The sequence below is a fragment of the Prionailurus bengalensis genome, chromosome X (assembly GCF_016509475.1).
Source record: "Prionailurus bengalensis isolate Pbe53 chromosome X, Fcat_Pben_1.1_paternal_pri, whole genome shotgun sequence".
In the NCBI taxonomy this organism is placed as follows: Eukaryota; Metazoa; Chordata; class Mammalia; order Carnivora; family Felidae; genus Prionailurus; species Prionailurus bengalensis.
The window spans coordinates 38653096-38797274 of NC_057361.1; the positions used below are offsets into that span (position 1 = coordinate 38653096).

A 144179-nucleotide genomic window follows, 5' to 3' on the forward strand; every position below is an offset into this window, starting at 1 on the left:
CCCCGTTCTTATACTGCTCTTTTCTATGGCAGGTTTCATCACCTACATTGTCCTTTGCTTAAGTGGTGCTTTTGGCATTGGGCACCTAGAATAAAGGGGCTCAAGGATACAGGGAGTTGGCAGGGAGGCTCTTACACTACTTAAGGACACAATTTATTTCCTGATTTTGACACTCCAAGCAGCTTTTAGAAAAACATTACTTTGAAGACCGTCTTGTCCTTGGGGTGCTCCTAAAACATACAGATGCATAATCCAAAGGGCCAATATCGCCAGTGAGCCTTGGACTCCAGAAGGGGTTATATTTACCCAAACCCAGTGTTGACCGGTGGACTGGGGCCCAAGCACCTGGCTGCATTGGAGGACAAGCAGCAGAAGAGGAGAAGAGCGGACAAAGGGCAGCAGGAGGCCAGAGAAGAGGAATGGGTAATGGGGATGAGGGGCTCACAGCCCAAGCCAGCTCTCTGGTCTTCATCCCACTGCCCCACCCGCACCCTCTGCCATAACTCAGGACTTTCCTCCTGATTTTCTATAACACAGGGAAGATTCTGGGATTGAAAAGCTCTTGACAGCATGTGGAGGATACGCTTAGGAACCTCCCCGCCCCCCGCCCCGGGCTCACACCAACGGGTTGACAAGTCATAAAGAAATACAAAGTCATGAAATGCTCACCCCCAAGTCTGGGTAAATCAGACTGTCACCCAAGAACAGGGGGGTGCAAAGACACCCTGAGAATAGGGAGGCACAAAGGTGTCAGGAATAGGGGGTGCAAAGGCACCCCAAAATAGGGAGGGGTGCAGAGCCCCTCAAAATAGAGAGAGGCAAAGGCCTGAAATAGAAACGGCACAAAGGGGCCCAAAACATAGGAATTACAAGATTAGATATTCAGGGTGAAAGCACCCCCAATTTAGTACTATAGCAGAAAGCTGCTTTCACAGGAGGATAAGGGCAGGTTAGGTAAATTGGTGAATTGGACTATGGACTGCTGTGCTGCAAACAAAGCAGCCTGGAGTGGAGATGGTTAACAAAAGAAAAGGTGCCTTGTCACCCCTGAGGTTATTTCCCCCTATCTGTCTCATCCCCAAGGCTGGCAAAGATAAACAGAGATGCTGCCTCATGTCCGCTGTAAACAACCTTCCTCCCAACTGCCCAGCGCCTGGATTTTCTTTTGTATTAACCCAAACCCCTAACCCCAAGTATCCTCGAGACCCCCTCTCCCTCACGTCCACAAGCTAATGTTCGCAGATTCACTGTCCTTATGTGCATGTCGATCGTTATGTTTGTAAGCCTTCTGATCCTAATAAAAATGGGGCAAGGCCCCTTATTCGGGGCTCTTGCCTTTTCGCGGACATTAGCCATCTCTCGCTTTCAATCCTGCGTCCGCCCTTTTGCTGGCCAAAAGAGAACTTCAGACTTAAGAGTCTATGACAACAGCAGGTTAGGGAAAAGAAAATACAATACAATGAAATGGCCCTAGAGGTAAGACAGTTCGGTATGTCAGACTCAAGTGCAAAAGCTCAGTGCCACTCAGCATTTTGCCTTGAAGCAGAAGAATAAACTGAACCAGAATGCTTAAGGAAGAAATGGTTGAGGATTAGTGAAGTAAGGAAAGGTGAAAGAAGAGGTCAAAAGGGATCACGGATGGGGGCCAGAGGCTGAAATGTCATTCTGCTGGAGTGGTATATGATATGTCAGTGACTCATTGCATGGTCTCAGCAGAAATGACAAGAGCAATCACATCAGAAAGTAGCAGCCCAGGGTCTGATTAGGCCAGTTGTTGCCAATGCAGGAGCTTGGCTTCTAGTGTCTACAGACTGAAATGTCATTAAGATTCCCTCTCCAGGAGAATTTCCTGATGAATCTTGCTCAGCACTTAAAAAACAAACTAACAGGAAACAAACAACCACAAACCCAGCACCACATTGCACCTGGTTGTGTACACAGTTCCTTAGATTCCAGAACATTCTAGACAATTTTCGTTGGATCACAAGGTTTAATCGATTGTTGAAATGAGAACATGTCCTTCTTAGTTTGGAGCCAGGGCTAAGATGGGAGTAAAGTGATCCTGACAGATTGTCCAGGAGACAAAATCCTAAAGGGTGTGTAGTGACAGAGGACTAGGTAATTGGGGACAAGCAGAATTGAAGTTTGAAAGAAAGCAGATGGGAGGGAGGAATGTGGGCAGAGATATACTCGGTTTCCATAGAAAAACTAGAAGTGAAGTAGGGGACATCAGCCCACTGTAGTTCAGTGAAGTCTCATGACGTCCCTGACATCTTAGGACATCGCATGATGTCACATCCAATGACATTGGTCACTGCTGTTGAGATGCCTCAGTAGGCCAAGTGACTTCAGGGCTGTGCGTGGAAAGGGACGAGGGAAGGAGGCTCAGTGAACATTCCTACTTGAGTGGTCCTCTTGGACGATGGTTTTATATTCTCTGGACATGAATGTCATGAAGACTGACTCTTATGGGGACACTTGTGGGGTTTTCTTCAGAGACTTTCATACTGGCCCTTTCTGACGTTGACTACCCCAACACAGGCAGTGCCTTCCTTGTGGATGCTCAATTTTTTAAAAACGATCTACTTATTTTTGAGAGGGGGTGAGGGACAGAGAGAGACTCTGAAGTGGGCTTCCGCTGACAGCAGAGAGCCCGACGCAGGGCTCAAACTCATCAACCGCGAGATCACGACCTGAGCCGAAGTTGGACGCTTAGCCAAATGAGCCACCCAGGTGCCCCTGCGGATGGCCAATTTTGATACCTATTCAGCTTCTCATTTTTTGGCAGTCTCTGTGAGAGTCCCTTGCTCTCTGGTCAGAAGCACCTTGAGCAGAGCCCAGGGCTTTAGATTCCTCAGGGGTGTGTCAATCTCTCAGAGGAAACAAACCCCTCTCACTAGGCTTGGGATGAGAAAGTAGCATCCCTCTCCTTCCTCCTTGGGGTGCATTGGACTCAGAGCATGGCAGCTCTCTGGAGAGATCTCTTCATTAATCTACCCCATTCACAAAAGGCCTCCCCACTCTTTTTATACCTCCGGAGTTTTAACGGAGAAGAAACTGTTTTTTACGGCTTTCACATTTCCCATTTTTGTCGATCTCAGGATTTACCTCGGTAACTGATACTTGACATGACTGGGCAATTGCAATATCGTGTGGTAAGTGTAGGACACAAGGTCTATGCATGTGGCATTGGGAGAACAAAGAAAAGGACTATCTGGCCCAAATGGAGGATCGATGGTCCAAAAGATTCCTGGAAAAGGTAACTCCTGATGTGATTCTTCCTGTGTTTTTTTTTTATTTTAATTTTTTACCATTTGTTTATTTGTTTATTTATTTATTGAGAGCGTGCATGAGTGGGGGGAGGGGCAGAGAGAGGGAGAGAGAGGATCCCAAGTGGGCTCTGCGTTGACAGCAAGGAGCCCGATGCGGGGCTCGAACTCACAAACCGTGAGATCGTGACCTGAGCTGAAGTCAGACGTTTAACCGACCGAGCCACCCAGGCACCCGTTCCTTTTTTTTTTTTTAAACCATTTATTTTTAAAAATGGATTTATTTCAGAAAAAGAGAGTGCACGTGCCCGAGTGGGAGAGGGGCAGAGGTGGGGGAGAGAGTCCCAAGCAGGCTTAGCGCTGTCAGCACAGAGCAGAACTCGGGGCTTGATCTCATGACTCTGGGATCATGAACTGAACCCAAATCAAGAGTCGGATGCTCAATCAGCTGAGCCACCCAGACGCCCCTGGTTCTTCTTTTTTAAAAATTCGGTAAACCTTTGTGCCCCGGTTCCATTGAGATCTAACTGATATGCAGCACAGTGTAAGTTTAAAATGCACATCACAATGATGTGACATATATACTGTGAAATGATTACTACAATAAGGTTCATCGACATCATCATCTCATATAGATACCATTTTCTAAAGAAGGGAATGACAATGGTCATGTATGGATTTAAAATAAACTGTGACAAGAACTGACCTCGGGAGTTGAGACGCATGAATATTTTGAAATGATGATATCCTATTCAAAAAGTAGTTTGAATAGGATTTAATGGACTCTGAAACTGTACTTTTAAATTAGTGAGTGTGCCTAGTAAAAAGCTTTGCACTGATAAGGAATATGAAACAGTCAACTGAAATATTATAATTATCTTAATAGTTAAAGCATCTTATTAATATGCCAATTACTTTGACAGGTTTTTGGGGGGGGTTATGAAAGGAAAGAGTTCTCTTAGCATCCTTATCATATCATTATGGATCATTTACCAAGCGCTCACCTACACATCGCCCATGATGGGTCATGCAATCAAAATGTATGCATCATCTAGGCCTCAAGGAAATTTTGACCAAATACATTAAACCCACAGTTATGTGCCTAATACTGGGTCTTGATTTGATCGGTCAAAACTTCGAAAGTCACCAAACCCCAAAAGAAGACAACAGACATCTGGTCAATCAACTTTATTTTAGATTGCCTAAATGTGTGCTGACCTCTGTATCCAGACACAATGGAGGGTACAAAGGGAAGAAAAGGCAAGATTCCTACCCTCCAAGAAATTAACGTCAGCCGAAGATGCATTGCACGAGACAGTAAGACTTAAGGATACATGACGAGTAGCACTGCGTAGCACGTAACAACTCAGTACAGAGCAAACCCACACAAAGGAACGCCATCAGTGACCATGGCAGGGAGTGGAAGAGGGTGATCGGGGCACACATACTGAGGGGTGGGAAAGGCAACGGACCTGTGTTCTAGCCCCCCAGATATCAGTGGCTTATTATAGACCTGGGGCAATTCATTCAGCTCCGCCCCTCCTGGCCTTGGTTTGATCACCACTATAACAGAAGGTGAAGCCTGGGTGGTCTCTAAGGCCCAGCGATAACATTATGGGATTCTAAGGACAAAGGCAGAGAGCTTGGACGAAGAGGACGTTATAAGTAAGAGAAGAGATGAGCACAAAGCCACAGAGGTGGGGAAAAAACTAGCTTTCTTGTGCATGGGCAAGGTGCATTGTGGGACAGGGAGGATCTCAAAGAGCCTGTTTAACTACTGTAAAGATTCTGGGGGTGGTAAAGTGGGACATGGGCAAGACAGAGCGCGAAGCCAGGTACGTGTAGGGGCAAGACAGAGCGCGAAGCCAGGTACATGTAGGGGCCAAACGGAAGAAGACATACTGTGTGTGTTGCGGTCGGAAGTCTGACTTGTCTTCGTGCTCCCCACCTCATTCTACAGTCTACACGTCTTCTTGGAACTTTATTGCAACCCCTTCCCCAAACCCACACACCCGGCGGAGTAAGGGAAGGTGTAGTTACAGACGCCCCCTCCTTAGAACCGCACAAGTAGACCCCTCTTGTGGGCCAGGAAGCCGAGAGCGGTTGCCGAAAGGATGGTGGTCAATCCAAGCAGCCTCAGCAGGCCTGGCACAGAGGGCAAATGTCTCTCCAAGAAGGTCGCGGTAGTGGGCTGCGCGGGGACATCCTGGATTCGGAGAACATACGCTGTCAGTACGGGGCTTACGCGCTTTGCTCCAGAAATATTTCCTCCAGCTCTCTGAACATGACCCACTCTTGCCAACCGCTGGGCCGTTAAATATAAAGTGCCTGCTGCTCATGACACGCATCCCCCATTCTCCGCTAGCCCTTTACTTGGCTAATGCGGGCTCATGCTTCCAGTCTTAGTTCACAGGCTCCTGGGGGAGCCTTTCCTGTGTCCCCAGGCCAAGATGGCCCCTTCTTTTCACACTCCTGGCGTGTCTGGTTCATGAGCCTTGTGCCTTCTGGTTATCACCTGTTCTCCCCACATGTTGTCGCCCCGTGGAAGCAGTGGTAGGCCCTTAACATGGTGGCCGCGGCAGAGTAGCTACAAAGTCACTATTTGTTGAGGGGAATGAATCCGCGGTCCATTCAGCCCCCAGTCCCATCTCTGACAGAGGCACTAAGACAGTGACGGGCACTGGCAGAGCTTTACTTTTCACCTTGATCAAGGAGTAACTCTGACCCTTTTGACCCTTGTCCTCTGCAATGCATTTCGCTCTATAGGAAAAGTTCCTGAGGTTTTATTAGAAAAGTAATAGGGCGTATACTGCAAATGCTGTTTTTAATCTAAATCTGCTCTGTTTCATTCCGCTGCATCCCTTGGACCGTAGACAGGGGAAGGGGATCTTCCTTTCGTTTCCTACCCCTTGTTGGGAATCACCAGGTTAGAGATATATTCAGCAGGCAATCATTGAGTTCTTAATATGTCCTAGAACTCTCTGGCCAAAAAAAAAAAAAAAAAAATCGTGTTTTTTTTTTCCCCCTGATAATCTGCAATGGATGTGGCAGCTACAAATTTATCGATTTCTTTTACATCTCTCTCACCTCTGCCCTCACTCATGGTTATCTATCTATTTATTTATTTTTCCTGAAAAACAGTGATTTTATTTTATTTACCTATTTATTTGTATTTATTTTTATTTTTTTATTATTTATGTATTTTTTAAATATGAAATTCATTGTCAAATTGGTTTCCATTTTTTTTCTGAAAAAACAGTGATTTTATTTTATTTTGATTTTTTTTAATTTAAAAAATTTTTTTAATATGAAATTTATTGTCCAATTGGTCTCCATCATGGTTATCTTTTTAAGCATGCATGGGTTGAATCGCTTAGGGAAAGGTGTGGGACTATATACAAGTGGTTCTTTCTGCAAATAATTGTTTTTAGAGAAAGGAGATTTAAATTCATGAAATAAAATGCAACCTACCACTGACTCTGGTTCTGCCTGCCAGATTTCATCCTCTGGGATCTTCCCCATGGCATGCAGGATCTGAAAAGAAAGAGTTATTTTCGCGAATAGTAAAAGTGACACCATCTTCCTGCGAATCTGCTCTTTGAAGGACTAACTGGGGGCGCCTGGGTGGCTCAGTCGGCTAATCGTCCAACTTTGGCTCAGGTCATGATTCTACGGTTTGTGAGTTCAAGCGCCCATGTCTGGCTCTGTGTTGATAGTGTGGCACCTACTTCAGATTCTGTGTCTCCCTCTCTCTCTACCCCTCCTCCCACTCGTGCTCTGTCTCTGTCTCTGTCTCTCTCTCTCGAAAATAAATAAACAGAAAAAAATTTTTTAAATAAAAAATAAAGGAGTAACTGAACGTCTCTTGGGATATCCATCAAAACACCAGGGTAAAAGCCAATGTGGTCCATTCAACCTTTAAAAGGCTCTAAAAGGTCTTTCATCTAGAACATAAGAGGCTCCAACTGTTAGGCTCACCAGAAATTTTAGTAGTTTTGAACATGAGATCATAGGGGTTGTCAGGAAATATATAAACGAATTCTGAGTCATAATAAAAATGTGTTTGGTTTTATATTAGACCTAGGTTATCTTTTAAGTATATCCATAGTGATCTTTTGCCCCATAGGGTCTTTTTACTTTGGGTTCCATGACAGATATTTTCATTATTGCTTCCGGATTCAGATGTTCATTGTTCCTGAGAATACTGTTAAAATGGTGTTTCATGGGGCGCCTGGGTGGCTCAGTCGGTTAAGTGCCGGACTTCCCCCCAGGTCATGATCTCACGGTTTGTGGGTTCGAGCCCCGCGTCGGGCTCTGTGCTGGCAGCTCAGAGCCTGGAGCCTGCTTCAGTTTCGGTGTCTCCCTCTCTCTCTGCCCCTCCCCCGCTCGCCCTCTGTCGCTCTGTCTCTCAAAAGTAAATAAACATTAAAAAAATTTTTAAAAATGGTGTTTCATGGATCTTCAGGTGGAGGTTACTGGGGAGTTGGCCTCCAGGATCTCAGACATCTTCGACCTGTTTGTCGGACTCCTGCATTGCCTCCTTCCCCACAGCCTGTGACCCCGAGGCCTTACCTCTCTGGCTGCTCTCTCCCCGGCCTCCACAGCCCCCTCCATGTAGCCACTCCAGTGGGTGGCCGTCTCGGTGCCTGCAAAATAAATCCTGCCCACGGGCTGTCGTAGAACCCTTGAAACAAAAGCAAAGAGGTAAAAGTGGTCAGTCTCAGAGAGTCAGAGAACAGCCTGCCCGCAAAGACCGAGTGTGGTCGGTTTCCTCCGATACTAAACATCAGGAGCACACTGGCAATTCTGGAATAAGGTTCACAGCTTCCTCGAGCTATTGCATGGTCCTTGTTACAGACAAGGAATGCAAGCTGAAGTCCCCTCCTGCACCAAGAGCTTACAGGTAAAGGGACTGACATCAGGGGAGTATGTATTTACTTCACCTACGTGGAACTTGGGACTATTTGAGCCAAGTCAAGTATAGCTCCGTTTATGGCTCACCAGTTGTAAGCAAGGTGATACATGTCCCGGTTCCCTACCTGGCGATTCCAGCAATGAACTTGGCAAATCACTTCCTCTCGCCGAGCTCTTGGATTCCCCGTCTCTTAGTGAGCACGGTCCAATGAGTTCTAAGAAGTTTTCTACTGGTGACCGGTAACAAATCTGTGGGTCTGACGACGGCTACAAGACTACCACTCACTGAGCGCCTCCCTCTACCAGTGTTAAGAGTTTTACTGCATTCAGTAACAGTTAACATTTCTTGGGTGCCATTTCTTGGGTGATGCAATTTCTTAACTGCATCAATCCTCACCACAGCCCTATGAGGTCGGTGCTGTTATCATCCCCATTTTGTGGATGAGACTATGGAGGTACAGAGACACATGTGTGTCATTGGGAAACACTGTCAAGACCCCCCGCCTCCCCTGGCAAGAATGAAGGATTTATTCCCAGCTACTGGCTGGGGGGCGGGGGGGTGGTGCTTCCAGAATATGCCTTCTGATGTCAATCCTCTTTGGAGACTGCTGAAGAAAACTGTCTCATCTCAAGGTCATGCCTTCTCCCAGAAGCAGAAGCACTCAATGATCAATCATCATGGGGTGGTAAAGACCTAACCCCCTTGCTCCAACTTGGAACAACTCTCACGGGCCATCCTACCTCCAGAGCTCCCTAGGGGATCAGCTGGGGCCTTCACGAGACTACATCACGGTCCAACTTCTCCCTCTTTCTACTCTTGGTTCTTTCCTCTCACTTCCACAAGCATCGACACCAAGGGCTCTCTCTAATACATAGCTTATGTGCTACCTGTGCTTCAGAGTCTGCTTCCGGGGGAGTCTAACCAGCCACAAAGTCCTTCGCTCTAGGTAATGGCTAGTAAGTGGCAGAGCTGGTATTTGAACCCAGGCCATTTGACTCCAGCACCCACAGTCTTAGCCACCTGGTTATACTTCTTCCCTCTACTGAATTACTTGATCCTTTTCAAGAACTCCGCGGCATAGCTACTGTTATCATTCTCCCCTTTTTCACGTGAAGAAACAGGCCTGAAGAAATGTGCCAAGAGCCACACTGCTAGAAAATAGCAGAGCCAGGATTTGAACTAGGTCTCCCAGAGGTCCAGGTCTCTGTTTTTTATCCTCTATGCTTTGTCTCGTGTATCATCGTCACTAGTTAGGAAGGAGTGCCCATACGCTATACAACGGGACAAAATTGCGTTAGAACTTGGCTTCTAAGAGGGATGGTTTATTGCTACCCTGACAAAAACACCATAAGGGGAGCACTGCTATGATGTCATTATTCATCCTATCTTAGGTTTCTTCTTCTTTTTTTTTTTTTTTTTTACAATTTTTTAATGTTTATTTATTTTTGAGAGAGAGAGAGAGAGAGAGTGAGCCCAAGTGGGGGAGGGGCAAAGAGAGAGGCAGACACAAAATTCGAAGCAGGTTCCAGGCTCTGAACTGTCAGCCCAGGGCCGGACATGGGGCTCAAACCCACGAACCGTGAGATCACGACCTGAGCCAAAACCAAGAGTCGGATGCTTAACCAACTGAGTCACCCAGGGTCCCCATCAGGTTTCCATTATATCAAGTAAAGGATGTGGATGTCCAGAGCGAACAACCAAACTCTTATCCTGGTCAACCCTGTATACCACCAAGACTTTTATCAGCAAAAAAATGGGCATGCTTCAATTAGTGGGGTTTTCTTTCATTGGCCCTTACTGTTGCCAAGTAGGAAGTAGAAGACAAGATATTGTAGAATATTAAATACTGACTATAGTGCATGGAATAATCTGGAATTATCCATAGCCAGCATGGTCTGGAGAGCCTAAGGCTATTCAGGAAGGGCTCCCTGCCAGAGAAGGTAAATTTGCTTTCTCCAAGTTCACTAAACAATGTTGCTTTCACCACATGTTGGCTTTTTTCAGCTTGAGGGAACTAACCCCCAAATTGGAAACCCCAGGATGGAAGGCCTGGCCAAATCTTAGAGTGAAATATTAGAGGAGAGAAGAAAGGCTTAGAGAACTAGTCAGGCTAATACGTTGCCACGTAAAAATGTAAAAACCAAGAATTAATGTCAAACAGAGAGATAGTTTTCCTCTACTTGCCATGTGCAAATCTTCTCTTGGGGGGGGCGGTGGGAAAGTCCAACAGCTGGAGAAGAAACGTCCCTGCCTTTTTTACCACAGGTGAGTGAGCAGATGGTATCTATTCACAAAAAAGGATATTTCCATGTATATTCCTCATGGCTTGCTGGAGTAAAATATTTTTTTATGTGTTTCACTGCTTCATCACTACCATTAGTTTTTCTGTCTACCCGGAAGTAAAACTCCTTAAGAACTACGTGTTCTTGGGGCGCCTGGGTGGCTCAGTCGGTTATGCGTCCGACTTCGGCTCAGGTCGCGATCTCACGGCTCGTGAGTTCGAGCCCCACGTCGGGCTCTGTGCTGACGGCTCAGAGCCTGGAGCCTGCTTCGGATTCCGTGCCTCCCTCTCTCTCTGCTCTTGCCCTGCTCACACTCTGTCTCTCAAAAAGTGAATAAACATTAAAAAATATTTAATGAAAATATTTGTTAAAAAATACATAAGTAAAACATGTGTTCTTTACTAAAGCACTGTCAATACTGCCCCCTGTCTTCATCTGGAAGCAGGATCTTTTCCGTGTACTTTCAGAGTCATGAAGATAACCCTCTCTGCAGTATCTCAAATGTCATAAGCCTGAAGGGTCAAAGGAAGACATACTGAGCCTTAGTTTCTACCTTACGAAATGCAGCTAGTGATATGAAGGCTGACACACGTCCTTGGGAAGAAAGAAAGATGAAAAAAGGGCATTATCATGTCACCACCAATGCCCGACACGATGGGGTCTACATTGCTTCTGTCACGTGGCCAGGGTCACGCCAGTGTGGGTGAATCTCCTTTTCACTCCCCACCATCCCAATGCCAGAGAGACATTTTCTTGCAACACCTGATGGGACTGAGCATAAAACTTGCCAGTCCGTGGTCAGAGATCTCATCGAATCACGAAACCAAAACCAAAAGTGATACTCTGATCGGCCGTTCTTTGTTGAAAGGGGAAGTTTTGTATTCTTGAATGTGTTCTATGAGGCAAAGGATCCTATTTGCTTTTCTGATTCTCTATTCCCTTTCCAATGTCACCCAGAGCCCAGTCATGCAGAACTCTCCCCAGACAACCCATAAACGTGAAGGACTCCAAGTGTTTGCTCATAATGGTCCATCTGCCCAGGATGCGTTCTCCAATATCTTTCCCCGCCTTCTATACTCCTCAGGTGGTATGTGTATCATGAAGTCTTCTTAGATTGCTCTCGGTCAGGCAAGCCGATCCCTCCCTGGGTCCCCCATGGTATCTGTAAGCCCATCTGTTAGAGGACCTACCACAATGTCTGCTGTCCTCTCTTCTCTCAATCCCCACCGCAGCCCCCAACACTGTCAGCTCCTTCACGGCAGGGAGGAATTTTCTCAGTATCGAAGTTTCTAGCACGGTGTTTGGCAAATGGTTGGCACTTAGCCAATAAATCCCGAATGAAGCGATTACTATGGACGTATTCTATACTTAGCATATCCAAAAATGAACTTAATAACTTAATGATCCGGTAGCTAATCAGGTGGTGCTCGTTGGCCCCAGAATGTTCTCATACATGGTATTTTGCCATCTTCAGGAAGATAAGGAAAGTGTTCACCAAAGTCATTGTGTATCTTCTTACAAGTAGGTTTTAATCCTTTGATTGATTTTTATGGACAGACTGATAATCCATTTATATTTCCTCATACTTTCTTTTTTATTAACAATTTTTCTTAATGTTTTTATTTATTTTTGAGAGAAAGAGAGAGGGAGTGTGAGCGGGAGAGGGGCAGAGAGAGAGGGAGACACAGAATCCGAAGCAGGCTCCAGGCTCTGAACTGTCAGCACAGAGCCCGACGTGGGGCTCAAACTCATGAACTGAGAGATTATGACCTGAGCCAAAGTCGGACGCTTAACTGACTGAGCCACCCAGGCACCCTACCTCATACCTTCTTTTTATTGCATACTCCCAACAGGCTTTCCCTCACTACCCTACATTCCCTATTTTGTTTAGATTGAGCTCTTGGCATTAAATTATTGTTTGCTTTGGTATCCTATAATGGTCATAACCAACTGCTAGATCATTAATTCATACCTTGTTGCTGTCATAAAACACAGTGATCTAAACACCAATGGGTCCTACTTGGACGCACAACACGTCAATGATAAAAGCCGTTGAATTGTGCACTTTGAGTGAACTGTATGTGGTGTGTGAATCATATCTCAGTAAAGATGTTTTCTAAAAAACCCTCGGGTTGTCATTGACATACGGATTCTCATCCCTCGTACGCCATTTTGTGCTTTCTCGTATACCTGCTAAGGAAAGCGAGGCGCAGAGAGAAGCGACCTGTCCAAGATGACAAAGCTGGTTACGGGGAGAATCAGGACTGTACCCAAGTCCCCACACTCCCAGTCTAGAATTCGTATTGAAGAACCAATATATGTCTGAAATGGAGCCTCATTATCCTGACGTTTCCAGAGATATGTCTTTGGGCAGGTCGCCGTCCTTGATGATAAACTTCGAAGCAATTCTGACTTGAGGATTGCTTTAATTAATGCTGTACCCATGCGGGCAGGTCTCCGGTTCCACTTAAGGAGATCTTACTGAGCTCTAAACTCAGTATAAAGATAATTCTTCTGACAATACAAGTGAGCCCTCTGACCATCTGAATTCCTGTTCTTATGTGGCAACCTTCGTTGGTTACATTGATTGGGCCTGCTCCTTCAGAGGGCAAGGCACCAGCATGATGGAGAATTAGAATGACTTCACTCACGAGATTCACAAGATGCAAAGGAAACTGGGGATTTCTTGCTCCTTCTTGTCTTTTGTAAGAATTTACCAAAAAAGAAAAAAAAGGGGGGAGAAAAGCCATCGGAACCCATTTAGAGTCTGGATTCAGACTCACGGAATTTCAGTGACAGCTTAGCACGCTTTTGCTCTACCTTCCATATTGAGTCATGATCCCAGGGGGGAAGTAGGTGGTGTAACAGCCCCCGGAGTATTGCTCCTCGCACCAGTTCTTCTCTTCGTAGTGCACGGGCTGCAAGACGGAAGGACAAAAGCTTAGAGGACACCCAGAGGAAGCCAGCTAGGCTGGAATAAAACACAGCCTGGTAGGCTTCCTACTGAAGAACCAATATCTATCTGAAATAGAGCCTTCTTAGCCCGATATCGTTAGAGACATGTCTTCGGGAAGCTAAGTGCCCTTGCTAATAAACTCTGAAGAAATTCTGACCCGAGAAAAGTTCTCTCACTTGGTGGATGCATGTGTCAGGAACCGTTCGTCAACTGCAATTGTCTTGTTCCATTTTTAAATTGGTCTTACCTTTTATTTTGTTTTGTTTGATGTATGTATTTGTGTATATATTTTTTTTATTTTTACTTTTTTTAAATATGCATTTTTGATAGAGAGAGAGAGACAGCGCGAGAGGAGGAGGGGCAGAGAGAGAGGGAGACACAGAATCCGAAGCAGGCTCCAGGCTCTGAGCCGTCAGCACAGAGCCCGACGTGGGGCTCAAACTCACGAACCGTGAGATCATGACCTAAGCTGAAGTCGGAGGCTTAACCAACTGAGCCACCCAGGTGCCCCTATTTTTCTTTTAGAGAGAGAGCAGGTGTGAGTGTGGTAGACAGGCAGAGAGAGGAGGAGAGAGAGAGAGAGAGAGGGAGAAAGAGAGAAAATTCCAAGCAGGCTCCGCACTGTCAACGCAGAGCCCAATGTAGAACTCGAACCCACGAAAGTGTGAGATCATGACCTGAGCCAAAATCGAGTCAGATGCTTAACTGACTGAGCCACCCAGGCACCCCATGACTGGTGTCTTCTGTTTAAAAATGCTGTTCAAGATGGGAATGTAAGCTGGTGCAGCCACTCTGGAAAACAGTATGGAGGTTCCTTAAAAAATTAAAAATAGAACTGCCCTGTGACCCAGCAATTGCACTACTAGGCATTTATCCAAGGGATACAGGTGTGCTGTTTCGAAGGGACACATGCACCCTGATGTTTATAACAGTGCTGTCGACAATAGCCAAAGTGTGGAAAGAGCCCAAATGTCCATCGATGGATGAATGGATAAAGAAGATGTGGTATAAATATACAATGGAGTATTACTCGGCAATGAAAAAGAATGAAATCTTGCCATTTGCAACTACGTGGATGGAACTGGAGGGTATTATGCTGAGTGAAATTAGTCAGAGAAAGACAAAAATCATATGACTTCACTCATATGAGGACTTTAAAAGACAAAACAGATGAACATAAGGGAAGGGAAATAAAAATAATATAAAAACAGGGAGGGGGTCAAAACAGAAGAGACTCATAAATATGGAGAACAAACACAGGGTTGCTGGAGGGGTTGTGGGAGGGGGATGGGCTAAATGGGGAAGGGACACTAAGAAATCTACTCCTGAAATCATTGTTGCACTATATGTTAACTAATTTGGATGTAAATTAAAAAAAATAAAATTAAAAAAAATAAATTAATTAAAATGCTGTTCAAGAGGGGTTCCCAGGTGGTTCAGTGAGTTAAAAAATTTTTTTCTTAATCTTTATTTATTTTTGAGAGAGAGACAGAGTGTGAGCAGGGGAGGAGCTGAGGGGAGGGAGAATCAGAAGCAGGCTCCAGGCCCTGAGCTGTCAGCACAGAGCCCGACGCGGGGCCCGAACTCACGAACCGTGAGATCATGACCTGAACCGAAGTCGGACGCTTAAACGATTGAGCCACGCAGGCGCCCCATACCAGCGAGTTAAGCATCTGACTTTTGATTTTGACTCAGGTCATGATCTCACGGTCCGTGAGTTCGAGCCCCACGTTGGGCTCTGTGCTGACAGCTTAGAGCCTGAAGCCTGCTTCAGATTCTGTCTCCCTCCCCCGGCTTGTGCTCTGTCTCTCTCTCTCAAGGATAAATAAACATTAAAAAAAAAAAAAAAAGAATGAACAAAAGTGATAAACTGAAAAGCCAGAGCAGCCTGACTAGGAGGAAGCGAGCCACGGTGAAGTTGAGCAAGATAAGTGTGAAAGTAATAAGATTAAGCCATGTAGCTGCTCAACTAGGTCACGGTGTGCATTGGGGAGATTTGGATTTAAGAGGCTTAGCACGTTAAACATTCTTAGCCCCCTCATTAGATTTTTCTCACGCTCTAACTGCTCACATGTACTTGGGTCCCCATTGTCTTCAAATGCTTCATGGATAACTGGATTTAATAATCGCTTTCAAAAGGTGATTTTAATCCATGTTCGAACGTTAAAGAGCCAGCAGTCCGGTGAATGTAACAAGAACATCAATTCATTGCTTTAAAGACGGAGCAGGGAGGTGGTTATGGCTACTGGTTATGGGCACACTGGGTCCTCTGACTGTCACCAAATGCCCTTACCACACTGCCTCTCTGTCCCGCTCCATCCTGCCTTTATCCACCTGGGTCGGTGGGGGGTTATTGCTGGTTTATCTTGAAGAAAATCAAGAGCCAGGAAGAGTTCTGAACTCAGGGTCAAGTGTAGCATCGCCAAGGGCACAGCCGAGACCCATCCTCTCTGGGACAACTTGGAAGCTGACCGGCCCCGTGCAGACCTTCCGAGAAGATTTCCGAGAAAACACGGGCTCTAGAACCCTACTTGCGTGAGCCCCTCCCCAGTAGTCCCTTGAGGACACAGCCAGATCTCTCTCTCTCTCTCTCTCTCTCTCTCTTTCTCTCTCTCTCTCAGGAAAGAGATGAAACACAGCCTTACTTGCAAAGCTTCTTGGGAGCCCAGAACTTTTGCATAAAGCTCACAGAGTTTCTTCATCCTATGGAAGGGGGAGGGGGGGAGAAAAAGACAAAAGTGAAAACGAAGAACAAAAGAAAGTAAAAGACCCTGTGAGCTGTTGCTTCCACTAATCATTTCATTTTAATTTTTCCAAATAAGGCACTTTGTTCTTTTTAAAAAAAAATTTTTTTTGATGTTTATTTTATTTTTGAGAGAGAGAGAGACAGAGTGGGAACGGGGAGGGGCAGAGGGAGAGGGAGACACAGAATCCGAAGCAGGTTCCAGGCTCCGAACTGTCAGCACGGAGCCCGAGGCGGGGCTTGAACCCACGAACCGTGAGATCATGACCTGAGCCGAAGTCGGACGCTTTAACTGACTGAGCCACCCAGATGCCCCAACAAGGCACTCTGTATCTATTTCAAATGTCTTAAATCTATGAGATCATAAACAGTATTAAGGGAGACAAAGTGATACGTGGCCTGCATTGCAGGGGGCATCCGGCAATTTGTTTATTCATTCAAGAAAACATTGTGTACTGGGGCGCCTGGGTGGCTCAGTCGGTTGAGCGTCAGATGTCAGCTGAGGTCACAAACTCACTGTTCGCGAGTTCAAGCCCTGCGTCGGGCTCTGTGCTGACAGGGTACAACCTGCTTTGGATCCTCTGTCTCCTTGTCTCTCTGGCCCTCCCCCACTGTCTCTCTCAAAAATAAATAAACATTAAAAAAAAAAAAAAAGGAGAAAACAGTGTGTACCTCTGAAGTCGGTCAGTCTGCTAAGCGCTAAAGATTCTGGAGGGATCTGGACATGATCCTTGCATCCCCCTTCCTGTCAGCCTCCGCCCCCCAACCAGGAAGTGGCCAGAGTGGAAAGAGGAAACAGCCAGAAAAGTTTTGCATTCTGCTTCTGCAGAACACTTAAATACTAGGAGATTTTGAGCACGTTCCTTAAACTCTCTGAGCTTTAGTTTTATTAACAAACTGGCATGATTGTTTCCATTCCTGGTGTAAAACCGTGTGGCCCTCAGACCACCACCATCAGCAGGAGCATCACCCTGGGAACTTGTTAGAAATGCGAATTCTCAGGCCCCACCCCAGACCTGCTGGTTCAGAAACAACAGTGGCAGAGCTGGGTTTTCCCAACCCTTCCACGCGATTCTCAAGTTTGAGGACCACCGATGTGAAGCACATAAAGGTCCCGGCCCAGTAACTGGGACATAACAGGTGTTCAATAAATGGTGGCTCTTAAGGTTGATTTTATTTTTGAGAGAGAGACAGAGACACAGCCCGCGTGTGGGAGGGGCAGAGAGGCAGGGAGACACAGAAAAGAAGGCGGCTCCAGGTCTGAGCTGTCAGCACGGAGCCCGACGTGGGGCTCAAGCTCACGAACTGTGACCAGAGCCAAAGTCAGACGCTTAACCGACCTGAGCCACCCAGGCGCCCCAATAAATGGTAGCTCTTAAGAAATTTAGTTTCATGGGGGAATTGGACATTAGCCAACAGTTAGCATTAGTCAGTTAAGGAATGACATTATAGTTATTTCAAGTCTGATTTTTATAGAACGCTGAAGGGAATCTTACAAATGATTTAGAGTCAGGCAATGACTTTCAAACGTAGCATGACAACCTACGAGAAAGACAGATTATTCAATAAGATGGTACTGGGACAAAGAGCTACCCATGAATGAAACCAAGTTCAAGTCCCCTGCGACTTCTTACACCAAAATATATTTAGGAGGACGAAAGAGCTTCAACATAATAGATGAAAATGAAAAAGTAATTGGAAAATGAGCGATTTTTGCGATAATCTTGGAATAGAAAAATCTTTTCTGGGGCACCTAGGTGGCTCAGTTGGTTAAGTGCCTGACTCTTGATTTTGGTCATGATCTCATGGTTTGTGAGTTCGAGCCCCATATCGGGCTTTACGCTGTCAATCCGTGCTTCGGATTCTCTCATTGCCCCTCCCCCAGGCGCCCTCGCTCCCTCTCTCAAAATAAATAAACATTTTTAAAAGAAGTTTTTTCTAGGGGCACCTGGGTGGCTCAGTTGGTTGAGCATCTGACTTTGGCTCAGGTCATGATCTCACGGTTCAGGAGTTCAAGCCCCAGGTCGGGCTCTGTGCTGACAGCTCAGAGCCAGGAGTCTGCTTTGGATTCTGTCTCCATCTCTGTGCCCCTCCCCCGTTCACGCTCTGTCTCTCTCTCTCTCTATCTCTCTCAAAAGCAAACATTAAAAAATTTTAAAAAATCTTTTCAATGTATACAAGACCATTCAGAAGCAATGATTTTAAACATTGATAAATTGAACTTCATAGGAAGTTAAAATTTTATTATAGCATCAAACAAATAAACCATAAACATGGTCAAAAGATAAACTGGGAGGGGCGCCTGGGTGGCGCAGTCGGTTAAGCGTCCGACTTCAGCTCAGGTCACGATCTCGCGGTCCGCGAGTTCGAGCCCCGCGTCGGGCTCTGGGCTGATGGCTCAGAGCCTGGAGCCTGCTTCCGATTCTGTGTCTCCCTCTCTCTCTGCCCCTCCCCCGTTCATGCTTTGTCTCTCTCTGTCTCAAAAATAAATAAATGTTTAAAAAAAAAAAAAAGATAAACTGGGAAAAGAGTTGTTGGAGGCACTGTTCCAGGCACTGGAGATCCAGCAGTGAACGGGCCAGACGAAACCTCCTACCTTCTTGGATCTTAATATTCCAGCGGCAATTTTTTTTTTAGGTGCGTGGCCCCATCAGACCTCCATACCCCTGGCCAAGCACAGTGGTGGCCATAGTCCCAGAGGATGGTGATAACAGGCGGGGAAGGAATGCAATTCAGAGGCTCTTAGTTGAGAAATCCGCATCAGTGGTGGTGTGGGAACAAATAATTGGCGGGGGTGAACACTAACCGCTGGAAGAAACTGCGGCCTCCAGAAAAACTCGTCCCTCTGTATCTCTCATCTGTAACTGTCACACATCACTCATGCAATGACACAGCAGACTGCCCTGCCATGCAGTCATTTAGTCTACCTGGTTGTCTCCTTCCCAAGTACATTTCCTGCCCCTGGGCTATGTCCATTTCTGTATTCAAGATAGCTCCTTGCATGGTATCTTAGGTACAATAAACTCACCAAGTGATCATGTGACTACTTGGTTCTCAAAGACCCTCATATTTAACATAGCGCCCCCCGTCGCATTGGCGGCGAGTAGGTGGAAAAGAAGGAAAGAAGAAAGGAAAGGAGGGAGGGAGGAGGAAGGGGGGAGGGAAGAAAGAAAGAAGAGTGATTTTTTTTCTTACCTTTCATCTTTGGTAAGACGTGCCAGTTTCCTGGCTTTGTGGGCAAGGATAAATCTAAAACATACAAAACAGGGGGGAAATTAATGGCTGCTTTCATCCTGGCCGCATTTCTACAGCCACACACGTGCCTCGAGTACAATCGAAAAGTTGACCAGAAGAAACACATTCTATACTAATTTATCTTGTTCATTGTTTTACTATTTACGTGCTGCGTCCTTGACATTGACAAGCACCTTCTAGCTTCTGGGATGTGAGGGACTAAACACAGATGATGGCCATAATTTCTGCCTAAGATAATGACTGTGATTGACCCACCTCCCCCACGTGGCTGATGGCCAGCAAGCATGAGCCCCTGGGTCTCAAATGCTCATCTAAGGTTGGAGCCTTTTCAACTTCATCCAGCCCTTGCTCTTTGATTCTGTCCCCACGATGGTGTCTCCCTAGTGCCTAGACTCGGAAAATCTGCCTCCATTTGTAGCTCTATAATCGCCTTCAACTTAACAACCGGCTTTGATTTCCCTGTTGTCGCTCGTGCTTCTCTTGGAAATAAATCTGTATATATCTTAGGGCCCATGTCAGTTTCGGCTGCTTCAGGTAGTCACCAATCTGGACTGGTTCTGACCACTAAGACATCCCCAATCTGTGCCGCTTTTCCCTGCCAAGCAGAGGGCTGGGCCGGCCTTCGATCCTCTCTGGCAGGACTTGGAAAATCTCAGCATCCCACCTAAGTACCATGGATGCCCATACGGCATCCACAAGAAGCCCTTTTAGTAAAACACCCCACATCATCTTTATATTATGCTTTCATAAAAGATAGGCCACCAAAATATAGCTACTCCCCAGCACTAAATACGAAGCAGAAAATGGATACAACAAACTTTAAAATATTTTTAGTATTCTACTTCTTTTCTAAATATCTATCCATTGGAACATATTATTATTTTTTTCTAAAGGCATTAAGAATTTTTGTACTGCCGGATTTGAAGAATAGTGCCATTGGGTAAAAAATTATTTCACAATGTTTGGGGCACATTTATGAAGAGCCTGGGAATATTTTGGCAACACCGAATGGCATCCACACCACCATAAGCATGCCTTACCCCATTATGGCGGCATAGTTGCCATCAGGTTTGGTATCATCCAACGTGTAGGCAATTGGAGCTTCCTCTCCTTCAATAATCATGGTTCCACAGTAATCTTGGAGAAGCGCAAAATGGAAAAAGGTATTCATCACTCTATCAAACTACCCAGAACAGTTACTGCGAAGCATACATTTTCAACTTAAGAAGCCCAAAGAAGCCCAACTTAAGAAGCTCCGTTGCTTAAGCACCCGACCTGTTGGGTTTTGGCGAAGGTCATGATCTCACGGTTCGTGAGTTCGAGCCCTGCGTCCATTCTCTTTCCTTCTCTCTCTGCCCCATCCCCGCTTGCGCGCGCTCTCTCTCTCTCTCAAAATAAATGAATAAACTTAAAAACATTTTTGTAAATAAAAATAAAAAAATAAAAAAAGAAGCCCAAAGGCCAAATATGTTACACTCTCAATAACGAAGGCAGACCAAACTGATGTCAAAAGGAGGGGTAAGTAGCCAACATTTTGTGAAAAATCAAACTGTAGACACCTCTCTGCACAGAATAAAGCAATGTGATGCTATGAGTGACTCCAGGCCACAATTCAATAAAATCTTATTTTCTTGCTCAGACCGTTTCCTCTTTCGTAAGAAATCAGATAAACCCAAAGATGTGATTTTCTGGAGACAGGGCACAGAGTCCCAAACCCTCATTTGCTACACGATCTCCAGAACAACTCGCGAAACGTCTGCTCATTTCGGGCAAAAGTGCTTCTCTCAGTCCCCTCCATCATTTCCTGGAAAATCTGAGGTTGTTTGAATGAACTTAAGGTGGATCTGAAACAAATGTCGTGCAGAAAATGCAACGAGAGGGTTTGAAAAGGAGAAAGAAAAAACAGAGAACGGACCCGAAGGCTTTTTTTGTACCTACACCTGCTTCTCTCTCTCTCTCTCCTTCCACATTCCCCCGGCTGTGCACCCGCGAGAATCAAAGTCTCAGTCAGCCACTGCACGGAGCAGTGCTTGCCTACCGCTCCAGGGTGCAGGGACAGGAAAAATGTTGAGAAAAGCTGAAGTATGGGAAGAAGAAATGTCTTAAGTCCATCCAAGGACTCCAGAAGATTTAAGGATCCAAGAGAAATAGCCAACGAATCCTCCATTATAAGACGACAAGAAAGAAAAGACAAACAGGGGGGCGCCTGGGTGGCGCAGTCGGTTAAGCGTCCAACTTCAGCCAGGTCACGATCTCGCTGTCCGGGAGTTCGAGCCCCGCATCGGGCTCTGGGCTGATGGCTTCAGAGCCTGGAGCCTGTTTCCGATTCTGTGTCTCCCTCTCTCTCTGCCCCTCCCCCGTTCATGCTCTGTCTCTCTCTGTCCCAAAAATAAATAAACGTTGAAAAAAAATTAAAAAAAAAAAAAAAGAAAAGACAAACAGGACAGGATGTGATAAGAGAAAAGAAAGACGGGCGCCCGGGTGGCTCAGTCAGTTAAGCGTCCAACTCTTGATTTCGACTCAGGTCAGGATCTCGCGGTTCGTGGGTGCCAGCCCTGAATCGGGCTCTGTGCTGACAGTGCGGAGCCTGCTCGGCATTCTCGCTCTCTCCCTCTCTCTCAAAATTAAAAAAAAAGAGAGAGCCATTGGACAGAGAGTTTGTGAAGGACACCGGCTGTCCCGAGTGGAGGCCCTGCTTTTTGGATGGAGTGGTTCCTTAGACACCTCTTCCCAGAGCAATGCTGGCCTCTGAGCCATGCAGGCACACTGGGCGGAAGTGAAGGAACAAGGGGCAGAGAGAAGAGTCCCGTGTATGCCAGGACAAAGAAGGAACTCTTGGGGAAGACAAGACAATGATTCGGCGAGTAGAAGACATCTCTCTGAAAGAGGTGTAACATTCTCAGGGAGAAAGGAGAAGATATTACAGTTATCGGAGGTGAAAAACAGGAATATGCAGGCTAAAATAATTTAATGGGATTTTTTGAGTGTGGGGGTGTGGAGGGAGAAGTTTAGAGAAAACGATCACCCTCCTCTGAAAGAATAACTGAAGTTCACCAAAGACACAACTGAAGGAAAAATAAGGAAGAATGTCCTATCAGATGCCAAACATATTATAAAGCCACAGTCATTAAAACAGTACAGCACTGGCGTGCCTGGGTGGCTCAGTTGGTGAAGCCTCTGACTCTTGATTTTGGCTCAGGTCGTGATGCCACAGTGTGTGGGATCGCGCCCCGCGTTGGGCTCTGCAGCGATATCGCGGAGCCTGCTTGGGATTCTCTCTCTCCTTCTCTTTCTGCCCCACTGGATAATATAAATATGTGCTCTCCAAACTGGGATGTGCACACATAGATTGCGCGCCTAGATAGCGGAGGAAGTTGTTCGAAATTCTGGCTTTTTAATCCACCTTTTCAAAAAAGTCTACTTTTGTATATTTTATAATTATAACAGTGCATTTTCCAGAGGTCCATGTCCATAACTTAGGAATAAACATATACACTGGTCATCAATGTTTACGTTTTTTTTATGTATTGGGCTACAAACAAAACCTGGAGCCCAGCGACAAAGACAGGGGAAAGGGTTAATCCAGAAAAGCCCCACGTATATATGGGAGTTCAGTAGGCTGAAACCATCATAAACAAATTTTAAAGACAATCTGCAACATATACAGAAAACAGCTGAATAGGGGCGCCTGGGTGGCTCAGTCGGCTAAGCATCAGACTTCGGCTCAGGTCATGATCTCGCGGTCTGGGAGTTCGAGCCCCGCATCAGGCTCTGTGCTGACAGCTCAGAGCCTGGAGCCTGTTTCAGATTCTGTGTCTCCCTCTCTCTCTCTGACCCTCCCCCGTTCATGCTGTCTCTCCCTGTCTCAAAAATAAACGTTAAAAAAATTTTTTTTTTAAAAAAGAAAACAGCTGAACAGGCAAAGGATAAATAAGTAATTTACAAAATAATTTAATATAGCCTCAACCTTCTTTACAATTTTTTTTAACATTTATTTATTTTTGAGAGACAGAGACAGAGCACGAGTGGGGGAGGGGCAGAGAGGGAGGGGGACACAGAATACGAAGCAGGTTCCAGGTTCCGAACTGGCAGCACAGAGCCTGACACGGAGCTCGAAACCACAAGCCATGAGATCATGACCTGAGCCGAAGTCGGATGCTTAACCAACTGAGCCATCCAGGTAGTTACCCTAGGCTCAAGACCTTCTTAATGATTAAAACTTACAAATTCTAGGCAGCTCTTTTTGCCCATGGGTCCTGTCCCTGTGCTTTACTAAAATCACCTTTTTTTGCACCAAATAAATAAATAAATAAATAAAGCTTACAAATTCTAGATAAATGGGATATTTTCCTCTATTGACCACCAAAACGTTGAAAATGTGATTAGTGGGCAAGGACAGGAACCCTAACAAAATTTTCACACATCTACCCATGTCAATCGACTTCAAAATGCCACTTTGACAAATTTATCAAAAGGAAGTGGTCCTACACAGATTTGCGGAGCTATCTGAAGAATGCATTTTACTGCAGCATAGTTGGGTAATAGCAAAAACTTGGAAACACTTGACATGCTTATCAAGAGCAGACCTATGCGGTAAATTCTGATGGAGCTGTACAACGAAACACTGTTTATTCAGTTGTTGAAATGAGGTAGATTGATTGATTGATTTTTATTTTATTTTTTAATTTTAAATAGAATTTATTGTCAAGTTGCCTAACATACAGTGTAGACAGTGTGCTCTTGGCTTCGGGGGTAGAGTCCCGTGATTCATCACTTACATACAACACCCAGTGCTCATCCCGACAAGTGCCCTCCTCAATGCCCATCATCCATATTTCCCTCCCCCCCCCACCCTGATCAACCCTCAGATTGTTCTCAAAATGAGGTAGATTTAAATGCACTGATGCGGAGAAATGTCTATGGTGTATTGTTAACTGAAAAAAAGCAAGTATCTTGTTTAGTACATATCTCGTTTTTAAAAGAAATGTTTTTGAGGGGCGCCTGGGTGGCTCAGTCAGTTAAGCGTCCAACTTCGGCTCAGGTCATGATCTCGCGGTCTGTGAGTTCGAGCCCGGCGTCAGGCTCTGTGCTGACAGCTCAGAGCCTGGAACCTGCTTCGGATTCTGTGTCTCCCTCTCCCTCTGCCCCTCCCCTGCTCACGTTCTGACTCTCTCTGTCTTTCAATAATAAATAAATGTTAAAAAATATTTAAAAAAAAAAAGAAATGTTTTTGGAAAAATATAGAACATGTTTATTTAAAATTATATTTGCATGTAAGTGTTACATATTATTTAATATATATTTAAAGTACATATATACTTATTTATTTATGAAGTGTATATATATATATATATTTTTTTTTTTAATACATATGTGTACACATACATTTAAAGTATTATCGGGGCGCCTGGGTGGCTCAGTCGGTTAAGCAGCCGACTTCGGCTCAGGTCATGATCTTGCCGTTCGAGAGTTCAAGCCCCACATCGGCCTCTGTGCTGACAGCTCAGAGCCTGGAGCCTGCTTCAGATTCTGTGTCTCCCTCTCTCTCTACCCCTCCACTGCTCACACTCTGTGTCCTCTCTCTGTCTCAAAAATAAACATTAAAAAAAATTAAAGTATTACCTGTGCATATGCTACATTTCTAAAGATAAACAACTTAAAGTTTTAGTAGTTGTTCCTTAAGGGGAGGCTATGCCAGGACACTTACCATAGGAGAGGGACATTTTTATTGTTTTTGTAAATTTTACTCTTAAGTTTTACAGATTCACTTCTGTAATTTTTTATTTAAAAAAATGCTTATTTATTTTGAGACACAGGAGGGGAGAACGTGAATGAAGGAGGGGCAGAGAGAGAGGCAGACAGAGAGAATCTCAAGCAGGCTCCATGCTGTCAGGGCAGAGCCCGATGTGGGGCTCGATCTCACAAACCACGAGATCATGGCCTGAGCCAAGTCAGACGCTCAAATTGCCTTAATTTAATATAGTAGAATCTCAACACAAGTGAGAGGCTGCCTGGAAATTTTCAGAATCTTACTTTGGTGAATGGCTCTATACACTCATACTTTAAAAAACTGTATTAGAAAGTAATAACTACTTTTCTTTTCTTTTTTATTTTAGAGAGACAGAGGGCATGGGGGAGAGGTGGCAGAGGGAGAGTGAGAATCCCAAGCAGGCTCCACGATCAGTATGGAGCCTGATGCGGGGCTCGACCCCATGACCCTGGGATCATGACTTGAGCTGAAATCGAAAGTCAGACACTCAACTGACTGAGCCACCCAGGTGCCCCAGTAATAACTATTTTCACAAGATTCTGTGGCAGGATAAAGCAAAACTTTACATATTAAATTATAAGAAGAGTCCTATTCCAAGGGACGTGAATTCCATGAGTTTGCGCCAATATGTTTTATTTGATAGAATTGTACTCAGAACCTGGACTAATGTTTTATACCCAGCATTCTAATAAAACCAGTTACATGCAAATACATGTCTTTGCACCAAGTTTCCCGGACCTTCTCCTGATAATACTCACCCTTTTTCCTCCAGAAGGGCTCTTTATAATAAACTATGCATTTGATGACTGATCCCAAAGGCACGCGAGTGATCAGCTGGTTTCTCATCATGGGCAGAGGGGGATTGAAATGGATCTTCATGCCCAGAATAGGAGGAATAGCACTAATCACATACTTAGCCTGAAAGAAAAACGTGGTTAAACAGAGTTCGTGGGGTTTTTTTCCCCTAATGTTTCTCCTTTATTTTACCCTTGGCCCCCTTTGAGTATCTTCTCTTTTTTTTCTCCCCAAAGGATTTAAGTAATCTCTACACCTGACATGGGGCTCGAACCCACAGCCCCGAGATCAAGAGTCGCACGCTCCACTGACTGAGCCAGCCAGGTGTCCCTCGAGTGTCTGCTTAACAGAAAAACTGGAAGAGTCATGTTAAAATCAAAATTAGCCCTGATTGTTCTCTAGTTCGAACCTTCCAGTGACTTTCCATCACACCTGGAGTCAAAGCCAAGTCCCCCACACTCACCTCCAAGGCCATGCATGAAATGAACTCCTGTTACAGCTCTGATCTCCTATTAATCTTCCCCTCACTCCTTTGATTCTGCCACTTGACCATTTGCTGTTCCTTCATCATGCCAGGCTCACTTCTACCGCAGGGCCTTTGCACTGGCTGTTCCGTCTACTTGGAACACTCTTTCCTCAGAGAGCCACATGGCTCAACCTCTCATTTGATATCACCTTATGACCTTATTTAAAATTGCATGACCAATCCCCTCACCCTACCTTCTGACACACCTTCTTCTCCTTGCTGATTGATTTTTTTGTCATAGTACTTGCCACTATGTGCCATACTTTGTATCTTTTTTTAAAAATTTTTTTAAACGTTTTTTTATTTATTTTTGAGACAGAGAGAGACAGAGCATGAACGGGGGAGGGGCAGAGAGAGAGGGAGACACAGAATCGGAAGCAGGCTCCAGGCTCTGAGCCATCCGCCCAGAGCCCAACGCGGGGCTCGAACTCACCGACCGCGAGATCGTGACCTGAGCTGAAGTTTGACACTCAACCGACTGAGCCACCCAGGCGCCCCCATACTTTGTATCTTAACCACATATTTGATTATGCCCTTTCTTCTCCACTAGAATGTAAGCCACATGAGGGCAGAGAATTTTATTTTTGTTCCCTGTTCTGTTCCCAGTTCCTAGAAGAATGCCAGACACATAGAAGGCACTTGATATTTATTAAATAAATATTTTCTTTGGTATCTACTTACATAGGAGCCCAATACAGAGGGTCGAATATGATTTTGTAACTCTGCCCTCTCCTCCAATATTCTCCAATATCTTTTCCCTTCTTTCACACCCTTTTGGCAAAGGGAATGTCTGTAAAGTCTGGAATATTCTTGGCTTTATTTAAGCTTTGGTTATCAATGGGACTCTGGCCACTTCCCATAGTTAAGGGCTCTTGGTTACCTCATACACCTCCTGGTTTAGGGTCTCCACGAGGACATTTTCTCCTGTCTGGTCAATGTGGGTCACAGGCCTCTCCAGCTTCACTTGGTCCCCAAGGAGGTCCATTATCCGCTCACTCACTTGACCAGATCCGCCCACAAATTTCCTCTCCTGCAGAGAAAAGGAGACTCAAGAGATGGGTAGGAAATATAGGAATGGGTTTCAATTATTAAGTTGCTAGATTTTCTCATACATCTCTATGCGACACACGAAAGGTTGCATTTTGCTGTTGCCAATAGTGTCTTCTTTAAACAATTTTTTAAAATGTTTATTTATTCTTGAGAGAGAGACAGAGAGACAGAGAGAGAGGGAGAGAGAGCGCGTGCACGAGCAGGGGAGGGGCAGAGAGAGAGGGAGACACAGAATCAGAAGCAGGCTCCAACTCATGAACGTGGGGCTCCAACTCATGAACCGCGACATCATGACCTGAGCTGAAGTCGGACACTCAACTGACTGAGCCACCCAGGCGCCCCCCGCCAACAGCGTCTTTGGTGATTGTTTTCTAACTAGTGATTGCCGGCTTTGGACAAAATTACAGGCCTTCTAACAAGGTGACTGTTTTTTGTGGATTCCCAGGCTTCACCCTCTGCTGGACATCCTCAGCCTGGCCCCCGTGTACCCACCTGCCCGGCCACTGCCCCTGCCTCGTGTCCCACCTGCATCGTTCTGTTGGGTGGCCAGGTCTGGTGAAGTTCCAGTCGCAGCCGGGCCACTGCTTGCCTGAGCGCACTTAAGCCTGTTTTTCCCTTCCTTGCTTCTCAGGCTGAGAACCTCCCTGGCCCAGCTACCCCCAGGCCACCCGACTCTCTGTTGCAGGCTACCGATCTCATCCTGGGTCAGGTGCCTGTTGCTTCTGAATGTTCTGCGTGGCTGTGCGCACGGTTGAGCTGACTGCTTTCTCCTAAATTTTCAGTTCAGTCATTTGTTTAAAATTTTATCTAAATCCAAGTTAGTTAACATAGAGTGTAATAATGATCTCAGTCGGGAGTAGCATTGAGTGACTCATCACTGACCTACAACACCCAGCGCTCATCCCAACAAGTGCCCTCGTCAATACCCCTCACCCATTTAGCCCATCCCCCCACCCACAGCCTCTCCAGCAACCCTCAGTTTGTTCTCTGCGTCTAAGAGTGTCTTATGGTTTGCGGTTCAGTTGAGTTTTTAAAAGATTATTTCAAATAGGTCTGAGACGAAGGAAAAGGAGAGGGACAAAGCGATAGAGGAAATGGACTCAGAGAAGAAGGAGGGGGAGGAGGGGAAGCGGGGGGGGGGGGTGGGGGGAGAATGAGGAAGGGGAAAGAAGGAAATTGACCACCAAGCAGATTATGTAAGATCTCTAATTCACTTCCTACTGGGCCTAGCACAGGGCTTCACACAATGCTGGGGCTCAGGAAGCAAGAAATGAATGAATGAATGAATGAATGAATGAATGAATGAAGGCATGAGTGAATGAATTTTGTGTGGTATGTGTGTTTGAGATTGAAAGTGCATTTCTGACTGCAAAAGTATGTAGAGAGGTAAGCCTAAACTTAAAACCACATTGGCTGCTGGGCTCTCACGCTGCGTACTGAACAGGCTGTCCCTTAACCGAAGCCACTCGGAGCTGCCATCGTGAAGCTCCAACGTCCGCGAGCCTGCCTCCTGCTTCATCCATCGTGAATACCATCCATTCATGATACCAATCTTTTATTTAGGCGTGGTGGTTTTCTGCTGGAATGGTGGGGGGATGGATGGGTACCTGCCCTCCATTGGTTGTCGAGATGATCCTGGTCGTGCCCCCACACTGCTTCACATACCACAGGAACCAGAGAGCAGAGACCTCGTGGGTCTCCGCAGTGACACACAGGTTCACAAAGAGAGTGGCAAGCTGCTTGGCAGATCTGCTCAGGAAGAAACAAGAGCACAATGAGCAAACGTGGGAGGGCATCTTCTTCATACTCTGGAAATTATTCAGGCAATAAACTTACTTGGCTAACTGTAGCGCAGTTTGGCTGTGTTGTCACTAGAAATCATCACTAGAGTCCAGTATTATAATACAGGACATCAGAGAGCTTGGGGGAAGGAGGTTTATTTTCCCCTTACCCCAAACGGCTTACTGAGACTCAGCTTGTATTCCATTTGGGGTGCTATCATGATTTCTCTCCATATACCAGCTCCTCTTCCCGTGGTCCCCATCTCAGTGAAAGGCAACATCATTCACCCAACTGCTAAGGCCAACGCTCTAGAAATCAACCCTGATTTCTCTCTTTCCGTCACTCGCCCCCCAATCCACTCAATCAGGAAGTCACGTTGTCTCTCGCTATACCACTCCACCTTCACCACTGCCAATTTAGCATCCTCTCTTGCCAGGAGTACTGTAATTATTTCTTCTAGACTGGTCTCTCCGCCTCCACTCATCATTGCCTGGTGTCCATTCACGACACTCAAAGCCAGAAGCTTTTTACCCACTCCCCACTGTGGTGTTCCTTCTGTAGTGTAAATCAAGTCATGTCCTTCTCCTGTTTTAAACCCTTCAATGGCATCCTATCAAAACCAGAATAGAATTTGGATCTTTCCCCTTTGCCTGCAAAGCCCTAAGTGACCTAGCCCGTGCCTCCTTTTTCTACCTTGTTCTGTACCCTCTCTACTTCTTTTTTATTTTAACATTTGTTGAGAGACAGAGAGAGAGAGAGAGAGAGAGAATGAGAATCTTAAGCAGGTTCCACACTCAGTGAAGAGCCTGACTCGGGGGTTCAATCCCATGACCCTGGGATCATGACTTGGGCTGAAATCAAGAGTTGGATGCTCAACTGACCGAACCACTCATGTGTCCCCCCTCTCCACTTCTTCTAATGTCTCCTCAGAAAGATGAACTCTTCTGGGTCCATGAAGATGAACACCAGCTCCCACATACCCAGAACCCTGGCATTCTCTATCACTTTACCATTGTGTGGTGTCTTTAGAACCCTTTTTGCTGTCTTAAATTAAATTTCACTGTGTTCTATTCACATTATAATGTGTCCCCCATTATAATATCAATCGATGGGAACAGGAATCTTAATAAAATAGTGTCTGGTGCATAGTAAGCACTCAACAATTACTTGTTGGATGACTGAGTGCATGAACAGTTATCAGTTAAACATTATTTTAAAATTACCAAGAATGTGCAAAGGATATGCTAGGGTGCTGTCCCAACCACAGAAATAGTCGCGATTATTTATTCAGTTACTTTAGTGTCTCATGGAAGATAAGCTCAAAGGATGGATAAGGGGAAAAAAGCAATTAACAGAGCATAGAGAGGTGAACTTTTGCTCTGGGCTGGCAGTTCAATAGCGGAAGGTTATATCATATCTGGAGGCATACCAGAAAGTGAAGGATCTCATGTAACTCCAACGACTCAGTTATGGCTAACACTTTCTTCCTTAAAAATTTTTTAAGTGTGTATTTATTTTTGAGAGAGAGAGACAGAGCGTGAGCGAGGCGGGGGTGGGGAGGGGTGGAGGTGCAGAGAGAGAGGGAGACACAGAATCCGAAGCAAGGCTCCAGGCTCTGAGCTGTGTCAGCACAGAGCCCGATGCGCGGCTCAAACTCGTGAACGGCGAGATCGTGACCTGAGCTGAAGTCGGACGCTCAACCGACTGAGCCACCCAGGCGCCCCTATCTAACACTTCCTAAAATTCACTAGTACAGATGGGTACTCTGAGACATCTTTAATAAGAATCAATCCCCCTTCTGGCTTTGACAGAAAGCGTGCATGATGTTACTCTGCTTATATCTGAAGCAGAGCTTGGCACCTGGTAGCGTTGACAGTGGGTGGACAGAGGGAGACAATCCCAAGAACCGATGTGAGGTTCAAACCCACGAACTGTGAGATCGTGACTTGAGCCGAATGCTCAACCGACCGAGCCACCCAGGCAGCCCCCCTACTCCCTGGTTTTCAAACCTGTTGCACTGAAATGTCGTAACAACTCTATAAGACAGCAATTTGCTCCCAGGTTACAAGCCTGAAAACCGCATCTCAGAGAGGCTAGTGAATATGTCTTAAAAGGTGCACCAAACGGTACGACTTCACACCAGATCGTACCTGCTCCAAACCTCATGCTTTTAAGGCCTCGAAATGCTTTATGATGAGCTGACAGTCCCATTAGCCTGAAACTAGTACAATAATCTATGTTGAAGCGGCTTAAAGTTAGTTTCCTAAGATTCCTCAGGATAACCGAAGGGATGGCGATTGTTGACCCAGGCTTTCTTTGCAAAGGCAATTTGTGGCATGTGTGTAAAGCAAACACCCCGACATTAGTTTGAAATATTACTTGAGGGGCGCCTGGGTGGCTCAGTCGGTTGAGGGTCTGACTGTTGATTTCAGCTCAGGTCATGATCTCGCGGTTGGTGAGTTTGAGCCCCGCGTGGGGTTCTGCACTGACAGGGCGGAGACTGCTTGGGATTTTCTCTCTCTCTGCCCCTCCCCAGCTCGTGCTCTCTCTGTCTCTGTCTCTCTCGAAATAAACAAATAAACTTAAAAAAAATATATTACTTCAAAGTGAAAACATTCTTTGCTGTCTCCCCATGTCCTATTTATTTTCTTCCTTGACTTGTAAGTGAACTTGGGGGGCATGAAGTAAGGGGAGTAATAAATAACTAAAATTTAGCAGTGGCCCAGCTAGACGGCCAAGATTAAACACAAAAACACTGCTGCGATTCTAGTTATTATTGTTGCCAACTGGGTGGGAGACAAATAATCCTGGTTTGAAATGGAGGGAGATCTAAAAGTAATTCTCTTTGGAGGGCCAGGCCATTCCTAATCCTTTATTTGATTTGCTCTGGGAGCTTTAGTGAGAAAAGAAATGAGAAGAACAGGTCAAGGAAGCTTTTTTCATGTTCTTTGCCCTGTTGACTTTTTAGAAGATAAATGTTATTATATTTTTCTACATGAAAAATACATACACATTATATAAAATTTGGAAAATTCATAAAATAAGAAGGTGAGGAAATAAGATACTGGTTTCATTTTGGGACTTTTTTTTAGTTTACAGGCTTTGGAAAGTGTATGTACATAACCTTGACCACATTGTAAATTTAACTTGTTTCTGAAAAGTACTTTTTCTTTTTTTGAAAAACACTTTTTAAATGGTAATAACTGGAAGACTGATCAACATTATTCTTGGAACATATAACTGTGCTTTAGTTTGAGTAACAATAGGTTGGATATTTTGGGGATTATCTCCTTTAAAACAAGAAAATGATACCACGTAGATCTTGCCTAGAAAAATTTAAGAATTACCTTGTGTTCATATAATCTTAGTATCTCAGAGTGTTTTATTTTGTCAACCAACAACCTAGAATATTCACGAATGGGGGGTTTAGGCCAAGGCCTATGGTAGAAAAAGTCAGATCTCTATAATCCCAAAGAAATACAATGCGTGCCTTCTTCAAGGAGCTTCAAAGCTCTCTTGGAAAAGAAAAAACCTTACTGACTTTATGAAAAGCGTTTTGTAATGGAAGTTATAAAATAAATGCAGATAATTAAATCCTCACTATATTTTGAAAATCTAATGTATAGAATTTAAAATATTGAAATTGCACTACAATAAAAATAAGTTGTATTGCAAACTGCATTCTCAAAAAAACCTGGTAAATAGCTTAAGCGTTTAAAAAGATATCATTGGGGCGCTTGGGTGGCTCAGTCAGTTGAGCGTCCGACTTCAGCTCAGGTCACGATCTCACGGTTTGTGAGTTCGAGCCCCACGTTGGGCTCTGTGCTGACAGCTCGGAGCCTGGAGCCTGCTTCGGATTCTGTGTCTCCTCTCTCTCTGCCCCACCCCCACGTGTGCTCTGTCTCTGTCTCTCAAAAATAAATAAATGTAAAAAAAAAATTTTTTTTAAGATATCATTAATAATAGGCATTGATTTCATGATAATGAAAGGATTTTACTATTCCAGAATTGGTTGTTTTCAAAGGTTGAAAATATCGGAGAAGCACAAAGATGTTTCGAACAGAATATTATATAATAATGAAAATTATGAAAAACTGGAGGTGACCAAAATGTCCATCAGGAAGATAACGGATAAATGCACGATAGCACTTGCTTTCCACGGAATATTCTGCAATCATAATATATGATAGTTAATGAGGCATTTTTAATGACATGGATCAATGTTTGCACTGTAGTATTAAGTATTAAAAACATTTTGATGCATGTCTATTGCTTTTGCATTACATTTATAGTTTCCTCTTTAAAAATGAGATCATATATGTGTTTAATATTATAAAGTTTTTCCAAGCCGTTAAATATTTTTCCACGACATGATTAAAGAAAATCTTTTGTGTGCGTGCATGCGTGCAAGGGGGAGGGACAGAGGAGGAGAGAGAGAATCCCAAGTGGACTCCACACCATCAGTGCAGAACCGGACGCAGGACACAAACCCACGGACTCCGAGATCATAACCTGAACTGAAATCAAGAGTTGGGACACTTAACCCACTGAGCCACCCAGGAGCCCCTACAACATGATTTTAAAAGACCAGAGTATTCTAGCTTTGGGGTGCCCCATTATTAATTTAACCAATCTTTTGTTTTGGGACACATAAATTTTCCCTTTTAAAATTAATGCTTTGAATCTCCTTCTTTTCTCTGTCCTTTTTTTTTTTAACGTTTTTATTTATTTTTGAGACAGAGAGAGACAGAGCATGAGTGGGGGTGGGGCAGAGAGAGAGGGACACACAGAATCCAAAGCAGGCTCCAGGCTCTGAGCCCGACTCGGGGCTTGAACTCACGGACTGTGAGATCATGACCCGAGCTGAAGTCAGACGCTTCACCGACTGCGCCACCCAGGCGCCCCTCTCTGTCCTTTAAGCTAAACTCTACAAAGCTGAATTTCTCTCTCAAGAAGCATATAAATGTTATGTCTCTTGCTTCCATATCTTAGATTCAGATATTCCTACAAACTTGTTCTCATTTTCAGTTATCAGTGTCCAGCTCCCCTCCCCAATGCCTACGAAATGAAGACATCAAGGGTGCCTGGGTGGCTCATTCTTGAGCGTCTGACTTTTGGTTTCAGCAAGTTTGTGAGTTCAAGCCCCGCGTTGGGCTCTCTGCTGTCAGCACGGAGCCTGCTCGGGATCCTCTGTCTCGCTCTCTCTCTCCCCTTGCCCTGCTCACTCTCTCTCTCAAAAACAAATTAACATTAAAAAAAAAAATGAAGACATCAACCCCAGAACCAAACATATTCTCAACTGATGCCGTTTAGCATGGGAGGACAGTCTCCCTGAACATGGCTTCTGTATCTCTTACTTTGTTTTTTTACAAATTCACCATGTGCTTGGATCCTTACAACCCCTTCCTTTTTTCCTGGGGTGGGAGAGCAGGGAGGCCTCTCCATGTTGCCTGTCTATATCGCCTCCACAATTTGTATCCATCCAGTTCCCAGCTCTGCCAACCAGAATGGAAATGTCTGAGTCCTGAATACTTGCTTTCAATGTTACATGTTTTTCAATAAAGGGGGCCGGCGGGGGGGGGGGGGAGGGTTAGTCCAGGCCTGCATGTTTTAAGTTTTTTAATTTTTTGATGTTTATTTATTTTTGAGAGAAAGAACGGCAGAGCGTGAGTGGGGGAGGGGCAGAGAGAGGGGGAGACACAGAAGCCGAAGCAGGCTCCAGGCTCCGAGCTGTCAGCACAGAGCCTGATGCGGGGCTCGAACTCCTGAATGGTGAGATCATGACATGAGCTGAAGTCGGGCGCTCAACCGACGGAGCCACCCAGGCGCCCCATAAGTTGTTCTACATAAAGATGGTGGCACATTCTGGTCTGTTCTGAGGACTTTGGGGGGGTAATAACCCCTCTGTGATTCATAGCTATTCTAAAGATGTTTACACATCTTTAGGACCGAAGCCACTTCCAAGATTTCTCAGCATTCCATGGGGCCGAATGGTGTGGTTTTAGACACACAGCAGTTCCAGAGCCACTGAATGGTGCCGCTAAATAAACCTGAAAGACGATCGGAGTAAATGCCTGCGTGGGGAGTCTTACTCTGTCCAGCAGATCTTGTCTAGCAGCTCCTTCATGGTCATGTGGTCCCACTCCTCTGCAAGGGGTGCCTTCCACGGGGCATCACTGGGGATCTACACTCAGGTAAGGGTTCGGGGAGGGGGGGGGAAACACAAATGTAACTTTCCATTTTAAATAGCTCTCTCAATAGTATTAAAAACTCTACCTTGAAGAAGGAAAATGTAAGCTTTCCAAATTCTCCCAGTAAGGATTTTTACTGCCCAACCAAAGCGGTTTGTGTAGCGTTCCTGTTATCGGTCTACACCACCGGATCCATATTTAATTTCCGGTAACACTCCCCGCACAATCAGAGGAGGCTACATTGAAATCGGGCCACTTGCAAAAGTCGATGACCAAGTTACTCCTTTAGAGGCGGCATTCATAAATTTAGCTCTTTAACCAGGACCAGACAGGCGTACTAAGTCACACCAGCACTCTGGTGGACGTCTTACTCGTTTAGAGGGTAGAAACAGGTTCATTGACCCATTTCGCAAATCTGCACGGAGATACCTTCTGTACAAAGCCATACGCTAGGCATTGCTGATACACAATCCCTTCCTTCTCTTAAGGACTAAGCTTATGAAAAATACAAATGCAGTCAAACAAGCTTTAGTGAGCTTTACCTCTCGTCCCATGTCATCCATCGTCCTCCAAAGGTTGTTATGATCTAGGTACACAATTGGGTTCCACACAGGTGGGAAGGGGCCCCTGAAGGGGTATGATTTGCCCTGTGAGATATAAGGTATTTTTAAACATTCACTATAATGTAAAAACACTCAAATTCCTTGTCAATTTGTGATATACACTTAAGCGTTTTAATTCCTTGTGTCCTTAGAACCCTACTTAGCTTTTCAGCATAGAAATTTCCAGCTCAATGCTCTGTTACCTAAATAAATTTTGTGCCAACCCCCCCCCCCAAAAAAAAACAATAAAAATGTTTCTCTCTGAAATTAGAACCCCTACCACGAAAAATTTAAATGCCGGTACATTAGTGGGGTTACCAAAAGTTATCTCATTTGCCAGTGATACTTGCAAATACCTCAGAGTGATGGGACCCTATGGGTCTGGAGGATCAGAAAATTACAACTATAAATGTTACACAAGGTAGAAGAAGATGAAAAACCGATTGTAGGGATGTAAGCATATGTAGGAAGAGCCATAAGACACAGCCCAGCAAGCTTTTCCAAGCAATCATAGGTGCTAGGTCAACAAGGAGTTCCCGGAGGAATTTCAAGGTCAAAGCAGAAAGAAGAGACAATTCAGAGGCACCTGGGTGGTTGAGTTGGTTAATCGTCCAATTCGTGATTTCGGCTCAGGTCATGATCTCGGGGTCATGGGATTGAGCCCCTTGTCAGGCTCCATGCTAAGTGTGGAGCCTGCTTAAGATTCTCTCTCTCTCTCTCTCTCTCTCTCTCTCTCTCTCTCTCTCTCTCCCTCCTTCCACCTGCTCCCCACCCCATCTAAAATTAAAAAAAAAATAAAGAAGAGACAATTTCTGTTTTCTTTTAATGTTTATTTTTGAGACAGAGTGTGAGTGGGGGAGGGGCAGAGAGAGAGGGAAACACAGAATCCAAAGCAGGCTCCAGGCTCTGAGCTGTCAGCACAGAGCCCGACACGGGGCTCGAACCCATGAACCGTGAGATCATGACCTGAGCCGAAGTTGGACGGTCAACCAACTGAGCCACCCAGGTGCTCCAAGAAGAGACAATTTCAAGCCTTTCTTGGGAACATATTTGTACTACCTGGTTCTCCCAGCAGCGTAGGGACACCTCAACACAGAGTTAAAGGACACACATTTCTCCAAAGATTAGTGATAAGACAGCCTGTAAATCATCTCTGGGAAGTTTAACCCAATGGCAGTTGGGGACACGCACAAAAAGCACCTTGGGTTAACCTGAAAGCCTGAGTCAGAAGTCAGGCTGTGCTTCTGACATCATCTTTCACCCAACGTGGGATAACTCAAGGTCCATGGTCAGCCAAAATGTCACGGTAACTCTGAGTCGGTCAGGAAAGACTCATCTCACACTGATTTTGTAGGCAGAGAAATGAGTTGGGAAATTAGAAGACATTTTGTGCTCATTCTTGTATTCATTCTGTGGTCATGCTGGTCTTCTCTTTCGGACGAGGCCGTAAAGTTCTCAGGGAAGATTTATGATGCAGGCTTACTTTTCTTCTTGTGTTATGTAGAGTTCTCCAGAGAAACAGAACCAAGACCACTGTGTGTGTGTGTGTGTGTGTGTGTGTGTGTGTGTGTATGGCAGGGTGTGGAGAAGGAGATTTATTTTAAAAAATTGGCTCACACAATTGTGGAGGCTTGTCAAGTCGAAAATCTGCAGGGGAGGCCAGCAGGTTGGAGAGCCAGAGAACTGCACTTCATGCCCAAAGGCTGTCTGCTGGCAGAATTTCCTCTTCCTTCCAGGACCGTGGTCTTTTTCTATTAAGGCCTTCGACTGATTAGACGAGGCCCACTCTCATTATGGAGGCTCATCTACTTTACTCAAAGTCTACTGATTTCTTTTTTTTTTAATTTTTTAATGTGTGTGTGTGTGTGTGTGTGAAAGAGAGAGAGAGAGAGAGAGAGAGAGAGAGCAGGGGAAGGGCAGAGACAGAGGGAGACACAGAATCCCAAGCAGGCTCCAGGCTCTGAGCTGTCAGCACAGAGCCTGACGTGGGGCTTGAACCCACAAACCATGAGATCATGACCTGAGCTGAAGAAAGACGCTTAACTCACTGGGCCACCCAGGCACCGCCCCCCCCTCAAAGGCTACTGATTTCAATGTTAATCTCACCTAAAAATACCTTCATGGAAACATCTAGGATAGTGTTTGACCAAATATTGGTATTGTGGCCCAACCAAGTTAACACATTAACCATCACACTTTTTAATTAACTTTATTAAGGCATAATTTACATACAATGCAACCATTTTAAATGTACAATTTGGGGAGTTTTGACACATGTATGCACCCATGTCACTACCACCATGATCAAGATAGAAAACATTCCCATCACCCCATAGAAAGTTCTCCTTTGTCCCTTGCCAGTCAATTCCTGCCCCTCGCTTTCTTTATTGTCACCCAAAACAAAATAGTAACTTTATTTTTTTAATGTTTTGTTTATTTTTGAGGGGGAGAGAGAGAGAGAGAGAGAGAGAGAGACAGATCACGAGTAGGGGAGGGGCAGGGAGAGAGGGAGACACAGAATCTGAGGCAGACTTCAACCTCTAATCTGTCAGCACAGAGCCTGACACGGGGCTTGAACCCACGAACTGCGAGATCATGACCTGAGCCAAGTCGGAAGCTTAACTGCCTGGGCCTCTGGAGGCGCCCCCAAAATAGTAACTTTAATTTGTGGTCACATAACCGTTACCTCTGGTTTGTTAAGTTTACATCTCTTCTTTCAGTTTTTAAAAAATATTTATTTTTGAGAGAGAAAGAAAGAGAGAGGGGGGAGAGAGGCAGAGAGAGAGAGGATCTGAAGCGGGCTCTGAGTGGTCAGCCCAGAGCCCGACACGGGGCTCGAACTCCCAAACTGCAAGATCGTGACCCAAGCCGAGGTTGGATGCTTAACTGACTGAGCCACGCAGGTGTTCCTTCTTTCAGTTCTACTGAGATATAATTGACATATAACTCTGTGGAAGTTTAAAATGTACAGCCTCATGACTTGATTTACATATGCTATGAAGTGATTACATAGTTTAGTTAACACCTATCGCCTTATATAGACACCAAAAAAAGACAAAACTGGGTTTTTCCTTGTGATGAGAACTACTCTCTTGCAAAGCGCCCTTCTCATCACCTCATTCAGAAGCACACGACTTACCACGGATGATACTAATCTTGATCCCTTGGTTAAGGGTGGCTCCTGTCCGCTTTCTCCACTGTAAACTTACCATTTTCCCCTTTCCGCGCTCTGTCCTTTGGAAGAGAGTCGCTAATTTCAGTCCAACCCCAAGAGGAGATAGGAGAGGGGGGGGCGCGCCCGGGTGGCTCAGTCAGTTAAGCGTCTGACATGGCTCAGGTCATGATCTCACGGCTCTTGAGTTCAAGCCCCGTGTCGGGCTCTGGGCTGACGGCTCGGAGCCTGGAGCCTGTTTCGGATTCTGTGTCTCCTTCTCTCTCTGCCCTTCCCCCGTTCATGCTCTGTCTCCCTCTGTCTCAAAAATAAGTAAACGCTAAAAAAAATTAAAATTCTTCTCTAAGGAAGATTTGCCTCTTTCCCCCTTGTTATTTATTTGTTCAATCACCTATTTGCATCACTATGGACTCATATGTTTACTTCATACTCTGGATTGTAATCTAATACTGTATTATTTATTTTGTTGTTCAAATTGTTCCACTCGTGTCCACAGGGAGCTCATTCAGGCTGGCTCTTGTGTCCTTTGCAATGACCCCATCTTTTTGTTTCTTGAGCACTTCCTTGACTTCTGGCACTGGAAGATTCTCCGGCCTCTTCTTCTATTAACTCTGCCTCAGCCCTACGATCTGCTGTTTCTTCAAGGAGACTTCATTCCTTTTAGCAAAAGAATGATATTTAGAAGCAACTCCTGGGGGGTGCCTGAGTGGCTCAGTTGGTTGAGTGTCCAACTCTTGATTTTGGCTCAGGTCATGATTCCTGGGTCATGGGCTTGAGCCCTTCATAAGACTCATGCTGTGCATGGAGCCTGCCTGGGATTCTCTCTCTCTCTCTCTCTCTCTCTCTCTCTCTCTCTCCTTCTGCCCTCTCCCCTGCTCGTGCTCTCTCTCTCTCTAAAATAAAGTTAAAAATTAAAAAAAAAAGTAGTGGGGTGCCCATATGGCTCGGTCAGTTAAGTGTCCAACTTTGGCTCGGGTCACGATCTCGCGGTTTGTGAGTTCGAGCCCCACGTCAGGCTCTGTGCTGAGGGCTCAGAGCCGGGAGCCTGATTCAGATTCTGTGTCTCCCTCTTCTCTCTGTCCCTTCCCCGCTCATGCTCTGTCTCTCTCTTGCTCTCTCTCAAAAATAAGTAAACATTAAAAAAAGATTAAAAAACAAAAAGGAACCACCTTCTGGCTGTTCCAGGTATCCTGACTTAAAACAAACAAAAAAAAACAGCTTTATTGGGATATAATTCTTCTACCACATCATACAATTTACATGCTGACTTTTTAAAACCTCTCCTTATGCCTGTATCAGTGTTCAGCACACAGAACATAGTGGAGATCCGTGACCGACCCACGGGATCACTCTCCACAAAGGACGCCTGAGTCCCCATTCCGGCTTTGCCTTTTCCTGAGTTGATTGACACAGAGCAAGTGAGTTGCTTAATCTCCTTGGGCCCCAGATGGCAACCTTTCCAACTCAACATCTGTTGGCCGCATCACCTTCCTCCAGGAAGTATGCCCAGATTACCTTAAACGGCTGGGTTAGGGAGCCTTCTCAGTGTCCCAGAGCTCTCCGTTTACCATTCATCTGCCACTGTCTCCACTGCACCAGCTTCGCGTACTTCTCATTCTGTGTCACCCTCTGGGATCTCAGCTGTAAGAGCATGGGCTCTGCAGTTGGCCTACCTCGGTCAAGTGATGGGTCTGTCTGCCAGTCACCAGCTGTGTTAAGTTGCTTAGCCTCTCTGGGCCTCAGTCTAGCCGTGTGTAAAACGGAACGACAGCAGCTTCCTCACGGATGTGCTGCGACAATGAAGTGAGTTGAGCCACGTAAGTCACTTTGGACGGCGGCCGGCACGCGGGAGGTTCTCGATAAATGTTGTGTTGCTATTGCTGCAGCTGCTACTGTCGTGACCTAACCTTCGCATGCCTGGGGACTGCTGCGATGGACAGGTGAGTTCATCTCAGCAGTATGACCTTGAACTGGTTATTTGCTCGACACCCAACGTCCTCAACTCCCACAATGATCGTTTGTACTTAGGTTTTTTTTCTTAGTCCTTTTGGGCTGCCGTAACAAAGTACCATAGATATTTCTCTCCCACGGTTCTAGAGGCTGGGAAGTCCAAGATCAAGGTGCTGGCAGCTTTAGTGTCTGGTGGGGGCCGCTTCACGGTTTATAGATGGCGGTCTTCTTGCTGTGTTCTCCCATGGCAGAAGAGACAAGGGATCTATCTCCCTGGGGTCTCATAATTTTATAAGGGCACTGAGCTCATTCTGGAGGGCTCCAGCTCAGGACCCAGTCACTCCCAAAGGCCCCATCTCCTCATGCTTTCGCATTGTGGGTCAGGATTTCAACATGTGAATTTGGGGGAGCCACGTTCAGTGTAGAGCAGATTTCTTAACACTATTATTAACTTCCTACTTTTTTTCTTTTAATTTTTTTAGTGTTTATTTTATTTTTGAGAGAGAGAGAGAGAGTGCGAGCAGAGGAGGGGCAGAGAGAGGAGGAGACACAGAATCTGAAGCAGGTTCCAGGCTCTGAATTGTCAGCACAGAATCTGACGTGGGGCTCGAACCCACGAACCATGAGATCGTGACCTGAGCTGAAGTCGGACACTTAACCAACTGAGCCACCCAGGCGCCCCAACCTTCTTCTTTTCAAGTCTGCCACTGAGCCCAGACCTACTCTGGCTGTTGCCAATTCCCGCCAGGAGAGGAGTGCCAGCCCCTGACCCCCTTCCCACCATGCGCACAAGGTACTTAAAGAAAGAGGGTGAGGGACGGAACTTCAGTATTCAAGGAGCAAGTCAGGCTACCTACCAGGGGCAGAGTGCATCCAAGACTGGGAAACAAAGACATCTCCCTAGACTCCTCAGTGTGGCCGAAGGGGATCGGAAACTCTACCCTCACCCAAAAGGTGAGCACGCGAGCAGGGGACGGGCAGAAAGAGAGAAGGAGATCAAATCCTAAGCAGGCTCCAGGCTGAGCTGTCAGCGCAGAGCCCGACGCGGAGCTCAAACCCATGAACCGCAAGATCGTGACCTGAGCCGAAGTCGGACGCTTAATCGACTGAGCCCCCCAGGCGTCTCTAGAGTTCTCAGACTTTGAAACAACTGTCTTTATGTTCCCAGGAGCAGCCCTGGACATCAGCAACCCTGCGCTGGTGATTTCTGGCAGAACCAAAGTGTTGCTGAAGACAAACACACACACAAAACCCCCAGAGAGCTCAACTGTTTGGCTGAGTACTATTTTCTTTCCCTCCATCTTGGTCCTAAGGGTTTTTTGGTGGTGGTGGTTTTTTCTTCCCATGGAAGGGGTGACTGTTCCATCTGCTTGTGGCTTTATCTCTTTCTGTCACAGTCACAAGTGTGTGTAGCGGGGAGTGGAAGGGAAATGTCTTGCAAATCATCATAAGCCATCCACCAGCCAGTAAGTATATATTGGTGACTAATATCAAAATCCCTGCAATACAAATTGAAAAACTTTTTTAGGTTTATTTATTTATTTAAAAAATTGTTTTCGTTAAAAAACATTTTTTTAATGTTTGCTTATTTTTAAGAGACAGAAACAGAGCACGAGTCGGGGAGGGACAGAGGAAGGGAGACACAGAATCCGAAGCAGTCTCCAGGCTCCGAGCTGTCAGCACAGAGCCCGACGCGGGGCTCGAACTCACAAACCACGAGATCATGACCTGAGCCGAAGTCGGATGCCCGACCGACTGAGCCACCCAGGCGCCCCTGTTTATTTATTTTTTTTGACAGAGAAAGAGAGAGAGAGAACAAGCTGAGGAGGGCAGAGAGAAAGGGAGAGAGAACCCCAAGCAGGCTCCGCACTGTTAGCAGACAGCCCAACGCGGGGCTTGATCTCACGAACCGTGAGATCGTGACCTGAGCTGAAATCAGCAGCTGAACGTTTAACCGACTGAGCCACCCAGGCGCCCCACCCCGTGATAGAAATTAAGTAAGCATCGTAGCAAGCACCATGAGGAAGGATTTGAGACCAAGGCACGTTGTCTCACGGGCTTTCTAGAAGAAACAGTGGAGCGAAGTGAGCGGCAAACACATGGTACAGAGCAGTCCAAGCTCTTTGGGGGTCACTTCATGCAGGATGAGTGCTCGTGGAGAGGTAAGACAGGGCTGAAAGGTATACATCTTGCTGGTGGGGGGAAGGTGAATCCCAGGAACCATGCTTGATGTGACACATCATAGGTATGTGTATATGTGTGTGTGTTCTACTACAGGAATTTTAGATGACAAAGAAAATAAAGAAACCGTAGGTATTCCTGAAATCCCACCAAGCAGTAATCTATAGTGGGTATGAACATTTCAGCTATGTTTCTTGCATTCTTTCATGTATTTTCACAATTCTACCCTTGATGATTACGTAACATTCCACACCACGCAGAGACCAGGAGTTTCTCAAACTGTGATCCAAGGACCCCCTCAGGCTCCCTAAAGTACATTCAGAGAGTCTGTGAGGGTCTCCCTTTTCCAAGCACACGTGAAGGAAGACTTCCTTTATTTATTTCAACCCAAACAACACGCTGCAACGGACTGAATGCCAACACAGATACGAGGATCCAGCTCTCGGCTATTAAGCAGACGTGAAAAAGATATGCAGAATGTAAATCGATGCCACTCACGCATTTTTTTTTTTGTTTTAGAAACTATGCATTTCGTACAAATATGTTATATCAGACAGTAATCGGGTTATTGTTATTTTCGGTGAATTAACATTCAAACAATCCTCAATTTTAATTTCTAACATAGTAAAGATAGACAGAGTCACATGGGCAAAAGCTACTTGAAGTTCTTCATGTTTAGGAAGGTAAAAGTTTGGGAGCACCTGGGTGGCTCAGTCAGTTGGGCGTTCGACTCCGGCTCAGGTCATAATCTCGCAGTTTGTGGGTTCGAGCCCCGCGTGGGGCTCTGTGCTGACAGCTCGGAGCCCGGAGCCTGCTTCGGATTCTGTGCCTCCTTCTCTCTCTGCCCCTCCCCCACTCACTCTGTGTCTCTCTGTCTCTCAAAAATAAATAAACATTAAAAAATTTTTTTAAAGAATGTAAAAGTTTGAAGAGCACTGCAAGGGACACAGGATGGCTTTTAAGAGGCCAACACAACTGACTTAAAAGGACTCTTGAAACTTCATAGCTATGTGACTACTAGTCGCTTGACATTTATGTTCTCTTAACTGTGGATTTGGAATCATGGTGCCCATCTCACAGGGACTTTATAGGCATTAAGTGAGTTTATACATAGCAAACAAAATGTGCTCATTAAACAGATGTTGCTGATGGCTTTGTGATCATGATAAATGTCCCATCATTTACACAACCACCCACCTCTTACCCATACATCCACATCCATATTTTTGATTAACCTCCTTTGGATAAATTCTTAGAATCGAAAATTCTTGGCATGAAGACTTTTTACTTGGTTCTAAAAGATATATATATATATACACAAAACATTCCACCCAAGAAAAATTGAAAACACATTTTCCTCAAGTACACACAGAAGAATCCCCCAGTTAAATCACATAAAAAGAGACATAACAAATATTATAAATTTAAGAAGACTGAAACCATACCAAGTACATTTTCCAACCACAAAAACTAAAGACCGACAATAAAACAGAGCTGGAAAATTGACAATGTAAATATTAAATATTTAATATGTAAATATTAAGCAGCACACTATTGCACAAGCAACAGGTCAAATAAGAAATCAAATGGTAAATCAAAATATGCCTCAAAACAAAAGAAAAAGAAAACACAATATTCCAAGCAGATGTTAAATGAAATTTATGCCGTCAGTGCTTGTGTTAAGAAAAACAGTTCAGGGGCGCCTGGGTGGCTCAGTTGGTTAAGGGTCTGAGTCCTGATTTCGGCTCAGGTCATGATCTCACTGCTCCTGAGTTTGAGCCCCGAGTCCGGCTCCGTGCTGATAGTGTAGAGCCTGCTTGGGATTCTCTTTCTCCCTTTCTCTGCCCCTCCCTTGCTCTCTCTCTCTCTCTCTCAAAATAAATAAATGAGCATTATAAAAAAAAAAAAAAAGCAACTGACTTAATGATCACGTGACCCTATTTTGTAGTCTGTGAGCCTCAGCCGACTCAGGAAAGACATCTGAAATCTACCTTCTGGATTCCCCACCTACCAAAGCAGGTGAGAAGCTCTCAGAAACAGGCTGGCTTAGCGACACCACATCACTAATATCACTCTCAATGCTCCAGATGTCCTGCTCTTGTTGTCTGGAGGCAAAGACCCTGCATCCTGATTTCTGTCCCATCAGGGAAGTCCCTCTGCCGTTTTATTCCCAGCACTGACCTCAGTCTCAGCCAGTAGGAACAGGTGGCCTGGCTCTTCTTAGATCCAGCTCCTTGAGAGTGACCTTTTCCTCTCAGGGGGTTTTCTCTTGCTCTTCATGGGAATCTTGCCCTCCTTCCCTGCGGGGAGCCAGAGAAGGCCACCCAGCCCTCCAGAACTCAGTCACTTTTATAGCTATCGGCAAGGACTATGCTTAGGCCATAAACAAATTTGGAGGACCAAGCTTTACTTGCCCGTGGGGGAGAGAGGAAGGAAGTCCTATAAGCTTTACTTAGCAAATGGTTTTCTTCCTCTGTTCATGAGCTCACATTTCTTTTTTTTTATGTTTATTTTTGAGGCGGGGGGGAGGGGTGGGGCAGAGAGAGAGACACACACAGAATCCGAAGCGGGCTCCAGGCTCCGAGCTGTCAGCACAGAGCCCGACGTGGGGTTTGAACCCACAAACCGTGAGATCATGACCTGAGCCGAAATCGGATGCTTCACTGACGGAGCCACCCAGGTGCCCCTTTGAGTTCACATTTCTAAGCACCGTGAGCTGGCATTGACACTGTCTTCTGATTACATCACCACATGGGAAAGCTGGAGGGAGCGGGTAGACAATGGCAAGGTCTTTGGGACCAGCCAGCAGCACGATAGCACGCGAAAGGCCTGGAACCGTCCATGCAGGGAGAAATGGGGGTGGTGACGGCTAAGATATTAAGCAAAACCCTGCAGGAATAATGATAACAAACAGTAAGACAACAGCTAACACGGAGTGTGTACCCTGTTCAGGCCTTGTTCTCTTGGGCACTTTGCCTGTACTGACTCATTAATTTTCACAACAACCCTTTCAGAAGGAGAGGCTGAGGCGGATGAAATCATGACCATTTGCTCAAGGTCTCATAAGTAATAAGCAGCAGCAGGATATAAATTCAGACATTCAAAGGCTACTACTCTTGATCATGAAGCTTCCCAGCCTCTTAATTATAATTATTAAACACCACAGGGCTAACAGTTTTCATTAAAGTATTTAATTTAATGCTCACAACAACTCCGTGCGTAAGCTGCTTATTGTAGGTTTCATTTTACAAATGAGTTCTGAAGCACAGAGAGGTTGAGTAATTTGTTCAAGGTCACACAGCTTGCATGCAGTGGGAATAGAATTTAACCTCGGGTTCATGTATTCAGGGCTCAAGCTCTTACTTAGGTCTCTGCTCTATGAGCCTCTGCTCAGTTCACTTAAAGAAGGTCTCTGGAAGGCCAGTTCGATCCAGTAACCACTTGAGATTCTTTTCTTTTTTGATTAAAACTTTTTTTATTAAAAAAATTTTTAATTAATGTATTTTTATATTTTAACTTTTTGTTATTTACTTATTTTTATTTATTTTATTTATTTTTTAAATGCTTATTTATTTTTGAGAGACAGCACAGAGCCCAACGCGGGGCTGGAACCCAGGAACCGTGAGATCATGACCTGAGCCGAAGTCAGGCACTTAACCGACTGAGCCACCCAGGTGCCCCTGATTGCAATTTTATTTTATTTTATTTTTTTTCAACGTTTTTTTTTTTAATTTATTTTTGGGGACAGAGAGAGACAGAGCATGAACGGGGGAGGGGCAGAGAGAGAGGGAGACACAGAATCGGAGACAGGCTCCACGCTCCGAGCCATCAGCCCAGAGCCTGACGCGGGGCTCGAACTCACGGACCGCGAGATCATGACCTGGCTGAAGTCGGACGCTTAACCGACTGCGCCACCCAGGCGCCCCACTGATTGCAATTTTAATAAGGTGGTCAAGGAAGACCTCGCTGAGAAGGTGACATTTGCGGGAAAAGATAAAAAAGGACAGAGAACCGTGGGACTCTCTGGGAGGGCAGGGAACAGTGTCCTGAGATGGGCGTATTCCTGAACTTCAGAAGGGAAAGGAAGGAGGCCAGCTCCATCCCATCCCTGCTACTGGGATGCGCCCTTGCTCCCTGGAACAAATCCAGGCACCTGAGTCTGTTTCTGGAGGTGACTGCCGAGGAGATGGCCTCTGTGCTCTGGTCAGGGAGACAAGTTCCCCCGATCTTAGCAGCCCGTCGTCACCCCTGCGTTACTGCCGCTTCTTCCCTCGAAGATTCGTTGCTTTCTGATCTCCGTCGGTGCAAAGCTTAAACTACTTTCTATGCCCAGCACAAGACAGCTTCTTCTAGAAGCCTTCCAAAATTCACCTCACCCCCAATCAGTGCACTAAACATAAAGTTCACTCCATTTTGGGCCCCTACTGTGTTGGCCAGCACCTGTCCACTTTGTTATCTGGATAGCATTTTCTAGGTGTTCCGAGTGGGTATCTCTTCTCTTTCCGGTCCCTTCAGGAAAGGAATCCATCATCTGCATGCTCCTATAACGCTTAAGAGCGTTATATATCCAATCAGTGTTTGACAAGCTTTGGATGATTGGATGGAGGAACGGATGGATAGACGGGTGACTGGAAATTGAATGTTCGTGTCCTTCCCACACCGCTCGTATGTTGAAACCTAACCTCCCGTGTGACAGTTTTTAGGAGAGGGGCCCTGAGTGTTTTCTGAACACAATCAAAATTAATTTCTCCTGAAAAACATAAAGTGTGGGGCGCCTGGGTGGCTCAATCGGTTAAGCGGCCGACTTCGGCTCAGGTCATGATCTCGCGGTCCATGAGCTCGAGCCCCGCGTCGGGCTCTGTGCTGACAGCTCAGAGCCTGGAGCCTGCTTCTGATTCTGTGTCTCCCTCTCTCTGACCCTCCCCTGTTCATGCTCTGTCTCTCTGTCTCAAAAATAAATGTTAAAAAAAATTTTTTTTAAAAAACATAAAGTGATCCGAGTAGGAAGCTGTAAATTGTGACTCCTCCCCCCAAAGGCCTAATCAATATCTTTCTCCTCTTTATCTTCACAATCTGTTGTCAATACACCTGCCAATGGGGACAGACCCTGAGTTCCACAGGGGAGGGTCTCCAAAATTCGCTCATACGTTTACCTCAAAGAATAAGCATGCTGAGAAAGACGGAGAGGTTTTTTTAAATGGCTATTTATTTAAAAAAAAAATTTTTTTTTCAACGTTTATTTATTTTTGGGACAGAGAGAGACAGAGCATGAACGGGAGAGGGGCAGAGAGAGAGGGAGACACAGAATCGGAAACAGGCTCCAGGCTCTGAGCCATCAGCCCAGAGCCTGACGCGGGGCTCGAACTCACGGGCCGCGAGATCGTGACCTGGCTGAAGTCGGACGCTCAACCGACTGCGCCACCCAGGCGCCCCTAATGTCTATTTATTTTTGAGAGAGAGAGCAAACAAGCATGGAAGGGGCAGAGACAGAGAGACAGACAGACAGACAGACAGACAGACAATCCCAAGCAGGCTCCTCGTATCAGTGCAGAACCTGACGTGGGGCTGGACCTCACAAACCTCAAGATCATGACCTGAGCGGAAATCAAGAGGTGGAGGCTTAAACCAATGAAGCCACTCAAGCTCCCCTAAAGATTTTGTTTCTTTTTTAACCAAAAAAAATTTATTTTTATTTTGAGAGAGAGAGATAGAGAGCAAGCAAGGGAGGGGCAGAGAGAGAGGGAGAGAGAGAATCGCAAGCAGGCTGTGCACTGTCAGCGTAGAGCCTGATGTCGGGTTCGAACTCACAGACCGGGAGATCATGGCCTGAGCCCAAGTCAAGAGTCGGGCGCTCAACCAACTGGGCCACCCAGCTGCCCTGGCCTAAAGATTTTATTTTATTTTATTTTATTTTATTTTATTTTATTTTATTTTTTTTAAAGTTTATTTATTTTTGGGACAGAAAGAGACAGAGCATGAACGGGGGAGGGGCAGAGAGAGAGGGAGACACAGAATCAGAAACAGGCTCCAGGCTCTGAGCCATCAGCCCAGAGCCTGACGCAGGGCTCGAACTCGCAGACAGCGAGATCGTGACCTGGCTGAAGTCGGACACTTAACCGACTGCGCCACCCAGGCGCCCCAAAGATTTTATTTTTAAGTGACCTCGACACCCAACGTGGGGCTCGAACTCACAACTCTTGAGATCAAGAGTTGCACGCTCCACCGACCGAGTCAGGCATCCCTGGAAAGGCATGAAGCTTCGTGCCTTTAATCACGTGCTGCTTACATCAGCCACTTCCAGCTATATCACATTGCAAACCATCAAGGACACACCATTGAAGCCAAGAGGTTGTTTCCAAAGCAGAGTTATGCCCGCAGCTAAAATCTGTTTCCCTGTGCCAATTTTTTTCAGTCTTTGAATTAGTAGACACACAAGCGTGTATTTGACCAAATAGCACAGGCATCTAAAATATCCCAATAAATACCATCCCTCTATTGAGGGCATATAATTTCTGAACGACGCATTACCCAACATGTGCCAGCACTAGCAAAGTTCCAGAATGCTCTGGCCGTGAATAATGTACTTTTCAAAAATAGGATGACTACCCGGCAGCGTTAGCTTTCTGGGGAGAAGTCCTGGCTCACACAAAATGCTGTGCCATCACAATGCCAGGGTTCTTGCCCTTCTCTGGGACGAGAGCCTCCCTGCAAATCTGTTGAAAACCATGGAATCTCTCCAGTCAAGGGCACGCATACAGGCCACCTTGCATAAAATCCTGAGTGTGCCTGGCACGCCCCCGTGGGTCCTTCGCCAAGAGTGCGGGAATTTGAGGTTATAAAAGTGTGATGACAGGGCGCCTGAGTGGCTCAGTCAGTTACGCGTCCGACCTCAGCTCAGGTCACGATCTCACGGTCCGTGGGTTCGAGCCTCTCACTGGGCTCTGAGCTGATGGTGCGGAGCCCGCTTGGGATCCTCTCTCTCTTGTCCCTCTCTCTCTCTCTCTTCCCCTTCCCGACACACGTGCTCTCTCTCTTTCAAAAAGAAATAAACACGAAACAAAATTTTGCAAATTACAAGTGTGATGACAGTATTACACCTAGATAATGGGACCGTAACATAGTCTAACCACTTGCCAAATCCGTTTGGCAATGTTTACTAAAGCTGAATGTTGTGCGTAGCTTACGGCCCATTTCTTTTTTTATTTTTTATTTTATTTTATTTTTTTTTAATTTTTAAAAAAATTTTTTAAAATTTTTTAAAATTTTTTTAAATTTTATTTATTTTTTTTTCAACGTTTATTTTTATTTTGGGGACAGAGAGAGACAGAGCATGAACGGGGGAAGGGCAGAGAGAGAGGGAGACACAGAATCGGAAACAGGCTCCAGGCTCTGAGCCATCAGCCCAGAGCCTGACGCAGGGCTCGAACTCCTGGACCGAGAGATCGTGACCTGGCTGAAGTCGGACGCTTAACCGACTGCGCCACCCAGGCGCCCCTTACGGCCCATTTCTTGATGCCCAGGAAGATGTTCTCCAAACAACACACGAGAATGTTAAATGTCCTCGGATCGTAGTATGGATGACTAAATTGAATTATAGTCCCACAGTGGAACACCATAAAGCAACGGGAATGATCTACAATGACCCACGGTAACAAATATGAATTTCACGACATAAATGCACAAAAGAAGCCAGAGGCAAAGATGACAGGCTGGAAGATTCCGTTTGTATAAAGTTCTAAAACAGGCGAAATTAATCTCCCGAAGTAACAGAAGTCGTGATAGTGGTTATCCCTGGGGATAGGATAGTGTCAGCATGGGAGCGTGCGGAAGCTTCTGGGGGCTGATCATGTTCTGTTTCTTGGTCTGGGTGCTTCATGGCTGTGTTCGCTTTGGGGACATTCATCCAGCTGTACCTTTATGGAGGTCTCCTTTTCTGTAGACATGTTATCCACCAGTAAAAACTGACATACTCTGAATAGACTAAAAACCATTGAATTGTGCACTTTAAGCGGGATAACTGCATACTTTGTGAATTCTATTTTAATGAAGTGGCTTTAAAAAAACTGATGGAATTAAAAAAAAAAAGGGGGGGCGCCTGGGTGGCTCAGTCGGTTAAGTGGCCGACTTCGGCTCAGGTCATGATCTCGAGGTCCGTGAGTTCGAGCCCCGCGTCGGGCTCTGTGCTGACAGCTCAGAGCCCGGAGCCTGTTTCAGATTCTGTGTCTCCCTCTCTCTGACCCTCCCCGGTTCACGCTCTGTCTCTCTCTGTCTCAAAAATAAATAAACGTTAAAAAAAAATTAAAAAAAAAAAACCTGATGGTTGATGTAACTTCTGAACTCAGGGTGAGGAAGGTTAGCACCCAGAAAAGGAGCCCTAGAATGTCTTAAGAAGCATAGATTAGCTGAGCCCATTTAAGTACATTCACAATGTTGTGCAACCATCGCCACTATCCATTTGCAGAATGCTTTCATCATCCCAAACAGAAACTTCATACCCACTGAATACTATCTCCTCATTTCCCCCTCCCATCACATCCTGGTAACCTCCACCCACCTTGCACCTGCCGAGCTGCTCCCCTCCAACTGTGGAGATCCTTCTGCCACGCCACAGAGTGATCTCCTGGGCGTTCTGAGTGATCTGACCTCAACAGAGCTGTGTTGGAGGGACGAGGAAAGTCCAGGGTTCCCCCTACTTCTCTGCCATCGTAACTCCTCTCCATTCCTGCTAACCTCCATTTTGCTTTCTGTCTTTATGAATCTGCCTATTCTAAATTTTTTTTTTTTAATGTTTTTATTTATTTTTGAGGCAGAGAGAGACAGAGCATGAGCCGGGGAGGGGCAGAGAGAGAGGGAGACACAGAATCCGAAGCAGGCTCCGGGCTCCGAGCCGTCAGCCCAGAGCCCGACGCGGGGCTCCAACTCACGGACCGTGAGGTCATGACCTGAGCTGAAGTCAGTTGCTTAACTGACTGAGCCACCCAGGCGCCCTGAATTTGCCTATTCTAGATAACTCTTTAAGCGGATTTTGTATCTTATTTCACTTAGCATGTTTTCCAGTGTTGGCGGCGTGTATCAGAATTTCATTCCTTTTTAAGGAATAATTTTTAAGCATCATAATTTTAAGTGCTGCTGACGCTTGGGCAATGTCTTCTTTCATTCAGCAAAAATGTATTAACCACAAGGTATGAAACAGCCACCATGTAATGCTCTGAAGATACAAAAATGAAGTAAGACACAGTCCCAGCCTCTCGGAGTTCCAAAGTCTAGTTGGGGAGAGGCAGGTTCACGGAAGCAGAGAATGACCGCACCACGGTTATAACGTCCCTTGATGAAACCCGGAGTCTTTGGAGGAAAGGGGGCTATTTCGCCGAGAGCGCGGTCAGCATCTATCTTATCTGAGACACTCCTACGCGTCTCTGCCCAGAGCCAACCCGTTAGCCAGGCGGCAAGGTCTACGGAAGCCCCAAAAAGTAAAGCTTGGCCTAGAATTCCTCAAAAGGAGAGGGGTCTACCCAGTGGTCAATGTGGCGGATGCTGTGATAAGCTTGCCCACATCCCCATTTGGAAGTAAGGGAGTTATTTCTTCGGCTGCTTACATTATTCCTGGCAGGCAGCCCTTGGTTCTTCGCCTCCTTCACAGACTACCCCAGCTGCAAAAAACCCCACTTTGTCCAAGGTTAGGCCGCCTTCTCTGGGCAGCCCCACTCAGGACAGCTCTGAGGGGTCGCCCCATCTTCAGAATCCCTTGTGGGGTTGGCTGAGGCTTCCATTGAGACTGCGTCACAGTTTGACTTCTCCCTCCGCTGGCTCCTTCCCTCCTATCCACAGCTGTTGATTCCCAGAGCACCTCAGAAAAATATTATCCCCTCCTGCGTGCTAATCTCTGTCTCAGACCCTGCTTCCTGGGGAACTTCCTGCAACAGCCCTTCACTGGAAGGGGCACAAGAGACTGTAGCAAGGCCTAAAGAATCTCAGTCTCGGGGCTCTGGGGTGGCCTCAGACGCCTATCCTTCTCCTTAGCTCCTATAAGCTTCATGTTGCCTCAGTGTCTTTGGAATTTCCACGTCTGTGTCGAAGCACGCCTATTAGATGTGATTTTCTCCTGTTAATCTGTCTCGTGTCTCTTTGATTCCTGGTCCAGAGAGAAGGACTTTGAAGGTCGGAGGAAATTCTTCCTCCCCAACACACTTCTCTATAATGTGGACGTAAACAGAACCAATGTCACGGTGTCACTGCCAGCGACGAGTGAGATGATGTATATGCATCTCCACGAAGAGATTTCCACGCAGAGTAAGTGTGTCAATACTGACTAATATCATCGCTACCGTCCCTACGCTCTTCCTTCCGTGAAAGGTATCGCCAGATGTCATATCTTGAGCTTCCCACGAAGGGAGGTTCTCCAGGCCCTGCAGGGGAATCCCACTGTGTGAGCGACAGAAGACTTGGTGGGAGGAAACATGAAGCTTCTTACTCTCACAGCATCCCTTGTCATGCTGGGATTTACCAGCAGAAAAACCAGTCTCCGACTGCTCACCCCAGCACCCTCTTGTCAGGGCAGGTGCTCATCGGTCACCTTCTCTACCAAGCCCTCTCTGAACCTCCAGGACCAGACACTGAACCCCAGCCTCAGAGAGCAGCTCAGCTAATCCCCAACAAATGCACCCTTTTCCTAGCTCAACTGTAGCCTCCCTGGGGTCACAGGTGCCAGACGACAGGTGCATCCCTGGTCTTTCAAAGATATGATCCAAATGCTTTTGATGTCCCTAAACTGTGTAGAGTGATGAGATGATGAAAAAGCTCTTAGTAACCTGGGTATAGACACAGTACAATATAAAAGGAGAGAGAAACAGAGGGAGGTATGGAGACAGAAAGAGAGAGAGAGAGGTAGGAGAGAGAGGAAAGAAAGAAAAGAGAGAAGAAAAAAAAGAAAGCAAGGAGGGAGGAAAGGAAGGAAGGAGAAAGAAAGAAATAAGGACTTCTAAAAACAAAGGATTTTTCTCCAAATGAGTCATTCTTCAGATGTCAATTATCATCTTTGGGTTACCAGACTATCATTTTGAAATCTGAGGATCTGTGATGACCGAAGTCTGGAAAAATTGCATCTAAACAGCAAATTACTGGGGCGCCTGGGTGGCTCAGGCAGCTAAGTGTCAAACTCTTGGTTTCAGCTCAGGTCATGATCTCACGGTTTGTGAGTTCCAGCCCTGCATCAGGCTCAGAGTTGATAGCGCAGAACCTGCTTGGGATTCTCTCTCTCCCCCCTCTCTCTGCCCCTCCCTTGCTTGCACTCCCTCTAAATAAACTTAAAAAAATAAAATAGCAAATTATCAAAAACAATTCCCTCCTAAAGACTTTCTCTACCATATGAGACACAAATCCAATGGTGAAAATACCTGATGTTTATAAAGTCATTACATGTATTATCGTATTCACTTTCGATGACCACACTGGGAGGTAGAAACTAATAGTTCCATTTAATAGATAGGAATTGAACATTCTAGGAATCCGTAAATTACATGGCCACGATCCATGGTGAATCTACTGAAAGCCCAGGACTCTGACAGAGGTCTGTGACTCCGGACTTAGTCTGTATTTCTCTACAGAGAGGTTGTCACAAGATGGAAATTCAGATCCTCGATTGTACCCACAATTTGCTCTCTGTACACTCCGTCGAGTAACTCACTCAGTTCCAGAGTCAGGCTCTGATCAATACTGGCAAAGATACCAACTTTTCACTCCATGAATTGTTTGAGGAACATGTTTACTTTCTCTAATGGTAGAAACCAAAATGATGATTTACTTCGCTGAGTCAGAAAATTCCCCCCAAAAGAAGCTCAATGCTTCGATATAAGAACTCTACTTTGAAATAAATCAAAAGAGACTTATGCATAGATAAAAGGGTTTCCTTGGCCCCCAAAGGAGCTTTGCTGCTATGAACATTAATCCCTTGTAGCGAAACTGTGTTGACTTAAGGGACGATCCCTTGTCGAGACAGTGAGAAGGGTGCTGGGCAGATCCCAGTTAGAGGAACATTTGGGGTCTAGTAAAGAAATGATGTGGCAGGAGAAATCTGGAGCGAGATTCAGATGAAGGAAGAGGCAAGTCTGGCAAAGAGGTGACTTGTGAACTTTACATGGATGACACCCTGAAGACACTTTAAGGAATTCAAACTTTATGAATTGCTTCCTGGAAGATACCATCCCCCCACTAACCATCCACCATTTCTGTCTCCCGCCACTCCCCCTCCATCCACTAGGCCCTATTCCTGGGGCATAACATCCTCCACACCATCAATCTCTCATGCCCTTCCTCATCCATTATGGCTCATTCCTTGAATATACCATATTCACTTAAGTGGTACTTTTTTGGATTGACATCCATATTCTAAATTTTTTTTTTCAACGTTTATTTATTTTTGGCACAGAGAGAGACAGAGCATGAACGGGGGAGGGGCAGAGAGAGAGGGAGACACAGAATGGGAAACAGGCTCCAGGCTCTGAGCCATCATCAGCCCAGAGCCCGACGTGGGGCTCGAACTCATGGACCGCGAGATCGTGACCTGGCTGAAGTCGGATGCTTAACCGACTGCGCCACCCAGGCGCCCCGACATCCATATTCTAAAAAAAAAAAAAAAAAAAAGCATTGCAAAGGAGAAGTCACGAGCTATAAGAAAATGGGTAAGAGAAATAAAGATGATGAGAGAAAGCATCATAATTACCATCACCACCACCGCCATCATCATGTCTAACACTCCCTTTCAAAAAATTTTTAAAATGTACTTATTTATTTTGAGAGAGAGACAGAGAGCGCAAGCGGGGGAGGGGCAGAGAGAGAGGGAGAGAGAAAGTCCCAAGCAGGCTCTGAAATGTCAGCACAGAGACTGACGCAGGGCTCGAACTCATGAACCTTGAGATCATGAACTGAGCTGAAACCGTGAGTCGGACGCTTCACTGACTGAACCACCCAGGGGCCCCTATCATGGCTAACGCTGCCTGAACACTTGCTATGTGCTGGGGACTCTTTCAAGATTTTACAAATTTAATTCATCTCTCTCTCTCAACAACCATATGAAGAAGGGGTTATTGTTAGCCTCATCTTTTTTTTTTTTTTTTTTTAGATTAAGAAACAAAGGTACAGCGTTGTTAAGACACTTGCCTCCAATCACACAGCTAAGTAGCGAGTCGGAAAATTGAATCCAGGCCTCTGGGTTCTAAGTCTATGATCTCAGTCTCTATGTTATCATGGACGGACTGGGTGTTTTATCTTTTGACTCCCCCCCCCCAAATACACTTGATTAAATAAATAAATATTTTAAAGTTTGATAAGTTTGATACTTTATCTTTTTAAGATATATTAGAATTCACGGCTTATGTTGAGTTTGTAAGCGTTTACCTCTTTCTCTTCCCTGAAATTCTTTTCAACTATCTCGCTTTTTCCATGCTCAAGCCTATGTATTTATGCTCAGGAAGTCTGTCGCCGTACAAGCATTTTGTCCTTCTCTCATCTGTGTCATTTAGACTCCCTCAAAATTAATCTACGGACCTAGAAAGTTCCTATAATACCTCCGACGCCATGCCTAGGCATAACTTCAATTTTAGAATGCTGTTCAAGGATACTGTTTTGTGTGATTACTTCACACTGCAAGGCAGGCCACAGGGTGATAGCCACCTTACGCTGACTTGCAGTTAGTTTAAACGATGGCCGTGGCAATCAGAAATGCAGAGTGGTCTAAACACACTTTCAAAACGTTCCTCTTCAAAATTACTGAATGTCTGCTGAAAACCCTTAAGTTTCCCAAGTACACATCCATCAGAGTAGAACTGAATAGAATAACATTCAATAGAACGTTATGAGCTTCCGAGCAGGATCCCAAGGATCCTTTCACCACCAATTAATGAGATGAAATAATGGAATTAATTGTGATGACAACTTAAGCCTTCACAACCTGTGCTGCACTTCCCTTTTATGAGAAGCTCTAGGTCGAATAAGCCACGTATTCTTAAAAATCACGATGACACATGGCATTTGTGTTTAAAAAATTTCTTGAAAATATTTTTATTTACTTTTGAGACAGAGAGAGAGCATGAGCCGGGGAGGGGCAGGGAGAGAGGGAGACACAGAATCCGAAGCGGCCTCCAAGCTGTCAGCACAGAGCCCAACACGGGGCTCGAACTCACGGACCACAAGATCGTGACCTGAACCGAAGTCGGCCGCTTAACCGACTGAGCCACCCAGGCGCCCCGTGTTACACGTTGCTTTTAATGTATATGAGAGATTTAACAGATCTGGCTAAAAAGTTCAAACCCTTTGTCGAAATCATTCAATCTTTGTGTCTGTTTTTGTGCCAAAAATCATTCAATCTTAACATGGGAAAAGTAACAGATTTTAAAACCCCAAGCTTTTTGCATAATTCTGATTAACTGAATTTTAACTCTAAAACACATTTGAAAATCAGCTCACATACCTATTAGAATTGAGAGTGCAAAACTAAATTAACATTTTTTAATACTTAAAAAAGATGTTTATTTATCTTGAGAGAGATAGAGCACGAGCAGGGGTGGGGCAGAGAGACAGGGAGAAAGGATCCCAAGCTGGCTCTGTGATGCCAGTGCAGAGCCCAATGTGGGGCTCGAACTCACGAACCGTAAGATGGCCTGAGCCAAAATCAAGAGTCAGGTGGTTAATCGACTGAGCCATGCAGGCGCCCCAACAAAATTAACATTTTTAAAGTTTCAGACAAAGCAATACATGAATTTTTATACCTCTGAATTAACCTCATGCTAAGCAAATCGATCTTTTTTATTTTGCACTACACCGTATGTCTTAATTGGGCCGGTTAACTGAACGTGAAACACAATATAAAATCAAGCATGGCAAATTCGAATTCTATTTTAGGTATATAACTTGTTCCCTTCTATATAGTTTGTTTGTTTATCGCCTGTCTTCCCCGGCCAACACGAAGCTCCACGGGGACAAAGATTTTTCTGTGTTGTTTGCCTCTGTGTTTGTAAGTTTTTGTGACTTGGCTGTGCGGCCAAAGAAAATAGTCTTCAGCTGTGGAATTTTGACGGGAGCTGGTGTTGAGATGTTAGGGCACTCATCTTCCTATAGGACTACATTACTTGTGACTTAAATAGTTCCGTTTTGCCCGAAGCGCAATACAAATCAAGGTCTGCTCAACTGTGCTCTAAGAGGGACAGGCTTGGGGCGCCTGGGTGGCTCAGTCTACTAAGCCTCCGTCTTCGGCTCAGGTCATGATCTCTTGGTCCGTGAGTTCGAGCCCCGTGTCAGGCTCTGTGCTGACAGCTCGGAGCCTGGAACCTGCTTCGGATTCTGTGTCTCCCTCTCTCTCTGCCCCTCCCCTGCTCACGCTCTGTCTCTCTCTCTCAAAAATAATAAACATTAAAAACATTTTTTAAATAAATAAAAGGGACAGACTCGCAGAGGCACAAAGACCCTTTCTTTCAGTCATGCATGCGAAAAACATTTATCTAAAGCTTACTATGTGCTAGGTCCCAATCCGAGTGCTAGAGATATGGCAGTGGACAAAATAGAAAAAAAAAAAAATTTCTGCCCAAATGGAGCTTACAAGTTACCAGGAGAAAGCAGATCAAAAACATATACATATATAATGTGATGTTAAGCATTTGTTTGTTTTTTGAAATTTTTAAATGTTTATTTATTTTGAGAGAGCAAGAGAGAGAGAGAGAGCAGGGGAGGGGCAGAGAGAGAGAGGGAAAAAGAGAGAATCCCAAGCAGGCTCAGCACTGTCAGTGCAGAGCCGGACGCAGGGCTTGAACCCACAAACTGTGAGATCATGACCTGAGCCGAAATCCAAAGTCGGATGCTCAAATGACTGAGCCACCCAGGCGCCCCGATGTCAAGCATTTGCAAGTGCTGTGGGAAAACAATGAGGCAGAGAAGGGACAAATTAGGGATAGAGAATACCAGGTGGGGTGGGAGAGGCAATTCCTTAGGATAGAGTTATCGGGGAAGGCCTCTCTGAAGAGGAGGTGTTTGAGTTGAGAGAGGAGAAAGGGCATCCCCAGGGGAGGAAACAGCAGGCGTGTTTTGGTTATCCGTTGCTGCATAAAGAAGTAACCCCACGGCTTCAGGGCTTAAAACGTTAATCCAATATTATCGCTCACGGGTCTGTGGGTTGACTGGGCTCAGCTGGCCGGTTCTTGCTTGAACTCACGCGTGGGGCTGCGTCAGACAGGACCAAGAGAGAACACCAGCTTCTTTAAGGCCTGAACGCCCAAACTGGAACAGCATCACTTCGGCCATATCTACTGGTCTAAGCAATGACAGAGCCCCCCCTAAGATTCAAAGGGAGGGTGCACAGAACCCACCTCCGCCTCTCTATGGGAGGAGAGTCAGAGGATCTGTGACCATCTTTGGCCTGTCTTCAGGTGCAAATGCCCTACAGCAGGAATATACTTGACTTACTAGAATCCAGAGTGGGTGGTCTAGAGTGCACTGGGTCGGGATCGTGGTAAGCACATACCCTCCAGGTGCTTGTAGCCCACGCTGACAATTTAATTCTATTCACGTTTCGAATCGTTTTTTACTGCGTTTTTCTGCGCTAGGGTTCTACAGTCAAGAAACCGTGGCTCCAGCCCGGATACATAGACAAGATGTCAGGAGAGATCTGGGAGAGATGCCTGGAACCAGTAAGGGAGAAAGAGCAGTAGCAGCTTAACACAACCTGTTGTTTTTAGATGGACTCTCGTTCTTTTTAATCCAAAGGGATCAATGTCATTAGGTATCATTATAATGATACCCCTTGACCGCCAAACATCTCCTGTACACAGGTCACCCTTAAATGTATAGTTTTATCTTCTCTGTTCTGCCTAAGGTTGAAGCCGTTTCTATAGAGCAGCGCTTCTTGTCACTTTATTGTGATTATACTTTGCGATGGAAAAGTGAAACGAGCCCCGGATGTGTGTGCGGCAGTCTACTCTCGTGTGTATTTCATGTGACACAGGGTTCCGGCAGGCTCCCCAGAATGAGCACCTTTCATATGCTTTAAGAGTTTTTGGATTAAGGGGCTCAGTTGGTTGAGTCCGACCCTTGGTGTCGGCTCAGGTCATGATCTCGCGATTTGTGAGATCGAGCCCTGCATCAGGCTCCGAGCTGACAGTGTGGATCCTGCTTGGGATTCTCTCTCTCTCTCCCTCTCTCTCTGCCCCTCGCACATTCTCTCTCTCTCAACATAAATAAACATTTAAAAAAATATTTTTGGATTAGGAATGAGTGAGACCCCACTCCATCACTTACCAACTGGGGGATCTTGAGCAAATCACCCAGACGCTTTGGGTTTCCATGCCCTCATTTGTAAATAAGGGATAATCATAACCGTCAGGCTTTTCTGAGTATTAGTGAGATAATGCGTATCAAATGCTTAGAATAGTGCTTGGTATATATCGAAATCTCAAAAGATGTTGGCTCTTGTCATTATTAAATTCGGTTTTGGCCTGAATCGCCAGGGGCCATGAGGCACATGTGTGTTGGGCTCAATGTGGGAGCCTAAACTATTGGTGATTGTGAATTATGGATTTATTTTTCTTGGTTTGCACGTGACCAGACACGGTCTGTGGCAGCTGCCCTTAACATTTGCCAACTTAAAAAAGGGGAAACAGTAAATGTCAGCAGTAAAAAGCTCCGGGCCACTCTGCAGCCCTTTTGCTGAGAGTTTTGCATGGAGCATGTGTGCTGAAAGATGAAATGAGTAAATAAATGAGTTTATGCAATGAACCACAGGCTTATCTTCTCTACAACTCAGTACTTGGGGGAATCTTCTCTTGCTGTGTTTTAAGACAATAATCATTTAGAGTGCTTTGGGCCAGTTCTATGGTTCCCCCTGAGTTAGTCGTAGTCAGGGACAGTTTGACAATTTTTGTAAGATAATGATTCTTGTATACAAAAAGTCTTTGTGCTCTCCATAAAGTGATCCCCGTAAATTTATTTAGCGATGTCCTTCGAGGTTTTGAGAAGTGTTCACAACATTGTCTATGGCAGTGTCTCTGACCACCTTGACCTCACATAGTTCCAATTTGCTCACTGTCTCATGCGTAAAGATAACAGACACACGGTACCTCCCTGTGCACCTAGGAGAGTTTTAAAATGTGATTCAAGGGGCGCCTGGGTGGCTCAGTCGGTTGAACATCCAGCTTCGGCTCAGGTCATGATCTTGTGGTTTGTGAGTTCGAGCCCCGTGTCAGGCTCTGTGCTGACAGCTCAGAGCCTGGAGCCTGCTTCGGATTCTGTGTCTCCCTCTCTCTCTGCCTCACTCTCTCTCTCTCTCAAAAATAAATAAAATATTTTTTAAAACGTGATTCAAAGCTGGTTTGCCACAAGGAAGCAAAAGACATAGGAGGAATTTCATTCTGTTTGACTTCCAAGATCTTTGTGATGCCAGATATTGGAAGATGCCAGAATAAGTGAAGTGAATCTGGGCCATCGTGTAGCAATTATGTGATGGGATCTAGGTGTACGTTTTGTACAGGTTTCTACAAAATTGAAGATGTATGAGAAGTGTTTGCAAAAATACATGCGGTCTGCTAACCTTTGAGGTCTGTGCTATCCAGTACAGTAGCCACTAGCCTATGTGGTTACTGAGCATTTGGTATGTGGCTGGTCCAAAGTGAGATGTGCTAGAAGTATAAAATACACACCCAGAGGTCAAAGGCTTAGTACAAAAAAAAAAAAACCGCAAAATACCTTCTTGATCACATTTTATATTGACTACATGTTGAGACAATGCTCTTTTGAATATATTGGGTTAAATAAAACATACTATTAAAAGTTAGCCTCACCTATTCCTTGCTTTACTTTCCAATATGGTTTCTAGAAAATTTGAATGACACACATGCACATCTATTTCTATCGGACAGTGCTGTTCTAAGCTATTTTACTGAGTATTCCCGGGTTTCATGCCTATGTCAAAAAAAGAAAAAAAAATAACGTGTTTTGATCCTCTGAACTTAGGTTATTTATAGATTCGTCAACTCTGACATGCCCACGGTCCCCTGAAAGTTCTAAAAGAACACCAGCATTGCTACTCAGTAAGCTGAAAGGAAGGTTGTCAAGGGGGCCTCATAATAACACTGTCCCATATGCTAGGGCTTAAAGAAATCAGAGGAGAGCTGAAGGAAACATAGAAGGCAAACAACCAGGAAAGGAGATTTTCTTCCCTCTCTTCTATTATCTATTTATTGTTTGTCTGGGCACGTGAGTTTAGTTGCAGTCAAATGCTGATGGCCTAGCCTATTAATAATATGGGATACAGGTAAAGAAGACGAGAAGGCTGTATTTAAAAGCAGGAAGAGTTATAGTTCAGTATATAAGGAGCCTATAAAAATACCTGCAGGATGAGTTTACTGGCCTGGTTCTCTTCTGCTAAGAATGTGTACAGTTTCATCCCCGCTGGCACCTGGCCATTCAAATACTTGGGAGTGAGAATCTGCACAGTGTGTTAGAAAAGTTTTTCTAAAGGAAAGTAAATAGACTCAAGCCTTCCTACCGAGACAGTCTTAGTATCTTCAGTGTATCGTACCTGCCTTGTTGGCAAGAATAATGTTAATCAGTGTCTTCTGTTAACATCTTGTCTCTTTAAAGGCTCAAGGCACTAGTCAGGACAGGTACAAATATTCTTTTTTTTGCAAATAGAGAAATTAAAGCACAAAGGGTCAACAATGTGTGTGTGTGTGTGTGTGTGTGTGTGTGTGTGTGTCTGTGTGTGTGTGTGTATCAGACAGGGAAAATTCTGCAGCCCAGTAATACCAGGATAAGAGCCTTTGTGGTTCTGCATTCAAACAGCTGCTTTGGGATCTATACCGTCTGAACTCAAAGGGTTGAAGCTCAGTCACTAAGCCCAGCTGGAAGCAGTTTGGTCATTGTTAATAGATATATAACCCGGGAGACCACTGCTGGGCAGATGAGAGTCACAGAGCCCAATTTCCTCTCATAGTCCATAAGCTCTCAAAAGTAGAGTCTGTGTCTAATTACATTTTTAAAAATAAAAACGAAAGGAGCTCTTTATAAAAAAGTTCCAGCAGTACTAAAAAATACAAAGAAGAATGGAGCAAATTATCTCAAATCACACCATCCAGGTTAACAAAGTAGCTGTAACATTTGGTGCATGACATTCCAGACCCTTTTATAAGCATCTACAAGATAGAAAGATGGATGGATGGATGGATGGATGGATGGGTAGATGGATGTGTGGATAGATGGATGGGTGGTTGGATGGGTGGATGGATGGATGGACGGAAGTATGGATCGATGGGTGGATGGATGGATGGATGGATGGATGGATAAATGCACAAGTGGATGACTGACAGAGGGAGAAAGGAAACAAAAAGGGAAGGAAGGGAAGAAGGAAAGAAAAAGGGAGGAAGGAAAGGAGGAAGGGGCAAAGAAAGAAATGCAAATATTTGAGAATCAAATCATATTGTATTTTCCATTTTTAAAAAAAAAATTTTTTTAACGTTTATTTATTTTTGGGACAGAGAGAGACAGAGCATGAACGGGGGAGGGGCAGAGAGAGAGGGAGACACAGAGTCGGAAACAGGCTCCAGGCTCCGAGCCATCAGCCCAGAGCCCGACGCGGGGCTCGAACTCACGGACCGCGAGATCGTGACCTGGCTGAAGTCGGACACTTAACCGACTGCGCCACCCAGGCGCCCCGTGTATTTTCCATTTTTAATGACCTAAATGTACTCAAATTTAATGGAAGAAACACAAACTGAAGTGAGCTGAAGGAAGTACTAAATTTCAAATAAATCTTGCATAACCCTAAGAAATAGGAGTTCCTGAAAGAGCCCTGTAGCAGAAAATGAAAAGATCATAAAAACCATTAGGCGATTTGAGTGTGTTTCTTTATTGACTACAAGTTTAATTTTGGTACACACCGATTCCATGCTATGAACTAAGATGTCACTAGCACTCCATTTGCTTATACTTCTTACCTTCTCACCTTCCCCACATTCTGATTCTATAGATTATATCATTTTTTATAATATAAAGTTTTTTTGAAAAATACAGTCTGTAGTACATTCTGTACTCTAACCACAATTCTCCTAATTCTTTAAATTTAAGTCTTTATTTAAATGTATTTACTGTTTGGCAACAATTTCACCAGAGTTTACCCATTCCTGAGTTCTTTGGATCCCCATTTGATGATACCTTAAAGTGGAGTGTTCTTATGACTTTTTTTTTTAAATTATTGTTTATTTACTTTTCAGAGAGATGGAGACAGAATGCGAGTGGGTGGGGCAGAGAGAGAGAGGGAGACACAGAATCCGAAGCAGGCTCCAGGCTCCGAGCCGTCAGCACAGAGCCCGACGCGGGGCTCGAACCCACGAGCTGTGAGATCATGACCCGAGCCGAAGTCGGATGCTCAACCCACTGAGCCACCCAGGCGCCCCTGACTTTTTTTTTTTTTTTTTTAGAGAGAGGGAAAAAGAGAGAGAGCATGCATGTGCACTCACATGAGTGGGGGAGGGGCAGAAAGAGAGAGGGAAGGCAGAATCTCAAGCAGGCTCCATGCCCAGTGAGGAGACCAATGGGGGGCTTGATCTCACGACCATGAGATCACGACCTGAGCCGAAATCAAGAGCTGGACCCTCAACCCATTAAGCCACGCAGGTGCCCCATGACCAAATTTCAAATATGGTGCCACTGGGTTAAATAGGTGATGGAAATTAAGGAGTGCATTTGTCTGATGACACAAGGTGATGTACAGAACTGCCGAATCACTATATTGTACACCTGAAACTAATGTAATGCTGTAAGAGTATATTAACTGAGATTAAAATAAAAACGACCTACCTACCTACCTACCTACCCACCTAGGGTGCCACTGGATTAAGAGGTAGAGAAAGTGGAAAGGCATTGGTAAAACTGTTGTCTGGATAATCTGAAAGGCAGACCAAGTACTTACCAGTCTTGGGGCTCTAAGGGAAATTGTTGAAGCGTTTGTGATCATTGGCTTTTACTTGTAAGGAAAGGAAAATGTTGAATTGGATTTTTCTAAGATGCGAGAGTGTACATTTGGAAGGAAGGCAGGCGGGCAAGCCAGGGGCTGGGGCTCAGAAGGAAACCATGGAAAGCTTCTCATCCAGGGGACGGCAAACTCCTTATGGTGTATTTCTGGCACCCCAAGACCTTGGTTCATGCTCTGAACCCATCGCTTCCTGCCATATGCAATTAATCGCTTTAGCCTTTATGTTCTTACCTGTGAAATGGGGCCAAAACTTTGAGTTCACAACCAAATAACTTCTGGTTTTTTGGGACTCACCAATTAGACGGCATGTGTAAAATCACGTACTTGGTAGGAGCCAGACGTCCATATCCCAGTAGTGTTACCATTGTTATTATTTGCTGGTTGTAGCAAAGGCCACGAGAAAGGCAAGTTTAGGCCATTTTGTACGTCCTGTCATTCCCTCGGTTCGTGCAGGCTGCTAACGCTCTTTGACCTGTGACACGGTTGCCCTTATTCGCCACCATTCTTTGGCAAGATGCGATCCTTTCCTTGCATCTTCCTTGGACTACTTGGCCACACCCCATGATGACACGGTACACTGGCTGTAAAATGTGGCACCACAACTGAATTTTTTTTTAACTTTTTAAAATGTTTATTTATTTTTAAGACAGAGAGACACAGAGCATGAATGGTGGAGGGGCAGAGAGGGAGGGAGACACAGAATCGGAAGCAGGCTCCGGGCTCTGAGCTGTTGGCACAGAGCCCGACGCGGGGCTTGAACTCACAGACCGACCGTGAAATCATGACCTGAGCCGAAGTTGGATGCTTAAGCGACTGAGCCACCCAGGCACCCCACTGTAACTGAATTCTATACATTCTCTGCCCTCCACCTTCAGCAGGTTAGATCTAAAAGTAACTCTGTGCTACCCACAACTCTAGCCCCTCTTAAGTTTATCCGAATGTGCATATGTATATGTTTGTACGTAGAGAATACGCTTACTGATTTTATCATAAATTCAGTTCCAAATGGAAACCCTGAGGCCCTAGAATAAATTCATCTCCTATCTCAAAATAGTGCTCCAAATGCAGCCATTGAAAGCATAATTTTCGGCGAATTATTACATGCCAAAAAGCCGCTGTATTTTCTTTTCTTTATTTAAAAAAATTTTTTTAATGTTTTATTTATTTATGAGAGAGAGACAGAGTATGAGCAGGGGAGGGGCAGAGAGAGAGGGAGACACAAAATCCAAAGCAGGCTCCAGGATCTGAGCTGTCAGCACAGTGCCCGATGCGGGGCTCAAACTCGTGAACCACAAGATCCTCACCTGAGCTGAAGTCGGACGCCTAACTGACTGATCCACCCGGGCACCCCCACCGTATTTTCTAAATAACACAAACGGGCATTATGGTTTCTTGAACAACTTAAAATAAGCTTCAGAATGATCACTAGACAAATGGGTTCCACTTGCTGAAGAGGAAATGACTATTCTCCACATTGAAAAAAAAATCTCCCACGATGATTAAGAGATATTTGTCTCCAGCAAAAAAAGAAATGTCTTGGCATATAGGTGGCAGGGGAAAAGAAGGTTCCCAAAGCCCATCTCGGCTAGGGCAGACTCTCGGAGCCAGTGAGCTCTGTGTGGCATGTGTGAAGTTCATGTGAAATGGGCAGCTGTTCCTGTGTGAAATACAAGAGTTTGTCTAACCTGTTCCCGGGGGCTTCTGTCATCATAAGAGAATCGAGTGCACTTTGGACTTTGTTCCAGGCTTCCCTGGATTAATAGGACTGGAGATAAAGGTGTGGAGAAGGGAATATTAAGAGCCTGAAGAAGACCCAACACTTCTGATTTGCTGATTTCTGAGAGATGCTGAGGTCCTGCACGACAGGATAGTTTCTGTTTGCCAAATGCAATGTTAATTTGAAAATTTTATTTCTCAGTATTTGGGCTCTCATTCTTTCTTTCTATTTATTAAAAATTTTTTTTCAATGTTTATTTATTTTTGACAGAGAGACAGAAAGAGAGACAGAATCAGTGGGCGAGGGGCAGAGAGAAAGAGACACACACACAGAATCCAAAGCAGGCTCCAGGCTCCGGGCTGTCAGCACAGAGCCCGACGCGGGGCTCGAACTCACGGACCGTGAGATCATGACCTGAGCCGAAGTCGGACGCTCAGCCGACTGAGCCACCCAGGCGCCCCTCATTCTTTTTTTAAAGTTGAGTTATTTATTTTGAGTGAGAGAGAGAAGAGAGGGAGGGAGGGAGGGAGGAGTGGGGGAGGGGCAGAGAGAGAAGACAGAGAATCCCAAGCAGGCTCCGTGCTGTCCGTGCAGAGCCCGGCATGGGTCTCGATCCCATGAACGGTGAGATCATGACCTGAGCCAATATCAAGAATCAGAAGCTTAACCGACTGAGCCACCCAGGGGCCCCTGGGCTCTCCTTCCGTTGCTGTTCCCCAAAACGGATAGGCATTTCAGCACCTGTGATCTCTTTGGAGAAATTCACATAACAGGTCTTGTTGATAGAGATCCAGTCTCCGTTCTCTGTCTTTTATGTGCTTCTTGCACGTGGTATTTTCCAGTGTATTTCCGGGTTCCCAATAAACAGGTGCTGAGCCAAATGGTGCAATATATTTGAGAGGGGTCTCATTCGCAGGCCTCGAGCACTGAGGCTGACCCCAGACATACACACAAGGGACGTTAACAATGAGCTTGGCTTCTGCCTGCTGGGAAGCAGACTAAGACCAGAGGATCTTCCCCCACCCCCACCTCAGTTTCTCCAGATAGCTGAGGTTTGGAAAGGATTATCAGTGTGCAGTTGGGCTAAAGCAGTTTCATGTTTGACTAGACTCTGGTTCCAAAGTTCAGACTTACAGAAGTTTCTGAAACAGAGAAACTGTATTTGCCGACAGCCTAAATTGTACGAGACTTTTCTCCACTTTCTTTTTTTTTTTTTTATTTTGGGGACAGAGAGAGACAGAGCATGAACGGGGGAGGGGCAGAGAGAGAGGGAGACACAGAATCGGAAACAGGCTCCAGGCTCTGAGCCATCAGCCCAGAGCCTGACGCGGGGCTCGAACTCACGGACCGCGAGATCGTGACCTGGCTGAAGTCGGACGTTTAACCGACTGCGCCACCCAAGCGCCCCTCTCCACTTTCTTTAAGAGATGAGCCCAAGAGAACAAAAAGATGAATGAGAACCACCACACACGCATGCACGCAAACACACACACACAATGAAAGAGAAAGGGGTATAAATCAAAATATCGTGAAGATCCTTCTTAAGTTTTTATTTTTGCCTTTTTTTTTTTAAATTATGAGATAGTCCCCAAAAGGGAACAAGTTTTACAAGTTGCTTTCAAGGTATCTAAACAGGTGCCTTCTAAACTATACTAGCAGACATTAGCATGACCAGGGGTGACTCGGTGGCTCAGTCTAAGGTTAAGCGGCCAACTTCAGCTCGGGTCATGATCTCACGGTTCGTGAGTTCAAGACCCGCGTCGGGCTCTGTGCTGGCAGGTCAGATCCTGGAGCCTGCTTCAGATTCTGTGTCTCCCTCTCTCTCTCTGCCCCTCCCCTGCTTGTGCTCTCTCTCTCTCAAAAATAAACACTAAAAAATATTTAAAAAATGAAATTAGCATGTAAAACAGATTAAAAATTTCAGTACTGTTAAGCACTAACCGCCACGTTACAGGTTTTGGAAGTGAGGAAAACACCTTCTAAATTATAAAGACATGAGCTGAAGTGATCGCTTTTCCCACTGATAATTAAATCCCAACATAGCTTGAGATCACATCTTTTATTCACGAGCAAGGCTTTAGAAAACCACATTTTAGCCACGTAAGACAGATCTATTGTAGTACTAAAAGTGAATGCCGCTCAGTAGTAATAAACATTTCTGATAGATCGGAGGCAGACAGGACAGAGGCTGCATATCACAGCAAACCAAGAGCGTGTGGATGCTGGTTATGGGGCATGGCATGAACATACCCCATCTATCAGCAGACTATTTCTTCCACAGATGCCAGGGAACTGGTGATACTGGGAGTCATCATTTCTTGAGAAAGACACCCTTCCTTTGGAGAGCTAGCCCATTGGGAGATGCTGGACCCTCCTGCTTTTTTTCTTTAAAGTTAATTTATTTATTTTGAGAGAGGACAGAGAGAAAGAAAGAGAGAGAGAGAGAGAGAGAGAGAGAGAGAGAGAAAATGCAAGTGGGGGAGGGGAAGAGATTGAGGGAGAGAGAGAGAATCCCAATCAGGTTCCATGCTGCCAGCGCAGAGCCTGATGCGGGGCTCTAACTCATGAACCATGAGATCATGACCCGCGCCAGTATCAAGAGTTGGGCAGTTAACCGACTGAGCCACCCAGGTGTCCCTGGACCCTCCTGCTTTTATGAGTAGCTCCATTTCACCAGTTTTTTTATGTTTGTTTGATTGATTGTTTGTTTTTGAGAAAGAGAGTGCATGAGTGGGGAGAGGGAGAGAGAGAGAGAGAATCTTAAGCAAGGTTCCATGCTTAGTTCGAAGTCCGACTCAAGGTTTGATCCCACGATCCTGGGATCATGATCTGAGCCGAAATCAAGAGGCAGACCCTCAACTGACTGAGCCACGCAGGTGTCCCTCGCCAGTTTCAATTTGAAACTGTTCGCTGCAACATAGTCAAATTCCTTAGCCGAATGGTATTAAAGGTGTCCATAAAACTGTCTTCCATTAACGTCCATGTAAAAAAATCTGATGAAACAAGGCACAAATGTACTATATATATGCGTGAACCATACTTTGCACTCGGGAACAGTAGTTATTGAAATAGGCAAGAGAGAGTAACATCCAAACGCCTACAGTACTGCCTACCAGGACAGAGGAGACAAATTTCTGAACGATATTCTTTGGCATGTAGTAGGAGATAGAACACTAGAGTTGCTATCAGTGATTCCAGAAATGGATGTAGCCATCCAAAATGCTCTCACAGGTTAAAAATAAGAAAAATGATGGGGCGCCTGGGTGGCGCAGTCGGTTGAGCGTCCGACTTCAGCCGGGTCACGATCTCGCGGTCCGTGAGTTCGAGCCCCGGGTCGGGCTCTGGGCTGATGGCTCGGAGCCTGGAGCCTGTTTCCGATTCTGTGTCTCCCTCTCTCTCTGCCCCTCCCCCGTTCATGCTCTGTCTCTCTCTGTCCAAAAAATAAATAAATGTTGAAAAAAAAAATAAATAAAAATAAGAAAAATGAGGGGCGCTGGGGTGGCCCAGTCGATCGAGCATCCGACTTCGGCTCAGGTCATGATCTCGCGGTTGATGAGTTCGAGCCCCGCGTGGGGCTCTGTGCTGACAGCTCAGAGCCTGGAGCCTGTTTCGGATTCTGTGTCTCCCACTCTGTCTCTGTCCCTCCCCTGCTCATGCTCTGTCTCTCTCTGTCTTAAAAATAAATATAAACATTAAGCAAAAAAAAAAAAAAAAAATGACATGCTAGCAGAGACATGGAGGTGGTGATGGTGGAGGACAAATATTTAGTTTTGAGAGGACTTCTTAGGTATCAGGTCTTTATCATTTATTATAATGCAGCTCCTCACTGGATATGACCACAAGAGGTCAAATTAGCACCTCTATCAACACTGAAAAAGACCTTCATGTAGCCTCATTAGCGTTTCAATTGTCCTGGCAGTGAGAATTAATTAGAGTAAGTCAGTATGTCAAATACATATACATATATGCATATGTATGCAATATTTTTAAGTGTACTGATATTTCTCATTTCTTCCAGTAGAGGTCAGAAAATAGCAATACAGGAATATGAAAATCTATGAACCAAAGAATACTTAGCATGATTTTCTCTAGATAGGATCATGGAAGGGTTTTTAAATTGTTTTCCTTTACCCGCCTTTTCTAATTATATTTGTACTTTTGTGATAATTAAAACGCAATGGCATTTATTTGAAATTTCATAAGGAGCACTGTCGGCATATGTATTTACCCTGTATCAAGTCAGGGATACTGATTAATTATTTGTATTTTTTTCTTAGCTGCACATAGATTATTTGAAATCGTCTAAGAAAGCAGCACGTCTGGCCATAGCCCTGAAAAATTATTTCACTGTAACATTGTTTCCTTTGTCTGGAAAAACCTAAAAGAGATCCTAGTGTTCTGGGAAGTCAAAGAAATCAGTCAGCATGACCTGCATTTAAAAGCAAGGAACCCGGGGCGCCTGGGCGGCTCAGTCGGTTGAGCGTCTGACTTTGGCTCGGGTCATGATCTCACAGTCCGTGAGTTTGAGCCCCGCATCGGCCTCTGTGCTCACAGCTCAGAGCCTGGAGCCTGCTTCGGATTCTGTGTTTCCCTCTCTCTCTGCCCCTCCCCTGCTCATGCTCTCTCTCTGTCTCAAAAATAAAAAACATTTAAAAAAATAAAAATAAAAATAAAAGCAAGGAACCCAATGAAAGATCTTTGCTAAGCTTGTGGATTGATGCTCAACAAATCGCACTATCACCATGCTACATTTTCATTTTTAATTCATGTGTCCCTTCTTCCGCTAGACACAGATGGAAAGCAAGGCGAAAAGGCTTATAAAACAAAATCTGAAGGTCAACCAAACATTTATGTAAAAATTAAGGAAATCTTTTACCCGCATGTAGATGTTTATTTCCTCTTTTATTAAATGACTCATAACGTACAGTCTGTTATTTGTGCTTCTTGATATTATCACTCACAAAGAATATCAGGGTGTCAACATTGTGAATATAAATCAAAACTGCCTGCCGCTAGTTTCTTCTGTCTTCTAAAGGGAGGATTTCTACTACGGAGGAGTATGTCTCTGTATTCTCATTTCCACCTACAAAGGCAAGTATGGAAGAGAGGAAAAGCTGAAGTTCAAAACCTCTAACAGTTCTTCTATGGGACTCCAGGATGGGGCCCAGAACAGGTGACTCTGTTGGTCAGAGAACAACAGTGACTTTTTGGACGAAGACAATGATGCCAGGAAAACAAGGATCTGGGAGATATGAGAGGAGTCTGGAGACATCACCATGGTGGGTGACTTGGATGCACAGAGAAGTGTGGCCGGTAAGAAATCCTCAGGGGCTCACTGGTCTAATAGCTTATTAGAGTAAGAATGTCCAATATTCGATTCTTAGCTGTTTGTTTCTGCAATTAAACCTCCCAGCCCCAGAGCTCAAAACTTCAGTCAAGCGTGTTGCACACAAATGCTTGGGGTGGTCTGAAGAAAATCAAGATGAAGAGGTGAATTTGAACACAGGCTGGCATAAAGTGAAGGGAAGAGAAAGAGTCACAGGCCATAAGATGTGAATGAGCAGAGGCATCATGGAAGCAAGAACCATGAGCCACAAATGATCATGGGAATGGGAGACCCAGTCAACTCACAGAAATTTTGGGGAGATCAATGGAGGTTCCCCACAATAGATGGAATTTGGGACTTGAGCCACTTTTATGTAAATCTCCAAAGAAGAGTAACCTTTAATGATATGTAGAATACAATGACAAATTTCAAAATATTACGTTAGGCATACTACAAATACTCTTTACAACATGAAGTCTAGGGCAGCCTTTATAAAACTGTACTCAGGTTTTTGCATCACATGAAAGAACCCAGATATTTAAATAGAGGCACTTAATAAATCGACTGCATTTTTTTCTCTCTTGGTTTTGTGAAACTTTTTGCCAAATGGGCAATGCCGCTTTGTCAACAACCTTCCCAAATGGGTTAGAATTCTCATCTTAATTCTACTTTGGTGGCAGCGAAAACATTTTCACAACGGTTAAAATACACTTATAAAATACACATACATCATTGAGGACTACAGTAGATTCTCTGAGTGAAGGATCTGGAATTCATATATGGAAAGACCCATAGAGAAGTCTTCAAACCTTTCAAAGGCTGGCCCAGGCCTACCTTTACATGGTGGATGAGATGTTCCACTTCATTCACTTTGTAGGTCTCCAATCCCAGCTCCTTGGCTAATCTTAAGATTCGATTCTGAGTTGGCCCAACATAAGATCCTCCGAGGTCCACATATTTAACCTCTTGGTTCTGTTTTCCCAGGGAAAAAAAAAAAACAGAAATAAATATTTGCGGAAATGTTCTTCCTAGATTAAAAAAAAAAAGAGAGAGCTCTGAAATCAACAAATGGGTATTTCACAGACCTTGAGGTGTATCCGTGGAAAATGGGATTCTATTTTCAACTGTACTTCATTCATGTGACTTACCTGTCCTTAAACCATTCTGCAATTTAAAGCAAACTGGATTGAACTTTACTTTTTTTTTTTTTAAGGTTTATTTACTCTTGAGGGAGAGAGAGACAGAGTGCGAGTGGGGGAAGGGCAGAGAGAGAGAGAGAGAGAGAGAGACAAAGAATCCAAAGCAGGTTCCAGGCTCTGGGCTGGCAGCACGGAGCCCAACATGGGGCTCAAACTCATGAGCTGTGAGATTATGACCTGAGTCGAAGTCGGACGCTTAACCAACTGAGCCACCCAGGTGCCCCTGGATTGAATTTTATTTTATTTTATTTTATTTTTTTAATTTTTTTTTAACGTTTATTTATTTTTGAGACAGAGAGAGACACAGCATGAACGGGGGAGAGGCAGAGAAAGAGGGAGACACAGAATCGGAAGCAGGCTCCAGGCTCTGAGCCATCAGCCCAGAGCCGGACGCGAGGCTCGAACTCACGGACCATGAGATCGTGACCTGAGCTGAAGTTGGATGCTTAACCGACTGAGCCACCCAGGCGCCCCTGGATTGAATTTTAAATAGGCAGGAGACTTCTGAATGCCATCACTCACAATATATACCACCTCATGGTTTGTTTTCTAGTGCCTTGAATTTGTAAGCTATGAATCGTTGATGCATTTCTCTTTACTTGGTACTCCAGGCTAACTTTGAGCCACTTAAGGCTAGAGAAAAACGAAGAAAGGAAATGATCACTTCTGTGGTTAATGCAGACATTTGAAAGATAGCATCAGGGAATATTTTGGCCATAACGTGAACCTTTGAAATTGCTCTCCTATGTTCATAAACAAGGTTTCCATATGGTTACAAATCAGCTTGGTTTCCAATGACGAAGGACCAATCTCTGAAGAAGTAACCACAAAAGCTCCCTATGTCTGAACATGTCCAGGCATAACCAGATACCTATCAGCCGGGGACACCATAGAAGGTGTTTCTTGTTTTCTTTTGTTGTCTAGCTCCCCCTGTCCCCGAAGATAACATAACTTTCACAAAGGCGGGAATCTTTAGTTTATTTACTGATGTATTCCAAACACCTCCTTAGTGGTGCAATAATTTATGGGGCATCGTGAGGTAAGAAAAGAGACAGAAGCACATGTGGAAAAGGTAGCAAATTGAGAGGCTGTGGAGAATGTTTCTTTTAGTAAGAGTCAAATGAAATTCAAGACTTCTAGGAAGGAAAAAAAAAAAGACACAGTAACTCTGCTTCCGTCCTACATCTCTCCATCCCATCCTTAATGTCTTACTTACCCTGATGGTGTAAGTCCTGCCTCCTACTCGGTCCCGGGCTTCCAGAACAACCACATTCAGGCCAGAGTCATGCAGAAGCTTGGCTGCCGCCATACCTGGGAGAAAATACAATCACCATCAAAGACCTCACAGGGATTCTGGGTAAGCGCCTCATGTTAACGTCGATGAGAAAAGCCCACGATGGCTCACACACATGGCCTACCGTTATGTGCACCTTACAGGTGGCTGGGGTTTCTCAACAGAGGCCCAGATTCCAAGAATGGGAAACCAACTGGTCTTTTCTAGCAAGAACAAAAGGGATTTCGTTTTTGGTAAATGTCTCAAATCTTTTTTTTTTTTAATTTTTTTTTCAACGTTTATTTATTTTTGGGACAGAGAGAGACAGAGCATGAACGGGGGAGGGGCAGAGAGAGAGGGAGACACAGAATCGGAAACAGGCTCCAGGCTCTGAGCCATCAGCCCAGAGCCTGACGCGGGGCTGGAACTCACGGACCGCGAGATCGTGACCTGGCTGAAGTCGGACGCTTAACCGACTGCGCCACCCAGGCGCCCCTAAATGTCTCAAATCTTAAAAACATCCTCGGTCACTGCATCAAAATGTCTATCTGACAGTACAAACAGAAACACAAGGCCACACTTAAATGCACAAGCCCCAGTCAACACCAGACCAAATGTAGCCATTGACTTACTTCTTTTTTTTTCTTTTAATTTTAATTTTAGAAAGAGAGAGACAGACAGACAGACAGCAAGTGGCAGAGAGGGGCAGAGGAAGAGAGAGAGAATCCGAAGCAGCCCCTCTGAGGGTCTCGATCCCATGACCCCGGGATCATGACCTGAGCTAAAATCAAGAGTCGGACACGCAACCGACTGAGCCACCCAGGCCTCCCCAGGTGTAGTTTTTGACCTCGGAGACCTTAAAATCGTGCATCTTTAAAACCACCTTACATGGCTCAGTAAGATCTTTCGCAGACAGGAGAGCACTGGAGCCCTTACCATGATGACTGAATTTCCTCAGTTCTAATTACCTTAATCATTTGCTTTCTGAGAACAAACAAAATTGAGGAAATGCCAAGACGCTGTGCATTACAGAGAAATGAAACTGGCTTCTATCTTGTCTTTCAAAAATAATAGTTATGGGATTTTTAGACCCCACTGGGTGCAAAGTAAAAGAGAGAGAGAGAGAGAAAGATTCCTATAAAAAGAGCTAATACTCATATCATACTCCCTACCACTTGAGACCCTGTTCTAAGTGTTTTTATATATTAATTCAGTGAATTCTCACAAAAACCCATTGAGAAAAGGCACTGTTGATCTTTCCATTTTATGGCCGAGGACACTGAAACACACAAGGTCTCACGTCGAGCCAGCAAAGCCAAGCCAGGCAGTTTCACTCCCGGGTCAGGATTCATAACCACACGCACTGTTTTCCACGGAGCCTCCCGGCCATCGTCTCCAGAGATGGCATCTTTCCATTTCTGCGCCGGGGGGGAAATTACATTTCAAAAGATATTTTTTACTTTATTTGGAGCAACACATTTTTAAAACACACTTGTATCTTGTGGTCCGATAAGAATCCATAAAACATGAAATATGAGCCCACCCGTAAAAGCCATAAGGAAAAGTCGGGGCTCTGTTCATTGTCTATCAGCTACCCTAAAAGAGGAAACCCATTTTTTTTTTTTTTTTAGAAAAAAAGGCTGATCTGATCTGACATTTCATTATTGGAGTTAATCTGTCTTCCATGCCCTGTCCTTGGAGGCAGGAGGCTTTCAGCTGGTGGCAGAGTTAGGGTCCCAAAGTCCCCAACCACCCACGCAGTGCATACGGGATTGCACACCCTCATTTAGAAATACAAGGCTTGGATTTTTAACCCCAGTGCTAATTCGACCTCCATGAGGAAAAAAAAAGGAGAAAACATTTCTATTTAGATAGAACGCAATTTCAAAATTGCAGACGATTCAATGCCATTTCTCTTATCAAGCATCAGTTCAGCAAATGAAATATGAAATAACACGCAGCCATAGTAACCGCTGTTATCAGGGAATTCAGACAGACCCGCTGAGCACGCCCGGGCTTAAACAAAAGGGTTCAGAATGAAATACAACATCGCTCACACATGCTAGCATTTTCTGTTCCACAAAAGGCACTGTCTTTTGGTCTGTGCAGTTACCCAACAGTATCTGATGCTAAACACGAACAGTTATTAAAACAAGCCAGGGTCTTATCAAACCATTCAATAGACAGTTCTCTGTGCTTGTGTGCCTTAAAAAGTCATACCCAGAAACTTACAAAAATATCTGTGAACAGGGCAATACGAGGGTATGTGGTTGAAAATACCTCACAATTTGCTTAATATTCACCGTGGGGGGAGTGCGGGGGTGTTAATTGCTTGTCGGACATCAAGTGGCAAAAATGGATTTGGAAAATAATTGGTCCGATTATGGGTGGCTTAAAGAAGTCACTGTGGTTTAGGAGAAGGGAATTTCAGAAGACTTAAGAAACGGAGGATTTGGGAGTCTGGTCAGGAGGCGATTAAGACTAGGAAGTAGCTCTCCAGGGGGCGCCTGGGTGGCTCTCAGTCGGTTAAGCATCCCACTTTGGCTCAGGTCATGATCTCATGGTCCGTGAGTTTGAGCCCTGCGTCAGGCTCTGTGCTGACAGCTCGGAGCCTGGAACCTGCTTCGGATTCTGTGTCTCTCTCCGCCACTCCCCAGCTCACGCTCTGTCTTTCTCTCAATAAATAAATAAACGCTGTAAAAATTAAAAGTACAAAGCAATTATAAGCTCGCTCTTAAATGGGTTACAAAAGTTAAATATCCATGTATAAGAAAAACTGGCACTTTAAGATTCTTATATTTAGATGGAGAGCGGAATGCTTTAAGATATTTCATGTGACTCACTGTAATGGAGTTACTGTATTTTTCATTTTTCCTCTTTGGTTCAAGGATAGTAGTTAAGAGTTCAGGTTTGGGGCTGAACTCTGACGCTGCTGTTTACTGAGTGTGTAATGGCAAGTCAGTGAATGTCTTTAAACCTCCATTTTTTTCTTAAAAAAAATTTTTTTTTCAGCACTGTGAAGATCAGATGAGCTTTGCTTATAAAGTGCCTCACACAGAATAAAACGGATGCTGTGTTGTATGACAGTGCCTGTTATTTTCTGTTGAAAAAGAAACTGCTGTAGTTTTTTAACGTGTCAGGACATGATGGCTTAAGTGTTTAAACAGCGCCCATGACACTGTCTGGTGTTTTAGGGCAAATATATTTCTGCTACTTTCTGATTTGGGCTTTTTTTTTTTCTTTTTTGCCCCTAGTATTGCATTTTAAAATCCCCAGACCTCCCAGAGAATGCACCATCCCTCATATTTTTGTTCTATGGCAAAATGCGTTTCAAGTTCCCCCAAATCGGCAGAGACATGAACTCTTGAGAAAGAGTCCTGTCGTAGGCTGGACAGCTTTGTAGAGTTCATTGCTTGGCTTATTAATTCTTCCATCGGCTAAACTATCAGTCCTTTCCCCAGTCATCAGGGAGGAGTCCCTGGGAGTACTTCTTTTTTTTTTTTTAATTTTTTTTAATGTTTATTTTTGAGAGACAGAGAGAGAGCATGAGCCAGGGAGGGGCAGAGAGAGAGGGAGACACAAAATCCGAAGCAGGCTCCAGGCTCCGAGCTGTCAGCACAGAGCCCGACGCGGGGCTCGAACCCACGGACCGTGAGATCATGACCCGAGCTGAAGTCCGACGCTTAACCGGCTGAGCCACCCAGGCAGGCACCCCTGCTTTGTGCTTTTAAAAAGTTAATTAAACCAGAACTTAATGCGCGGTATCAATTAATATTTCACAAACGGATTATCGCTGGCATATTCAGCAGCAGCTCCTCTGTGCCCTGCACAGGATCCTGATAAGATCATCTCATTTGTAGACTCCAGATGGTGCAGGGTCCACGGTGTTTGGGCTCAAAGAGGCTTCCTTGGATGAATGACGAATAGCACAGCACAATGATGGACGGATGCCTAATTCCATGAAATTATAAAAACACTGTGTCTTTCTTCTCAGGTAGTTTACTTGGAAAAGGTTTCACCAAAGTGATGACTGCCTTGACCATTTGCATACTTCGGTTTGGATTAGGCGTGCAAATGATTTTAAATATCTAAATATCAGTGGTGTGCAGCATTATTAGCATTCAATGCTTCCAGGTTTTTTGTGTGTCACAGAAAAACAACCCAGAAGTTGGATGATGTGAGGAGATGGAAAGATACGCAGTGCTGGTAACAGAAGGGGTGCTTCAAGGCGTTTTAGGAGCAGAGAAGGGGTTAGGATGCAGAGGGAAGAGAAAAATCACAATCACCTCTTGCCCCATGCTTTGCTTTGTCAATCTGGCTCACGTCCTTCGTATCAAAACCTGACACTTAACAAAACTTTTCCAGAGTTTTAAAACACAATGTTAATTGGGGCGCCTGGGTGGCTTAGTTGGTTAAGCATCTGACTCTTGATTTCGGCTCAGGTCATGATCTCACGGTTCGTGAGTTCGAGCCCCCCATTGGGCTCTGTGCTGACAGTGCGGAGCCTGCTTGGGATTCTCTCTCTCCCTCTCTCTCTGCCCCCCCCCAGCTCACGTGCACGCTCTCTCGCTTTCAAAATAAATAAGACATAAACATTAAAAAAATTTTTATTAATAAAATGCAAAGTTAATTATTTTGAAAACATTAGGAAACATCAATACTTCAATACCACGGGAGGACTTTTTCTCAGTTTAAAGGCACTCCCCCACCAAAAAAAGTATCACGCTAACCAAAACTGACAAAAAATTCACTGTACCTCAAAGCATCTCTAACCTTATAACCTTGGTAAAAGATACAAGCATTTCCCCAGGAGGGATGAAAGGCAAAAATATGAAAATAGCCTTCAACACCTCTGTCACTTCCGACAAAGAAAAGGCTTTATGAGAAAATTCTGGAAACAACCAAGTCACCTTCGGATCAAAGAAGTGAGATTCTTTAATGTCTCTAAAGAGAATGCCTTTTAGCTATTTAACGCAAATACATACACACACACACACACACACACACACACACAAAAGGTCTGGGTTAAGGAGAAAAATATCCCCTTTGTGAAATAAACTCATTAATGGAAAATGGTATTTGTAGGTGGAATTCAGTGGTTAATTGCTGAACTTGTCAACACAGAGACATAGGTAAAGATACCACAAAACAGCCAACATTTTGAGCACTGAGTGTATGCCAGCTTCTACTCTAAGTGTTTTACATGTAAGAATTTGTTTATCCTCTCAACAACTCTATGAAGTGGGTAGATGTAGAAAGTGAAGCACAGAGAGGCCCAGTAACATGCCCGAGGTCTCACAGCTACCAAGGGACTGAGTCAACATTCAAACGCAGGCGCTCTGACTTCAGATAACAAACATGCCCAGCAGCCTTCCTCATACTAAACCGTGAAACACTGAAAGCCTTCCATTAAACATCACAGGCCACTGCCAGCACATTCCACGCCTTTGTGTAAATTACAAGAAGAGGCACGCGCCTGGCAGGTAAATTTCAAAATGGCGTCCTTCCTTTCGGGTGAAATGCAGCACCCACTGGTGCAGGGCACTGCCTGAAGAGACTGCGCTGTGGCCTTGAAACTCAGAAAACTTATTTCCTGAATGATAAGAATTTAATTATCTGTTCTTTGTCTCCCCCGTGCCAGTACACGGTTGGCCCTTACGTGATTGTTGAATGGATTCATTTACTACCCTTCCACAAAGATGACATTTAATTACTTAGGCAATAAATAAATAAATAAATAAATAAATAAATAAATAAATGGCGGCGATGGCATCTGTGTAAACAGGGTGTATTTAATATGGTATAAGACACCAAAATATTTGCACGCGCTGAAACTGATTTGCTCTGGTGACACCGGAAATGGTAAAGGACACCTTGGACTTTTTCAAAGGGAAGGAGCTGGAAAGAAAGCCAGCCAACAGATAATATTAACCACCTTATATTTGTACAGCATTGCAGATTTCTGTATTCACGCCCATCCAGTCCTTAACAATGACCTGTGAGGCCGGCATTATTGTTCCTATTTTTTGCTCAGCCTCATACAACCAGCTACAGCAGAGGTAGATCTAAAATCCAGTTCTGTTTCTCGGCCCGATGTATTTCTCACCAGTCCCACTACTTCCTATAACATACAGGGCCTATGTTTAAAAAATTCTGGTTTTTTTTTTTAACATGGCCTATGTTTAAAAATTTCTCTAGGGATGCCAAATTTTAAAATTAGAATCTATCTTTATTAGTTTTCTTGGAAAGGCTACATGGATAAAAATCACCTGCAGCTTGTCATGCCCAAAGCCCTGAGACCCTATCATTACAGGACGATCTGAAAGCTTCTAGATCAATGCAGTGCCCTCAAGGTCACCTCCACTGAACTGTTCCTTAAGAAGTGCTTTGGCCAAATAGCTCCTTCTCCTTAAGTACAGACCGACTCGTCTTTCCTGACAATGCACCACTCGCCACTTTTTGGAAAAGACAGACCAAGCTACCGAAAGTCACTAAGAAGCAAAGTCTAGATTTAAGCTATTCACGTCTTGCTCGCAAATGCGAAACAGATTCCAAGCTTTCTTGGAAGCCCTTTGCTCTGTTTTCCCTAAGACCGTCAAAACATATCAGAAAAACAAATGGCAATAGTTTATAAAATAAAAGAGACCTTTACCGAAGCCTCGGACCATAGGATGATTTATGCTCTTGAAAAGGATAAAAGACACCAAGCTTTCCTGAGTTGCCATAGAAACCTTTCTCCAGATGATACTAGAATAAGATTGCTTCCAGGGCTTTTGAGAGTATGTCTAAAGCCATAAAAATGGTTTCTTCATCATGCTTTATATATATATAAATGATTACAATTTCCTAAAATGTCAGCAATCACGGTAAGTGTAATTTCAGAACCAAGTTTTTGTTTTTACCCTTTGTTGTTGGAAAAGAGTGGGAGAGCTTTTGTAATATTGTAATTGGGGCAAACTTTATTTTCACGTTACCTCAGTATGGAGTCCCATGAAAAAAACAGTGCAAACCCAGAAGTTACAGCTTTGTCGCAGTTTCTTTAAATGAAGAATGTAACACACAAACTTGTTATAGAAAAATAAATGTTTCATTCACTGGCCTCAAATCCTTTTGGAAATTCCATGGAATGTGTATAAATAAGGAGACGAAGAGTACATTTATGTGACGAGCAACGAGTCATGTGCAGAACTGTTCAATCATGATAAAGTACATCTGAAACTAATAGAACCCCATATATTAATTATACTGGAATTCAAATCAATCGATCAATCAGTAGTAAGCAGTCAATAATTATAGAATCTTTACTACGTTATAATAGTTGGTGGGGTATCTGGGTGGCTCAGTCAGTTAAGCGTCAGGCTCTTGATCTCGGCTCAGGTCATGATCTCACAGTTAGTGAGATCGAGCCCCGTGTCAGGCTCTACGCTGACAACACTGAGACTGCTTGGGATTCTCTCTCTCCCTCTCTCTTTGCCCCTCCCTGGCTCTCTCGCTCTCTCAAAATAAATAAATAAACTTTAAAAAATAGGTTATAATAACTGGGATCCCAACAATCATTATTACCAAGAACGTAATTCTCAGATGAAGAAGACATTAGCAGAAAACAAAGAGTTAAATTCGCTTAGCCTCAAATGTTGAAAAGATTAGTGCTATAGAAATAATAATTACGGGGCGCCTGGGTGGCGCAGTCGGTTAAGCGTCCGACTTCAGCCAGGTCACGATCTCGCGGTCCGGGAGTTCGAGCCCCGCGTCAGGCTCTGGGCTGATGGCTCAGAGCCTGGAGCCTGTTTCCGATTCTGTGTCTCCCTCTCTCTCTGCCCCTCCCCCGTTCATGCTCTGTCTCTCTCTGTCCCAAAAATAAATAAACGTTGAAAAAAAAAATTAAAAAAAAAAAAAAGAAATAATAATTACTACTAGAAATCTTAGACATCGGTCAAAGAGCAATTTTCCTGAGATACATCCAATCATTAGGAGAGAAATTAAATACTAAAAAAACCCTGTTTTGGAAGTATCATAGGATGGTAATCATAGGATGCCATGATAGTTTCCTCGACTGTACTTTGAGGATGAAATACCTCATTGCTGTGACACAGGCCCTCTTATGGAATCCCAGCATGAGTTTTAGAATCACAAACATTTTTTCAGGTAGGATATAAAACTGGAGCGCTATCATTCCCCCTTAGGCTCACACACACCCTAGATCTTAGTCTCTGAAAGAGCTGGGGTGTTACAAATGCCCTGAAGAGGGCCAGAGGCCTGCTGTAGATTGCCTTGAATATTTCTCCATGTAAACATCTTTTTTCACCAAAAATGAAATGACGAATTTTAGGAATTCTGGAAGGAGAGGATAAAATGTGGGCACAGCCAAGGAAAAGAAATCTGGGTGAGATGTAACAAGTAACCAGAAGAAATGAAAGTACAAAGGACTCATTCATCTATGCCAAAGTCTGCCCCTCCCTCCATCTTCTGGGAGCCTAGTGTGGAGCTCGGCCCAGGAGCTTTACTTTGTCCTCCCCTGAAACACTTCTGTGAGCCAAAGCCCAAGGCAGTCAACAGTGTGCAATGACCAGAGTAGAAGGAAAATGTCGCCGGATTCAAGGACAAGGGCAGAACACCGCCATTTTGTGGAAAAAGCTCTATAGCAATAGGCCACAGTCTGGCTATTTGACCTTGGAGGCCCTGACCTTCAGGGCCTCACTTTCTTCATCTGTGATTAATTTTGGCCCCTCCCATTCTGTGACAATCTAAATGAGACAGGACAATGCTTTTAAATAAAGCTGAGATTTCATAACCCCCAAAGCATCTAGTCCAAAGACTGCCCCGTGCCACATGAAATTTGGGTGACATCAATAGGTGTTAGTAAAAGAACGCTGATTTTTGTGGGACAAGGAAGTGCTGATTGAAACGAAGCTGGCTTGTGTTCACTTTGGCAGGCACATATACTAACATGGGAATAATACAGAGAAGATTAGCAACGCCGCTGGGCAAATTTGTGAACAAAGCTGGTTAAGGATAGGTGTGCTGAGGTCTTTGGGACAAAAGGTCCTGATGCCCGTGACTTACTCTGAAATACATCAGAAAATATGAGGGATTGATAGATGGACGAGAGATGGATAGATGGGTACAATGGAATAAAGCAAATATAGCAAAAATGTTAATTACAGAATCTAGATGGTTGGTACATGAGTCTTCACTGTATAATTCTCTGAAAATTTTTGTAATCAGAAAATTCTGGAAAAAAAGTTAAAGTGAGTAGTCAAAAGGAGCAAACTTTCAGTCATAAAATAAATAAATAATGGGAATGTAATGTACAGCATAGTGATTCTAGTCACTAATACTGTATTAATAGTTGAAACTTGCTAAGAGAGTAGATCTTAAAAGTTCTCATCACAAGAACAAAGTTTTTGTAATTGTATGTGATGGATGTTAACTACACTTGTTGTGGTGATCATTTTGTAATATATACAAATAGTGAATCATTAGGTCATACACCTGAAGCTAATATATGTTAATTACATCTCAATTTTTTAAAAAAATTGTCCATGAAATCAAAATTATGGAGATGGTTATTTGTAATCTAAAATGTGTGGATTTAGGGGCGCCTGGGTGGCTCAGTCGGTTGAGCGGCCGACTTCGGCTCAGGTCATGATCTCACGGTTCGTGAGTTCGAGGCCCGCGTCAGGCTCTGGGCGGACAGCTCGGAGCCTGGAGCCTGCTTCGGATTCTGTGTCTCCCTCTCTCTCTGCCCCTCCCCTGCTCACACTCTGTCTCTCTCTCCGTCAAAAATAAACATTAAAAAAATTTGAAATGTGTGGATTTTCTTAGAATATGTATATATATTATATAATTATATATAATAGAATATATATAATATATATTTTTTAGAGACACAGTGCAAGTGGGGGAGGAGCAGAGGGGAAGGGAAGGAGGGAGAATCTTAAGCAGTCTCTATTTCCAGTGCAAGCTCGATGTGAGGCTCGATCTCACAATGTGAAATCATGGCCTGAGCTGAAATCAAGAGTTAGAGGCTTAAGTGACTGAACCACCCAGGCACTCCAGATCAATCGATCGATCTATCTATAGATATAGATATAGATATAGATATAGATATATAGATATAGATACAGATATATAATGTTTATTTGGAGAGAGAGAGAGAGAGAGAGAGACCATGTATATGAGTGAGAGGAGGAGTAGAGAGGGAGAGAGAGAGAATCCCAAGCCAACTCCACACTGTCAGCTCACAGCCTGATGCAGGGCTCGATCCCACCAGCTGTGAGATCATGACCGGAGCCGAAATCATGAGTCAGACACTCAACCAGCTGAGCCACCCAGGCGCCCTTATATTTTCAATTGCAAAATACTGAAGGTTTGCCCAACTTAAAGGTGAGTGAAATATTGTTCAAGTACAAATGTTGAAACAAACGTTTGCTGACCTTTTCTATATCAATAATTGGTTGTTAGTAACAAGTAGTAATGGTTGTTAGTAATATGCTACCAAGCTGTTATAAAATAAAATAAAAAGAATACACACACACACACACACACACACACACACACACAAAGTTAAGCCAATTTCTGTTCAGCTGAACTTGTCAGAGACTTTAATGTACTACATGCTCATCTTCATAATTTATTGGGGAACGGGGTGGAAGGGATTTTCGAGAAGGGAAGAAATGTCTCCTGACATATTTTGGGAAATATTACCTAAAGCAATTAGTTCACTCGGTCAGTGCGACCACAAGTGATGGTAGTTTTGTCACAGAATCCTCCCCTCTTCCCTCAACAAATCAAACATTCTCAACCACACCACTGTCCTCCTTAGGCTGCATGTTATCAACGGGTTGATGTCTAAGCAGGACTTGCTTCTAGAAGAGAACCAAGCTTAACAAGAGAGGCACCATGGGGATGGGAGGACAGTGACTATAATGGATCTGGAAAGAGGGCTTCCTTGGGAGGCAGGAAGTGTCCTTGGTTCAGCTGAGTTATTGAAAAGTGGAACATGGAGAAGGAAAAAGACAGCATCTTACCAAGAGAGGAGGCAGAAGGTTCCTTCTTTCTTCTAGTCCTACATGCGGTGCCGTCGGACTGCCCAGGAGAAGGCAGGCCAAGGAGAGAAGGGAAGTCCAGGAATCTGGAAAGCCTGGGGGCAGCGCCACAGCTAGAGTCTCAGAAAATGGGGTAAGTGGGCAGCCACCTCTCTGGTGTTGTAAGTTAGCCAAGGGACAACCAGACGAGTGAATTTGGGTAGCAGGGTGTTAGGGTTTTAAGTGTTATTTATTTTGAGAGAGAGAGAGTGTGCACGCAAGTGGGGGAGAGACGGAAAAAGAGAGAATCCCAAAGAGATCTGCACTGTCGGCACAGGGCCCCCTGTGTGAGGCTCGAACTCACGAATAATGAGGTCGTGACCTGAGCCGAAGTCAGACGCTTAACCGACTGAGCCACCCAGGCGCCCCTCAACTATTTTAATTTTCATTAAAGACCCTGTTGCAATCATCGTGTTTGAAAAACTCAAGTATAGCCGCTTTTACGTGAAGCTTTGTGTTCTTTCACTGTATTTTCTCTTCTGTGTTCCATTTTACAAAAATGTTAATTATGCGGCGTTTCTTTCTTTTAAAATAGAAAGTAGTGGATCCAGAGCCTTCCCCTACCACCAGCACCCCACCATCAGTATTGACTAGAAAGTGCCTTCCAGCATGTTGAAACAGGTTGCCCACTGTGTGACCATCTCAACACAAAATTGGAACTCTACGCGCAGCTGATAGCCCAAAAGCACTTTCCCCAAATGTGGCACCTCTCACTCTGGCATCTGCCTTCCGGAGTAAGAAAAAGTGCTTGCTGATGTGGCTGCAAAGAATTTTCTTCCACATTCCTAGATGCTCTGGTAAACCACTTCTACTTCACACCTCGCGAGTGCTAGCCTCTGGAAGTTACATTGCCTGGGTTTGTTTCTCAGTTATGGATACTGAGGTTCTGGCAAGACCTTGCCTTTACTTTTCCTTCCAAGTCAGGGACTGAAAATCCAGAAACAATGGGGAGCAGGGGAGAGCAGGTAAAGGGTGTGAAGTGGGAAGGTGAAAAACAACAGCCAGGGCCGAGGGCTGTGGAGAGCCGAAGACTGTGGCTCGAATAAAAGCACTTACATTTTAAAAACCCTGGAGAGCCATCCCCAGATTGTGGAAGACTTGGCCTGCGGGCTACCAGTTTAGAACCTCTGCTGTAAGTTACTTTCTGGGCCTCGTCTCGTTAACAAGGATGGGGCTCCAGCACAGGGCGCCATTTTCCCGGGTCCTCACTGATACCTCAGCTCTTAGCATGGCTTCAAAGATGGCGGCTCTCCCTGTTCCAAAGCAGGCCTCTTCATCAACCCACTCAGAATATCTCTAGTTTTCATCATATTTAGCATGTAAGGAAAAATGACAAACCGGCAACCAATGAGTGATCAAATCCTAGCCATTTTCCCGGGTTTTTTTTTCTGATTTATTACTTGGGCCCAGTCATCTACCGAGGAGTCCACTCTAAAACCGGGGCTCCTTCTATGAGTTTTCCTGGTCCCTCATCCCATCCTATCCTCAATGCCCCACAAGAGCCTTTTCCTGTTATTTGAAACCAACAGATCAGAGATAGGTTGAAATCTCTTCGGGTCTGGCCCAAACCCAGCTTGTGGCTTGATAAAAGATTTAACAGAAAGCCCGAATAAGCTGGCAATGTTTGTGTAGACAAGGCCTCAAATGGAACTCAGATGAAATTACTTCCATGTTTATTAGATTCAATTCTTCTCAGGGAAAATTATACTCGAAATTCCCGTGGGAAGTCCTGGATTCAATTGTCAAAGTTAGTATCAGAAGAGGGCCTGCCACACAGAAATTAACACTAGGGCAAACATTTGCAGAAAAACAAAATATCTATTGCTATTTGGGAAAATGATTTCAGACGCGTCTGTAGCCGGGATCCAGCTTCCCCACTGATTTTCGGACATCTGCTCAGTTACCCCAGATCAAAAACAAATTCAGTCACTTTGAGCCAGAATGTCCAGATTTCATGCTGTCTTGATTAATTCCTCATGTTAAATCGCTTTGTTATTACCCCAAAAAGGACATTTTAACCTTTCTACAAAATTAAACCTGTCTCGTGGTCTGGGTCTGCTGGGAGTTAGGTGATCAAATGTACCCCCTTCTTCGAATCTCAACTTCCTAACGTGTAAAAGAGTAAAAAATATTTATTCCTTAACTCACTGAGCAGTAGTGAGAGGTGATTCAGGCAAAATTTATAAGTGTTCAGTCAGCACATTGCCTGTTGCATGGTAAATACCCAACAGTATCTCTTCAGTGAACGGATGAGTCCAACATCTTTAGAAGTATTTGGCTTTGAAATTGGAAGAATTAAGTTCCACCCCCTTGGTCTCTTAGGCACCGTACAGTCTTGGGCAAGGAACTTCTGAACTCCTCCCAACTCCGGTTTATGAAACGGGGGTGACACCTTGCAGGTGGAGTTGATGCAAAGATTATGTGCACAAAATTACTTGCATATACTGGGCCTGCTGTTACCTGGTGATAGGCAGGCTGGGCTTGGAAATTAATTCTGCCTCTACCTCTCCTTCACTTCCATCTCCCTACAAATACTGACAAGCTCATGATTTTTGTACCAACTCATCAAGTTTTGATTCAGTATAGATGATTTATCTATAGGCTATGTCTTTTAATTTTGTAACGTGTTACTTATTTTTTTAAATTTTTTTTATGTTTATTTATTTTTGAGAGAGAGACAGATCGTGAGCAGGGGAGGGGCAGAGAGAGAGAGGAAGACACAGAATCCAAAGCAGGCTCCAGGCTCTGAGCTGTCAGCACAGAGTCTGACGCGGGGCTTGAACCCACAGGCTGAGAGACCGTGACCTGAGCCGAAGTCGGACGCGCAACCGACTGAGCCACCCAGGCGCCCCTTTAAAAAAAATTTTTTTTAATGTTTATTTATTTTTGAGAGAGAGAGAGAGACAGATCGTGAGCAGGGGAGGGGCAGAGAGAATGTGTTACTTATTTTTGAGACGGAGCGTGAGCAGGGGAGGGGCAGAGAGAGAGGGAGACACAGAATCCGAAGCAGGCTCCAGGCTCTGAGCTGTCAGCACAGAGCCCAACGTGGGGCTCGAACTCACAAACTGTGAGATCATGACCTGAGTTGAAGCCAAACGCTCAACCGACTGAGTCACCCCGGAGCCCCTATCTATAAGGCCATATCTTTAAATATTAGCATAACCTCCTAGGTTTTAATATTTTTTCAAATTGTACATTGCACACCAAACAAAAATTACGTGATATATTCCTAGTTTTATCTATTTATCTTGAGAGAGAGAGAGAGAGAGAGAGAGCATGAGCAGGGGCTGGAGAGAGAGAGAGAGAGAGAGAGAGAGAGAGAGAGAGAGAGAGAATCACAAGCAGGTTCCACACTGTTGGTGCAAAGTCCGACGTGTGGCTCGAACTCAGAAACCCTGAGATCATAACTCGAGCTGAAATCAGGAGTTGGATGCTAACTGACTGAGCCACCCAGGTGCCCCCCAAAATGACCTGGTTTTAAACTACTTTTTTTCCCACCTATAAAAAGGAATTGGATAAATTACATCATGAGCTACGTGAATGCCCACCGACCATAGCAGAAAAGAGGTAAAGCAATTTTTTTCTCTGTTGATAACATTTTCATCACGGACTTGGAACAATCTAAGCAGTATCTTTTGATTGATCGTCACCAGAAATAATATTTTAACATCTCTTTGCTCACATTAAGACCATTGTATTTGACAGATATCCTGTCATTAAACGAATGACATGTCATTCGAACGAATGAATTCGAACGAATTCATGTCATTAAACGAATACTTTTGAACTTCACCGTGTGCTTTCTCGCTGTCCAAAATGGCTATTTCGTACGTTTTCGTAAACTTCCTACACGACACTACCCATCCCAGCCCTTTGCAGCTGGTGACTCTGCATCTTTTATCGGGAAAATGAAAGAACACATTCATCTTCTCACAATAAACGCAGATACACCTTCACCTGTGCCTGTATGCCCTGCTTTACGTCTGAGGACTTAGAGGACTTCCTTACGGAAGCCACCCCTCCCTGCTCGTTTGGATCCTATTCCCTCCAGGGTTTGATCTGCTCATCATGTACTTCTCTCCTGCATCACCAATTGCTGCCTCTCTCCCGGGTCAGGGTCATCAGTACGCAAACCTGCTCTGGGAGCTCTCATTTCCAAAAAACCTAAATGTGGCCCAGCATCTTCTGCCTATAACCGCCCCTCCCCCTGCCGTGCATCCCTTTGTAACACTTCCTTTTCCGTTTTTTAAGGTTTTGTTTATTTATTTTGAGTGCAGAGGGAGAGGAAAAGCGAGAATCCCAAGCAGGCTCCCGGCTGTCCGTGCAGAGCCTGACGAGGGGCTCGATCTCACAAACTGAGATCATGACCTGAGCAGAAATCAAGAGTCCGATGCTTAACTGACGGGGCCACCCAGGCGCCCCCCCGTAACACTTCTTCAAAGAGTTATCTACACGCATCGCCTCTGTTTCTCCACCTTGCTCCAGGCAGGGTTTCATCCCTACCATTCTGCCTAGACGGTTCTTGTCAGGGACACCAGTGATTGTCACACTGCCAAATCCAACTGGTCAAGTCTTTGTCCTTAAACTACTTATTCTCTTAGCAGCTTTTTCTCTTGTCTTCCTGTCTTCACTCTGCTTCTGGGCCACACACTTCCTTGGGTTTCTCCCTCTCTGTCTCATTGTTCCTTCTCAGATGTTTTGCTGGATCCTTCTCCTCTTCCCAACCTCTACATGTTGGAGAGCCCCAGGACTCTGTTCTTGGACCTATTTTTTCTTTTTTTTTTACATCATTCCCAAGTGATCCCACCTAATCCCATAGCCTTGAAGCTCCAAGTCTGATATATACATTACCTACTCAATAGTGCCTTCTGCTATGTAATTATCATCTTGAACTTAACAGAGCTCTTGAGTCCCTTCCCCCAAAACAGTTCTTTTCCAGTATTTTCCATTTCAGTAATGGTACCACAAATGACCCAGTTGTTCAGGCCAAAATTCAGGAATCATGCTTGATTCTTTTTTTCCCCTGACCACCTCACCCTCCAGTCACTCCATCATTGGTCAATTCTACCTGAATACAACTGTTTCTTTGCACCACTCCTACAGCCACGTTGGTCTAAGATGACACCATTTCTCCTGTAATGTTTCCATTTACAAAGCACAGAATAATTTTTTTTAAGTTTATTTACTTATCTTGAGGGAGGGGGGCAGAGAAAGGGAGAGGATCCCAAGCAGGATTGGTACCACCAGCGTGGAGTCGACGTGGGCCTCGACCCCACGAACTGTGAGATCGAGACCTGAGCCGAAACCAAGCGTCGGACGCTCAACCAACTCAGCCACCCGGGCGCCCCCAGAATATCTTTTAAAACAAAATCAAATTCGTGGCGCCTCCTTGTTTCAAATCCCCCAGTGACTTACATTGTAAAGAGGTGAGCCCACCATTACTTAATTTATAAGGCCCCATATGACCTCATTTTCCGCTTACCTATCTTGTCTTACTACCCCTGGCTCATTCCAATCCAGCCATCGTGGTTTGCTTCCTGTTTTTTGAACGTGTCAAACTCGTTCCTAACATAGGGGCTTTGCACCAACTGTTCCCCTCTCCAGTAATACTCTTCCCCCTGATACTTACATGTTCAACATCTTATATCTCAGCTTATACTTCATCTCTAAGGAAGAGGCATTCCGGGACTGTGCTCCATCACCCCATCTGTGTTATTCTTCATGGACTACTTACTACTGGAAGTTCTTTGAATATTATGTAGGTAAGTAGGTAGGTGTTTATTTGGTTGACTCATTGGTTATTTATTGTGTGTCCCTCCTCACTAGATTATTTCTTTTGTTCCCTGTTTTATCCCCAGGACCTGGCAGAATACTTGGCATGTAGATGTTCTCAATAAATATTTGTTGCTGGGGTGCCTGGGTGGCTCAGCCGGTTAAGCAACCAACTTGGGTTCATGCCATGATCTCGTGTTCATGAGTTCATGCCCCACATCGGGCTGTGTGCTGTCGGCTCGGAGCCATTTCAGGTCCTCCATCTCCCTCTCTGTGCCCTCCCCTGCTTGTGCTCTCTCTCTGTCTCTCAAAAATAAGTGAACATTTAAAAAAATAACTATTTATTGTTGGCATGAAACTCAGATGAATCAATTAGCTCATCTGTGAAGGATGAAGAGGGGTTCATTTTGCAAAGAACTTATTCTGGTGGCTTCCTCAGAATGCATTTCTACACAAAAAGTGATGTATCACAAAACTTATTTCAATGTCCATGTGCTCATTTGATCACAGGTGTCCTTCAAGTTTCTCAGCCCCCAATTTTCGGATCCAAATATCTTCCAAAACATTTTTTAATGTTTTTTATGAGAGGGAGAGAGAGAGAGAGAGAGAGAGAGAGAGAGAGAGAGAACAAGCAGGGGAGGGGCAGAGAAATAGGGAGATACAGAATCTGAGGCAGGCTGCAGGCTCTGAGCTGTCAGCACAGAGCCCAATGTGGGACTCGAACCCACAAACCATGAGATCATGTCCTGAGCCAAAGTTGGATGTTCAATGGACCGAGCCATCCAGGCGCCCCCCCCCCCGCCAATATCTTTTAAATTACAAATATAACACAAAATTTTTGAGAGGAAAAAAAATGCCAATATGGAAAAAAAATGCCAAGGATTCAAAGAGGTCCCGAAATATTGACAATACGCCACACCCCCTCTGCCCCACATCTAAAGTCTCTAGAGCTTTCTTTAATCCATAACACCATCCGGGCACCTGGTGGGAAAATGAAACTGTTTCTTCTGCCAGTGGTCAGTTGAGCATCTGATATTTTAAAGAGGTATTTTAAGGGCTTTGCTCATTTCTTAATTCCTCAGGAGCATTTATTATTAATTCCTCAGGTGCCTGCACCATTAGATTATGGAACAGAAAGATACTTCGGGCTATGATGTACTAGTTACTCACCGAAATTTCTCCTGTGTTAAATTTCTCCTATGTCATGCTATAGCTGAAATAGGTGTGTGGGCATGTGTATGCGCGCGTGTGTGTGTGTGTGTGTGTGTGTGTGTGTGTGTGTCTGTGTGTGTTTAAGTACCTTAAACAAACTCTTTGTACTTAAGCTCTGGGCATAGCCCCAAACTGTGAGATCAGTCAGCATTCCACATTGAAAGGTAAAGCCACCTCTAATGGAAGAGGCCAATTCCATCTTGTTGAAAGGAAATGTAAGCCACACCTGGGCATCCTACAATCCTGGACCAATTCCTCCTAAACGAAGGAGCAAATGGAACTAAAAGTGCCAATGTCACCACTTGTACCCACGGTAGCAAAAAATACATTTAAAAGCCTTTAGTGGGCAACATTTTTTTTAAATCTTTTTTTCTTAATGTTTATTTATTTTTGAGAGAGAGGGAGAGGGCAGGGGAGGGGCAGAGAGAGACGGAGACACAGAATCCGAAGCAGGCTCCAGGCTCCGAGCTGTCAGCACAGAGCCCAATGTGGGGCTCGAACCCATGAACCGTGAGATCATGACCTGAGCTGAAGTTGGACACTTAACGGACTGAGCCACCCAGGTGCCCCTAGTGACAACATTTTAAATCTGGAAAATCATGCTGGCATGTCATGTTCTTCTGTGCCCCTTGGTCCCTCTGAGTTTCTGTTTGATTCCACAAGTCTTCACTTTTGGGACTCGTTTATTCTGTATATATCTTCGTGACAGTCTCCATGTACTTTAAAAAAAATTTTTTTTAATGTTTATTCATTTATTTTGAGAGAGAGAGAGAGAGAGAGAGCACTCATGCGGGCAAGAGCAGGAGAGGGGCAGAGAGAGACAGAGAGAGGGAATCCCAAGCAGGCTCCGCACTGTCAGCGCAGAGCCCGATGCGGGGCCTGAACCCACAAACCATGAGATCACGACCTGAGCCGAAGTCAAGAGTCAGACGCCTAAGCGACTGAGCCACCCAGGCACCCCTCCATGCGCTTTCTTGGCTCTGGGTCTCACTATGTCCGTCTGTGTCCCCCACCTCCCCAATTCCTCTTCTCTCTCTCAGCTGACCCAAGTACAAAGCCAATAGTTAGTTCTTTATTTTCCCAAATGTTGACTGGGCCAAAAATACAGGGATTTGGATCTCACCTGTACAGGTGAGTTCTGAAACCACTGAGCTCCCCTGGAGTTCTGTAAAAGTAGACTCACAATACAAACTTTATGTAGAAGAATACCACAAGAAAAACACGTTCAAGGAAGTTTCCTTATTGGATTAGGCCATTTTAATTGCAGTATCAGAATCATCCTGTGGCAAACGGCCACACACCTGGGTGTGAAATCTGTGCACCAAAAGTGGTCGAGAGGCTCACGGAGGACTCTGTGCGTCGGAAAGGCATCACGGGTCTCCTAACAGAGCATTTCGACATCTTGGCTAAGATGTCTCTAGTATTAGCTGCCTATCGGTTCAGAAACAGAAACATACACACACCGGGTGATTCAGAAAGAAGAATGGATCCCACCCCCTATTCTGGCTGCAAGAAGAATGTTCAACTTGGCTAGTAATTAAAAATGAGAAACGACCATTTTCACTTCTCAGTGTGAGAAACTGAGAAATAGCATTTTTACTCTCAGTCTGAGAAAGATTGAAAAAAAAAATAAGAGAGAGAGAGAGAGAGGATATTAAATGCTGCCAGCAATGTGATGAAACAAATCTGGCTGAAATGTGCATTGTTAAAACATTTGAGAAAAACGCTGTGGCAGTATCTGGCAAAACTTTCTATTGTCCATATCTTTAATTATTTTTTAATGTTTATTTATTTCGAGGGAGAGAGAGAGAGAGAGAGACAGAGGGCAAGTATGGGAGGGGCAGAGAGAGAGGGAGAAACAGAATCTGAAGAACTTTCCAGGCTCCGAGCTGTCAGCACAGAGCCCGACACAGGGCTCGAACTCAGGGACCGCGAGATCGTGACCTGAGTCGAAGTTGGAGGCTTAACTGACTGAGCCACCCAGGCGCCCCGTGTCCATATCTTTAAATCAGAAACGATTGCTCTGTGATTCAATTCTAAGAAATGATACCAAATATGGAAAACTTATTATTCCTCAATATTCAGGGCAGTGTCATTTATAATAGCACACATATCCATAATGTCCAATAATCTAGTATTAAGTAAGCTATAGCACAGCTATTTGATATTAATTAAATTATGTGCAGAAAGACTGCAATATTGTGAAAAATGCTTGTGTTTTAATATCAGGTGAAAGATATAAAATAGCGTCTACAATATAAACGTGTGGCACAGGTGTGCACGCGCACACACACACACACACACACTCAAAGAAAACAAATACACAAAAAAGTCTGGGAGAAAATACACCCAAATATTAACAGTGGTTGTTTTTGGACGGTAGGACTTAAAAATTAAATTTTAAAGATAATCCATCCAGAATTAGTATAAAAAAATAACTTATTTGGTCATGATATCATGTGAGTCGTTTCACTTACTAGACTAGTTCCAGGATTTGCTGTATAAATGACTGACTTTTGTTACAAGTTTATAAAATTTAGAGACCTAAAATTAAGCAGAGCCACAGAACTGCATCAATTATCTATAAAGCACAGTCTATCTTCTTCGTATCGCCACTGACTTTTTTTTTTTTCAGAAAAAAAAAATCTAGGCAAGTTCACTGATAGAAATGCTTTCCGAGTAGTCAACTGTATATCAAATCAAATCAAAATGAAAGCAACTACGTGACATTTTATGAAATTTACTTCAGTTACAACCTAAGGATCAGGTTGGGGAAGGGAGAGAAAGATGTACGGTATTTTTTCAAGGCTTGGGAGCTGTTTCCCTTAATTGTTTTTTCTTTCAATACCACCAATATATCATTATTAGATTACCCTGTAAAATTTGGAACTTAATAACATTATTTATATGGTGCCTTCTAAACTGCTGTATACAGAGCAATTACTGTTCACCAGTTAAGGGACTGAATTTGGCATCACGAACTGAAACTCCAGGTTCATGGGCCAACTAACACGCCCCCTGAAATTCATGGGAAAGCTGCAGAAAGGAAAATACTTACTGTATGTTAAATGTAATACCTAAATGTACACACAGATCTATTCATGTAAATATCACACTTTATATGTAAGCATATACTTAAATAAACAGGAAAGGATTTTCTTTGGCAGAGGTTTTCATGTTGGGGCATTTTCCCCAAAAGATCTGTTCCCATCCCAACCATCTGGGGAAAGCCAGGACCCTCCTGTCTCCTTCCAGTCTTCTTGATTCATAAGTCAACGGCTCCTCTTTCCAGAAGGCAATACCAAATAATTACTTTCCAGGAGCACCCACACTAAGTGGTATCCAGAAAAAAAAAAAATCACTGAGGATCACATTTTAAAATTTTCAGATGATTCTCAAAAGGTCAAACACAGAGCAACCATATGGCTCAGCAATTCCACTCCTAGGCATACACCCAAGAGAAGTGAAAACCTACGTCCACGCAAAAAATTATACGCGAATGTTCAGAGTGGCATAATTCACAATAGCCAAAAAGTGGAAACAGCCCAAATGCCTATCAACTAGTGAACAGATCAACAAAATGTGCTCTATCCACACAAGGGAATGTTATTTTGCCATAAATAGGAATGAAGTACTGGTACATGCTACAACATGCGTGAACCTTGGAAACATGCTGACTGAAAAGAAACCAGACACAAAAGGTCATATATGGTATGGTTCCATTTATATGAAACATCCAGAACAGGCAAATATCTGGAGACAGGGAGTATATTAGTGGTTGTCAGGGGTTGGGGCAGGGGGGTTTTGGCGGTGGTGGTGATGGTGTTGGGAAATAGTGAATGACTGCTAATGGGTGTGGGGTTTTCTTTTGGGGAGACAAAAATATTCGAAAGCTGCATTGGAGTCATGATTATACAACCTCATGAATATATTAAAAAGCATTAAATTGTATACTTTAAATGAATGTATGGTACGTGGATTGTGTGTGTGTGTGTGTGTGTGTGTGTGTGTGTGTGTGTGTTTAGAGCAGGGAGAAGGGCAGAGTGAGAGGGAGAGAGAGACGCTTAAGCGGGCTCCATGCCAGGCTCGATCTCACGACCTCAAGATCATGACCTGAGCCAAAATCAAGAGTCAGATGCTTAACTGACTGAGCCACCCAGACACCCTTCAATAAAGCTGTTATTTAAAAAATTTTAAATGATAAACTAATAATGAAGCCACAGAAGGAGAAATTACGAAAGCAATCCTATGTACAATTGCACCCAAAATAATAAAATGTCCAGGAATAAATTTAACCAAAGAGGTGAAGGAACTGTACTTTGAAAGGTATAAAACACTGATGCAAGAAATTGAAGATGACATAAATAAGTGGAAATGTGTTCCATGACACAAACAAATAGAATGATAACCCATGCTCATGGATTGAAGAACAAATACTGTTAAAATGTCCATACTACCCAAAGCAATCTACAGATATAATGCAATCCCTATCAGAATACAGAACTAGAAAAAAATCATCCTAAAATTTGTATAGAACCATAAAAGACTCCAAACAGCAAAAACACTCTTGAAAAAAAAAAAGGCATGGAAAAATCTGGAAGCATCACATGGAAGCATCACAATTCCAGATTTTAGGTTATATTATAGAGCTGTAGTAATCAAGACAGTATGGTACTGGCACAAAACAGACACATAGATCAATGGAACAGGATAGAGAGCCCACAAAAAAACCCTATGATTATATGGTCACTTCATCTTTGACAAAAGAAGTGAGAATATACAATGGGGAGAAGACAGTCTCTTCAACTAATGAGCAAATGGTATTGGGAAAACTGGTCAACTACATGCAAAAGAATGAAACTGGACAACTTTCATACACCATATGCAAAAATACACTCAAAATGGATTAAGGACCTAAATGTGAGACCTGAAACCATAAAAATCCTAGAAGAGAGAACAGGCAGTAAATTCTCTGACATGGGCTGTAGCAACGTTTTTCTAATCACGTCTCCTGAGGCAAGGGAGACAAAAGCAAAACTAAACTATCGGGACTACATCAAGATAAAAAGCTTCTGCACGGTGAAGGAAACAATCAACAAAACTAAAAGGCAACCTATGGAATGGGAGAAGATATTTGCTGATGACATATCCGATAAAGGGTGAGTATCTAAAGTATATAAACAACTGATACAATTCAATACCCCCCAGACAAATAATCCAATTTAAAAACCGGGCAGAGGACATGAATAGACACTTCTCCAAAGAAGACATCCAGATGGCCAACAGGCGCATGAAAAGATGCTCAACATCACTCCTCATCAGGGAAATGCACATCAAAACCACAATGAGACACCACCTCATGCCGGTCAGGGTGGCTACAATCACCACGAGGAACAAGTGTTGGTGAGGACGTGGAGAGAAAGGAACCCTCGTGCACTGTTGGTGGGAATGCACACCGGTACAGCCACTGTGGACAACAGTACGGAGGCTCCTCAACAAGTTAAAAATAAAACTATCCTACAATATGGTAATTGCACAAAAACACGAATTCAAAGGGCTGTATGTACTCCTATGCTTATAGCAGCATCATTTACGATAGCTAAATTATGGGAGCAGCCCATGTGTCCATAGATAGATGGATAAAGAAGATGTGGTGTGTGTATCGATCTACGTATCTAATGAAATATTAAATATATTAATATTAATTAATTAATTAATAATTATTAATATTAATATTAAATAATATTTCATTATATATATATAATGAAATATTATTCACCCATAAAAAGAATGATATCTTGGGGTACCTGGGTCGCTCAGTTGGTTAAGCATCCAACTCTCGGTTTCGGGTCAGGTCATGATCTCGCGGTTCCTGAGTTCAAGCCCCACATCGGGCTTTGAGCTGACAGTGTGGAGCTTGCTTGGGATTCTCTCTCTCTCTATCTCTCTCTCTCTCTGCCCCTCTCTCACTCATTCTCTCATTCTCTATCTCAAAATAAATAAATGAAAACTTGAAAAAAAAAGAATGAAATCTTACCATTTGCTCTGACGGATGGAGCTAGAGAGTATCATGCTAAGTGAAATCAGTCAGTCAGAGAAAGACAGATATCATATGATTTCACTCACATGTGGAATTTAAGAAACAAAACAAATGAACAGAAGGGAAAGAGAGAGAGAGAGAGAGAGAGAGACAAACCAAGAAATAGACTCTTAAGTATAGAACAAACTGGTGGTTACCAGAGGGGAGGCGGGGGGGGGGCATGGGGGAAATAGGTGAAGGGGATTAGAGTACATTTTCCATGATGAACACTGAGTGATGCATACAACTGTGGAATCACTACATTGTACACCTGAAACTAATAGAACAGTGTAGGTAAACTATAATGGAATTAAAATAAGAAACTCAACAGAAAATTTAAGATGAAACTTCAGAACTCAATAAGGTCTATCATTCTTCTTATTTTGGTTTAACGTTTATTTTTGAGACAGAGAGAGAGCATGAACAGGGGAGGGGCAGAGAGAGAGAGGAAGACACAGAATCCGAAGCAGGCTCTGGGCTCTGAGCTGTCAGCCCAGAGCCCGACGCGGGGCTCGAACTCACGGACCGCCAGATCGTGACCTGAGCTGAAGTCGGATGCTTAACTGACTGAGCCACCCAGGCGTTATTTTGAGGTCTGATTTGTTTTTTTTTTAATTCAACACTGACACTTTATTTTCTGAACTTTATCACTTTTACAAAACAAAACAAAAAGCAGGTATCAAAACAGCAAAGAGGTTACAGAAATTCCCCACCAGTTTATTTTGTTTGTTTTATTTTATTTTATTTTATTTTATTTTATTTTATTTTATTTTATTTCATTTCATTTCATTTTATTTTATTATTTTTAACCAGTTTTCATGTAAGGCAGCGATTATGAAACTGGTGTTCAATGTAAATACTAAACACAGGCTGATTTCCCTCTGGGTCATATGCATTTTTTTAAATGCTTATTTATTTATTTATTTATTTATGTATTTATTTATTTTGAAGCCGGGGAGGGGCAGAGAGAGAGAGAGAATCCCAAACAGGCTCCACACCATCCGTGTGGAGCCAGATGTGGGGCTTGACCTGAGCCGAAATCAAGAGTTGGACGCTTAACTGACTGAGCCACCCAGATGCCCCTATTTTGAGGTTTTAATGAAAGATGTTGCAAGAGGTGTTGTGGATGCCCCCCCCACATACCCTCTGCCTTCTCACAGACTTGAGCCAGTGACTGACTCTGTCCCACAGCTTGTTTCCAGCTACTGTCGCCACTTAGAACGTTAGGTGCCCCAACTGCCTCACACTTCAGTGCGGGATAAACTGAACAGGAGCTTGCATTGTCTCTCCAAGGTCCCCAGGAGGACTGAGCTCTGGCCACCCACAGTGGAAACAGACCTGAACATCACCCTTTCCTGACCTCCTTGCCCCCTCTACTCCTGCTTGCTGATGCTGAGATCACTTCCCAAATATATGACTTCCACTCACGTTCCATCTCAGGGTCAGCTTCCAGGGGAAGCCAAGCCACAATACACATTACTCTCTCCTCCCTTCTCGACTAATATTCGTATCTTGCTCCCCTAGAAAGATCTGAAGTGATAATGGGTCAAGTCATTAGAAGAACATTTCTGTGGCTCCGTTTCACCAACACAGAGGGCTAGCTTTAGAATTAGATTTTGTTGACTCATGTTTACAAATAATGCGGAGTTTCCCTAAATTGCATGTGAAACGTGGTGGCCTTCGAAGCATCGGTCTCTGGAGCCACTGTCTCCCCTGGGGGCTCAGTCCAGAGGATTCTGGGGCGTTACCCTACACGTGTAAAAAGAGCAGCTCCCAGCTCAGGGCAGCAGAAACATCAACTGTGTCTCCGGCCCATGGAAACAGCAACAAGGGCTTCAGCGGAGCAGCTCAGGGACACCGGGGCTGTCAGAGACCAGCCCATGGAAGGTTCCAGAGTCAGGCAAGCTTTTTGGTGAGTAGGGAACCCTCCTTTTCCTCTGGGGTTGAGTTTATGTGATGTTCCTACTCTGAGGGGCAGAAAAGCAGATGTCATTGGAACGCTGCCATGAAAATATCAAAAGCTTAAAACTGGGATACTATATTAACTCGTTGCTGAAAGTCTGGTGGGAACGGTTAGGTCTTTGTTGAGAACAATGAGCCACATGCATTAGCAAAAAACCAACTTACAAACAAAAACCTCGTGATGAACATAACAGTATACGCCCATCTCATTTTAGGTACTGTATTTTTCAATGTATGCCCTCCTCTTAGTTTCTATTTTATTTGTTTACACATTTATTTTTGAGAGAGCACACGGACACGCGCAAAAGGGGAAGGGGCAGGGAGAGGGAGGCAGGGGATCCAAAGCGGGCTCCACGCTGAGAGCAGACAGCCCAACGCGGGGCTCAAACTCACGAAACATACGATCATGACCTGAGCCAAAGTCGGACGCTCAACCGACATGAGCCAGCCGGGTGCCCCCTCCTAGTTTCTATTTTAAAAGGCTTCCATGATTCGAAACCTTGGGAACTGAATGCATTGCAGAACTTCAATTACTTTCAGATTTTTAAAGGGACAAAACGGTATAGAGGCATGTATTATGTAACAGTCCTGTGCCAGCTGTCGCTGCCATCAAATGAGTGCTGAGGATGAGGGTGTCGGGCACGGGACAAGAAAACTCAGAAGAGGGGGACCACGCAGAGAGGGACAAATGCAATATAGAACCAAGGCTTTTCATGAAGCTCTCAAAGAAAGATTCAGTAAACAAATTAATATCGACTGTGAAGTCCAGGAGGTACAGGCACCGTCCTAGGTGGTGAAGAAGACAGATGGGGTCCCTGCCCTCCCGGAGCTTCCGGAAGGGTGGACAGAAAAGGTGTAAAACCGAGTGCCCCGGGAGGGTAGAACGGGGGGTGGTGTGGGCAGTGCGTTGTGTGCAGAAGGTTGTCAGACACAGAGATCTAAGAAAAAAAAAAGGTTTAAAGTAAGTTCTGGGGGCAGCTGGGTGGCTCAGTCAATTAAGCAGCCGACTCTTGATTTCAGCTTGGGTCATGGTCTTGCGGTTCGTGGGTTTGAGCCCCAAGTCAGGCACCGAGTGGACAGTGCGGAGCCTGCTTGGGATTTCTCTCTGTCCCTCCCCCACTCGTGCTTGCTCTCTCTCTCTCTCTCTCTCTCAAAAATTAATTAATTAAAAAAATAACAAACTAAGTTCTGAAAGATGGTCAAGAGTCACCAAAGTGGCAAGGGAGCGGAGGGGGGAGAAGAGCTAGAAAGAGTTTCCACATGGAGAAGTGCAAGTACTTCCTCTGGGGTTGAGTTTATGTGATGTTCCTACCCTGAGGGACAGAAAAGCAGATGTCACCGGAACGCTGCCGTGAAAATGTCAAAAGCTTCAAACTGGGAAACTTTATCGAGACTCCCATATATTAACTTGTTGCCGAAAGTCTGGTGGCAACAGAAGGCCAGAGCCTGAGGTAGATTATTCGAGGATTCAACAGTCGGCCGGTGCAGACGCAGAGCAAAGACAGTGGTGGCCGATGTCCTTTCTGAGGTAGGCAGGGGTCAGATCTCCAGCGCGTCTGGGCCAGAGTCATCATTTTGGACTTAATCCTGATGTTAATGGAAGCCACTGAAGGGTCTGAAGCAGAGGAGTAACCTCATGACACTTAGATTTTAGAAAGTTTGCCCTGCCGGGAGGACATTCTGGAAGGATACATGACAGGTTATTAACCGGGGTCACCTCAAGAGGGTCAGGATGGGGTGAAGGCCAACGGATAGTTAGCTTTGTCTCTGAACAACTTCATTTGCTTCACTTCTGACAGTAAACATCTTTCTGTGGCTTGAAAACATCAAAAACATCAAAGGTTGAATTTTGTTCTCATTAAAGCCAAATTATTCTTCCTTTCGTGTGAGAATCGACACTACTTCAGGTAGATAAACCCTGAGGACGTTACGGTGAGTGAAATTAGCCGGACATGAAAGGACAAATAGTCAAATTCGTGGAGGCCGAAAGCAGAATGGGGGTTGCCAGGGGCCGAGGAGAGCAAGGAATGGGAGTGACTGTTAAATGGGGACAGAGTGTCAGTTTAGGACGATGGCAAAATTCTGGGTTGCACAACAGCGTGGGTGTACTTAATGTGGCTGAACTGTACACTTAAAAATGGTCCAGGGGCACCTGGGTGGCTCAGTCGGTTAGGTGTCCGGCTTTTGATTTCAGCTCAGGTCATGATCTCATGGTTCGTGAGTTCGCGCCCCTCATCGGGCTCTGCGCTCAGAGGGCGGAGCCTGCTTGGGATTCTCTATCACCCTCTAACTCTGACCCTCTCCTGCGTGCATTCTCTCTCTCTCTCTCTCTCTCTCTCAAAATAAATAAATAAGTAAACATTAAATTTTTTTTTAAAAAATAGTCCAAATGGTGCATTTTACGTTCTGTATATTTTATCATAAAAAAAAAGAAAAAGAAAGGAATAGAGAGGGCTGGACCCTATGGCGGGATACAAATGAGCAGACTCTGGGAACTACAGTGGTCCACGTGAGGAAGCCCAGGTCAGGGGAGGGCACGGAGACGGTGAGGTGGACTGGTCTGAGCCATAGTTTGAAACCGGAACTAACAGGGCTTTAGCAGTTAATAACGGGGAGTAGAGAAGAAAACCTCTAGCATCTAGTATCCAAAGGCAGACCTTGAAACAAGGCAGTTGGTTGCCAACAGCTGGTTTGGGAAGTGACCTCAAGAAGCCTCGTGGGCTCTGGGGAGGTGAGACAAGGAAGAGAGGGTAGGCAATAAGGGCTGCAGAGTTGAGCAGGACGCCACGGTGGCCAACTAGGGCTCCATCCCACTTGGGGGCCTCTGGGAGACCGTAAAGAACATGCCTCAGTGGTTCCAACTGACAGGTGAGGCATCCAGGCTACTGAGCAGGCCAGTCCTAGGAGCAGATGGTGGCCGGGGGTGGGAGCCAAGGCGGGGTGGGGTGGGGTGGGGTGGGGGGCCCCAGTGGCCGGAGAAAGGCCTCGGGCAAAGACTTGGAGTTGCCAGAAGCCACAGGTCCCCGTGTATGGGAACGGGTGCTGAGGGGCAATGGTAGGACCCTTACAGCGTCTGCTCCAAATGTTAGGGGTCTTGGCTTAAAAACTGGTCTGAAGGCTGTTCTGTTTCCCGGAACAGCGAATACTGAAGGAGAAGCAAGTGGGAGCGGGCGAAGGAGTCTGAAGGAGCAGCTCGAAAGGTGGGAGGGCAGCGGGAAACTGGAAGGGAGGTGGAAAGAAGTGATGCTTTCAAACGCCCGGCTAATACACAGCACGAGAAGCTGGAAAATCTTTTCTTGGATCGTGGGAACTTCTTCGGAAAACACTACTCGTTCAACGGCGGTTTACAGGGGCCGAAAACCCTATACCACTCTGCACCACACAGCTAAAATGCCAAACATGCAGCAAACGGTATTCAACCAGGGGCGCCTGGATGGCTCTGTCGGTTAAGCGTCTGACTCCTGGTCTCAGGTCATGGTCTCGTGGTCCGTGAGTTCGGGCTCCGAGTTGGGCTCTGCACGGACACTGCAATTACTTTAACAGCAAGACTGAGTAAAGCTCGCACTTTGCAAATGACTTGCAGACGTCACTGTTCACTGGCACTGAAGCCTTCATCCGTCGTATTTGAAAAATACTGCAAAATGATGGCAAGAATTTATGTAGAGAAAGCGTGGGTTTGAACACGGGTTTAAGTTCCAAGTGCCCCCATTTTTTTTTTCTCTAAATCTCTATTGTCAAAGAAAACGTATTCCAACACCTCAGCGCGCACATGTACCTTCACTGGAAACGTAACATTCACGAATGCTTTTCATTTTAAAGGTTGGTTTTTGAACTTACTCTCAAGCCATCTTTAAACCTGCAAATTCCTTTCAAAGGAATTCATCCATAGGGAAGGGAGCCAGATTTAGAAGAAGGGCTTCCTGAAACATACCTTGAAGACAACACAGGAGGAGGAAAGAACGGTTTTGTCATTTTCATCAGCTTTTCACGGGTTTTTGTTCACAAACTAAAACCCAGAAATGAAAGCATGCCTAAGTCCCAAATGGTTTTTCTTCTGCACACAAAACGGTTTTGCTTCCCTTCCTACCTCACAGTCATCTTAACCTCTTTGTACTTTTATTCCATTTCTCAGACCTGTCTGCTGGAAGCTCGATATTGTGGACCGGCAGACTGATTTATCTACAGAAAACTCATTTTCCCCTTGGACACACTCTCCATGATATCAGAGAGAAAGGAACAAGGGAGAGAAAAACAGATCACAGGCAGTGTATTTTGGATGTGCTGGCTTTTATCAGCTGGGACCATGTGATTTCCTTTCAGCCTCTGACCACTCCGGCATGCAGCCGATTTCCGACGGCATAAAAGGCATGTATGATATTTGACTTACCCCTCAGAAGGCCAGGAATATCACACCACCTATGAGTAAAGCCTGCAAAAGTTAGCGGATGACACAACACCTGGAAACCCAAACCCGAGTTGTCTCAGCATCTGTTCTGACTCGGTTCAGATGGGAGCCCTGTAAAGGTATACAGAGGCGGCTTTTACTTAAAAAAGTACATTTCTGTGTGTGCGTGAGCCAACAGTTAATAGGCACGGGAAATGTAATTTCACATCATTTCTTGTGTGTGTGCATGTGTCAAGCTGGAATTGTTTCTGGATTGTTCATTCCTGGCACCTAGCACGTAGAAGGCACTCACTTCTTGTTTTCTAAGTAAAAAACTAACCGCAGGCAGATGGAAAGAGATGGGCAGCCATCTAGCTCACAATTTCCTTTTACAGATATTTCTGTAAGTAATGTGCTAGGTCTTTTTCCAATCAGAGAACAGACCCCTCAAAGTGTTAATGTCCTTGTAATACTAATGGTCGAGCTCTGTAAGGTTTGGCTTGGTGGGGCATGGAAAGAACAGGATCTCTCTCTTTCTCTCCCCCACCCCCCCAAATCAATTGTTGAATCGCACAGAGGATCGTATCTCTGGGCATGCCGATTCAGAATGCTGCAACTCGTTTAAATGCTATCAGTGGTCATTTCCAAGAGGACAGTCTAAAGGTTACCCGTGAAAACTCCACAATGCACTCCTTCACGATCATGATCTAGCTTTTCTAGTTCCTTTGTCAATTCCCTCTAATATGAATGTCCTTGGACGAAAGACCCCCAACCTCTAACCTCTCCACTCAAACACCACCAACCAGCTCCCTTTTTGCCTTGCCCATCTTGGGTCGTGTCGTCCAATTTCTACAATCGCTACAATTCCTTGTGAGAAATGCCATAGGAGGCTGAATGGAATAGTAGTAGGATTATGGGAAGACTAGAGGCGCACACCAACAGAACTATTTTGCCAAGAACCCAGAATCTGAGCTGGACCCAAAAAGGTAGCCTACGATAGACGGACAGTCCATGACCTTCTGTGTCCAGTCTTCACTGATTAAGGCTGTTTGTTTCATAATTCACCCCTTAGTTCCGCTGCCACAAATGTTTCTAATTGTTTATAGCAATTCCAGATAAGAGGCTATGAATCTCAGCTCTAAATCAGCCCACAGAGTGGTAAGAGAATTAGATTCCCTGGAGCTTGTTTGGGCTGAGGTAGAGGTCAGCCTCCACCCTCCACCCTGTTCTGGAGGCTCAGCCCTCTCTCCAGGCGTCCACCTCCAAGTGACTAACGCTTCATGGTTAGAACATCTTGTGATGTACAGAACAAAAATACTGTTCAACTACCGTCTGTTTAGATTAAGGTTCATGGCCGGCAGCCTTTGTACGTAGGAGCTTCATCGGGGTTCAACACGTGTCAAGGAGTAAGAGAGGCAGGAGTGGTCACAGGGAGGAGTTGAACAACAGAAGCTGAGAGGGCCTGTCAGAGTCGTCCTGATGTGAGGGTGTCCCCAAAGGAAGGGGCAAGCTCTTGGGTGAGTCGGCTCCCCTCAGTCAAGGGCAATCTCCAGAGAGGGACTCAGCAGTGCACCAGCGGGCGGCCAACCCTCTGAGCAGGTGAGGGAATCACTGCCCCGAAGGGGGCTGGAACAACCAACCACAGCATCCCCTGTGCTGCCATTTTAGGCCCCTACAGTAGGAAGGGCGAAACTGCCATTTCAACGGCCTGTGTACATTAGAATGTAGATTGAAATCTCAACCACTTAAAGCTACAGTTTACGGAACAATATCTGAATTGGCCCATCAACTCTCCAGCAAATCCTGTCACTGAATGTTCCAGCAGGTTCTTTGAGGCCCCGAGGTGACGCCGTCATCCTTCTCTCCTCTGCGGCATCTGAACCAGATGCACTTCTCTTTCTCAGCACCCACGCCCCCTCAGAGCATTCACCTGTGTGTAGCTGTACGGGACGGAAACACGCATAACCCATGTGTTCGCCCCCACGCCAGCCCAACGCTTGGCAAATGGGGCATTCGATAAGCGTTTATTGAACGAGTGAGCGCATCGAGGAAATTTGCAAACGTGCCTTCTTTTTCTCCCCTGCAGAAACAACAAGAGAGGGCACCACGTTCGATGAAAAGAGGGGCTCATTTGCGTGTACGCCTTTGCGCGCGCTTATCTTCAGTGCTTAACAAGGGCTGTTTGATTTTGACTAACTGGCATAGCACAAAAGGGCTATTCTGAGACCGTCAACTGCATCGGACAGGACTCCTAAATAAACTAAAATCTATGGCAGATGTGAAGGCAAACTAGAGAGGAAATTAAAATGTAAAACATGAAACAGCTGTTTGATCAGCCGTTAAAACAGACTGTGGACAAAGGCTATATTCATGTCTTATCTAGAGGGGTAAAAATAATTAATCATAGAAAGTGATTTGTCACCGGGCTGTTTGCTTTTCGGCACTGAAACACACCAGAATGATCTAAGTGAGGATGGCAAACTTCTAGACGCAGCGGATAAATGGCACCCAAAGAATTTAGAGGTACTCTAAAAAAGGTATGTTCCTAGTAAATAATGGCGGGCATAAAGCCGTAATTGCAGAGACCAGTTGCAGAGAGCAAAATTTACTTGCCACCACTGAAATTTTACAAAACAGAAGAGGGTTGTGATTTTACAACTTCATTAAATTACAGCTATGAGCTCGTGAAGAACCATGGCTTTCTCGGTATTGTGCCAGAGTTGGGGGGGTTGGGGCGGATGTCGGTTGCCTGTTGAGGTAACCAAGAAGCCCATTATTACAATTCCACTCTAAAGTAAGTGTGAAATTCTCTTGGGAATGACGGTTTTGCAATAATTATTAAATGCCTTCAAAGGATTCCCAACATTTATTTCTAGAAGGTTCCAAAAGAAATCATCAGAATCATGCACAATGGTTTAGGTGTAATGATGTTTATAACAGCTTTCTTTCAAATAGCAGAAGTTTGGAAATGCAAATCTTCAGCAATAGGAGACTGGGTAAATAGATACAATCATAGGGAGAAATATAAAGTTCTCAAGATCTTACGGGAAAAGAGCACTTAAGACACGATTAAATGGTCATGTTATTATTTATTTAAAAATAAACAAATAAAGGCACCTAGGTGGCTCAGTCGGTTAAATGCCCAACTCTTTTTTGTTTTTAAATTTTATTTATTTATATTTAGACAGAGACAGAGCAAGTGGGGGAGGGGCAGAGAAAGAGGGAGAGAGAGAATCCCAAGTAGGCTCCACCTTGTCAGCTAAAACTCATGAAACTGTGAGATCACGGCCTGAGCCAAACTAAGACTCCAACGCTTAACCGACTAAGCCACCCAGGGGCCCCAACTGTCCAACTCTTGATTTCATCTCAGGTCATGATCGCAGGGTTTGTGAGATCACAGCTTGGAGCCTGCTTGGGATTCTCTCTCTGTTCCTCCCTTGCTTGCACATGCTCTCTCACTCTCTCTGTGTCTCTCAAAATAAACATTAAAAAAATAAAAACAAACACATAGATCCAACAGGTGGTTTACAAAAAGAAAATACAGGTGGCATTAGTAACAGTGGTTAGTTTTTTTTGTAGAAAACAATTATGGATGATTTTCATTTTCTTTTTGTCCTTTTCTGCAATTTACAGATTTTCATAATAAACAGGTATTATTTCTATAATTCAGGCTATTAAAAAATGTTCCATGTCTCCAAAAAAGTCCTTAAACTATAAATCACCAAGAAAAAAATGTGATTTCATCTTTCCTTTGTATCAGTGGCTTATCTTCTTAAAACTTAAAAAAATTTTTTTAGATATTTATTTATTTTTGAGAGAGAGAGACAGAGAGAGAGAGACAGAGCACGACCAGGAGAGGGGCAGAGAGAGAGAGAGAGAGCTCCAGGCTCTGAGCTGTCAGCCCTGAGCCTAACACGGGGCTCAAACTCACAAACTGTGAGAGATCATGACCTGAGCCAAAGTCAGATGCTTAACCCACTGAGCCACCCAGGCACCCCTCTCCTTAAAACTTTTGGTGGGAATTTTGGTTAGTAATTAATTTGCCTCTTAATTATTTACTTTATCTTAAATTATCTGAAAAAGGGGCTCTGTTGGATAACAAAAGCTTTCCCAAAGAACTTGTTTTAATGTAGAAAACTGGGAAATAATCCACAGAAGTGAGATGGAATTAAAGACATAATTATAAAGACACAATTTAAGACAGAAACACAACTGGGATCACAAGAATAGAAAGTAGCTCGGGGCGCCTGGCTGGCTCAGTTGGTTGGGCGTCCGACTTCAGCTCAGGTCATGATCTCACAGTTCGTGAGTTCGAGCCCCGCATCGGGCTCTGTGCTGATAGCTCAGAGCCTGGAGCCTGCTTCAGATTCTGTGTCTCCCTCTCTTTCTCTGCCCCTCCCCTACTCAGGCTCTGTCTCTCTCTGTCTCAAAAATAAATTAAAAAACATAAAAGAAAGAAAGAAAGTAGCTCTAACTACAAAGCATGAGGTCAGGAGTCAGAATTCAACATAAAAGGATCATTGGAGATATTTGAGAGATACACCCAAAGGGAGTGGTTATTTGGGCTGGAAGGAGAGCGAACCTTCCCTGTTGTCCAATTCTGATAAATGTTGAGAGGGAGGATGTGGCCAGAGTTAAAAAATGGCCTATGGAAGAGATGATTTAACATCGGATCAAGAGCTTACCCTTCTGACATAAAGTGGAAGTTAACTGGAACATGCCATTTAAGATACCATTAAACAGAGGTTATGGTGACATTACTAACATTTGAAAGGTCATTCCTACCCAAAGGTACTTTCTGACTGTGCCCTCTCTCTCATAAAACAGTATGTTTCAATTTTCTTTTTAACATTTATTTATTTTTGAGAGAGAGAGAGAGAGAGAGAGAGAGCAAGCTCGATCGGGGGAGGGGCAGAGAGAGAGGAAGACACAGAATCCGAAGCAGGCTCCAGGCTCCAGGCTCCCAGCTGTCAGCACAGAGCCTGACATGGGGCTCGAACTCACGGACTTTGAGGTCATGACCTGAGCCGAAGTTGGACACTTAACTGACTGAGCCGCCCAGGCGCCCCCCCCCTTTTTTTTTAAATTTTTTTCCTTTTACGAAACCGTAGGTTTCAAGGACAACTTTGACATAACAAATAGGATGAACTCTTCACTTCGTGTTTCAGATTGCCCAAGATGTGTGTTTGTCACTTACACACACACCCTGGGTGTCAAAGCCCTGGGTAGAAAATCTCTTTGATTTAAAAAAAAAAAAAAAAAAGGAAAAATGTAAATACAGTCATGTCCTTCGATTCTAGTTATAAAACTTCAGACAGAAAACATGAATTACTTATTTTGTGATACTTCCTCTGGGTCAGCTCTCGGCAAAACAGAAGAAAGCCAAGGGCCCTCCAAGACCTCTTCCCTTCTTGCCTCCCCTCCCCCACTTTCTCTCACAACTAGCCTTGGGGGTCAGGATAACCCAATTCATTCTCAGCAGCTGGTCACCTTTCAACCTGTTCCAGAATTTCTACTCACTTCTTGGCTTCTCTGGCTCCTAGGGTTGCTGCCTTCCACGTGTCAGGCACATAACTGCCCCCTTTATCTTTATACACAAATTTTCAGTGGCTCCCTATTTCCAATCACAGAAAACCCTATCTATTCACTTGGCTTTTCTTTCTTTCTTTTTTTTTTTTAAGATTTTATTTATTTATTTGAGAGAGAGAGAGAGAGAGAGAGAGACCACAAGAGTGCAAGCTGGGGAGAGGGGCAGAGGGAGGGAGGGCAGAGAATCTTAAGCCGGCTCCACCCTCAGCCTGGAGCCTGACATGGGACTCGGTCCCACGACCCTGGGATCATGACGTGAGCGGAAATCAACAGTTGGATGCTCAACTGACTGATTTATCCGGGCGCCCCTTTAAGATTTTATTTTTAAGTCATCTCTACACCCAACCTGGGGCTTGAACTCACAATCCTGAGATCCAGAGTTGCATGCTCTACTGCCTGAACCAGCCAGGTTCATCACTTGGCTTTTCAATGTCTCGCTGTTTGATTCCCTCCTTCTACTAACTTTATTACCCACATGTCCCCATCCCTATTACTCTTGCCTTGCTGGGACTTCTACCTTCCTATAAATAGAAATATTAGCTGTTAACTGGAGCCCATGGCCCTATGATTCACCTTATTCCTGTTCTTCAGCACCTGCTCACATTCCATTTGCTTAATGGCACCTTCTCCAACCCCTTGGGTCTTCAATGATTCATTCCTTCTATCTAACTTAGCCCTTGGCTTACACAGTACAGAGCTCACTTACATATTATTTTTTAAAGTTTATTTATTTATTTTGAGAGATAGAGAGAGCAGGGGAGGGGCAGAGAGAGAGAATCCCGAACAGGATCCATGCTCAGCACAGAGCCCAACTTGGGGCTCCAACTCATGAACCGTGAGATCATGACCTGAGCCGAAATCAAGAGTCAGACACTCAACCAACTGAGCCACCCAGGCGTCCCTTAGCTCAGGGCTTGTTTTCAGGGTCATGAGTTCAAGCCCCGCGTTGGGCTCCGGGCTGGGCATGAAGCCTACTTAAAATAAAATGATAAAACTAAATGATCTCTTCAAGTTCATAAGATAGATCTGACCAGAGGGGCCACCTGTGTGTTTATTATCAAAAGTGCAAGAAACCCTAAAGCAGCGAATTTTCTAAGCTGTAGTGTTTTAAAACACATTTTGATGGCACACATTAGCAGCCGCATCAGTAAAATCCTCTCAATGTGTGTGTGCCTTTGCACCTGTGTGAGTGTGAACAAGTGATGTCAAAACAAACTCCAAGTTATTGTTACAGGGAAATGGCCTGCTCTGATGATGGGGAAAGGTTAACAGACTGGAACCAGCTGCGTCCCATGATGACATTTACACGGGAGTAGAAGACATCATCAAACAAGGAAACAAATGTGAAACTGAGTAACAGTGGGGGTGAGCCTAATATTAACATCTTCAGGGTACCAAGCGGGTTAGAAGTGTCCATATAGAAAGGTGTCCTGCGTTCAGAATTTCTCATGTATTTCTCTCACGTACATATTCAAAGTCATTAGAGTTTAAGCCTTTTGAATTTTGCTGCTGGCTTTTTTTTTTAATGTTTATTTTTTATTTTTTAGAGAGAGAGACAGAGTGCAAGCAGGGGAGGGGCAGAGAGAGAGGGAGACACAGAACCCGAAGCAGGCTCCAGGCTCCGAGTTGTCAGCACAGAATCCGATACGGGGCTCGAACTCAGGAACCTCAAAATCACGACTTGAGCCAAAGTCAGACGCTTAACCGACTGAGCCCCCCAGGAGCCCCGCTGCTGGCTTTCTTATATTATCTGTGTTATCATATCATATACAAGCCAAGAAAGTAGAGCTGCAAAGCAGCATCCCTATATAAGATAATAGTCCATGAACGTGTGTGTGTGTGTGTGTGTGTGTGTGCGCGCACGCGTGTTACTGCACGCACGGTCACTAACCATTTCCTCAACCCAAACTCTGACAGTGGAGTCAGCTGACAAGGTGCCTGTTCAGACCCGCCTGCGGTTAGTGGCCATTTTGTCAGCCTGATGAAGAATAATAACCAGTATCTACCGAGTGCTTGCCAGATGCTAAGCCCTTTGCATGCATTTTCTCTTGTAATCCTCTCAACCACTTTTTGAACTGGATACCATGATTATCCTTATCTTCCAGATGAGCAAACTAAGACGTGAAAGGGTCACCAATTTCGCTTAAGGTAGCACAGCTAGTTGGTGGAACCAGGGTAGACGCGACGCTGTTAACACTATGCTCCGTGTGCCCTGTGTGACACGGAGCCTAGACCTCAACATCCAGCCAGAAGCCAAGGAAATTGCTGCCATGGAGAATGGCCAAGCCCAACCTTAAACCTGGAAGATACAGAAGGACTTAGAAGTTGTCATTCTAGTGGCCCCTGGCTCTGCCCACAAGGCCAACCAAGCAGGTCCCCCCCATCAACGCACCCCAAGTATTAGGATCAAGCAGAAGGTACAGGGCTTTGTCATTTTCAAACCGCACAGAGCTGCCGTGAAAAGTTAAGCTCCCAACGCCTTGCCCAGCCTGTGGACGGCCCTCGAAATGCTAACTCTTGTTACTATTTATTCTTAAGAAACAACTGATCCTGTTAAATAAATAAGATTTGCATCCATTATGAATGCACTTGTTATCATCACGAAGATGGGAGTGAGGTGGCTGGGAATGAGGACCCGGTCAGAATCTGAATAACAGCCGGGCTGGGGTGCGGCTGAAATGCAGATCTGGGGCCGCCAACATTTTTCCTGAACCCGAGGTGAGCCTGAGCTCCTGAGGCCCTTCAGTGCAGGGAGTAAAGAGATGGGGTGGGTCAGGATGGGGCTGCAACCAGACGGGTCCCGACGGATGCCTGCACATATACGTAGCCTTTGTAAGGCGTGAAGAGGACGAAGTGATTATGCAGAAAAGCCTCCTTCTCCTCCCACAGACCGGAAAATCCTAGGGTCTAAACAAGGATATATTTTCCAAAACGTGTAAGCTGAAGCCATGTGACTGCCAATGTACATTCTTTCTAATCCTAGCAACAACCCCCTCTTGCCAATAAACGCATTAGGAGTCTCATTTAAAACGTGAGGTCGCTAGGGGCGCCTGGGTGGCTCAGACGGTTTGGCGTCCGACTCTTGGTTTCGGCTCAGGTCATGATCTCGAGGTTCGGGAGTTGGAGCCCCGAGTCAGACTCTGCGCTGCCATTGCAGAGCCTGGGTGGGATTCTCTCTCTCTCCCTCTCTCTCTCTGTTCCTCCCCCGCTCACATGCTCTGTCTCTGCCTCTCTCTCTCTCTCTCTCTCTGTGTCAAAATAAATAAAAAAACTTAAAAAAAAAAAAAGATGAAGTCGCTGAAGAACAGGGAGGTGATGGAACTTTCATGGTAACACAGTAGGGTAAGTGTAGAATGAGTCTGTTTGATACCAAACTATATATATCATTTTAACATTGCCATACTGCCTCTCCATAGCCTCTCTTTGATGGGGATAGACAGATTTCCAAGCAACTTCTACACAGTTATTATTTTTCAGAACATTCGGGTGGGTTCTAGATGAAGCTCTGCCATTAACACACAGGCCACATCTGCCGACTGTGTTCCAACTCAACTCATGATCCCTCCTGGGCCATCTGTGACACCACCCTGCCCAGACCGGGCCCACCAGCCCGTACCGGGCTTGCTCTCCTGGCCAGGTGTTGGTCACAACTTGGAAGGCTGGCTCCCAGCTCTGCGGGATCTCGGCTAAGTGCCCACTAACCCCAGACAGCTGACTCTCCTCTCTCAAGCCTGGCAAAAACACCGTCCTTTCTGCTTTGAATTTCCCTTTTTTGGTGTTTTTTTTCCTGAGGATTCAGCAAGAGCCAATCCAGATTTGCAAAAGATAGTTTCCATGGTTTCACCAACCCAAACACTGAAACCGAGACTCGGGACAGAAACAAAATGCTGCTGTCCAGCTCCATGTGGGAAATGCTGTTACTCTGTCAAAACTCCAGGGATCACCTGCTCCTTCAGTGGAAGAGATTTCAGTAAGTATGTATTCATATAGCGCACACATTTCTTAAAAAAACTATTCTACAGCTGCCCTGGAAGTTTTCAAACATCAAAAAAGAAGGTTGTATATTAACCGGCTGACCCTCCCATTATCTGTGTTTATCCTAAAGGGAGTGATGAAAATTTGCTGACGGCTTTCGAAACGATTAGAGAATTAGCAGAACGCCCCAAGCTTAACAACTAACAAACTTTAAAAAGCAGAGTCAAATTCAGACACTTCTAAATGTAAACACTGGGTCGGTCACCTACTAATTCTAAAATTCCGATCTGACTGCTTCTCCTGCTGTCAGGGTGATTTGGCGGGAAATGCAAAAGATTGGTGGTTACAGTGGATGTGAGTTTCAAATCCAATCAGTTGCTACTTTGTTGGTGTAAAGTCCATTAAGCCAACAGCAAGTCCTCAGTGCTAACTGGGCCAGGCAGGGCTCTGGAGCTGGGGGCTGGGGGTTCTCTGCAGAGAAAAAGGGACACTTCCCTGGGCTCTGGAGGCTCACAGTCTAGTGGAGGGGAAAGTGAGCCATTAAAACCTCAGGAAGAAGGACCAGGTGGCAGGGGAGAATAAAACCGAGGCATCTAACCCAATCTGGGGGGATTCGGAAGGGCAGCCTTGGGAGATGATATCTCAGCTAAGCTGTGAGGTTAACTAAGTGTCTTCCGGTGTCTCGGTTTCCTCCTCTCGGTCCTCAGACAACAGAGAATGATGGACACACCTTCCTCTCCTCCACCCTCTCGTCTAGTCTGTTCCAGACTTCCTCTCTCCTCTCTTTCGGCTTGGGTCATTTCATTTGCATCAGTGGCTTCAGCTCAAACTTCTCTCGCGTGCACGTATCTCTGAGCCCAAGTTCCCTGAATTTTCACCTGCCAGACACCTCTCCCGTGGTCCTCCCAGCACCTCTGACTCCACGTGCCCCATCCTTCTCCCAAACCTGCTCTTCCCCCTTCACCTCCCTCTTTTGGTTAGTACCATCCCTGTATTTCTGGGAATGAAAAATCCCCATCGGCGTTCACCGACCACAGAAAGAACGGCACCTTTTGCGGATGATGCACAAGCCTCCCCAAAGTTCGTGCCACCACACCCTCCCTCAACTCGCCACACGGAAGTTCTCGAGGTTTCCTAAGCCTGGCTACCGTGTTCCTTCACATGTTTGTGTTTTTATATAAGCGGTTCCTTAGCTCAAAATGCTTTCCTCATCTAGTCTCCCGCTGAATTCATAGTCCTCCTTTCCCACCTACTTCAAATGTCACCTCCTCTGTGAAGTCTGCCCAGATTTTCTCAGCAGAGTTGGACATTCTCGCCAATCACCTTCCCTAGGACTCTGTGCACGCACCACTAAAGCATCTATCACATCCACCACTGTCTACCTTGTATTGTCTTTGTTTGGGTATCTCCTCTCCCCTCCTGGATTGACACATCTTCAAAAGCAATGTGACCCAATTTTGCATCCCCTACCACAGCCTACTCTAATGCCTACTGTTTGAATAAACGAGTACAATTCTTGTAGGACCTCTTGTCATGTCAGCCTTTGCAAAGCTATTTTCACATGCATTGTTGCTCTTGCCCTTCACCGTGATGCTGTCATCATCTAGCTGTGACTAGCTGCTGTTATCCTCATGCAGCAGATAAAGCAGTTGAGTAAGGCCTTGGAACCTTGTTTTCTTGCTTTTTAGAACAATGACTGTTCCATGTAATGTTCCTGAGAAGAAGGCAGATCTAGTCATCTGACCCCTGTCTTCAGAGTTTGAGGGTCAATATAAAAGTTCACCACTGCTTGTGGAAATAGCCAAACCCTTATCTACCCTTCCTGAACGAGTCTAACATGATTTATTTGAGTGATCTTGAAGGTTTGGAGTATGAATCAGGGCATAATAAGGGGTGGGGGTGGGGGGGAAGTAGAAAAATCTGAACCCATTAGACTTTGGGCAAAAACAGGACCTCGGGGGCCTGGCAAGAGAACTTCAGGTGCCCCTGAATAATATTTTCTACATATGCTTTGAAGTCCAAGCCCCCATAGGAGAAGAGATGTCAAAAATACTGAAAGCAAGCCAAATCAACCCAGCCTTGGCCCACCTTGGCGTGCCACTGTCTTATGCATCTGTGTACCCTGCAGCATGGGACACAGGGCCTGGCCTGAGTGAGTCCAGGAGGGCCACGAGAACACAAACGGTAGCCTGAGACTCGACCCAAAGGTGAGGAGGGCTGCAGCGGAGGGAGCGGCACAAGACCAGGATCAGCCCCCAACATCCAAGGTCTTGGTTTCCTCACCAGGTACAGCAGTCGGGGCACCTCTGCCCACTCCATGGAGAGCAAAGGCTAACCCTGCTCCTGAGACCTGGTTAGGGCCAAGGGTTGGGCAACACATCCGTGGATTTGGGAAGCATCCCAATTACTTCTCAGGAACCAGGAGGCCCCGGGATTGGGGCCAAAGCGTCCCCAGGGGGCTGTTAGGCCGCTCTGGGAACACTGCTTATTCTCACTAACCCCCACCCATAGGATCTGCCTGACCCTCGTTAGAGGATGGGTTTCTCCACCCACTCCATCCCTCCCTCTGGCTTCTGTCTTTGCGCCCTGCTGCGCACACAGCCTCCCTGTGTCTGAGAGGGTAGTCTCCAACCTGCCAAACATAGGCTGGGCCAGAGAGTCAAGTTTCCCCACCCCAGCCCCACTGGACAGTTTGTTCATCCTGTTCTGGAAGCGGGTAGTGGTGAGAAGAGCTATTTGCTCAAAAGGCCCTGCAGCCCCAGGGAGAGACCCGTGACAATCACAGAACCACAGAGAATCAGGGTCAGGACGGTATTTGTCAATCAATCGCCCCAGGGTCCAACCCCTGCTTTCTGAACCAGGAGCTAACTGTTCAAGGTCTTTTCCCCTGCTGCCAGGGTTATAGTACGCTGTGGTGCACGCCTGCTTCAAGCTGGGGTGCCGAGCGCCCAGGGCAGGTTGGAGCAGATGACTGACCTTTGCTTGGAAAAAGGGACGGACCTTTGCGCCACCCCCTAGCAGAAACCTCCCGCGCGCTAACCAGCCCCCTTTCTCCTCGCCTCGAAAATTCCCGCAAGCGCAGGCCCAGCAGCCTTCGGAGGGAGAAGTTCAAAGCCTGGCCCCGGCCGGTCCACAGACTTTCGTCCCTCCGCCCCCCCACCCCCACCCCCCCGCCTTCTGTCCAGGACCGCACCAAATCCTTCCCCTCGTGGGAGCTTCCGTGCGCGGCGCTCGGGGCCCGCGAGATCCCCGCCCGCGCACACGGACAGGCTCGAGGCTCCCGGGATCGGCCCCCGCCCCCAAGGCCCTCGGCCGCCCGCGCCCCCCACCCCACCCCGGCGGCGGCCACCTGTTCGGACGCAGGAGAAAGAAGGAGGGCCGCGGCCGCGACTGACCTGAGATACCGCCCCCCACCACGATCACGTCGCATTTGTGGCTCATGGTGCTCGCCGCTCCGCTGTCTGGGTCTCGGCCCCCGCCCGCCGCGCTGCCCCCGCACTCTGGTGCTGCCGCCCAGCCGCTATATCGCCCGCCTCGGGCCCCGCCGCCGAGCCCCGCCCCCATCCCGGAGCTCCGCCGCCCAGACCTGGGGAGGGCGGGCGCGGGGGCGGAGAGATCACCTGGGGCCCGCACGGGGAGCCTGGCGGGGGGGGGGGGGGACACCTCCCCTGGGCCTTCAGCGCGGCCTTTATTTCTCCATCAGCCTCCGTAGTGCGTTATTGAGCTTGGGGGGCGGGTGGTGGCCCCTTTGGGTGTCTGCCTCCAGCCCCCTGCAATTATTCCCCCAAATAGAGCAATACAAAGAACACCAGACTTGGCACAAAAACTGACACATAGACCAATGGAATAGAATAGAAACCCCAGAACTAGACCCACAAACGTATGGCCAACTCATCTTTGACAAAGCAGGAAAGAACATCCAATGGAAAAAAGACAGCCTCTTTAACAAATGGTGCTGGGAGAACTGGACAGCAACATGCAGAAGGTTGAAACTAGACCACTTTCTCACACCATTCACAAAAATAAACTCAAAATGGATAAAGGACCTAAATGTGAGACAGGAAACCATCAAAACCTTAGAGGAGAAAGCAGGAAAAGACCTCTCTGACCTCAGCCGTAGCAATCTCTTACTCGACACATCCCCAAAGGCAAGGGAATTAAAAGCAAAAATGAATTACTGGGACATTATGAAGATAAAAAGCTTCTGCACAGCAAAGGAAACAACCAACAAAACTAAAAGGCAACCAACGGAATGGGAAAAGATATTCGCAAATGACATATCGGACAAAGGGCTAGTATCCAAAATCTATAAAGAGCTCACCAAACTCCACACCCGAAAAACAAATAACCCAGTGAAGAAATGGGCAGAAAACATGAATAGACACTTCTCTAAAGAAGACATCCGGATGGCCAACAGGCACATGAAAAGATGTTCAGCGTCGCTCCTTATCAGGGAAATACAAATCAAAACCACACTCAGATATCACCTCACGCCAGTCAGAGTGGCCAAAATGAACAAATCAGGAGACTATAGATGCTGGAGAGGATGTGGAGAAACGGGAACCCTCTTGCACTGTTGGTGGGAATGCAAATTGGTGCAGCCGCTCTGGAAAGCAGTGTGGAGGTTCCTCAGAAAATTAAAAATAGACCTACCCTATGACCCAGCAATAGCACTGCTAGGAATTTATCCAAGGGATACAGGAGTACTGATGCATAGGGCCACTTGTACCCCAATGTTCATAGCAGCACTCTCAACAATAGCCAAATTATGGAAAGAGCCTAAATGTCCATCAACTGATGAATGGATAAAGAAATTGTGGTTTATATACACAATGGAGTACTACGTGGCAATGAGAAAAAATGAAATATGGCCTTTTGTAGCAACGTGGATGGAACTGGAGAGTGTGATGCTAAGTGAATTAAGCCATACAGAGAAAGACAGATACCATATGGTTTCACTCTTATGTGGATCCTGAGAAACTTAAGAGGAACCCATGGGGGAGGGGAAGGAAAAAAAAAAAAGAGGTTAGAATGGGAGAGAGCCAAAGCATAAGAGACTGTTAAAAACTGAGAACAAACTGAGGGTTGATGGGGGGTGGGAGGGAGGAGAGGGTGGGTGATGGGTATTGAGGAGGGCACCTTTTGGGATGAGCACTGGGTGTTGTATGGAAACCAATTTGTCAATAAATTTCATAAAAAATAAAAAATAAAAAAAATTTAAAAAAACAACAATAACAAAAAAAACAAAAAAAACAAAACAAAAAAAAAAACAAAAAAACAAAACAAAACAACAACAACAAAAATCATTATCCACTCAAGTGACCAAGAAGTCATTTGTCTTTTCGATGAACAAGTGAAGTTGACATATGCCTTCTATGTTTTTTAAGTTTTGACATATGTTTTTTATACTTTTGTCTTACTCCTTGATATAAATGAAAATATCAGTGTTCTTATCTGAACAACTTATGTTTGTCAGTTGCAACCATAAGTTGACCATAGACACAGAGTTTGGTAAAAATCAACTAAGGCATTCTGTGAAAACCAATCACCTATATAGAGTTTACAACAAAGGCTACTGCATATTTTATTACTACTCTTAAACATGTGTTACACTTCCTTTATGTGTAAAATATATGAGAAACCACACACACAAAAAAAGAGAATACCCATTTTCCCAACATCTTTGCCTGTCCTCAATAGCGTCAATCTTTTTAATTTTTGCCAATCTGGTGAATTACAAATGATAAGGCATTTTTTTGAAATTTGTGTGTCCCTGACTTCTAGTTTGGCAAGCATCTTTTAATATATTTATTGTCCATCTATAATTCCTTTTCTGTGAACTGTCTTGTTTTTATTCTTTACTCAGTTTTATATGTTGCTATTTTTCATTAATTTCTAGAAGCAACTTAAACTTTAGGGTTTTTCTCTTTTTAAAAGAGTGTTTTCTCTCACACTATCTGAATTTGATTCTTAAGTAATCTTTTACTACATAGAAATTGTAAATGCTTATATATAAAAACTATCAATATGTTTCCCTTTTGGTCCATGGATTTCTTCTTTTATTTAGGAATGTTATGTATACCCAACCTGGGCTGGTAAATATTCTCCTATGATTGTTTCACTGCTTATATGTTCTACATGTAGTTTTTGTTTGATGGGGAAATCACTTTATATGTGGTGTAAGGTGGAGCTCTAGATTTATTTTCTTCCAAGTTATTCCAACAATATTTATGGAACTTATCACCTTACTTTTTTTTGTCTTATTTTTATTCTCATTTATATTTAATAAAATAGGTGTTAAAAATTGAAAAAACAAAAAACAAAAAACAAAAAAACAAAAAAACAAAGAACACCAGACTTTTCGTTCGTTGAGCGTTTTCCAGGTCCCAAGCACCGCATTAAGCGCTTTACCTGCATGATTCCGGTTAAGCCTTCTAACAACCCATTTCACAGATGAGAAAAGCGAGATAAAGTAGGTAAAAAGGCCAGCAAGGCTCCTAGACTCACTTTGCTCCACCACCCAGTATTGCCACTATCTTGGCATGTACTGGGGAGGCATTCTCCGCCCCTCCCGTCCTCCTTCCAAATACCCACCTCTCCCCCTCCCCCACTCCCTCTGCCCTTATGTCCGCAATTAGCTCCGGGAGACTAAAGCAGCAAGCGGAGTTATTTGTGGCCCTGGGATGTGGGTCTAGGGACCTTGGCTTTGCCAAACATGGGGGGGGGGTTGGATTCAACAATATTACAGGTGTTTAGCCACCTTTCCGAAAGTCAAAAGAAGCAATGTGGGATGGCTTTTCAAGAACTAATTGTGTCAAGGGCTTCGGTTCAGGGCAGGGGAGCTGCGGGTTTGGTGGGAGCAGGCTCCAGGCCTGGCGAATTGTTTGAAACAAGCCTCCACCTCATCGCTGTTCGCACAGGGCCCGCTTCAGATCCTCTGTCCCCCTCTCGCTGCCCTTCCCCCACTTGTGCTCTCCCGAAGATAAATAAATGCAAATATAATTAATTAATTAATTAATTGATTAAATAGCCCCTGGGCCTGAACCTAGGTCCCCACTGCCCCATCCCGAAGAGAGCCCGGGCTGGCCTCCTCATCGCCAAGCCTTACCTGTCCGCCTCTGTCCACAGGGCCCTGAAGCTTCGGGCTTCTTAGCTGTGGACACTCTGGCCCCTCACCTATCTTGCCAGTGAATCCCATGTCCAGTGGGGTGGGGTGAGATGGGTGGAGGGGATACTTGTAGGGTCTGCCTGGGATCTCTTTGGCGTGGGTCCAAAAATATGGAGTCAGCAGGAGGCCCCCGGGGCGTCTGAAGCTTTGAGTTCAAGGCAGGCTGACCAACTTATCCTTTCTCGATGTCCACCTGGCAACAAGGCCAGGAGAGGAACCGTGGCTTCTTTGGAGAAAACTTACGGGCAAACAGCATTTTCTCCAGGCGAAGGTAGTCAGTGAACCTTGTGCTCCATGAGGTCAAAACCGGCTTGAGAACTCAGGAGCCTTCAGAGGATCTCTGAGGTCACCTTATCCCTGCATGCAAGGGGTCGTTCAGGCCTGCTCAGGGTCTGTCTCCTACAGGGGATACCTCCCAAGGTTCCTCTTCTCTCTCTGCACAAAGCCTCTAAGAGCAGTGCTTCTCAAACTTGAATGTGAGTATAAAGCACCCAGGTCTGGGGTGGGGCCTGAGAAGCTGCATTTCTAATAAGCAACAGGTGATGCTAGTGTTGCTGGTCCACAGGCCTTGGGCACATTCTCCTCTCCTCCAGGCCTCTACTCTCCCAACAGTTCCAGAACCAGCTCCACACTCCAGAGCCCCTGACCTGTCTCAAGGTGGTCCTAATGAGAAGCTGTCTGGTCGTTATACGTCTTCCATAAATGCTATGCTGAGCCCTGGGGAATTGATGGACAAGAACAGAGCTGCCCCTGCCCTCTGCCCTCTCGGGGTTCACACTGCATCAGAGAAGACATCTAGGAGGGGTAATCACCAGCATAATTCTGAATGTTGCTCCGGGACACATAGCAGGGTGAAAGAACCTAGCCCAGGCAATCGAGGAGGACCTCCAGGAGGAAATGACTTTTTCACTAGGACTTGAAGGATGAACCGGGGTTAATCAACTATTGAGGATGAGCACACCAGGCAGAGTACGAGGCTGGAGCATTGGGAGGACTGGACACAGTCCAGTGAACAAAGAACGTCTTTGACCACCTTTAAGACTTATTACCCGTACTGCAAACACTAATAGTGCATAATAAGAATGGAATGGGGGAAAAATCAACAATGAATAAAACGATAGGAAGCACCATCTAACCTTGGGTGTGTCTGTGGTAACAGATTCCTGCAGAAAGGGATCATGCGTCCTCTTTCATTCATCCATCCAAGAATGATTTATTGAGCACCAACTCTGTGTCGTGTACTCATCACTGGACATACGCCCTTATAAACAAGAATCTTCCAAAAAAACAAGCATGAAAATGGACAATTACAGCAAACCTAACTCATGTTGCTGGGGAGCCGCGTTCAACACTTCTACCTAAGAAGCGCACAGAAATGCCGTTTGCCCCAAGCAGTGTTTCTTTGCCTTTCCAACTTCATGATATCCGTGCTTCGTCAATTAAAAGGAACTTACTTTCCTGTCATTTTTTATTAGAAGACTGCCAAGGTAATAAAAGGTCCTTATTACTTCTTTCTTGCCGTCCAGCTTTTCATGAATGGATATTTCAGCGAGTCTTTTATGATGCCACAAAAGGTTTCAATAAAGAGACAGGCTGTGCAGAACAGAGTTCACCAGATATTATCTATGTTGTGCATTTCACTGGTTTTGAACACTGGAGGTTTGACCGGGGCTGGAAAATGTGTTTCAAAATGAGATTTAGAGCCTACCGTGTTTTTTCCCCCAACTTCTTTGTTAATCTTTTGAACAATGTTAAATTGGAATTTTAACAGTTTAACAATTGTTAAGTGTTCTAGGACCTCTGATGCTACCCAGTGAGGTATCCATCATCCGCTTGGATCCTAATCTGAGTGTCCAGATCCCCTCCTTGGGGACAACGAGGAGGCAATAGGTGACTTTTCAATGGGCCAAGACCTCGCTTTTGGCCTCAAGGACTTGTTTGGAGGGGAACCACATCCTCAAGCAGCCCAAGAGTTAGGGGGCACCCAGCTTCAATCGAAGCCAAAGCCCTTCACTGGACCTTGGGCTAGAAGCTGGAGATCCGAGTCAAAGTACAGAGGCTGATTTAAGATGCCAAAGGAAAGACGTGTTCCAGGGCCAGGGTGCCGGTCAGGAACCGGCTTGAGTAGAGTTGGAAGGAACAAGCCAGGCGACAGGTGGGTGTTCATGACTTGCCTTAACAGGCCAACAGCTGTGGGGATGTGCCAAGCTGGCCTATAGACACAAGGTTGAGATGGAAGAGAAATCTTCCCGCCCATAGAACCGGAGTGGGGCTCTGTCCCCGGTGGCCTGATTTCCACAGCACGGGCAGGGCAGAGGCCAAGGGAGACAGACATAGGGAGTCAGGCAGAGACACCAAGCTCCAAGACTTCAGGAAGATAGAGGTCACACCTATAGACACGTGGCAAAGCATGTCAACAAAAACCAAACCTTCTTTGCCAAGTAAGTGCTAAACCAACTGTCCCCAAAGTGATTTTTTTGCAGTGACTAGTGCCGCGACTAAGACTATCTCTCCAAATGGTAATATGGGCTCCTAATCACTTTATCATAAGGGCTGACCTACCACAACAGATGGTGTGACACAGGCTGTATGGGACGCATAGAGGAAGCGCAAACAGCCAACCGTTTGGCTCAGGAAGAAGAGGCTACCAGAACGGACATTGCCCAAGAATGCCGGCGTGAGGGTTTTCACAAATTCTGTGGGGAAGAGGAAATTAGAAATTATGATTACGGCCCCACTGGATACTAATTATGGGTTGTTGAACAGTATTACTTTTAATTAATTATTCTTACACGGATGATTCTAATTTCGTAGTGTGAGATCACTGACACAGAATCGATCCTTTGGTTATCTTTATGTAGTCCGGAGTGAGATCATCTCTCCATGTTTTCTTATAAGTAGATATTTGTGTCATGTACGCTCCAGATGGTGATTGCAATCAAGAGCCTGGTGATTCTAGGATTCAGATGACAAGAGGGACCCCCTGACAAATGGCTGCCACTCAGGTCACATTCCCGGTGAGGACAGTTACACGGTACAAAATGATGCTAATAGCTGGGGCTTGAGTTGATTTGAGGTCTTTTCTTCAATAGAAATCCAGTTTATAGACATGATTCAAATGAAGGTGTTTAAGAACAAAATTTGTTGTGGGGCGCCTGGGTGGCTCAGTCGGTGCAGCGTCCGACTTCAGCTCAGGTCATGATCTCATGGTTTGTGGGTTCGAGCCTCGCATTGGGCTCTGTGTGGACAGCTCAGAGTCTGGAGCCTGCTTTGGATTCTGTGTCTCCCTCTCTCTGCCTTCCCCCACTTGTACTCTGTCTCTCTCTCAAAAAAGTAAATAAATGTAAAAAAAAAAAAAAGAACAAAATTTGTTTTTCACTATGGATGTTGGGACTCATTAAAGGTTTCAACTAGGGACAGTTATAAAAAGAAGTGAAGTAAAAAGTGGGCCAGATGCTGCAAAAACCTGAAACATATTCTAAAAGGTAGAAAACCTGAGCAGGTCTCTGAAATAAAATAATATTGGATATAATAATTCAAATACATAGTATGCCTGCATAGGAAACCCCTTCCTTCTGCAACCAACAGCACACATTTTTTTTTTAATATTTCTTTTTGAGAGAGCGCAAGCCACAGAGGGACAGAGAGAGATGGGACAGAGGATCCGAAGTGTGCTCCGCGCTGACCGCAGAAAGTCCGACGCAGGGCTCGAACTCACGAACCATGAGATCATGACCTGAGCTGAAGTCAGACGCTCAACCAAGTGAGCCACCCAGGTGCCCCAACAGCGATTTTTGACAGCCCAGATTAGAACGCAGGACTCCTGGTTATTAAAAAAACAAAACAAAACAAAAAACACATGAAAAAGCTCATGTGTTTTCCAGTTGTCATGGCATTTTATGTGACTGGAGTCCCTGTTTGTATAATATTTGACTGGGCATGTAACATTTACTGACAAATTCCAGATAGCAGGGCATTTTCGGGCTCCAGAAAGGCAATACTTGGTGTTGGTGTTGCAAACAGAAACTCTGACCCACTGGGATCAGAAAGAATGAATGCCATTTAGCAATAGCTGTTTATGCTTTCAGGAGCATCTCAAAGTACATTCACCCACAATGTCTACTGTAGAGAAACAGCGTAATGTTCACTGATAGCAAAATGCTAGATGAAAAAGCAATACTATTGAGGGTTAAATTTCCATGGCTAGTTATCTCAGTAATTGAGACTGGAGACAAGTTAAAGTTATTTCCTGGCATTGTCAATATACCAATGCCCTGTGTGAACGTTCAGGACTAAAAGACAGACTCACCCACCGTCTCCTCCCCCAGGGGAAAAAATTTCCCTGGGTCCTGGATTCTCTCCTGTCCTGATTTGGTATTTAGAAGTTATATTTTAAACCCCACCATTTCCTGGAAGCCTGCCCTGCCTTCAGATCACAACTGATTTAACTATGCCAAGGGTGCTAGAAGAAATCACTCACTGTCCCTACCTTGCGAGGAAGAATATTTTAACTTTCTGTCTACCTCAAAGTAATGAGACACCTGCTTGTATGAGTGCTTATTTGAGGACCAGCTGTGCATCCAGACCTCTCTCATATGTCCTTGGAGAGGTAGGGAAAATATTAGAGAACCCTTGCCTGAAACAGGGCCGTCAGATTTAGCACATAAAAAATACAAGATGCCCAATTAGCATTTGAATGTCAATGAATTGTCTCTTTTCATATAAATGTGTCCCCTGCAACATTTGCAACATACTCATACAAAAAAAAAATCATTCATTATTTATCTGAAATTCAAATTTAACTAGATGTCCCACACTTTATCTGGCAACCCTAGCCAGGAAAGATACTATGCCCTGGTTCAGGAGGAGAAATCAACACAAAGAGGTCAATTTGAGAGTAACACAGTCATCTACAAGCACGTATTAAATTGTGGAGTGCAGGGAAAGGGCAGGGTTAACAGAGATCAGAATTCCTCCAACAATGAGCTACTCAAGGAACTCCGTCTTTGGGGGGACGGTCTTCCTATGTCCTCAGCCCTTAGCATGGTGGTGGTGATGTTTAGTAGAGTCTCAATGTGTGTAATGAATGAATAAATGAATATGTTAATCAGTTTGAGGGGAACTTGAGGTGGGTCTTGAAGCTGTTACAAAGACTGTATTTTGAGCAATGTTCAACTAGAATGTAGGTGTGAAGTCTCTCGAGCTGGAAAAATGAAAAGTTGAGAGACTAAATCTTAGATTTTTAACATTTTGGTATGAAAGTGTTAATATCAAGAGCATATTCTCTGGCCTGGCAGGCTTTGAATGCACTTTAAAAAGTCATTTAAAAGCATCTGAGCCCAAGAAGGAACAAGATTTGAACTCTAGAATTGCTTCAGGCTAGATCAGAGTTTCTCAATTTCTGCACAGTTGACATTTTGGACAGAAAAACTCTTCGTTATGGGGGCTGTTTTGTGCATTGTAGGATGCTCAGCAGTATTCCTGGTGTGATGGTCAATTTTGTGTGTCAGCTTGACTGGCCACAGAATGCCCAGATTAAGCATCTCTGAGTATACCTGTGAGAATCTTTCCTGATGAGATTCGCATTTGAATCTAAAGCAGGTTGCCCTCCCCCATGTGGGTGGGCATCATCCAATCCACTGGGGGCTGACATAGAACAAAAGATGGAGGAAAGAAGAATTTGCCCCTCTTGCTTCCTGACTGCCTGCTTGACTTGGGACATCTCCTCTCATCTTCTCTGGCCCTCAGACTAAAATGGGAACCATTGGCTCCTCTGGTTCTCAGGCTTTTGGAGTTGGACTGAATTACACCACTGGCTTTCCTGGGTCTCCAGCTTGCAGATGGCAGATCGTGGAACTTCTCAGCCTTCGCAAGTGTGCGAGCCAATTCTTCATTATATATCTCTCTATCTCTATCTCTATCTCTATCTCTATCTCTATCTCTATCTCTATCATCTCTCCATCCTACTGGTTCTGTTAGTTAGGAATTGGCTTGCACACTTGTGAAGGCTGAGAAGTTCCACGACCGCCCCCTTCCCCATTTGTTTGGGACAAACAAAAATGTCTCCAGACATGGTCAAGTATCCCCTGGGAGAGAAAAATTACCCCCCTGTTGAGAACCATTAGTCTAGATGAAAGCCCACTGTACCAGTTGAACTGGATGTCTAAGAAGTCTCTAATGTAATTCTTTTCCTCTCCAAATGAGACAAATAAGGGACAATTTGTGCAAATAAAGCCTATGCATTTGAGAAGCTTGTCTCTAAGATGAATAAAAGTGTGGCCAGACATGAGTACTAGATGATGAAAAGGCAAATGATGAACTATATCCGTTGAGATCACATATGTTCACTTCAAAGGTCCTGACTTCAGTGATCCTGGGCCAGCCTCAGTCAGGTTCGCTCATTGAAATAGACAGACCTGACAATAAAAAGCAAGTCATTATTGGTTAATCACAGAGACGATTACCTTTAATAAATGCTTTTACATCCACAATTTGGGGCAGAATAAAAATTGCCAGAGATAAAAGAAAAGGAAAGAGACCCTTGAAAATCTGGCATCTCCCAAGAATTGATTCCTATGGCAAAGAAAAGCAAGTGTATTTTTAAATCAGTGTATTTTTCCCAATTCAAAAAATTATTTTTTCCTATGGTGAAATTAGAAAAAAAAATCTTTCTGACAATTTATTAACCAAAGTTTAATATGGGGTTCAAAATAAGATAAAATGAATTTATATTTTGAATGTTCACTGTTTTAGGGAATTATTGATCAAATATTAGGAAAAACTCTTCTCCTTGTTTTTTTTTTTTAACGTAAAGCATTGAGTGAAAGTTTTGAAGCTTTGAAAGATAAATATTAGTTAAAAGGAATTTTTGAGGCACCTGGGTGGCTCAGTTGGTTAAGCACCCAGCTTTTGACTTCAGCTCGTGATCTCATGGTTTGTGGGTTCAAGCCCCACATCTGGATGTGAGTTGGCAATGCAGAGCCTGCTTGGGATTCTCTCTCTCCCTGTCTCTCTGCCTCTCCCCCACTTGTGTGCTCTGTCTCTCCGGTTCTCTCTCTCAAAAAAAAGGAATTTTCAATTTTAATTTCCCACTCATGGTACATGAGTTAATAATAACATTAAATAATAATCAGATATAGGACTTGTATTTCCAGAAACATAATATATATACTAGATGTCCTGAAAATTCTCCTAATACAAAATAGCTAAAAACTCTACATAAACCATAACAAACATCACGTTGTATTAAATAAAAGAAGCCAGAGGCACCTGGGTGGCTCAACTGGTTAGGTGTCCGACTTTAGCTCAGGTCATGATCTTACAGTTCCTGAATTCGAGCCCTCATCGAACTCTCTGCTGTCGACCCAGAGCCTGCTTCAGATTCCCTATCCCCCTCTCTCTCTGCCCCTCCCTCGATTGTGCTCGATCCCTCCCTCTCCCTCTCTCTCAAAAATAACCACTTAAAAATAAAGAAATAAATAAAAGAAGCCAGACACAAAAGTTTACATACTGTATGATACAATTTATATGAAATATCCAGAATAGGTAAATCTATAAAGACATAAAGCAGAACGGTAGTTTTGCCAGGGGCTCAGGGGAGGGAGAAATGGGGAATTAACTGCTCATTGGGTAAAAGTTTCCCTCTTGGGGTGATGAAAATGTTTTGGAAGTAGACAGAGGTGCTGGTTGGACAACATGGTGAATGTGCTAAATGTCACTGGATTGTACATTTCAAAATGGTTCATTTCATGCTTTGTGAATGTCATCTCAGTAAAATGTATAGCGAGACATAACGAACATTGTTTTCAATGTATAGCCAAGTTAATAAGAAAGTGATAAAAATCACGAGGGACCAAAACTTAGGAGGCAGATGGAAATACAAGTGATTCTGTATAACTACAGCTACCCTGGGGTCTTTGATGACTTTCCTAACCCCAGGAATTGACCTTTAAAGGCAGCACAGGACAGGAGGCAGTGCTTTGGACTCACGCTGCGTGAGATGTCAGAACTGAGACCCCTGAATGAAACCCAAACACTAAAAAGAATGAGTCAATAAGAAGGCTCATTGGACACAAGCCACCTTCTTGAAAGGAAGAATAAAAAAGAACTTTGCTCAGCTTGGGATCTGGATGTGAAGAAAATAATAAAATAAAATAGCTGTTTCTTCCTGAAAAACCATAACAGCAGTTTCTTCCTGAAAAACCATAACAGCAGGTTACGATGGATGGTAGAAATGACAGACAGGGAAGGGTAACGGTCAACGACTTAGAATTAAAGAGGATATTTATCATATTAAACTATTATGTCAAACCAAACAAGATGGTAAACATGTAAGGAGTTGAAATCAAAAGGGTTTGTTAGTGCAGCAGAAGGAAAAAGGGAAAACATAAAAACATATAAAGGTGATTGAAGACATAAAAGATCATATAAATTTTAGAGATAATCCAAGGGAAGAGTTTTTAAAAGCGCAAATCTTAGAAAGCCAAAGAGCAGAAAAGAAAAAAGAGTGCAAATTGTAGAAAAGTAATTTAAAACAGGCTAACCAGAGGAAGAGTGTTCAAAACCGACAGAACGCCAAGCTACGGATAAGTTTCAAGAGAACAGTCCCACCCCTCGTAACAGAATTATTAACAATTTCTAACAGGAATGGCCATGCCCCAGGGTGGGGCTTGGGCAGAGGCTGTCAATGTCAGAGGGGCAGGGCGGCAGAGTCCAAATTCCACAGGTTCTAGCCCTGCCCTTTGGTTATTTACAAGATCACTTAAAACCCCAGTCACCCCTTTGGTAAAAACACACAGGTAAGGACATGTGACAGTATGAGGACACTGTGCCTACCAGGGTTGGGACTTTCCGGGACATCACATAACTGAAGAATGACGCGTAGCACCGGGAACTGATCTGGCTGGCAATACCGAGAGAGATGGGGGGAGGGGACACAGAGATCAAAGAAAAAGGGGGTGCAGGGACCAAAGAGTTTGAGAAGGGAGCAGCAGAGGGCACATGGGAGCCCAGAGGTAACAGATAATGCCTGTGCTCACCATGTATTATCTACCCTCCCCAAAACGGGAAAGCTAAGAACACAGCAGTGAAATGTTCAGGAAACTAAGATTATGCTAATTTGGAGAACATCACCTAATGGGAGATTATATCCTTCTGGCTTTTTTGGGTGTTATCATGTCCTTTCTTTCTTTTTTTTTTTTTTTTTTTTAACTTTTTTAGTGTTTATTATTGAGAGAGCGAGAGCGAGCGTGTGCGCTCAAGCAGGGGAGGGGCAGAGCGAGAGGGAGACAGAATCGGAAGCAGGCTCCAGGCACTGAACTGTCAGCACAGAGCCCGATGCGGGGCCTTGAACTCATGAGCTGTGAGATCATGACCTGAGCCGAACGAAGTCGGACGCTTCACCGACTGAGCCACCCAGGCGCCCCTCATGTCCTTTCTTTTATAAAATAATGTCAACAATAGATAGTCGCTAGAATACCTTTACTTGGTACAATTAAAATTTAACAGCCTCCCACCAGGCAACCAATTTATTATTACTGTTATAATTAGGGAACTTCTATCAGTCTGTGGAATGGCCAACTCTGAGTATTCTGAGTCTCAGAGACAAAAACGGCAGATCTTAATAAAAGAGTGCCAGCAGCTGCCGTGCATGTGTGTGAGGGTGCACGAAAGAGAAAGAGAAAGAAATAGAGAAAGAGAGAAACAGGGAAGGCCAGTGTGGAATATGGGAGTTTTAGATAGGAGTTCTGGGAATGAGCAGGGGAGAGTCTAGGACAGGTGAGCCTGGAGAGCAGCGATGTCTCGTCTAGGCTTTGCATAAATATGGGGCTCTCCTTAGCCTGGGTTGCCATGGAAAGCACACCCTGGGACAGCTATCGCGCAGACAGCTCATCTGGGGGTAGTGACTCCAGAGAATGGTATTGTGGGTTGGGAAAAGGGAAATAAGGAAGGAGGGACACAACATGGGCACCTGGGCTTCAGCCTCACTGGAACCTTCTGGGGAACCGTACGGAATGAGCCTCACAGTTGTCTGCCAGTGGTCCAGAAGAAGAGGGCATTTGTCCACTGACTCACATCCTCCACTGGCCAAGGGCTGCCCACGGGCTACTTCTCCCGCACTTGTAGCTTGTGCATCTACAAGTGCTAAGAGGGTTTCTGCAGAAGTTTCATACAGTGGTGTCACAGGAACTCCGGGGACAGAAAGTGACACGTTCAAGCTGCCGTTGAAACGAGGTGCTGTGAGTTTATACTTGCGTAGAAACAAGTTTTCAGGTGAAGTTCTCGCTGGATGCGACGCCCTTCCCATTAGCCATTCTGGTCTCTTTCTAGCGACAGCTTGGGTGGGAGGGCAGGTGTTCTAACACCTCAGGCACCTAAGCCCAGCTGAAACTACAGCTGATGTCTTAGGGCCCATCCCTTCCCAAGGTCCCTAATCTTCTCTTGGCATTTACACAATGGCTGCAGTGATCTCTTCTTTGCATAATCACTTAGTAATTCAATCTCAAGCGTTACTGCCGTGGGACTCCTTAAATTCTCCGCGACTTGGACTGGCTCCGTCCCAGCCTGGGACAGGTACGAACTGCCACGTTCGCAAGGCCCTGCTAAAATGACAGGACATTTTCGCGTGGCATTTCTTGTTTGACCTTCACACCAAACTCAGAAGAATGGGTTTCAAAAGGTAAAGCGGCAGCTATCTTCGAGAGGAGGCACAGCTCCCAAGCCATAGAATGTTAGGATTTCTAGTGATGTTCTTTCCTCCGGCATGTTCTTTTTTTTTTTTTTAAGTTTATTTTTTTTTTTTATTTTGAGAGAGAGAGAAAGAGAGACAGAGAGAGAGACAATGCAAGCGGAGGAGAGATGAAGAGAGAGGGAGCGAGAGAATCCCAAGAAGGCTCTGTGCCGTTATCGCAGAGCTCAACTCGGGGGCTTGATCTCACGAACCTCGAGATCATGATTTGAGCCAAATCAACAGTCATACCTCAACCAACTGAGCCACCCAGGCACCCCTGGATATTCTACTTCTTGTCCACAATAATTTGAAAACAGCTTTTAGGCCAAAAGGACTCTCTTCTTACAAACTAAAGCTGGGACACTGCAACGGGCAGCTTCTGGTATAGTTGTCAGTGTATTTCTAATGGACCACTTGATATTCTTGGTACTAAACAACTGAAATCAATTCTATCTTTAAAAAATTTTTTTAAATGTTTATTTATTTGAGAGAGAGAGAGAGAGAGAGTGAGCGCGAGAGCGAGAGTAGGGGAGAGGCAGAAAGAGAGGGAGACACAAAATACTTAGCAGGCTCCAGGCTCCGAGCTGTCAGCACAGAGCCCAATGTAGGGCTCGAACCCACGAGCTGTGCGAGCATGACCCAAGCTGAAGTCAGATGCTCAAGCGACTGAGCCACCCAGGTGCCCCTCAATTCTATGTTAAGAAGGAAAGAAGTTGTTGGAGAGATAGAGATTGGCTCGCAGAATCAGTGGGATTACTAAAGAACCAGGCTAAGAAATAAACAGAAACCCAAGTTACAAGCCTGGCTAGGTTGTTCCAGCAACGTAAACCAATAAAGGCTTATTTCTTGCTCTATCCACAGGTCCATCTTGGCTTGACAGAGTGCCTCTGCTCAACGTAGTCGCTTGGGGCCCCAAACTGATAAGGCAGCCACCATCCCAAACCTTGCCCTGCCAGAAAGAAAAGGGGACTCCGGAGGGTCTCAATTAAATTCTCAGCCCTGAGTTAGCAATGACTACTTCCGGGCCAATTCATTAGCCGTAACAGGTCTTATGGCTGCACTCAACCCCAGGGCCATCGGGAAATGAAATTGTACCATGTACCCCAAAGGAAAGAACTGGAGATACTTGGCAAACAGCCTTCAAGACTATCACAGTCACGCAGAGGGAAAATTCTCTGGCTAGAGTGCCACCATGGCGCAACTGCCCGTAGGTTGTCCTTCACCATGTCATTGTGTGAATTCAATGGCAGATTCCCCAAATGCAAGAAAGGAGTTTAGATCCTGGGTAGTCGAAAGGGAGAAAGGTGTCCCCTACGTGATAAACATCCAATATACTCAACTTGCAAAGGAAAATAGAAGAAAATATACGAACAGTCCTGTTCAAAGTGTCATTCCTATTTGTCCTCTGATTAGTGCGGGAAATCAGAGACACGTGGACCCATTCACTCCTATATATATATATCCGTATATTCATTTAGGCAACAAATGTTCACAGAGATCTATATGCTTCCAGGTACTTTGAACATACCAAGATGAATAAGGCATCATTTTCCAGATGCTTATGTTCTTTTTTTTTTTAAGTTTATTTATGTATTTTGGGAGACAGAGACAGCGTGAGCAGGGGAGGGACAGAGAGAGAGACGGAGAATCCCAAGCAGGCTCTGTGCAGTCAGCGCACAGAGACCTATATGGGGCTCAAACTCATGAAACCGTGAGATCATGACCTGAGACAAAATCAGGACTTGGATGCTTAACTGACTGAGCCACCCAGGTGCCCTTCCAGAAGCTTATGTTCTAATAGTAAGGGAGACACTACATAAATAATTGCCATACAGTATGATTAGTCTTTATGCAGAAATTAATGCTAAAGGGATGGTTTGGCAAAAGGGGGAGAGTAATTAACTTAATGTGGGCGGGGCGCACTAGTAAGCAATGGCTGTTCTGGGAAGAAGCTATAGGAGAAAGGGGTGAGGCTCCCCAGAACCTGCCCTGGGGACAGGTGAGTACTTTAGTATGTCAGGGGCATGAAAAGCAGATAGAGGCCGAAACTAGAGTCGCCGGAATTAACAAATCAAAATGCAGGACGCCCACTTACATTTGAATTTCGGGTGAACAGTGACGACTTTTTTTTTGGTGTAATCGGGTCCAACACAGTATTTGGGACATGTTTATACCAAAAAAGATGCTAAAAATGGTTTATTGTGTGAACTTCAGATGTAACTGTGGGTCCCATATTGTATCTAGCTACCCTAGCTGGGAATGCTGTCGTAGTCATTCTTTGGGACACATTTCAAGGGTCCTGTCCTCCAGGAAGCCTTCCCTAAAACCCTGGGTTGGCCTGAGCGTCTTCTTCAGGGCCCTTGTGGGCCTACGTGTGTGCCTCCATCATAGAATATAGCACATTTTTGTGACGTTCTCTTTAGAAGCGGTGTTGTGTTGTGTGTATTCCCAGCATGAAACCCGTGTGAGAAATGTCCGTTGACATTAATCAGTATCTGTATGAGTAGATTTGCAGCCCTGCAAGGAAACACCCCAAAGGTACCAGCCCAAAGAGGCTTAAAAGAAAAGATTGTCAGGTGCCTGGGTGGCTCAGTCGATTAAGCATCCGACTTCAGCTCAGGTCATGATCTCACAGTCCGTGAGTTCGAGCCCCATGTCGGGCCCTCTGCTGTCAGCAAAGAGCCCTCTTTGGATCTTCTGTCCCCCTCTCTCTATGCCCCTCCCCTGCTCATGCTTCTTCTCTCTCTCTCTCTCTCTCTCAAAAATAAATAAACTTAAAAAAGAAGAAGAAAAGATTCTCATTACGTTCTCTGTGTCTCGGGCCATAAAAGAAACGCAAGACTCTGCGAGCTGAGCCCGCACCTCATCCCTGGTACTGAATGAATGTAAAGGGCGGTTGTAAAGTGTTCCAAGAGAGCAGATAGTACTCTCGGCAAAGCGTCAAAGTGCAAACAACATAGAAGTTTGACCTTTCAGTGTAAATATATGTTTGATAAGAAAGGTTAGAAACAAGACATTTTGCATTTTTCTGTCTCAGAGGATGGCTGAAATGACGAGAAAATGTGAAGGAATTGGTGCTTTAAGAGGAAAGCATTACTGCAAACCACGGAATAGCCTTAGCAGGGAAATCTAGCTCATTTCCTTGGCATGAGGTAGGGATCGGCTCAGCAAGATGAAAATCCAGCTAAGAATCCAAAGTGTCCTTTGGTAGTCTAAAGGCTGTCATTTTAAATTTTTTTTTTTTCAACGTTTATTTATTTTGGGGACAGAGAGAGACAGAGCATGAACGGGGGAGGGGCAGAGAGAGAGGGAGACACAGAATCGGAAACAGGCTCCAGGCTCTGAGCCATCAGCCCAGAGCCTGATGCGGGGCTCGAACTCACGGAGCGCGAGATCGTGACCTGGCTGAAGTCGGACGCTTAACCGACTGCGCCACCCAGGCGCCCCTAAAGGCTGTCATTTTAAAGAAATTTGGAAGAAATTAGGACCCAGAGAGGCTAAGTAACTTGCCCAAGGTCATGGAACTCGTTAATAACTAAGCTTAAAGGTCTTCTGATCCCCAGCCTAGCACTGGTGTAATAGAAGATTTCCAAGATCATCAAGTAATCCAGTCAGGTGTTTATTAGAAGATCATTATTGTCAAAGGTTCCTTCTTTCCTTCCATCTTAACTGGGCTGAAGTCTTCCGTTTGGTTCGTCTTTCTTTTTTTTTTTTTTTAATTTTTTTTTCAACGTTTATTTATTTTTGGGACAGAGAGAGACAGAACATGAACAGGGGAGGGGCAGAGAGAGAGGGAGACACAGAATCGGAAACAGACTCCAGGCTCTGAGCCATCAGCCCAGCGCCTGACGCGGGGCTCGAACTCACAGACCGCGAGATCGTGACCTGGCCGAAGTCGGACGCTTAACCGAATGCACCACCCAGGCGCCCCATCGTCTTTCAATGAAAAGGAAAACTAAGCTTTATTCTTGTCAACCTGTGCTTTGTGTATATATATATATATAGATATACATATATATGTATATCTATATATATATACATATATATACATACATATATATGTATATATAGATATACATATATATACATATATATGTATATATAGATATACATATATTTTTTTTAATGTATATTTTTGCGAGATAGAGAGAGATAGAGCATGAGCAGGGGAGGGCAGAGAGAAGGGAGATGCAGAATCTGAAGCAGGCTCCAGGCTCCGAACTGTCAGCACAGAGCCCGACATGGGGCTTGAACTCACAAACTGTGGGATCATGACCTGAGCCGAAGTCAGACGCTCAACCGACTGAGCCACCCAGGTGCCCCAGTGCTTTGTATATTCAAAGCAGTATTAAGGTGACCCATTAGCTCACCCCATTCTCAGGAAAAATAAAAACAGATTTTTAAAAATGTTTATGTATTTATTTTGAAAGAGAGAGTGATAGAGAGCAGGTGAGGGGCAGAGAGACAGAAGGAGAGAGAGACTCTCAAGCAGGCTCTGAATCGTGTCAGCACAGAGCCCCATGCAGGCTCAAACCCACAAACCGTGAGATCATGACCTGAGCCGAAACCAAGAGTTGGATGCTTAACCGACTGAGACACCCTGGTGCCCCAATAGAAACAGTTTTTGTTTTCAATGTTTATTTATTTTTGAGAGAGAGAGAGAGAGAGAGAGAGAGAACAGGGGAGAGACTGAGACAGAGTCCAAAGCAGGTTCCAGGCTCTGAGCTGTCAGCACAGAGCCCTACGTGGGGCTCGAACTCACCAACCGCGAGATCGTGACTTGAGCCAAGGTTGGATGCCTGACTGACTGAGCCACCCAAGCGCCCCTAGAAACAGTTTTTTGTTTTGTTTTGTTTTGTTTTGTTTTAATTTTTTTTTCAACGTTTATTTATTTTTGGGACAGAGAGAGACAGAGCATGAACGGGCGAGGGGCAGAGAGAGAGGGAGACACAGAATCGGAAACAGGCTCCAGGCTCTGAGCCATCAGCCCAGAGCCTGATGCGGGGCTTGAACTCACGGACCGCGAGATCGTGACCTGGCTGAAGTCGGATGCTTAACCGACTGCGCCACCCAGGCGCCCCTAGAAACAGTTTTTTAATGGAGTTTGTTCTCCTGGGCAAAGTGACCCTCCTTTGATCTATTACCTGGGTCTTTAGCCCTTCTACACTTTAGAAAGCAGAGAATGGATATGCCATTTTACTCTGGATCTACCCAGTTTTGAGAATAAACAAAAAAACAACTTCCATCTGTGCATTTTCATGCATCCCTATACAGTTTGTGACCGCATTGCTTTCAAAGGGGGAAAAAAAAGGTGCAGAAAATGGCTTTCTATTACTGACTCATGATAATGCCATCCACTCAAATCGTGACATGGTTTTATTGCTATCACTAGAACGTGCACTAAGATCCCAACACCTCTGCCCATATCTAGGCATTAATATCTCGCGTGTCCTACACCTTAAAGGGCTTCCTTGTCCAAAAACTTTGCTTAAATTCATTCTCTTTGCTATCTTTATGCTCTGCCTTAGGTGTAGTTTATTAAGAATGCAAAACCACAAGCATGCAGGCCATAAATCTTACCTAGGGCAAAGTGTATTAAATTTCAAAGAAGTTAAGTTTAGAGCTCTTTCTTGTCCAATTCTCACTCAGTTTTCAATATCCATTTTACTTAATCTCCCTCTCGGTTTTGTTGTACGTATTGTCCTCATTTTTAATCTACAAAACCTGTAATTGCCCTGTAATAACACAAGCTTATCTTCTTAGTGAAATTTCCTTATAGGTTTATTTAATAATCTTTAAAGGTACATGATGCTTATATTTTAACTTAAAGTGGGTAAACACGAATATCTACTCATTAGATAGTAGTGGGGGATAGAATAAATATTAAATTCATCTTGTTTTGTTTGAACCTCTCCCTCTTAAAATTTTTTTTTCGTGTTTATTTACTTTGAGAGAGAGAGAGAGAGAAAGAGAGACAAAACACAAGCAGGGGAGGGGCAGACAGAGAAGGAGAGAGAGAATCCCAAGCAGTCTCTGCACTGTCAGCACAGAGCCCGATGCAGGGCTTGAACCCACAAACTGCGAGATCGTGATCTGAGCCGAAACCAAGAGTCGGGGGCTTAACCGATTGAGACACCCAGGCATCCCTGAACCTCTCCCTCTTTCCTAAGAATGCCTGCCTCTCCTCCCATAATGATCCAAATCCTCCCCATTCTTAAAGGTTTAGCTTAAAATCCCTCTCTTTCCTATGACACTTTGCCGACTAAAGCATGATTCCTAAACTCTTATAATTTAAATCATTTTCTACCTGGTTTTCTTTCTCACAACACCTGTACCTTTGCCTCACTGTACTAATACAATTTGCAATTGATATTTATTTGCTTGTTTACTTGGTATGATATGTCTCCCTTCGTCCTCCTTGGATGTCTGTCTCCACCCACCCCCCTGTAGTGTATCCCCAACATCTTGCACAATGATTGGTATTTGTTAAATGAATGGATAAAAGCAACCTCATCATCCTAACCTGTAGTAAGCATTACTATCCACATTTCACCAAGGAAGAAGTTGATTTCCATAGCAGTTGAGTAATTTACCCAAGATCGCATGGTGTTGGCTGATAGAACCTTCCTCCAGGAAGGTTTTCTGATTTACTAGTTGTGAGGTTTTGCACAAATTTCTTACCTTGCTGTGCTTCTATTACTCATTGTAAAAATACTATCTACTTCACAGGGTTGTTGTAGGGGTTAAATGAATAAAGCCAGGCTAAGTACAGAGCCCTGGAGTTCTCTCCTGGACACACCTGACTGGTATCACTTCGTTATCCTTTGGGCAAAACTGTTCAAATCGCTACTAATCCAAAATTTTTTTCTGCAAATACATAACTAAATGCCTTGTCAAGTACTCTGTTGAATTTAAATTCACTAGGCCTGCAAAATCCCTCAGTTACCAGTTTCATGAACACTATTAGCAAAGAAACAAAACTTGACTTGTTTGTTGGTGATCTCATTCCAACACAGTGGCCATGCCTTCCATTTGTGTACCCCAAACTATCTCTCTGATATCTGTTTGACAGTTTTGCTGAGCAATCCCATCAAGAACATTCCTCCCTGGGTTCCAGAACCCATTTGTCCTTGCTTTCTTTTTTAAAATTTTTAAAAAAAATGTTTATTTATTTTTGGGGCGCCTGGGTGGCTCAGTCGGTGAAGCGTCTGTCTTCGGCTCAGGGCATGATCTCACGGTTCGTGAGTTCGAGCCCCGCGTGGGGCTCTGTGCTGACAGCTCAGAGCCTGGAGCCTGCTTCGGATTCTGTGTCTCCCCCTCTCTCTCTGCCCCTCCCCTGCTCGTGCTCTGTCTCTCTCTCTTTGTGTCAAAAATAAAACAGGCTCCAGACTCTGAGCTGTCAGCACAGAGCCCGACGCGGGGCTCGAACTCATAGACTGCGAGATCATGACCTGAGCTGAAGTCAGACACTCAACTGACTGAGCCACCCAGGCACCCCTGTCTTTGCTTTTGAAAATGGAAATATCACTCTGACTCCAAAATAGATTCATTTAGTTTTATATTTTGTTGCCAAACTATATGATAAAATACATTGCTCATTTTACTTTTGTGTATTATTTAATTCAGTATTGAATTCTTATAATGTCTTTGGAATTGAGTAGAATGTATCCAGAACCTTAGTTTTCTAATGATCCATTTTGATTTGTCTAATAAGATAACAACCAGTGTCTATTGCATGCCGATGGATGAACTAAGCCCTTTACAAGCATCATTTTCTTTAAATTTTGCAGCATTTCTGTGAGTTAACTAGTATTCTTACCCTGAGAAACTGAGTCTTAGAGATTATCTTTCATGTTTCAAGGTAGCTAAAAGCATGGAAAGAGTAATTGGCAAAGAGGAAATGGGATAAATAAACAATGAAAAGTGAAAAGATGCCAGGACTCCTAGAGGGTTTTTTTCTGAAGTTTATTTATTTATTTTGAAAGAGAGGGAAAGCATGACTCAGGGAGGGGCAGACACAGAGAGAGGGAGAGAGAGAAAATCCCAAGCAGGCTTCACGCTGTCCGCACAGAGCCCAACACAGGGCTCGAACCCACAGACCGTGAGATCATGACCTGAGCCGAAGTTGGACACTTAACTGACTGAGCCACCCAGGTGCCCCAGGACTCCTAGAGGTTTTAATGGCTTCTTAGTTCCTGTTTCTAGTCCCTTTCTTGACCATTATAACCCACCCCCCAGCCTCTTAACCAAGCTCTAAGTGGTATCTTGAAAATGACTTGAAAGTTAAGTCCCAGCTGGGAAGGCTTTCTGGGGGATGTTATAGACAAAAATTCATTTTTGTAGAAAGTAGAAGTTGATGAGATGAAGGAGTGTTTTTGGAAAACTCAGTATTGTGTTGGAAGGGTATAGCAGCTCAATGGATACAGCATAACATCCGAGATGTCTCAATGTTCACAAAAATAAAAGAACCTGAGGGTGTGATAGAGGAGAAGGTGGAGAGACAGATGGGAGCATAATCATGTTGTATCTTGCATATTAAGGGTAAGGAATTTGAAGCACATCTGAAAAAAAAGGGAAATCACTGAATAATTTTAAGCTGGAAAAGGGCTTTGTATTTCAGACTGATCATGGTAACTTCAACAACCTAATGAGATCTGGGGTACTCTAGACTGTTAAGGGACTGTATTTATGAAAGGAACCGAGGAAGATGGCCACAGAATAGGAGGACCTTAAGCTCGCCTCGTCCCATGAGCACAGCTAGATAACTATCAAATCATCCTAAATACCCCAGAAATTGGCCTGAAGACTGACAGAACAAACTCCACAACTAAAGGGAGAGAAGAGGGCACATCAAAGAAGGTAGGAAGTACAAAGATGCGGTTTAGGGGAGAAACACATCTTGGTTACTGTGGAACGGAGGGAGCCGTGGTCTCAGACAAGGGTGAGAGAGCCAGAGGAGCACGCAGGGGGAACACACAAGGAGAATGTTTCCCCAGAGCCATTAGCTTGTAAAATGAGAAGGGCTGAGTTTTGCAAGTTCTTGCAATCAGCAGGGCTTAAGACCAGGAGTTTTAAAGGTCAGCAGGCTTGGATGGGATAGATCCCAGAGGGGGTGGTCTTGCTTCTGGAGAGAAGGCAGGCAAACAACCTGGGGGCAGATGTAATGGAAAAAGTGATCAGAAGAGGGCCAGGGGCACAAAGTGGGGAGATTACCTGCTCTTCTCAGAACTTGTCCCTGAGAGGCAGTGTTCATGGTAATACCTCTCTGGGAACAAAGGAGCTAGCCAGCACCATTTCCCTCCCCACCCCTCAGCATAAATGCCGAGCCACTTGTGGAAAACAGTGCAGTGCTGACACAGGATGCTAAGTTGTTTACACCAAGTCCCAACCCCATGTGCTCCAGTGGAACTGCCCTTCTCAGTCTCACTTGCCTCAGTCCCAGTGCAGTGGGCCCTTCCCCCAGAAGACCAGCACAAACCCCTGCCCACACCACATCTTCCAGCCAGAGACATTTGCAGAGCCTCCGTTATAGTGGAGGTGGTGACAGGAATCATTTCACAAGCAGACCAGAGCACCTTTGGTTAAAACTCACCACATTCAGGCCATTGACCAAACAGTGCCCACAGCAGGCGAGGATAGCTTCTGCAGACAACCGTCCTGAAGGATAGAGCAGCCAAAACACAACAGTAGAGCATACGCAGCATACACTGGAGACACTCCCTGAAGCACCAGGCCCTGTACACTACATGACTTCTTCATAAGGCCCTTACTTCAGGAGCAGGAGACATAAATGGTTTTTTTAATACATAGAACAAGGCAGAGACTCAGACAAAGTTGGAAGACAGAAGAATTTATCCCAAATGAAAGAACAAGATGGCCAGAGGTCTAAATGAAATAACTATAAGTAACATGCCTGATGGAGAATTTAAAGAAATGATCATAAGGATAGTCACTGGGCTTAAGAAAAGAACAGAAGACATCAGTGAGAGCCTTACCACAGAGCTAAAAGAATTAAAAAAGGATCAATCAGCACACTTGGGCAGCTTAGTCAGTTAAGCAACTGACTTTGGCTCAGGTCATCATCTCTTGGTTTGTGGATTTGAACCCCGCATCAGGCCCTGCACTGTGTGGAGCCTGCTTGGGATTCTCTCTCCACCCCTCCTCCACTCACACTCTCTCTCTCAAAATAAATAAGTAAGCTTCAAAAAAAATCAATTAGAAATGAAGAATGTAATAAATGAGATTGGAAACAGGCTTGATACAATGAACAAAAGGCTGGAAGAAGCAGAGGAACAAATTAGTGACCTAGAAGACAAAATAATGGAAATAATGAAGCTGAACCAAAAAGAGAAAGAATTCTGCAAAACAAGAATAGACTTAGGGAACTCAGTGACTTCATCAAACACAACATTCATACTATAGGAGTCCCAGAAGAAGAAGAGAGAGAAAAGGGGGCAGAACATTTATCTGAAAAAATAATAGCTGAAAACTTCCCTAATCTGAGGAAGGAAAGAGACATCCAGATGCAGGAGGCACAGAGAAATCCCATCAAAATCAACAAAAGCAGGCCAACATGGAGACATATTGTATTTAAATTTGCAAAATACAGTGATAAAGAAAAAGTCTTAAAAGAAGCAAGACAAAAGAAGTCGTTGGGGCGGCTGGGTAGCTCAGTAGGTTAAGTGTCTGACTCTTGATAACAGCTCAGGTCATGATATCACGATTCATGAGGTCGAGCCCTGACAGCATGGAGTCTGCTTGGGATTCTCTTTCTTCCTCTCTCTTTGCCACTCTGTTGCTCACACGCTCTCTCTTTCTCTCTCAAAATAAATAAATAAACATTTAAAAATTATACATAAAAAAAGAAGTCCTTAATATACAAGGAAAGACCTCACTGCAGATTTCTCAACAGACACTTGCCACGCCACAAGGGAGTAGCATGATATATTCAAAGTTCTGAATGAGAAAAATATGCAGCCAAGAATATTCTATCCAGCAAGACTATCATTCAGAACGGGAGAGATAAAGAGTTTCTTAGACAAACAAAAACTAAAGGAGTTCATGGCCACTAAACCAGCCTAGCAAGAAATATTAAAGGGGACTCTTTGAGTGGAAAGAAGAGACTAAAAGCGAAAGTATAAAGGCATAAAACCCAAAAGCAGTAAAAGTGAATATTTCTGTAAAAATCAGTCAAGGAACTCACCCCCACACACAAAGGATATAAGATATAATAACATATACCTAAAACATGAAGAGGAG

The 144179-nt window shown here is 44.7% G+C and overlaps 1 protein-coding gene across 1 annotated transcript; it reads right to left on the reverse strand.

Moving 5' to 3' along the window:
- Positions 1 to 4442: 4442 nt before the first annotated feature.
- On the reverse strand, positions 4443 to 118507 carry MAOB (monoamine oxidase B). Its single transcript, XM_043571257.1, has 15 exons — positions 118419 to 118507; positions 74907 to 75001; positions 73326 to 73463; positions 36077 to 36181; positions 35436 to 35527; positions 29169 to 29310; positions 27392 to 27541; positions 25949 to 26108; positions 20461 to 20557; positions 19361 to 19414; positions 16068 to 16125; positions 13287 to 13384; positions 7842 to 7953; positions 6741 to 6803; positions 4443 to 5475 (listed from the first exon to the last, which is right to left on the reverse strand). The coding sequence occupies exons 1-15, from the start codon at positions 118462 to 118464 to the stop codon at positions 5323 to 5325; spliced, it is 1563 nt and encodes a 520-aa protein (XP_043427192.1). The 5' UTR covers positions 118465 to 118507; the 3' UTR covers positions 4443 to 5322.
- Positions 118508 to 144179: the final 25672 nt, after the last annotated feature.

Coding starts and splice junctions, on each gene's coding strand:
- MAOB (XM_043571257.1), bottom strand. CDS start 118,464: ATGAGCCACAAATGCGACGTGATCGTGGTGGGGGGCGGTATCTCAG. Junction 75,002..118,418: donor GGTGGGGGGCGGTATCTCAG/GTCAGTCGCGGC, acceptor ATTTTCTCCCAG/GTATGGCGGCAGCCAAGCTT. Junction 7,954..13,286: donor ATCATGACTCAATATGGAAG/GTAGAGCAAAAG, acceptor TTTTGTTTCAAG/GGTTCTACGACAGCCCGTGG.